Below are 137,614 nucleotides of genomic sequence, written 5' to 3' on the forward strand. Positions count from 1 at the left end.
GTTCATGTAAGGTTTAAGGCTTACCCAGTTTCTCCCTGTGTTCAAGGATGGCCATGTGACATCGTGTAGGAGGCTTTCCAATGTTGGACAGCCACAGTTGTTTGGTTTTACAATAAAATATAAGTCAAAGATCTTTCTTTGAAGAAAACTGAAGTTTTTCCCTTGGTAAAATTATAACACATTTCTAGAAATGTCTGTTGAAGGGTGAGAATTAAAGCTATTGAGTGTTCACATTGTGAACATGTGAAATGAATTACCTTTTAAAAATGATCACTGTGGTGTATTTCAATAGGATAGAACAAAGAAATCAACTTGGTGTATACTTGGGAAAAGGGTATTCTTTCCTGCCTTCTATGAAACCATTAGATAAGTCAAAACTCATAACATTAATTTATAATCTAAGTTTTAGTTATTTTTTTTTTACACATACAGTGCCACTTGATTTTAAATTAGGAATAGATGTTTTGATAATTTTATAGTTCTTTTTGCTAATTTAAAATTGCCTTTTGTAATAAAAATAAATGGAGCACTTTGCTGTTGCCAGAGGCTCTAAAGTAAACCTAATTTTTAAGTTGGAAATGATGCTCGGCGCTCATCTTGATTTTGGTGGAAAAGAAAGCTTTCACTACTCAATTGTTGAAATCAGGTACATTAGGTGTTAGTATTGTGTACTTATTTATATGGTAGTCAGAAATTAAGCTAAATATATCTTTATTAACTAACATTTCAGTCTATAACTTCCCAAACAAGACCAAAATGTATACAGATGATAGTTGCATTATGAAACAGTGCTGTGTGAATCGAGGTCATTTCATATCGGGGACTTGGAGATTCGTTCCGTAAAGTAGTGCGTGCGTCCATCTCATCAGCCTTAGAAGCTGAAAGGGAGGCAGTACAGAGAAATGTGTCATGTACTTTTCATTAGTAAATAACTCATCGAATTAGTCTTCTGGAGCCTGTGCTCATCTCAGTGACAAGCTGTTTTAGATCCTACCCACATGTGCTCCGGTTGTCTAGGGCCTGGCCATGCAAAGTGAACCAGCATTGCGGGCGTCCCTGGGGAGGAACATTTAGACAGGCAGCATCTCAGCCCCACCCTCCGTCTGCTGAATCAATCTGCATTTTAGCAAGAGCCTCCAGGTGCATTGTTTTGAGAAGCACTGTCCTAAAGACTTCAGAATTGCTCCAGCACTTTCTCCTCCTCTTCCCTTCCTTAAAGACGAGTCTTGTTTTGTTTGTATTCTGTGGTACACAACTGAGGCAGAAGGTTGGAGCAGGAGTTACTGCCTCCCATCGACAGGAGCCACTAGGGGAGGCAGGAGGGACTCCCGCTGTGCTGCTGGGAGAAGTGGCTCGCACCCAGTCCACTGGCTGCATAAACCAAAAGAAGCCCCTGATTGTTGTGTGCCCCGTGATCCCAGGGTGGGATGTTCTAATATACAGAGAATAAATCCCAAAGAACCTGGGGTTGCTCATGAAAGTGCCACAGGCTGCTTGTGGCAGTTGGATATTAACATTTGTTGACCATGTACTTTATGCCAGAGATCTTGCACACTTTGCCTAATCCAAATTTCCTGACAAGCCTGAAAGGCAGGATAATATGAATCTCATTTTACAGATGAGCAAATTGTGCTAAGACACTTCCAGTAGAGAGACGGTGGACATGGTTGGAGCAAGAATGCAAATGCAGATTTAGCCTCAGTCCCTGGCCCGTTTTCCTGGGCTCGCCACTCAGCCTGGCACCGAGTCTAAGTACCCGCAACAGGGAGAACTCTGGCCTCGGGGTCCCGTAGCCTGAGTTCTTGGAGCAAGTCCTGGCTCTAGAACTTTTGAGCTACATGATTCAAAGGAAATTGCTAAACCCTTCTAGATTATTTCTTCCCGTATTACAAAAATACTTGCTTGCCTGCTTCCGAGGGCCGCTGTGCCTGTCACAGTGGAGAGCAGGACAGTGCCCTGTAACAGGCGAGGGCCGTGGCCTGAGGACGGACCTGCGTGGGTCACAGAGAAGAGGCGGACTGGCGGAACTGGGCTGAACGCATAGGAGGGAAGGGCTTCTATTTTTACTCATTCTTTTGTACAGAATCCTTCCGTGTCCTGCTTGTGATTCCCCCAGTCAGGCAGCATTTATTCTGTGGTGCTTGTCTGTTCGTTTGCAGAGTTCAGTGTGTATATTTGGTAGTGCTAATGTTTGGAACCTGCACATTAAAAATTTTTTTGAGGAAAGCGATTTTTATAACACAAGAAAGCAGACTTAATTTCTGTCTCTACAGTGCTCAGATTATTTTTGTAGTTTCCATTGGAAAGACGAATGTAAAGGGAATTCAGCATGAATGCTACCACCTTCCTTGTTCTGTTCCCCAACATGTAGCTATAGAAACACTCGACTCTTACTGTTATCTTGTTTTTTTTATTGATTATATTAGTTTAAAGTATACAGCACAGAGGTTCAACAGTTACCCATATTATTGAATCTTCACCCCCCTCTAGTGCAATTACTATCTGTCAACATAGGAAGATGTTACAGAATCACTGGCCAAGTTCTCCGTGCTGTACTGCCGTCCCGGTGACCAACTTATACTGTGACTGCAAATGATTGTACCCCTTCATCCCCCTCCCCTTCCCCACCCAGCCACCCCCAACCTTTCCCCCAACTCTTATTATCTTGTCATAGCATACATATCGTTGCTTGATAAATACTAGTAAGTAGACAAAAGGAAATATAATTTTCTCAGGAGCAGAAATTGTATAATGATGTCAGGGTTGTTTACTTACCATGCAGAGAATAAACACCTTGAAGATGATGTGAGAATATTTTGGAATTTTTTAAAAACAGAAGTGCCATGTGATTTTCTACTACTTGTGTTTTTAATCTGATGACTGGCTTTTCTGGGATTCCTGTTATTTAGCCAGTTGGCCCATTTAATCTTTTCCAAAAAATAGGTAGAAATAAGAACAAAATTTGGGATTTGACTTCAATATTCTAAGTACATGAATGTCAAGGATAAAATATATTGTTCAGGAGAGTGTAGACACTTGTAAATGCAAACCAATATTTTGCTAAGTGCAATTCATGCTTTTAATTTTTAAGGATTTAACTTGAGAAGTACACTTGGTGATTTTTAGCAAAAAATTCCTTTGCAGGTACCTGTATAAAATTAATAATCATATCATGGTTATAGTAACAGATTAGCTTCATTGTTGAGACCTCATGTTTTAAGATGCTGACATAATCAGTCTTTTCTAGCAGATATAATGCCATAAACTTTGTAAAAGGTTATTTTTCAGTATTAGCTTTATTTATTTTTATTTTTTATTTTGATATCATTAATGTACAATTACTTGAACAACATTATGTTTACTAGACTGCCCCCATGATCAAGTCCCCCTGACATACCCCATTACAGTCACTGTCCATCAGTGTAGTAAGATGCTATAGAATCATTACTTGCCTTCTCTGTATATACTGCCTTTCCCGTGCCCCCCACACCCCCCTACATTATGTGTGCTAATCATAATACCCCATTTTCCCCCTTATCCCTCCCTTCCCACCCACCCTCCCCAGTCCCTTTCCCCTTGGTAACTGTTAGTCCATTCCTGGGTTCTGTGATTCTGCTGCTGTTTTGTTCCTTCAGTTTTGCTTCGTTGTTATACTCCACATATGAGTGAAATCATTTGGTACTTGTCTTTCTCTGTCTGGCTTATTTCACTGAGCATAAACCCCTCTAGCTCCACCCATGTTGTTGCAAATGGTAGGATTTGTTTTCTTATGGCTGAATAATATTCCATTGTGTATATGTACCACATCTTCTTTATCCATTCATCTACTGATGGACACTTAGGTTGCTTCCATTTCTTGGCTGTTGTAAATAGTGTTGCAATAACCATAGGAGTGCATCTGTCTTTTTCAAACTGGGTTCCTGCATTCTTAGGGTAAATTCCTAGAAGTGGAATTCCTGGGTCAAATGGTATTTCCATTTTGAGTTTTTTGGGGAACCTCCATACTGCTTCCCACAATGGTTGAACTAATTTATATTCCCACTAGCAGTGTAGGAGGGTGCCCCTTTCTCCACATCCTCACCAACATTTGTTGTTGTTTGTCTTTTGGATAGTGGCCATCCTAACTGGTGTGAGGTGATGTCTCATTGTGGTTTTAATTTGCATTTTTCTGATCATTAGCGATGTGGAGCATCTTTTCATGTGTCTGTTGGCCATCTGAATTTCTTCTTTGGAGAAGTGCCTGTTCAGCTCCTCTGCCCATTATTTAATTGGCTTATTTGCTTTTTGTTTGTTGAGCTGCGTGAGCTCTTTATATAATTTGTATGTCAACCCCTTATCGGATCTGTCATTTATGAATATATTGTCCCATACTGTAGGATGTCTTTTTGTTCTACTGATGGTGTCCTTTGCTGTACAGAAGCTTTTTAGTTTGATACTGTCCCACTTGTTCATTTTTGCTTTTGTTTCCCTTGCCCCAGTATTAGCTTTTTTAAAATAAAAACTTGCCAAGAAGGAATAATGTATGAGCATTTGTAATAGTCCATGTTTCAGACATTCTGTGTGGCTGAATAGATCCTAACGTCAGCCAAATATGTTGCCGATTTATGCCATTGGTCACAAGGGAGATCAAAGGAGGTAATTGCTTTGAAATCAGTCTCTGCTGGTGGAAAGCCAGTGTCATAATCCTTTTCTAGGGTGTTTCCTTTCCATAGAAAGGATAGCAGACTAGGTAAGTTTAGGGAAAGACCTAATGTTACAATTTCATTTTTCAGCAAAAAAATTACTTCACTTCTAAGGTTTCAGTTTTAAAATACGATGTTACTCCATAGTGTATTTATTGCATGGCAGGCAGTAATAGCTGCTGACACTAAAGTTAAGAATCAGACTCGGTCCTTCCTCCGGATCTTAATTAAAGCCCAATGACAAGGAAGGGCCTGAAGCGGGCCTACCAGGAGAGAGCAGTGGGGCGCAGCGGATGTGTGCAGCCGGGACTGAGCCCAGCTCAGGAGCCACGGAGGCAGGAAGGGCGAGCAGGGCAAGTGTGCAGAGTCAGCGTAGCGAAAACAGGTGCCGAGTTTGAGAATGACTGTGAGCACACAAGGGCCTCCCGGAGTGGGGGTCTGGGCAGCAAGGCAGGACGGCGGCGGGAAATGGAGCATCGCACTGGGGTGTATCCGTGCTGGACAGAAGAGGACGGATGTGGGAGAAGCCAAGTGCCCCCAGGGGCAAGAAAGCAGCAGTGGCAGAATTGGGCGAGGCGGCTGGACAGAGTAGTGGGTGCGGTCAGGGCGCACAGCCCAAGTTTATTCCGGAGCAGGGCCGGGTCCGGGCCCGGCAGGGCCAGGGTGCGGCCGCGAGGGACGTGGCTGATCGGGGCGCGGCGGGGCGGAGCTGGATGGGCAGCGCTGCCTGGCGGTTTGCTTGGATCGACGGCAGGGCCCGGGGCGGGGGTGGCCCATGCCCGGCATGTCCCTCTGGGGGTGTGGCTGGGGGTCGGTTGCTGTCCGCCGGGAGAGGTGACGGAGAGGGACACAGCCAAATGTTGCAAGGCTCAAGGAAACTGGTTTTCGGGGTGCCGTGTGGGGTGAAACTCCCAGAAGGTTTGGAAGGGCAGTGTGTGGGGCGGGAGGACACCGATCCCACTCAGCCCCAAACCCTAGAATTTCTTAATTCTCCCCATTTCAGTTTATTGCCAAGTTCGACCGACTGACCTGTGGAATATATTTTCGATCAGCTCTCTTGTTCCCACCGCCACCACCCGGGTCCAATGATCAGGTCCTGTCCGGACTGTTTTGACTTCTTCACGGCCCTCCCTGTTTTCATTTTTGCTGCCATACAATCCATTTCCTCTGGAGTCACTCCTATAATGTCACTCCCCTGCTTTACATGCTTCAGTGGCTTCCAACTGTCCTTAGAATAAAACCCAAACTTCCTGTGGGGCCCTGCTCAGCCCCTCTGCTGCCAGCTTCCCTCGGATCGTGCCCCCCTTCCTGACAGAGGGGCGCCCCCTACCCGTCCCTGCAGGAAGGCAGCCCGCCCCCCCCTCGGGTCATGACGCCCCTCTCTCTGGGCATTTGCACGCTGCCTGCCGCTTGCAGGGGGCTCGGTCAGTGACTGAGGGAAGGGACAACCTCCATTCGAGAGGCCTGGGAAGGGGCCTCTGAATGCCAGGTCGCCTACGGAATGGCAGTGCCAGGGATACGAAAGAAGGCTTTTAATGGAGGAAAGAGGTGTGGCCCGTTGAGTGGAGGCGCAGAGAATCTGAGGATTCATGGCAGTAACAGGCTGTATGATTATGGTGTGACAGGTAAAGTAAGTGTTAAGAAATAGAATGAGATGGAATATTGCCAGGCTGCCAACACTCTTCCGACAGTTTCCAGCAACTCAAACTTCTGAAATTTTAAAGTGTAGGTTGAGGCGTGATTGTACAGCCCTCTGTCCCGCCTTATTTTTTGTCATACTTTCTAGGAATCCTTGATTGGGGATTTAATTTTTGATTTAAGGGTGGAGAAGAGTATTGTTGGTTTCATTGTTTCTCCATTACTTTGCAATGGAAGCTTTCAAACTTTTTTCCACGACCCCACAGTCAAAAATACATTTTACATCACATATGATACAAATCCTGTAATAGATATAAAATTTTCATATGAAATAATGTCTTTACTATTGCCTTTTGGTATATTTTATCTCATTTTTTTCTAGTTCTATTGATAGGTAATTGACATGCATCACTGTATAAAGTTTAAGGCACGTAGCATGATGGTTTGATTTACATATCCTATGAAGTGACCACCACCATAGGCTCGTCTATTTCATTTTTTTTAAAGTGCTAGATTGTTTGAGAGAGAATTTGTAACTTGAAAACCCTAGAAGATGAGTATCATTTCCTCTGAGTGATAGAGCAGCTCATAGCATCTTTCTAGATTTTGTCCCTTCTAGAGGGAATGGGAGAGAGATGGAAAGAGGAGGGAAAGTCTTCTGTTAGTGACTCTAGTTTTTTTTTAAAATTTATTTTGTTATCATTAATCTACAATTACATGCAGAACATTATGTTTACTAGGCTCCCCCCTTCATTAATCTTCATTACAAGGCTCCCCCCTTCACCCCTCCCACACCCCTTCACAGTCACTGTCCATCAGCATGGTAAGATGCTGTAGAATCACTACTTGTCTTCTCTGTGTTGCGCAGCCCTCCCCGTGCCCCTCCCTACATTATACATGCTGATCGTAAGGCCCTCTTTCTTTTTCCCCCTTTATCCCTCCCTCCCCACCCATCCTCCCCAGTCCCTTTCCCTTTGGTAACTGTTAGTCCATTCTTGAGTTCTGTGAGTCTGCTGCTGTTTTGTTCCTTTAGTTTAGTGACTCTAGTTTTTACGTCAATATTTAGGACAGATTCTGATTATTTTTGAATGAATCAACAACTAGATCAAAAGTCCTCTGTCCCATTTCCTCTTCCTCGTTCTGTTTCCACATGTCCTTTGCACAGGGCAGTGACATGGAGAAGTGACTAAGTCTTTTCCTTTTATCCACCTTCTGCCACTCTTAATGTCTTTGTTTGAGGAAAACATCTTTTATTGCCCCACATGCCATATGTAGGCCTTCAGCTGCAAACTGTGCTATTAAAAGCTCACATACATTATCCTGAAGAAAGGCACATTTTAAACACTTTTGTAAGCTATCCAGAAATTTTGGGGCAACATATGGAAGCAAAATATTTTAAGTTGGAGTCATTTAGATGAACGATGTCCAGTAACAGTATGGACTAAGATGCTGAAAATACAACTCTAGTACTTAACGAGTACTCAGAAGTATCTTAAAGTAATGAAGTCCAACGACTAGACACATTTTTGTGTTCCTTTTGCTTTCTTCTGATTATCATGAGTGTGATGTTTATTGTGAAGAAGTTGGAAGATACAAAATAAGAAAAGAGAAAAAGCATCCTGTATTCAGATGACCAGACACATTACATCTTGTCATATTTCCTTTTGTTTTTTTCCTATGCGCATACCTTTTTGTCCTTTGTATTATTTTTCTGTGTTGTTTTTCAGTCCTACCTTAGTTTGTCGGTATGCTGTTACTGGTTGTGGGTAATTTCTCACTGTTATGATCATGAAATACATGAACACCTTTCTGCATAATTCTCTGTACCTAACTGATTATTTTAGTATGATGAGGTCTGTAAGTAAATACACCAGGCTGAGAGGTTCGAGGGCCCCCAGGCTTTGGTATTGCTGACTTGACCTCTAAAGTTTTTCTGCCTGTTGGCTCACTTGCCTGTGGTATGTGAAGGTGCCCATCTTATGCCCACTCTCGCCAGTTCTAGATATTTCTTCCTAAGAAATGTCGCCATTTTGATAGAGGGGAAACACAGTCATTTTCATTTTCATTTTTGGATTATTTTGAAAGTTGTTTTCTTATGCTTATTGGCCTTTTTTCTTTTGTTAATTGGTACTGCCGACATTTTGATTGAGATATCATCTGAGTTAAACACTGTTAATGCAACATCCCTTTAAAGTGGACAAAACTTTCCATTTGGTAGTTTATGTTAGCACAACTCTCCTGGAGGTCAGTCTATACGTAAAGCCTTAAAATATGCAGAGAGCATTTGAGCCGCCAATTACAATTCTAGGGACGTTTTCCATGGGAATATTGTGGGATGTGTATCAAGAAGACCAATGATATTCATCCTAGAACTGTTGATAATAGTGAAAAAGGGAAGCATTCTAAGTGTTCAGACAGGTTGCCTACCTTACTCTGTTTCTGTAGAGTGCAATCATTAATAGTGATTTTATAAAAATGGGAGATGCTCAATATTCAGTTAAAAGTTGTTAAAGTGTAGGATGATTCTTTTTTTTTTTTAGTAAGACTGCGTAGGAAAAAAATCTGAAAGGGTTAATGATATGTTATATCTGGGTGACAAGACTGGGGGTTTTCCCCAAGTCTTTGCTTATTTGTATGTTCTCATTTGCCCACGGTGACACATGTATGCATAAAAAGTAAAGCTTTGCAAAAAAACAACAAAAACGAGGTGGCCTGAGTTTCACAAATTGTCAGTGTTAACTAAAGCGAACAGCATCCTTGGTACAGGATTATAGACTTAATATTGACACATGGTTACTTAAGTAGGAATACTGAACATTTTAAAATAAGCTAATGTAAAGTGTTTTTAAACTCACTCTCATCATTTAATTGGAATATTATCTGCACCATTTTAAGTTGATGTGAAATTGAAATTCGCTTTCTTGATTACTGATAGATCTTTTGTTAATATGCTAATGTGAAAACCTCTTACCCCAGCTTGACTCACACTGTCAGTCATTGGAGATGTTGCCCTGCCTGTGCAGAGAAGATGCATTAAACCAGTGTCATTAGGTTATTTTAGGGTTTTTCTGAGCTCTAAGATGGTTCAACATGGTTCTGTGTTTGGCAATGAATCCATACCTTTTTTCTGTTTGAAGGAAAATTAATTTTTAAAAAGAGGGTGACTTGGATTGTCTCTTTAACCACATGAATATTAAGGAATTGGGTAGAAATTAATTTTAGTTACGGATAGCTTGTGCCTTTAATAGACGTAATCATTGTTATGTTCTTGAAAGCTCCCTGGCAACCCTTTACTCTTGCCCATAGGGATAATTCTTTCTTCACATTCTTGAGTTTTAGAGGACCAGCAAATCTGGAATTTTACTCTAATTTTTGTCATTGCTGAAGCCATAGCATCACATTTATTTATTTTTGATGCAGCTCTTTGCATCCATTGGTTTCCAAAAGCCACACTTGAATACGGCATATTCAGAGCATGTTGCATGGCTCTGGAGAAGGAGCCTGGTGGTTGGTGGCATGTGCCTGGGACAGAGCTCTCTCTGGGGCTGAGGAAAGTGTAAAGTTTGCTTAAATCCTTAAGGACTCAGTAGAAACCTTTCTAGAAAATTTTAGTGCATTATTTTTAAGATGGTTTATGCTGAGCTCCACAGCCACTATTGACCAACTTCTAGTAACTAGAAGTCACAAATAAATTGTAGGGCGATCGAATACAGCTTTTTGTTTATTGTAGTCTCTTCTCTGTTGTGTTTTTCCTCTCTTCCTTGTTAGTTCTGATTCCTTGGGGACCTGGACTGCATGGCTACCTTGAAGCCCCATTTGGCTCTTAAGCCACATGTGGTAAGGTTTGTCTTAGGGCCACTGCGGTTTCCTTGGGATCTGTGGTTTGGTCTTTCATTCTGTGATTCTGTTAGTTTACATTAAAGAGACCTACCTAGGAGTCTTCCCATGGTTGTTTCTCACTTTACTTCCTTCTGTTAAATTTACTTAATACCCTTGTATAGAGATTGGCCCTTTAAAGAATAGAAAAATATTAAACATTCAGCCGTGTGTGGCTGTGTGTCAGGGTACCGGCTGTCTGGGACAGACCTTATCAAGGTCGGAGTGGCTAGAATGGCTGGACCTCTGAACCTGACCTTTCCTAAAGGAGCTCACTGCCTAACGTTCTTCTGTTATGTTCCTTCTGTGAAATGGGTTCTGACCAAGAGATTTGTCAGATGGCCTGTGGATCAGTAATTTAGGATTCCCTGAGTGGAAAAGAAAGGATTCTGCCCGACTGACAGAGAGCTCCTGAGTTCAAACAAATGCACACAACAGGAGCACCTGATACCTGCCTGGCGCTGTCTGCGTTGTGGCGCTGCGGCGGTGAACGAAACAGGTGCGGCGGTGAACGAAACAGGTAACTCCTGGCCGTCAGGGTTATAGCTGGCATCTTTAAAGCTGGTTTCTGAATAGAATGTGTAGTGAGATGATTTTATAACTAATTACTCCAAAATGGTGCTAAGGCAAATTAAGATGTTCTGGGGACACATCTCTTCAGCTGTCCTAGAAGAACCACAGCTTCCCATCAGCTCCTGGGCTAGAGGGACCAACCATTGGGCATGACTTCTTTCCTATTTGTCAAGTGCTTTTGTACACAGAACAAAAACCATAGCATTTTAATATTCATTATGTATTTCCGTTAACACCCATGTTAATTCATGCTTCTGAGAACAATCCTTTAAATCTGGGTAGAAACATAATTAGGATCTGAAAATGTTTATATTCTTTGCTTGGTAATCCCAATCCCCGAATTTGTTTCATAATCTGATAAGGTGTAACTATGGTATTGTTTTTGATGGTCTCCCACAAACCAAAGAGAAATGCCTAACAGAAAGAGCATTAAAAAAATTACTGAATTTTATCAAATGGCCTATTTAACCAGTGAAAATTTTATCAGATAGTATATTTAACCACTGACAATTATAAATACGAAGGGCCTGGCAACATGGAAATGTATAAAGCAAAAAGGATGAAATCCCAAATAGCATGAATACTATGAATGCAATTTAAAATTATGTTTGTGTATTGATAAGGAATGAAGTGTTTGATTTGGTGCACTGTCTGTATTATGCCATTAGTATGTTTTTTCTTCTTGTATACTGATTTCCATTAGTATTGCTATAACATTTGTACAAAAATTAAACAAAAACCAAGCTGATTTACTACAACAGTGCTATCCCTGGTTTTAGAATGATTATTGATCTGAGCAAAAGATCTTGTCTGCTGTATCAAAACCCCTGTACTGAGAGGATGGTGAAGAGAAGTAAAACAGCTCAAATGAATGTTGAAATTTGATGATTTCTTAACGTTTAGGTAGGCTTTGAATTACCTTATGATGTACCAGTGTGTACCATGTCCAAATATATCGCTATAAGGTTGATCTGGTGTGTGTTCATCTAGGTTGTGGGGTCCCACATTCAACACATCGTGCAGGTAGAAACTGACACAAACTTTTCTCCCCAAGACAACTCACAGCAGGCTTGTACCGTAGATGCGGTATTCCCAAGGGACCCGGGAACCCGGCCGTACTGTAACCATGCAGTAGTTGAGGAAATGCATGTACCGTAGATGCGGTATTCCCAAGGGACCCGGGAACCCGGCCGTACTGTAACCATGCAGTTGAGGAAATGCATGTACCACAGATGCAGTATTCCCAAGGGACCCGGAATGCAAAGTCAGAGCACGGCGATCATTTTCGCCAGAACTGAACTCGCAGTGAAGTCAGAGAGCTCTAGTACCAATCTCATGCTCACCGCCAGTAAGAAAACGTCCTGTTAAATAAAAACCTTTCCCTGAGAATCCAGATATAATGAAAAACTAGAGAAGATGCTTGGGTTAGGCAGAATGAAGAAATTAAAATGTCTTTGAGTTTCTACTCAACCACCATTAGTGATATGAGTATGTTGAGAATTAGTGAATTGGGTATTTTTATCATATCAGTGATAATGAAGCAGCATGACAGGAGATTGATATTTGTTGAATTGAATAGACTAGACTTGCAGATGTAGCTGGAATCTTGCAGTTTTTAATGCCTTAATTTAAAAAATTATTTTTAGGAATGTAGGCCTCTCTTTATATTTGAGAGTGGTTTGAGCTTTGAACCGTGCAGATCTTTCTTAGAGTCTAAGGAAAGACTTGGGTCATTCATCTGTAGATAATGTGCCCATTATTTAGAAAGCCTTTTACCAAGTCTTATTTAACAACAATGCTGTATTGTCATATGGTAGCCTAGAGTAGCAGTCTGAGAACATTTTTACCATGCCTACCTGTGGGCATCGCTAAGCTGTTGACCTCACCCTGAGTCACTCATTCATTCATTCTTAAGAACTTGAGTATCTCCCAGGTTCCAGGCACCGAGTCAGGTGCTGGAATAGACTGATAAACTAAGACGGGCAAGGTTCTCCTGGAAGTAACATTCTGGTGGGAGTGAGCAGACAGAAGAGCAGACAGGGTAACTGGATGTGGTCGGCGCTGCCAAGGACGGGCCCGGGACACTGAGCCCCAGGAGGGCGGGGGTGGGGTGCACATCACACTGTGCCTTCGGAAGAGGTAAGGTGCACTGCGGACTGTGTCTCATTTCCTGACCCTCCGAGCAGCCTCTGAGCTCCTTAGTGCACGTAACTGAAATGGTGCTCAGAGACCGCGGGAGAGTAAGGAGGTGTGACGAGGCGCCCGGGACCTGTCGGTCAGCTTCTGAAAGGCCGGCTTGATGGAGTCTCAGAGGCAGTCTTTGGCATGGGCCTCATTTGGTTCTGTTAATATTTTAGCCATTTTTAAAATGTAGGCTCTACACCCAAATTTAAAACTGGAATGCCCAATTTTTAAGTACAGTATGTAGGAAACTTACTCAGTTCTGACTACAGCCTCTTTTCTGACTTGCTAAGGCAAGTATACATTCTCTCACACTGCAAATCGTGCTTTTATTTTGATGAGCTGTGTTCCTTTATTTGTGCATTCCTTCATTCATCCACTCAACAGATATTTATTGAGAACCTACTAGGTCCTGGAGATACTGCTGTGACCAAAGTAACTAGTTGCCTCTGTTCTCAGGTACCTATAGTCTGAGGTTATGCTGATATACACTGCACACCACTGCTTAACATAAGACCATGCTTGGAAGACAATCTTTATGCGATATAAAGAGGCTTATTTTATGTTCTGCTGTCCTTACGACTTAAGCATTATTATTGTCAGTGATTTTTAGTCTTTGGCATGTGGGTAATTTAACATTTATTAAGGTTATTCTGAAATGTTGGGTACACAACTCTTCTGGCCATTTGAGTGCTTTTCTCTGTTTAGGAGCATTTTCCCTACTTGCCCCTGACTGACTGTACGGTCGTGACACAGCTGGAGTGAAGATCCAGCTTTGAACACTGTGAGATAAATCATGTCCACATTATTGCTTAAGTGGCCAGTTTGGTGTAGAGAAGCACATTTTCTGTAAAAGCCAATGCAAGTGTCTCCTTGACCCAAGGTCTCAACAATTTTTGAGCAACATAGGTATGATGGTTTAGAAAGAACTTGACAGATGAAAACAAATCCTATAGAACTCAAATTTTTTGTTTTGAAGAATGATTGGCAAAAGCATTCATTTGAAATGGTATAATTCATATTTATGAATATAGGGCCTACTTTTTCTTATTATTATCTGCCGATGAGCCACAGGGACTGTATTCAAGTTTCCCAAGCATTAGCTTAGCAGTAGCTCTGCTTTTCTAGGTGGATATGAGCATTTTGATCTCCAGACAGTGAAGCCATCTGTAGAATATAGTGGGGCTTTTAAAAATCCTTTTCAAAGCTTTTTATAACAAAAATGTCTCACGTGTAAACATTAATGACCAATATTTTTATCTGCACGAATGCGAGCCTATGGAGTCAGAGTGAAGGATCATTCCTGCATCATTTGCGGGGATAATTCACTCCTTTCAGCAGCAGACCAGAAGCAAGAGGGGCAGCCCCCAGTTCACCCCCCTACAGAGAGCTGCAGGGATTTCTGCCAGGTAGCTCCACGGGTGCATGGGCGTGAAAAACCCGTTTTTGAGAAACAAATATCAAAACAAAGGCCTCACAGCTGTGTACTTTCCTACCTCTGGGTCAGGATCCAAAGTCCAGTCTAGAAAGGGCTTACTTGCTTCCAGAGTACAGGGGGGTTGTGGGAGATGGACCCAGATGCTTTCACAAGCCCGGTGGGAGCTTGGGATACAGACGTGCATGACCCGTGTCTTTTGGAGAGGGCCTGAGGCAGACGTTCTCGTGGGGTGGAGGCAATACCTGTGTGAATATTCTGCAGGTTGCCAAATGTTGTTCTAGTTATTCCCTGTCCCCAATTTTTAAGGACAAATATTTGAGATGAACTGTTTATTTTTATAAATTATTTATGTATTGATAAATGTGTATAGTGCAGTGTATGAAGCATTGTACATAACCTGTTTTCCTTTTGAAAATTACTGAAACAGTAAGTCAACATTACAAAAGTTAAGGAAAAACCAGGGGAAAAAAAATTACCCATAATCCTGCCTTCATGTTTTTCCTACATCAAAATATATCAGAACAGTCATAATGCACATATAATTTGTATTCTGCTTTTTCATTTAACACTGTCCTCAGCATTTTGCCCATGTTGTGACAGTCCTTGTCATTAATTTTTAATGGCTATGTAATATGTTGCTGGGAAGATGTGCTCCAATTAACCTTTTCCTTATTACTGGGCATTTCAGTTAATTCAGATTTTGTAGTGAACATCTTTTCTCTTTTGGATAATTTCTGAAGATCAGTTTCCAGTAATAAGATTACTGTGTCAAAAGGAATAGATACATTTTCATGACTCTTGACACACATTGTTAAGTTACTTTACAAAAAGTTTGACATTTTCTTTGCACAACTTTAAAGGTGAATCATCAGCCGTGAGCAAACATGCTTACATGTTTGGACAGTTAATTATTATTTCCATATTAGGCAGAAAGAGAAGTTCTGTGCACATCTGAATTTCTTCTAATTGTTTCCATTACCCAGAGCTGACTTACGGAGAAAAATGTCCTGGCTGTGAGGCGTCCCAGGTCATGGAGCCACCGTTCTTGAAGAATTCGGTCCAGCTGCAGTTTTGTGATCAGTTCCCAGAGTCACTCATGTTTCTCCTGGCGGAGGCGGCTGGGGCTGGGGCCCAGGGCAACTGAGTGATGGGAGTCACGGGCCGAGCCGGTCAAGGCGCCCATCTGAGCATCAGGTTGGCAGCCTGTGGCCAGGTGTCTGGGTATTTTGAGCTAACTAATTTTGAAAAGTAATTTGCAATTTGTAACTGTGAATAGCATCAAAAGAGTCATAAGCAGGTCTTCTGTGGAAATTCTCTCTCTCCCTCCTCCTGTACCAGTCAGAAGATAATTACTGGGTCCTGGTGAACATACACGGTCTTGGGGCAGGTCAGGGTGCCTCAGTCTTGGCCGCACGGGCCACAGGACTTGCGCTTTGCAGCGAATTGCTTGACCTGGGTTTCCCCCTCTGACAAGCAAGGGTGTTGAGAACAGGAGCCCCAAAATCCCAAGAATTTTGTTGGTTCTCTGCCTGGTAGATGACTCCAATTTTATGTTCATTTTTGTAGCCAAATAAGTAATTTCCCTATTCACTGGTACTTCTTCTGTCAGGCAACAATGGAAAAGAACAGGATGTGAAACAAAGATGATGTTTATAGTGTGACATTTCCACTAAAAGATTTCAAGGCATGTATAATTAGGGCTAATGGCTGAAACCATTTTAACCGCCTGTGGCTTGCATTTACTAGTCCCATCTCCTCATTAACATGTCAAATATAAAACCAAGGGGTGGGGGGAGCCTTCACTCTTGTCGGGCCGCTTAAGAGGAAGTTGATCCAATCTGTGGAACTGGTCTTGAATTTACTGCCCATTACTTTATCTGCTGACTGTAAAAATTCAAGCGTAGAAAACAGCCATCTCAGCAACAACATTTTCAAACACGAAGGCCAACAACATTTTATTTAGCATAGCATTTTGAAAATCTACAGGCAGGTTGAGGAGGAGGACATAGGTTGGTCAGGGGAGGAGTAAAGGGTGGTGCGGGGGGTGGGGGGTACCCCTCACTGTCTGCCGGCTCTGCGGACTGCCTGTCAGTTAGTCCTTTGTAAAGGTAGTTCGTTTGCATTTTGTCCTGGGAGGGCAGAGTCAGGAGGGAGACCTAAGGGCGAAGCTGTGCGGGCCCTGCAGTGCCTGTCCCTGCAGCTGCCCTGAGAAGGGTGCTGTGGAGAACCCATTACGGAGGGCAAGGTAAAGGTCAGTCCAGCTGAGCTGGGCGCCGTTCCCTCGGCCTCTCGGTCTCTTACTGGCATCAAATGGGTTGCGCAGACTAGAGCTGATTATCCGAAGCTCCCAGCCGCTCTCTTGCACGTGAGGAACCCAGGTTTCCTCCCTCCCCAGGGAAGAGCTGCCCGGTCCCAGGCCTGAAGGACTGAGACTGTTGGAAGTGGTTTTTAGCACCATAAAGTCATCTATATTCTTTCATCAAATTCAGCTCTTTTTTTTTCTTTTGAGTGCCTATTAGGAGCCAGGCACTGTTTTAGGTATTAGGGGTACTGCTGTGAACACAACAGGCAGAGGCCCTGCCCTTCTGGGGGAAATCAGACAATAAGCAAACAAGCATAGGACTTACCAGGTGGAGACAGTGCTGCCGGGGGGGAAAAGCAGCGGATGGAGACAGAGAACCTGAGGTGGGAGGGGGGCTGCTTTGGATGGGCTTTGGGGTCAAGGAAGGTCAGGTCAGCCTTTCCCACCTGGGGATCCTGGAGCAGGGTCCTGAAGGAAGTGAGGGAGCTCCGAGCCTGTGCTGTGCATACCGGGGGAAAGACACCCAGACAGTACAGTGTGAGCAAAGGTCCTGAGGCAACAGCCTGCTTGGTATGTTCCGCTGAAGAGGCCGAGGCTGTGGCTGCAGCGGAGTAAACAAGGAAGAGACTGGGATGGGGACTGAGGCCGCAGAGCTGGGTGGGGTGGCCGGATAATATAAGGTCTTGTAAACTAAGGTGAAGACATTCCTTGGCTTTTGTTTTGAATGTGATGGGAGGGGAGAGAGTGCAAAGCACAGGTGGAGGGACGACACAGGAGGGGAGGAGCCCCACTCATGTTGAGGCAGGAGGGCAGGCAGGGCTGCGGCTGAAGGGGGGACCAGGGAGCCCTCATCTGCGCAAAAAGGATGAAGTGAAGGGGCGGGTGGGTGTGCTGGGAGCTCAGGAACGTCGGAGGGGCTTCCAGCCAGCCCCTGGGGCGCGAGCTCGGGGCAGTGGGAGGGCTGAGGGCCGTCTGAAGGCCCTGCCCACGGGCCCAGCTCCCGGCTGGGGCCTGTCCCGCACAGTCTGCGGACGTGCCTGGGAGGGGAAGGGCCCGGCCAGGCTCACCCAACGCTCGTGTTTTCCAGGTGGACTTGCAGGAAATAGAGAGAGGCGAAGGGAGTCTGGCCAGGACCTTAGATCTTGGAATCTAGATTGAATAAGGAGGAAGGTGAAGAGGCAGAGGCCGAAGAACTGGGAAAAAGTGCAGGGGAGACAGGAGGTTCCGGGGTCTCTGAGGACAGTCGGGACTGCAGTTCAGTCGGGTCGGAGAAGGAGATGCTTACCAAAGAGCTGAAGTCCTTTCACAGGGAGCTGGTTTGGGTGCTCAGATCGGGCCTCTGGAGTCTGTGCAGACACGTCTTCATCATAGGCTGACTGGCTGAGTCTCAGAATTCCGTGTGACATAGTTTCCCTGTGAACCCCATCTAAGCAAGAGCGCGCTGTGGGGGCCTGGGGACCTAGCCCGCGTCCCAAGCCGGCTGTGTGGCCGTGGACCCTGGGGAATGAACCTACAGTCTCTTCCACCCCTGATTTGCCCCTCAGTGACCTCCTGACTGTAGGCTTTTCCCAAACACTGACCTTCAAAATGGACCCTGGAGGATTTCCCTGTTAAAAATATGTACTTTTTCAAATACTCATCTGCTAATATTGCTGGGATTATCAAACTCTTGGACAGCTGCCTCCTAGATCACGTCACGGAGGCCTGACCGTGCAGTCCCCTGGCTGGGCGTGACAGGAGTTGCACGCCAGCAGCATCTGGGGCCGGGCATCCTGCAGGTGCTGGGATGGCTGGACCTTTACCCGCCCTGTCCAACTCTCTCCACGAACAAGCATTTTCCTCCTTTAACTTTGGTAGTGCCCTGTAGGAGAGATGCTTCAGGAGAAATGATACAGGCTGTCGCTCTCCGAATCAAGTGCAAACTGCAACCTGTAAATTCCAATGAGCATGTGCACATTTTACTGGTATTTATTCAGGAGACATTCCAGGAGGCAGAACTCACCTCCACTGCCCCCACCGCTAGGGCAGAGCGGGTATTAAGAAGAATCTCAGGTAAATGTTTAACAAGATGGTCTAGTTTGCACTTTGTAGGCTTCACTGATGAAGTAAGTGGTAGTTTTTAGCTAAAACAACCTCATTGTTTGCACAAATGTTCTCCTTTGAGTTTTCTAGGGTCATTAGATCTAACTGCGTCCTTTACCTGCTGTTTGAACTGGTTGAGCCTGTGGGGGGACAGAAAACAAAAGAGCGGTGTTGAAATGCAAATAGACAGCTCTGGGTTCCAGTCCCTGGCCGCAAAATAGAGCTACCACCGACGTCACCATCTCCACGGAGGCCTGCGGAAGGCTCCAGAAAAGCCTCACAGGATGTATTTCTTTTCATGGACTGGAATCCCAAGGTAGGTAAGAAAAACAAAAACAAAATAAAAACAAACAAAGGATTTCTTACTTGGAATTTGCTCAGTGCCAGTTGAATAGCTAATTGTTTCTCGTTTTCATCCCCTCCCCCCCTTTTTTTCTGCCTGAATAGATAATCCTTACAAAACATCTATTCATTCTACAAGCGAAAATTTCAGGAATACTCGATACTGACCTTGGCAGGACTAATGGACTGAGATTGAGTGATGGGTCTGTGTGCGTCTAGGATATTTTAGCTATAGGAAAGGAAGATTTATGGCATTTCAATGAATACGACGAAGGCTCAGACATGTAGGTAACATTCTCCGATACGTTATTTTTATAGCTTATTTTTGAGCACGATCTTGATTCTTTTGTTACTTCAAGAAAGGACCTGACGATAATTAAAGGTGGCCTTCTTTCTTTTGTAATGTGACCACTTTCACTGATCTGAAAACAGTTATTTCTTAAGGGAACTAAAATAAGGAGGCGATACAGTCTAGCAAAAAAGACACACTATGTCAGATTCTTAACTGCTGAATTAAATTTGTACTCTTGTTTGATTTCTGCTAGGAATTGGCTGTGTGACTTTGGGTAAATACTTTAGCTCCTTTTCTTTTAACTTACAAAACTAGAATGAGAAATATGTGATAGTGAAGAAATATTTGTAAAAGCTTTTTAAAGGCCCCTGAGAAGGCACTGTCAGAAACACGCCTGGGTTGTTTTTCACTGAAAATACTGATCTTGTCAGGAAATGTGAATTTTGGTATATCAGTTTATCTTTTAAGCCATCTTTTAATTTCAGGTGCTTATGCACTCTTCAGTTTGTTACTGGAAAGAAATGCCATTTTACACCTGCTGGCTCCTCAGCGACTTTATTCTGCTGAAAAAATCTCTTAAATCCTTATATACACAGTCACTAACCGTTGGCTTTATAAGGTCAGTCCCAGAGGTCCAGTCCCATGGCTGTTAGGAGCTCGGCTCTTCTAAGATAGCACCAACTCGGAACAAACCTAAAACTGCAAATAGTTTAAATGGTACGGATTGATTTGACTGTAAGCCAGTCTGAACAGAGAGCTCATCAACGAACTCACCAGCAAAGTGATGTTAATTCTGGACTTGTTAGGGTGTATCTGTTGAGTTTAGCTCTCTGCCTTATTAAAAGACAAAGTGAGTAGAGTCCCTTAAGCTCAGATATTCCTCAACTATTAACGAGTAGCTTGCAGGCCCACTTCTGTTCTTGACTGCTGCCTACTTCTGGAGGAGAAAGCTTGGGAAGCTGACATGCCGGTCCCCGAGTTCTCAAATAAGCACAGTCCTGTGAAGCAGCGAATTCTGCTGGGTTAGCAGAAGCCTCAGTGTTTTAGGAACTGGGAATGCCAGGCCCCCGGGTTCTGGGTTCCAATATTGACTCTGCCCGTGAGTTACCCACTGTCTCGTGTTTCCCTCTTTAGAGAAAAGCTAAAACGATTGGCTTTTTCAGGAGTTGCAAAACACAGTGTATTAGAACAGGAGGGCTCCATGCAAACATGTAAATAGGAAATACTAATGGGAGTGCATTTCTAGTAAAGACGAATGCATTCTTTTGATAACTGGAAGTGGATTGTCTTCATGTAAGAACAGGGAGGTTGATTTCAAAAGTATTCTGTTTGAAATTTTTTATTTGAAAAGTGTGAATTTGGGTCATTGCTCTGTTAATCTATGTTGTTGGCATGGAAAGGAAATTGTTAGCAAGTTGCCTGACTAGCATAGTTAGTTGATTATCAGAGATCAGAACCCAGGCTTTCTAGTCACATGTGTATTAAAATTTAGCAGACTGACTTTCAAAGAGGGAGGCTCCCATTCTCTGAGAACAGGCGCTCTGTCGGGGTTTCTATACATGCTGTAAACAAACCAGACACACCAAGTAAATACTCTAGGAACCTTAACATTTTTGTGTTTTTGTTTTTGAAGAAAATTGTTTGAGGCACTCATTTGATTCCTCATTTCCTAGGACAGCAATCAAACCCTGGCTCGGGGTTTTGAATTCTGACTTCTTCCTGAACATCACGGATGTGTCATTAATACAGCAAACTTTTCTAGAACGAAATGCAATAGCTTTTCTTTTTTTTTTAGTTCTTTTAATGGTGTAGCCAGCCTCTTATCATCAAAAAAGAAAAGGTATAATTTTTAACCCTTCCTCCATTCAACTTTCTCTATGCTCTCCACTCATCCCAAAACCCTTTTAGTTTTTCATCTGTGTCTGGCAGCCCTCTAATGATTCCCAGTAAAAATTGTATTATATTCCCATCATCCAAAATTAACAACTATTAGAATTTTTGTCATTTCTGTTTCAACCTTTTTAATGAAATAAAACGTTGGAGATTAGGTCACATTCCCTTTGAATGCTATTTTCTGTTCCATCCCCTCTTTCTATCCTCACCTCAGAGCCCATGTGTGGTTTGAAATGTGCTTTTAAAATATTTTCTATATGTTTACATGTAGTCATAACTAATATGTAGTGTTTCATGGGCTTATATCATAAATGGTTCCACTATACCTGTTGTTCTGTGGTTGGTTTACTCTGACTGAACTTTGTTCTTGAGATCTGCCCCTGCTTTTATATATGTAATTCATACATGTGCACTCATTGCTTTTAATTGCTGTCTGATATTTCATGGTATGAATAATACCACATTTTATTAGTCAGTCCGTTGGTAGATATGCAGATTGTTTAAAATCTCTCATTGATATAAACAGTGCTTGTATTATGTTTACCTGTGTCAGATGTCGGATGTGAGTTCTTAGGCCAGATGCCTGGCTGCAGAATGGCTGCATTTTGAACACGTCCAGTTTCACTTTTCAGAGATATCACCAAGCTGATTCTTTGACTGTTAGGAAACTGTTCCCCAAGTGTTTTCCAGCACTCGTGAGACTTAACTTTTCCATTTGTTAAACAACTATTTTTCTTGTGATGATGATGAGAGCTTTTAGCATGTTCTCTTAGCAACATTCAAATATGTAAAACAGTATCATTAACTATATGCATGTCACATATTACATCCCATCAGAGTTCCTAAGTTTGCCTATTTTAGGGGTAATGAATGTTTTTTTTTTCTTGGGTGTTCTAGCTTCATCTCAGTGAATTCTTTTCACAGTCCTACCCCTACCTCAGGACCTCTGTTCAGGGCCCTCTCGGGGTCGCTTGCTCAGACTCCTGCCTACTCGGTCCGGGCTGGGCCCGGCCTCTGCAGGCAGCCCGTGTGGCCCCATCTCTCTGTGCGCAGCCGCACCAGAAGGAGCTACTCACCATTTTCTCAGACTCAGCTTTTACTTTTCTGCCTCTGCAACTTGATCATGGCTCTTCTGCGTTACTTTATTGATTCAATAAATATTTATTGAGCTCTTTACTTCCTGCCAGGTGCTGGGGATAGAAGGCGAACAAGAAAGCCAACATCTAGGTATGCACGGAGCTCTCCATTTTTAGCAGAGGGTGGGGAGGGGAAGAAAAGAAACCAGTAAAAAAATAAACAAGATAATTTCTCATAGTTTTAAGTACTATAAAGAAAGTGAAATAGAATGTTCTTGTGACTTTGTGTGGGTGTGTGTGGAGGTGGGGGCGCTGTTGGGGGAGGTGGGCACATCCAGGTGGGAGCCTCGAAGGGGCAGGCGTTCTGGAAGGCCTTGCAGAGGCAGTTACACTCCCCAGAGACCAGCAGGGCGAAGCCCTCACAGGCCAGGATGGACTGTCGGCTGAACAGGGGCTGCCTCCGCTCCGGTGGGCCTGGCTGTACTGGGCACAGCTGCCCTCGTGGGGAGGAGAGGCCGGTGCCACAGGAGGTGCAGGCAGGCAGCGCCCTGCTGACAGGCACTTCCCTGCAGTTTGCCAAAGCTGGCACTGGGTCCTCTCCACAGTCAGCTCTGCGCTGCTGACTGGGAGCCCTCCTTCTGGACCATCGCAGCACATGGCGGGGCCCCTGCGGCCCTGCACACGGCACCCCGGGATCTTGGGGTCTGTTATTACCACGAACTAATTCACTTTCATTTTGCTGTTTGTTTCTACCTTGCAAGGGACGACACTGTTCCGGAATGAGGCAAGTAGAGGGGGCTTTGCACCGTGCAGAAGCCTGTCCTTCCCGACCGAGTCCCCAGAGAATGGGCTGTTGGTGAGTTGAACCCCCCTTACTGTATCCAAGCAAATTCTCAGGGGCTGAAGACAGGCGGTTTTCCCTACCAGTTGGTAAGACCAGCTGTGGGTGTCAAAGGGACTTTGTTCGCCCCACCCAGGTTTTTTCTCAGAATAACAATTAGTTATTAATCATTATTACAGTTATTAGTTATTAACAATCCTGTTTCTGACGCTGAGCCCACCCTGAACTTCAGCTTTTTGTGAAGAAATGACGGTGTGTTCTCTGCCATGGGGACCTTTCTCTAGCATCCCCAGCTGCCGAAGATGACACTGTATACTGCACAGCTGCCATCGCCACGTGGGCTATAGCCTTCATCTGCAGGGGAATCCTTGAGTTGTGGGTTAGGTTTATTTTACAGCTGAAAAGATCTGAGGTTCAAAGAGGTTGTTATTTGTCCCCCAGATACAGAATTAGTGAATGGTGAGCCGGCACTTAAATCTGGGGCTTTCTGACCGCTTCTCTGTGAAGCTACTGAGCTTTAAATAACAATATAACAAACACCAGCCGCCTACTATTTCTAGACACACCCTCTGTGCCACTGACCACGGTGCCATACTGTCTATGGCTTCCTCCCTCTTTCACTCTGGTTTTCTGAGCGTCCCAGACAGCGGGAGGTGGTCTGCGAGTGGGTAGGAGCGTGCTCCGAGGAGCTGACGGCCTGCAGCACGGTGCTCCCTACCCACCTCTCGCTGTGCAGGCCCGGCCGGCCGGCTCCTCAACAGCTCTGGGGCTCAGTTCCCCTGTTTTTAAGGGGGTCAATAACAGTATCTCCCTTACTAGGTTGTTGGAAGGACTAAATAGGATAATACACATAATAAAAGGCTTAGAAGAAGCCTTAGTTTAGTAGCCCTCAGCTAGTGTTTGTGTCATCTCAGGTCTCAGCTCAAGTGTCACCTACTCAGCAGGCCTTACCTGAGCCCTGGAGCCAGCGTGGGCCTCCCCCAGGCCCTCAGCCGCCTGCTGCCTGCCACTTGCCCCCGTGGGTGGGCTGCTCTGTTCGCTGGAGCCTTGTAAGGGCCCCCGGGGCGCTGCCTGGGATGTCGTGGGCTCTTGGGGCATGTTTGTTGAATGGCTCTCTGTTTCTGATGAACCTGAGCCAGAGCTTCCATTCTGAATGACCTAATTGCTGTTGTGGCTCCCGCTGACAGGCCTACGAACAGTGTCCCCTGAGGTGCCATTCCCAGGGGTTCAGCTGTGATCCCGCGACTCATGAATCTCTTCTAGCTCTGACCCCAACCAACCATTCATAAAAGAAAATCTTCAGGCCCCCCGAGCTCACCATGTTCAGCAGCAGACCCACCACCCTGCCTTGCAGGCCAGCTCCTCTTCCGTGTCCCCAGCCTGGCCGAAGGTGCCCCCACCCACCTGCTTAGGAACCGTGCGGACAGCCTGCGTGCTTCCCTCACTTACCCTCCATCTGCAGCCAGCCAGCCACCAGGTACCTGCAAGGAACTTGCCCGCGAGCCCAGCTAGAGGCCTGCAGCTGGCAGTCTGCCACCTGGCTGCAAAGCTCACACCCCGAGCCTCAGAAGTTTCTCCAGTGAGGTCCCCCCTCTCGCCCCAGGACCAAGGCTTGAGTCTGGAGGGGGCTTTGGCCCGACTGTTGCACCAGCCTTCCCCTGATCTTCAGACCCTGCACCTTCCATGTAGGCTGTTCTCCACCCTGTGGCAAGCGTCATCTTCCTAAAGTTCAAACCCTGTCCTATTTGTGCATGAAAACCACTCTTGGTTCCCTTACTCTCTTAAAGCCTAAATTCCTCATGGAGCGTGGAATCCCCTTCTTGGTCTTTTCCTGGCCTCCCCGCCTGCCCCTCCGTCGCTCCCCCAGCTGCACCTGGGCAGTGCGGTTCCCTGCTGGCCAGGGAGGCTGGGCTCGTGCCGCTCTGGGCCCAGAGCACCCTTTCCCCTGTGCTCAGGGAGATCCTCTCAGCCTCGGCACCAAACCACGTCCTCTGTGAAGGCTCTCAGCGAGGGCCCCCCGGCCACCCGCCCCCGCCGCACCTCACAGAGCACGCAGCCCCCGTACTTTGGGGGAATGCATTTCTGAATCCGACGTGCAGAGACGTGCGGTCAGAGAGCCACGGTGTGCGCCTAAGGACAACGGGACAGACGACTGTCGAGGTCCAGGGGACCCTCGCAGAGACGATTCCTTGGGCCTCTCCACCACCCGGAGAGGGGTGGGGGGCCTGTCCAAGGCAGGGGGCCGCTGCTCCTCCTCTCTGCCTGGTGCCTGGCAAGACGCCCACCCCAGTGTTCGCCGAAGGTGTGAAGGTTGCACCAGGCCAGAGAGCCTTTACCACGTGAACAGGTTCGTACCTGACGTGTGCATTCCTCCGAGGAAGCCACCGGCCGGCTCACATCTTGGCCTTGTCGCTGAAATGCTGCTCGCAGCCTGCACGTCCTCTGTACAGTGGGGAGCGAGGAGCTCCTCCCGGGCTGCCGCGAAGACCGTGGGAGTGGACTGAAGGCCACGGGTGGCGCAGGGCCTGGCCGAGGCGGCTTTGCTTCTGGCGCAAAGATATGTGTAGCTCTTCATGATAAACAGAAACTGGGAGGCAAGGTCACATCCTAAAATAACTTTGAAGTCAGGATTTCTTTGGGACTTTTAAAAGTTAACACAATTAAGAATGTTCCTAATATTTAGTAACTACGATAACGTACAAAGACCATTCTCCTGTATTTTAGAGTATCTGCCTTTCCTCCTGTACGGTTTGCAGGTGGCCTGGGGTTGGGGGTGGTGGTGACTGAGTTTTGCAGCAGCTTGTGTTTGATCAGCTCTGTCGGACCCCTCGCCCCCGCCACGAAAGGAAGCCGTTGGGTGAGTGTTTGCCCGATGCCTGGGCCCCGCCTCGCACCTACTGAATCAGAACTGGGGGCAGGAAGGGGTCTGTGTATCTGCGTTTAGGAAAACCTCCCCTGTGGTTCTGATCATCGGCAAGGTTTGGGAACCGGGAGTTCCTACACCACTAGAAAAGCATAGGGCTCGAATTTCTCATTTTCTCGGCCTTAGAGTCTTTGTAATAAAAAAAAAAAGAGTTGATTTGCCTTTTTTGTAAATGACCTGAGTTTTCTCAGTGGCGGTTTTACCTTCGCAGTGGGCTGTTTATCCTGCTAGTGGAAAAAACTGGCTCCACTGAAACAATAGGAGAAGGCGCAAGCTTTACCAGCTTCCCCACGTTTTTAACATCAGTGAAGTATTTCCTCCGTGTCCTACTGGGGCCATTTAAATGCTAATGGAGTTAAATGCAACAGTCTTATTAGGGATCCAACTCAGCTGTTTATATGACAATCTTAATTTTTCTTCATTCTATATTTGTCTTTTATTTTTAAATTTTTTTCTTGGAGAGCCATATGTTTACATTCTTTGGTGTTTCAAACCTTCAAGAAGAAGAATAAAAATCCCATCCTGACAGCTTCTCAGCAGTACTTGGAAGAGGCGGGGAATGCAGGCACCCTCTAAACCTGAAGTCTGCAGCTTGAATGTGCTGAGTCACCGAGTCTTTGCAGAGTCAAAACAATTTGCACCCAGGAAAAGTACAGCCGAAAATCAAACTGTAAGCAAGCAGCTGGCGGGCACATTTTTATTTAAATGCAAATAAGAAAACTGGAAGAGGGATAATGCATAGAGACATTGTAACTTATCATTAACTTTTAAACTTGTTTTCTGAGATTCCTAATGGCCTGATAAAGCCCTCTTTCTGGTTGATACTTTGTTGGGGAAATTCTTAAAATATTTCTTCCTGTTCCTAGAAAGTGACAATGAATATAAATGGCTAAAGGCGTTGTCTTGCAATGTTCGGAAAAAAGAGAAAATTAGTATTTGTCATTGTTCTGGAGTTTTGCAAAATTAAGACACTTAAGGTAGTTTTCTTTTTTAAAAGATTAATAACCAAAGAAGTCCAGTCCAGTCATGGACCAGATAGAGTTGGTGCCTCACTTTTATTGAACTGTTAGGAAGTCTGTTTTCCTATTTTGATCATGCAGCTGAATAGACAGTGAGATGTTACAACAACCGTATTAATAGGGGAAGTGACAGGAAGCTACAGTTTCCTTAGAATGAGAAAGAAAGAAAGTTTGTACGACTCCTGGGAATGTAGATTATAGATAAAAACAAAAGTAGTAATTTGTGCTAAGAACTGCTATTTTATTTTTATAATATAAAAGTGGTTCCCTTTAATGTTAAGTATGTGAGACTTAAGAGGATGCAAACATCCCCCTGACAAGGAAGTCAGAACGCGTTTACCGGCACCAGCAAACCTCCTGAGGCCATTTCACAAGGTGGGAATTTACGCTAAAGCCGCTCAGCTGTGATCTTCCCCCAGAGGGTTTGCAGCCGTGCGTGGGCCGTGGGGACGGAGCCCTGGGACGGGCGCTCTCCGGGCGCCGCTCCCCCTGTGCCAGCGCTCCAGGCTCATCCCCTCGTTCTGTCCTTGCAGCCCCCTTACCCCCCCTGTAAAGGAGGAGCTTGTAATACTAAAGCTGAGTAGGCTAAAACTTAGAGGCTAAGTCATTCATTCCCACAGTTCTCCTAGTCGGCGGCGGATGGGGGGAGAATGTGAGCCCGGGCAGAATCGCTCCAACGCCCCGGGTCGCTGCGGAGAGGGCCCCTCCGCCCAGAGAACGCCTGCTCCCCGGGACGGAACGTCAGCGGCCGGAGGACGTCATCAGGCCGGCGTTCCCGCTGCTCACAGTGAGCCGGTCGGAGGGGGCGGGTGGGGGAGCAAAGGGCCGCGCGGGGACCCGAAAGGTTCCAGCTTAGCACGCTTTTCTGCTCAGAGCTGTTCTGTAATTAACACCTACTGATGAAAACGGGAAATGTATTAAAAATTTGTTGTTTCTTTCCAGTTTAGATTGGACATAACGCAATGACTTGGAATTTAAAGAATCAGTAAAAATGCCCTGAGCTCACTGCCCTCCATTCGACTCTGCCTAGAGCTGGAAGTGGGCTGACTTCGCTGCCCGTCGAGTCAGAGCCTGCGCAGGGGCAGAACCGGGACGCGGGCGCAGGCCGCGGTAGGGCGTCGTGCAGACGCAGTGCGAATCTCGGCCGTTTGCAAGCCTGCTGACCTGGGACAGTTGACTTGACCCCTTCTCTTCGTAGGTCTTAGCCCGGGGCCAGAGGGGACCCCAGCAAGGTGACCTCATCTGCGAGGCCAGGGTGTGGCCAGCTCTGAGACGGGGCTTCCTGGGACCCCATGCGGAGGAGACGGGATGCGTTGGGCTCCGGGGCCGTGTCTGGGCCCCAGCTCCAGGCAGGGCTGTGTCACCGAGATGAGGTCTGACATTGGCAGTGAGTCAGCCATGTGGGGATCTTGGTGGAAGGGGTTTTCCCGGCAGAGGAAACAGCTAAGGCAAACAGGAAATTGCCTACTGGCAAGATTTGGGAATGGCAAGGAAGTTGGTGTGGCTGGAACAGAGGGTGAGGGGGCCAAGTAATGGGAGGTGAGGGCAGAGAGGGAAGGGGTCAGACTGTTCAGCATCATGTCAAGGACTTTGGGTTTTACGATGAGAGAATGAGGGAGCCGCTGCCGGGTCTGGAGCAGAGGAGAGCACGGTGTGACTGAGGTTCTAGAAGACTGCTTTGGTTGAGGTGCTGAGAATAGGCTGTAGGGGCTGATCTGAGGCAGGCAGAGCAGGTCCAAGCTGCTGCAGGGCTCAGGAAAGGAGCAGAGGGGGTCGGAGCAGGGATCGGGGTCCTAGAGTGCTAAGAAGCCCCCAGAGTCCGGTGTGTTCTGAGGGTACCACCAACGATTTATCATGGGGACAGAGATGAAGGGTTTTCTGCAGGAGCAGGTGGAACAGAGTTTGTTACACGTGGGGCAGGGAGGCCACATGCAGGTGGGACAGATTTGGGGGTAAGATCAAGAGTTCATTCTTGACAATGTTGAGATTCCGCTTGACATCCCAGGGGAGGCGGACAAGCAGAGAGGGAGAGGTCCAATCTGGTCATTAGAAATTTCCATCGGAGATTACCAGCACTGAATATTGAAAGCTTGAGCCTTCAGAGATCGCCAGGGGCCCAGGGGCTGAGCTCTGGAGCACTCCAACCTTGAGAGTTCTAGAAGAAGAGGACGAATCAGCAGAGGAGACTTGAGACAGGGCAGCCAGTGGGGCCTTTTTGAAGGTGGCCTTCATCAGGCAGATGGCAGGGAAGGAATTCCAGGTGAGGAAGACGGTGAATGCGAAGATGAAGGAATGTGGAATCCCCATCTGGGAGCGAGCAGGCCAGGAGAGCCAGTGGTGTGGGGGGAGACGGGAGGGGAGGCTGCAGATGGGGCTCACCTTGCAGTGGGATTAGACACTCAGCTTACAGTGTTGGTTGTTTATTTCACAGTGATGGTGGCTAGGATTTCTTGAGGTCTTACTCTGATTTACCATGTGTAGGGCACTGTACTAAGCACATTACATACATTTTAATCATTTAATGTTTATACCTACCCTTTAAGAGAGATGATATTTTCCTCTGGAGTATAGAAACTGGCTCAAAGATGTCAAAGAGCCACTCAGGGTCACCTGTCGGGTAGCTGCCTTAACCCAGTTCTGTTGCAGAATCCGTGCCCTGGAGGTCTGGCTTGTCTTAACTGTGTCTGGGGATCAGAGGCTGGAAGTTTGTGTTTCCCTGGAGAGGATCCTGCCTCACTCTCTCTCTCTGAGAAAGTGCTTTCCATGCAAAGGGCCAGGACAGACCTCGGGCACCTGTGAAGGATTTCACCAGGGCAGGGGCTCCACGGGATCTGCTTTTGCAGCATATCCATCTGGCAGCAGTGTGAGCAGCCTGGGCATAAGCAGAGGGCAGTGGGTCTGGTGGGGAGTAGCTCCGTGAGGGACTCTTGAGGGGCTCAAGGGCCGATGGGGCTGCAGGCTATAGGGTCTGGGCCTGGGGAAAGCTGAGTTGAATCTGCAGCTGGGAGGCAAGCAGTTGAAATAAATGAGGTCAGTGGTCTGGGTGGGGGAAGCGACTTTCAGTTATTCATCCTTCATGGACGCACCCTTTTCTGAAGTGGATCCCCTGGGACAAGCCCACCTCCCGCTTGGCAGCAAAAAGGCCAGTTTCTTGCCTTCCCTTCTTCTTGCTAGAATGGGCTTTGGGGTGTGGAGCAGCCTCCTGGACTCCAGCCAAAGGGTGATGAACACCAGTGTGGTGTGAGAAAGCGAGTGACTGAGGGCGGGGTGACACTGCCTCTCACAGGCCTGGTGGTCGGGGTGCTTTGCCTTCAGTATATTGGAGAGAGGCCTAAAAGTGATTGTTGGTGACAGATCACAACGTGATTTTGGGGCCAAGACTTGCGCAGATTTCACAGATTTAAGAAACATTGCTGTATGTAGAATATTTCTATCCCTTAGGTATGTGAAGAGTTTCTCAGCAACTTCATCTATAAAAATAAAAGTAGTGATGCGAGTATCCAATATCCAAACTGTTTTATTGTAATAATAAGGCATCCACAGGCCTGTGAACTAATGACTGGAAAATAATCCCAGTTCATCTCATTAGGGATGTATTTGCAATAACATTTTACTTTTTATATTTAATGAGTGTTAAAGTCTGTTATATACTCATGATTCTCTGACCAATTGTGTGCTGCTAATAATGGAATTTATTGCTACTCAATTCAGAAAATTTTGTTGTGTATGTAGTGGATTATGGTCACAGAAACTTTATTTTAATTTATGTGCATAGTGTGCGGATGAGACATGAAAAGGTTATTGCTGAAAGGTTTTGAAGCCTACAAATAAATTAGGTTTGAAATCTGTGGGTGATACAAAAAGTTGTGCACAGATGTTGACGGCAGCATTATTCATAACAGCCCAAAGTGGGCACAACCCAGATGTGCACTGACTGACGGGCGTGTAAACACAATGTGGTGCATCCCTACGATGGAACATTATTGGGTAATAAAAAGGAATGAAATGCTGCTTCATCCTACAACCTCGAAAACATCATGACAAGGAAAAGAAGCCAGTCGCAAGAAACCACATGTTGTCCGGCTCCGTTGTATGAAATGTCCAGAAGAGGCGAACGTACAGACAGACTGTAGACGAGTGGCTGCTTAGGGTGGTGGCCGGGAGCAGGGGACGGGGAGTGATCGCTAGTGGGTACGAGGTTTCTTGTTGGGGTGAGGAGAATGTTCTGGAACTGGTTGTGGTGATGGATGCACAATATTAAATATGCTAAAAAAATTAAATGGTAAACTTTAAGGGGATGACTTGTCTGATATGTGATTTATATCTCATAAAGCTTGTTATCTGCGAGGTCAGTGGAATGGAAGTAGGAGTTAAAACAGAAAAAAGAATGATGTATGATGAAGAAGGTCTGAGCGTGTACAAAATGCTGTCACTGGGGCCTTTGCAAACTGTTTAAACTTGGGCTAAACAAATACGGGTGTCGAATTAGACATTGCATAGGTGCACGTGGTTTCTGTTTCATGGATTCATGAGCCGAAAAAGCCTTAGGCCCAATGGACCAGCTGTCCTAGAGAGAAGGGTTAGAGTCGGTGAGAGGGGCACCGAAGGACAAGCAGGAGCCCCGGCCCTTAAGGGACACACAGGAGAAGCTGAGGCAGGCGGAGAGCCAGGGGCCGTTGCTCCCTGTGTGCGGCGTCCCCCGGATTATGGCCGCCAAGGACTCAGCACCATCCGCTGACTCAGTCGGCATTTATGAGGCCGTTAAGCTCGCTGGCCTTGGCACCCCGTTTCAGCAAATCCACGGCTGTCCAGCACAGACTGGCAGCTGGAACAGTTTAGAGAGAGGCCAGGAGAGCGGACGAGGAGGAAGTGAGGACATCCACTGTGGGCTGTTCTCTTGAGAAGTTGGAACGCAGAGATAATGGGGCAGCCGTTTGGTAACTTTGGGGAGAAGTGGTGTAAAGGTAGTTGTTTCTGTGTTACAGATGCAATCAACTCGAGTGTTTGCAGACAAGGTAGAAAGCTGGTGAGTGAGAATGAAGAGAGCAGCTCGCTTCTGCTTTGTGCAACATGCCACGTCACTTGAGGCCATGGCGGCCAGAGCCCCTGCCCCCTCCGGTGGCTGGGAGAGGGGCCCCTCCTGCAGGCAGCGCCCCCGCCTGTAGACACCCAGCTCCCTACGCTGCGTTTCCAGGGCGGGCGGGCAGGGCTACCGCAGGATGGGCTGTGGTAGATCTGCACCTCGCTCAGCATTCCTTTGGGTCGGACTGATTTAGGGTGAGAGTGGCTCCCCAGTTTCTTGGGCAGGAGCAGAAAAGAGATTTTCAGGTGAAATGCTTTTCTCACCTTGGTTCATGTGAATTAAACTCCAGAAGAAACCTCCCCGCCTCCAATGCTAAAGGGCTGGGCCGGGGTGGGCAGGAGGTGGGGAAGCTGCCCCTCTGCTAAGGGTGCCGGCAGAGTGGGACCAGCCTGGCCTGGGCCGGCCAGCACCTCGGGGCCCACAGGTCGGGGCGAGAGGGGAGGTCGCGTGAATACTCCCAGGAACGGGGAGTTTCTGCCTCAGGGCTCCTCAAGCTCACTGGAACCTATTTCATTGTTTTTACCCTTATGAAATGCTCTCAACAGCTGCAACAGAAAGAAGAAAGGAAGTGTTTAGTAATATTCAGAGAGTCATGGCCAGGACAAGTGGCCTGCATCATCCCTGCCGCAGGGGGAAGAGACGGGGCAGGGTGTCCTTACATCCCTCCCGTGTCTAGGGCGGCAGGACGCGTTTGGCGGTCACACCGGCCACGCGGGGTCCTGGTGAGGGGACGGACTTCCTGCCCTGAGTCCCCGCGGCCCTGGCCCTCCTGTGTGCCCCCCTCAGGGTTTATGATCGGGCCTGGAGACTTGAAGACTGGTAAGGAGGCCGGGCAATGCTGTGCTCCCAGGTAGATGTATTTGAAATTCCTTGAAAGTTTTCCAGGATGTACTTTGATGTGAGCATACGGACAGTAATGGAAACCATTATAACAGAAGGAAGTATTTATCTTTGTTTTTGAATTCATACTTAATATTGTTGTTGTTATTATCACAATGCTTCATACCTGGGTCCTAAGTCACCCCTGTGTGCACAAAGGGGACTCGCAGCCTCCCCAAGTAGCAGTTCCTATGTAGCTGTCATGGGGCCTCGTCCCTGGGTGGGGTTCGGGGGCTTGGTGAACTTGGATAGAGAAAAGATGGCATTTTCAGTCCCCACACCGTTGTTCCCTTGGAGATCGTGGTGACGGCAAAGCAGAGCAGAATTAGCTGTACCTGGACTGTCACCAGGAAGTCACACATGTTTGCAGACTGCACATCAAATTACAGAGTCAGCAGCTCTCCTGAAATGTGTGCAGACTTACCACCACTTTGAGAGAATGACAGTTATCTGACTGCTGCTGGGTCTTGTCAGCTAATACGTCGATAAAAAGGCACATACGTTACTACAGCAAATATATGTGTGAATAGTTTGACAGCTGTATTTCATAACTAGTTTTTTTCGCAGTTAACGCCTGTCTATTTTACCTTATTCTGAGGTTTTGCAAGGCCGCCGAGGGACACTGAGGTGCCAAGGGACACTGAGGCAACAAGGAAGGGTGAGAACGCCTGTATGTGCGCGACTCCTGGGGAGACTAGGAGCTACAGAGACCCGATCAGGGCGGGGCTGAGAGGCGGCTTGCAGTGAACCCAGGAGCTCCTGAAGCCCCTCGGGGACTGAGCTGGCTGCAGGGGCGGTCTCTGGAGGGAAGCGTGGAGGAGGGGAGAGAAGCAGGCGGTCATTTCCTGGGAGGGACCAGAACGAGTGCTGGGGCCTGAAACCACACGTGGGGGGGACAGAGTGTTGAAGGCTGGCTTCCTGTGCTGAGTCCTGGGGACTCAAGAAGGGACCAGAGGCAGCCTAGGAGGTCCGTAAGCTCACTTTTTAGAACACCTTTTATGGAGACGGCATATTCAGGGTCAATTTCCTTGAAAAAATTCATTGAGATGATAGAATGTTTAAAAACAGTTTTATTGATGTGTGCATTTTAAAGACAGTCTTATTGATGTGTAATCCCCATACAATAAATGCACGTATGTGGTGAGTTTCGGCATGTGTATACGCCGTGGAAACGTCACAGCCAGAACACTGAGCATCTCGCCCTCGGCACAGGTTCCTAGAGCCCCTGCCGCTTCTCCGCCCGGCACCTGCTCATCCACTCGTCAGACGGGGCCCTGGGCGGAATGGAGTCGCCCCGGGCACCCTTTTTGGTCCTGCTTATTTCACGAGCATAACGCATTTCACCCAGGTTCTTAGGAACCAAGGAAGGGTGAGGGGTCTTCTACTGCTCACCAAACGGGAGCAGGGGGGAGGATGTGTTGGGAATGTGATCTGAGCGTGGCCAGAGCGCCTTGCAGCCCAGACGCCCTTCCCGTCGACGCTCCATTGAGCGCGTTTAGAAATGATTTAGACCTGAGAGAGCTGGTGGCCACGAGCACTTCGCTGGGGAGCCTTTGCCACCACAGGCTTCCTAATAAGGTCTGTGGGCGCTGCAGGATGAGGCGTTAAGAAAGCATTCGGTGAGCCATCTGTTTTTCCCCACTGTCTCCTTGTTTGGAAGATAAGGGGCAAGATTATTTTCCAAGTTTCGTAAGTAGGAAATGAGGTATAACGAGTTTGGGAGAATTATTTCCCAAGATCGAAGTGAGTCAGGCGCAGGCTGGCGGCACACAGCCCCGCCGACCCCTAATGCTGGTCCTGCTGGTGGGCTGGGCTCATGGTTTTCAAAGAAAAGCACAGTGATTTCACTTTCACTTTTGTTCTTCTGTGGGTGGTGATAGAATTTTAAATTGGAGGAGTTAGTGTTTTCTTCTCCTTTCTTTTTAAAACTCTCCCCTTTCCACTCAGTAAACCCCAACACCTGTGCTGACGCGGTCCAGCTGAGCTCAACAACAGAACCGCGGTTCCGTGCAAGCCTCCTCCCTAGGCGCTGGGGAGACGCCGACCTGGGCACATCCTGGAAGGAGCTCCGAGGCAGAAGGACCGGGGAGAGCCGAATGGTATTTCCTTCCCTCTTTGGGGTCCTGAGAGGTCTGAGAACCTGGTGAAAGTTGTGGGTCCTCCCTCGCAGAAAAACATGGGTATGTGCACACACACAGGACTTTGCAATGACTCCGGGGTGTGTGGGCCCCCCACGCCCCCCAACGTGTGTCTGTAGGAGTGACCTCAGGGTGAGTATTTCTGGCACAGAAAGGAGTAATAGTGCCCTGAAAGAAGCACAAAGCCGGAGTCACTGCTGGAAAGAGGGGTTAGGGAGAGAGAAGATCCAGGTGGGTGGGAAGCAGGGGCGCTGGGGGTGGGTGGTGTCCTGAAGGACAGGCCTGCCGAGTGAGGGGCGGGGTATTCGTCTCCGGAAGGCGGTTCCAGGCCAAGTCAGAGTGGGAGCAGGAAAACTCCAGCGATCCAAGCAGCCCAGTTTGGCTGGAGGGAAATTGCATGACGGGGATTCTTGGGCAGCAAACACAGGGTCGTGCTGAGGACGCTGGGGCCGCGCTGAGTACCCCGCCTCTGCCCCCAGCAAAATGCTCTGTGACCGTGCGATCCCTTTCTAGGTCGGGGTCTTGGGGGTGTGAATATGTGAAGGACGTGTATTTATTGTAATGAATTAAGGAAGTTACAAAAAATGAGAAATTCTCAGATGTGATCTGACCTCCGTTGACAGCTGATCTGTTCTGCTCCGGCTTGTGAGCGTTCCCGTCACTCTCCCCACTCTGACCCACAGCCCCAGGTATGAGACAAGGCCCGCAGATTTACCACGATTTATATAATTCTTCTCTTTACATTCTTTATGTTTATTGAAGGCATAACAAACATCTTCCACAAATATTTTTCTTAATTTTTGAGGAATTTATTATTTCCTTAGGGTAGGTAGAGAGGAGGACTTATTGGGTCAATCTCTTGAACTTCTTTAGAAGATGAGTAGGCTCTCTATTGTTTTTTCATTAAAACAAAACTGGAGTATAGTTGATAAGTAGACCTACATTAGTCCACAGCCTTCTGAAGGGCTGTCTGCCTGCCATCTTACTTCCTTCTGTTATTTCATTAATTTTCTCTCAGTGTCCTTTGTCCCCTCCTTAGCCTGTTTCTTAAATGGTCGGCTCCCCAGACCCCCACCTCCTGGGCTCTCCTCCCTAAATACACTCTCTCCTCGATCGCCACTCACAATAAGCGAGCCTGTGTCAAACGCCTAATGTGGTCTCACCCTGACCCTGTCACGTGATGATCAATACCTTCGTTTTACAGATGTGGAAACCCGGAGAGGTAAGTCACTTTCCCAAGGGCATCGCCCCGAAGGCTGTCGGGGACCGTCCCACGTCCATGAGCCCAGGTCTGCATGTTCAGCTCCCACCCGCCCAAGCTCTCGAGCAGCGTGTCCTGTCACCCGGCACGCATTTCCGTCCGGGGTTTCCACTGGCGCCTCAAAGCCCTGTCACCGGAGCTCAGCTCTCCGCTGTCGTGTCCAGCCCTACCCAGTGTTAGGATGAGTCCCCAGTCCGCCCGTGACAGCTGTCTTTCTTCTACTCCCCCTGCCTCCCCCCGGTTTTGGCATGGATTTGATGTGGCCCATGATGTCCTCCCGGCCACGGGGAGGTCACTATTTGAGGACATGTAGTGTGACTTCCATGGTTCTCCTGCCTCCCACCATCCTCCTCACTACCGGCAAGCTGAGCTAACAGCTTTCCATGACTTGTCACGTTGCCGCCTCTCCTTGAAGATTTCCAGTGCCCCCCCGCCCCCCAGAGTACAGCTCCACTGTCCACGTGGCCCGCCGGTGCGCCACGATGACCGCCTCCCTCTCCTCGGGCCCTCCCTGCACCCGTGGCTTCCGCTCTGGCTTCCAAACCCAGGGAACCACGTGCAGCCAGGACCGGGGGGGTGGGGGGGGTCCGGGTCAGGTGGCCGAGGCCCCTTGGCCGGGCTCCCTTCTGCTTCCCCTGTGAGCTCCCCACCCCTAGGGTCCAGGCTGACTCCTGTCCTTCCAGCTCAGGCTGGGGTGGCAGGACCACGAGACCCCTTTCCTCCCTTCTCTGTCCTCACTGTCCCCTCCTGCAGGCTCCACTACTCCATGAAAAGTATCAAATTTTATTTTAATTGTCTGATTACCATTGCATCTTTCTGTTTCTTTGACTAAAAATTTGAGGGCAGAGCCTGAGTAATTTAATCATTTTAGGATTCCTGTGGACTCAGTAGATGCTTGGTGTTTGCTGAATAACCTGGGGTGTTTCCTGGCAGCCTCAGTGTGCCCGTGGGCATCCCACAGCCGTGTGTCTGCCGTAAGGGCCCCTGGACTTACCAGAGGTGGCCTTACAGGAATATAGCACCTAAGTCTGTGAGTAAGAATTCACTGGAATGTAGTGTTTTGAATTGTGAAACTACTGCCCGTTTTAATCAGATAGCTTTTGCTAGTGACTCTCCCCCATTGCTCCCCAAATTTAGTGGCTTAAAACAACTTTATGTTTAGCTTATGTTTCTGTGGTCAGATGACTCTGGTCTGGGCAGCTCAGCTGATGTCTTCTGGTCTGGCTGCATATCTAGAGTCAGATGACATCCAGATAACCCAGGAAGGGCTCGCTGATAGGTCTGTCTCTTGGCCAGCAAGCCTCGGTGCACCTCCATGCCGCCTCCCGAGCAGGCTAGCTCGGGCTTCTGCACACGTGGTGTTAGCGCCCCAGATGCAGCAAATGTAAACCCTCACAGGGGAATTAAAGCCACTGCTTGCAACTAAGACACAGGGATGGGGAAATAGCCTGCCCTCTGATGGGAAGGGCTGCTATATCACATTCAGGGGGGAGATTTTGGGGTCATTTTTACAAGGACCTGAATGCACCAGTCCCTGAATGCAGAAATTCAAGAGTATCTGATAGATACTAGGCACTTAACAGATAACCTGGATTTTTGGATAAACTATTGGCTGCGTGTACACGTTTATGCACTATACTTATTTTGCAAATAGGGCTGAAGCATGCCTGGGAGAAATTGTGCCCCTTTCCCAGTTCATCTTGTTTTTGGATTCTTGATACCCATGTTTAAGAGCATGTAAGTATCACAGAGCTATTAATCAGATGTTACCATCAATACCTCAGATGCAATTTTGGTAAAGGGAGCTATTGAAGGATACTGAATTCACTGAAGGATCGAATTAATTAAGAAGATGTTCAAAAGCCTGCTGTACTGGACTAGTGCCTGGCATGGGTAGAAAGCTGCAGAGAGATGGGTCTGCATTTTAGAAATATCTCATGCATGGAGCCATTCCATGTCTTTACCGCATTGTCATTTCCAAGCAGAATACCTAACTACTAGACTTATTTCCTATTTCTAAAGTTGTTTGCTTTTAAGTGGTTGGGTTCCAATCAAGTTGCTAACATGATTATCTTAGAGGCAAGCAGCTGGATTTGGGTCACGTAACAGTGGCAGAGACAGGCAGTGAGGCAAACGCTGCTGTCGTTGCTGCACACATTCATTTCTCTGGGGTTTACCCCTGGGAAAGGAATTGCTTGGTCATGATAATTCCATTTCATCTTTTGAAGAACTTTCAAAATGTTTTCCAAAGTGGGTGTACCATTTTCCATTCCCATCAGCAGTGTATAAGAATTCCAGATTTTTTCATATCCTTACAATACATGCTGTTATATGTCAGTTTGATTATAGCCAAAGATAGGTTTTATTAGAGCCATTTCTCAGATGAAGGTGCCAAGCAGTTGAGACTGTGGCAGGTACTCTGCGCCCTCAGACACCCCGAGTTCACCTGCCTGTGTCCCCACAGCACTTGGCCCCACCTCGCCTCATAAGTGAAAGAGGAAAACGTGGAAATTAACTTTTTTTCAGATACTTCAGTATTTTTTTCCTGAATTAGTTGGCAGTTGAATATTTTGTATAGTGGGTTTTTGTAAATGTCTGATAGTCCTTCTATTAAATATATGTTTGATTTAATTCTGCTTCCTCACCATCAAAATTTACATCCCGGGCAGATTTGTGTAGAGTGCAGGTGATCAAATGTGGTAAGCAACCAGTGAAATGTCCCCAAATTTCAGAATTTCTTTACTGTCAAGATGATAATTCTGAACCAGAAAGAAGTATAAACAAACAAACTCACGTGGAGAGGTTTGTTCCTGGCACTCACATCCATGACCTTGCCTAATACTCATCTTTAGATCTTTAAAAATTTAAGCACAGGTGCCCTGGCCTCATCCTAGACAAGTGAGTTGGACTCTTTATGGGTGGCTCCGGGGTGTCACTCACAAAAGCTCACAGGGTGCTTCTTAGGCTCAGCTGAGGTTGAGAACCAGTGGCTTATGTGGCCAAAATGACTGGCAGTATGACGATGTTCCTGAGAGAAGGGACTGGTGGGCCCACCCGGGCATCCGGTCTGATCACCCTCGGGTCTGTTGTGGAGGGTGGGTATGCAGGTAATACTGATGAGGGATTGCGTGAAGTGTTTGTTTCAAGTCTGTGAGCCCTTCTAGAAATAGTATTCCTATGTTGGGACTTCATTTCCCCTGCAACTTGTAATTTTTCCCCCATTTTTATGTTGTTTTGTATTTGTAACCAAAGTATATCCATGGCTTTATATCTTCTAGCTTTGTGTTCATTATATAGTGTGTGTATAGGACAGGCCAGAAGCATTCTCCCTTACACTATTTATATAACATAATTCTGTGCACATAATACAACTTAGAGCTCAGCTGGTGTGACCCTGTCATTATAGACGTGAACAACCTGAGGGCCAGAGGCTTGAAGGTCGGGGTCTTGCATAGCAAGGTCAGGACTAGAAATTGTAACCCTGGCCAACAGCTCTCTGTCCCAACCAGTTTGTATCCAGGCCACTGGTTATATATGTATGGAGGGATAGAATTGATAACAGAACTGTTATTGATTGTATCAGTTAAGATTCACTCCACTTGCTGTTTTGAACATATCAAACCTAGAGAAAAGTTGAAGGAATAATACAATGAACACCTGTTATCCCTTTTATCACGACTGACTGGTCACCATTTCGTTACATCAGCTTTCTCTCTCTGTTTCTCTCTGTTTTCTAAACCATTTCAAAGTAAGATGCAGACATGATGGCACTTTACATTTAAGTAACTCCTAAGATTGAGGATATTTTCTGTGTAACCATAGCATAATCATCACACTAAAGAAATTTAACATTGATAAGAGACTCTTATCTAGTGTACAGTCTATAGCATTTCCCCCAAGTATCCTGTTAATGTTCTTTTTAGCTTAAAAAAACCACCAAACCGAGGATGTCGTTGAAGTTCAGTGATCCCATCTAGTTTTCACGTCTTTCGTGTCCTTGAATCAAGAAGCCCGCCCGCCCTGCCCTTATTTTGGACTTTCCTGACTTGACGTTTGTGAAGAATCCAGAATAGCTATCCTGCCACATGTCCCTCAGCTTGTGGTTTCCTCGTGGGTAGATTCGGATCATACATTCCTGTTGAGAAACCACAGAGGTGATGTGGGGTCCGTCGGTGCGTCACGTCAGATGCCAGTACGAGGCCTGACCACTTGGCTTCGGGGCATTCGCCAGGTTTCTTCACTGCAGAGGTCACTGTCCCCTTTGTAATTAATAAATAATCTGTTGGAGGATTTTGTGTGAATAGAGTGTGTGTGAATAGCCTTTCCCCCAGTGACCTTCCTCCCCATGGTGGTCTCGTCCTGACCCTTGCTGGAACCGATTCTTCCTGCTGGTGGGGGCTGCAGATCGGTGGGGGTTTTCTGGTAGATCATTGCTTCTACAATTATTTATGGCAGGCTGGTTATCATAACCAAGTAAAGATAATTCAGGAATTTTCCGAACCTGCGAATTGCTGATACGCTTAAGTTAAGCATCTTGAGATGAGATTGCTCAGGTGGGCGTTCAATCCGAGGACAAGTGTCTCAGGCCAAGGGAGGTGCGGGGCACACAGGCGCCCACTCCGAGCAGGCAGTGCGGCCCCCCCCACCACAGAGATGGGACTTGGCTGCGGGACGGGGTGGCCGGGAAGCTGCCTGCCCGCAGAGCTGTGGCGCAGCACCCACCGTTCTCCCCTGGAAATGGGGGGCGCGGCCTGCAGGCAGCTCTGGAAGAAGACATTTCTGTGGTGCTGAGGCTCTTGGTTTGTAGTAGTTTGTAATGGCAGCCACAGGAAACTAATGCAAAGCTCAAGAGGGTTTTTTGTCTTGTTTTTAACACGGGAGAAGTGTTGGCTGGTTTGAGGGCCACTAGGAGAGAGTCTGGGGAGAGGGAAAGCGAGTAGGTGGCGGGGTGGCACTGGAGGCCTCGGGGCAGGGTCTGGCTTTAGAGGGGGCTGGAGAGTCCCACCACAGGAGCGGCAGGGGGGCCAGGAAGGGCAGTGTGGCGCGGTTCCTAGAGGCGATGGCGGCGACTTGAGCTGCCCCCTCCCACGGCCTTGACTTCCCAGTGATGCGAGAAGGGAGACTTCTGGTTGCGCCTGGGGACACAGGACTAGGGGATGGGTGCTTGCTGAGAGGGGGGAGGCGGTAGTTGGGGTTTGGGTCACCTGGATCATAACGGCAGCGCCGGGCGCCGCTTTGCTTAGGTGGAGCCCGCAGACAGAACTGCCTTGAAAGGCTGGACGATGCTCCTTGAACATTTGTTTTATCACCTTTTTCTGGGCACCGTCTTGCCGGCTGAAGATTCGGGGGCTCAAGTGTAAGTGAGTATGGATAACTCCAGAACATGAAGGAGAGACATGAGAATTCTGAGTGTGGGGAAAATAAGAGACATTTTTAGGCCTTCTGAAACCTAAAAAAAAAAAGTATGAACAAATAGAGAATATATCAGAATTTGGGATATAAAGAATTTCAATATGTAATGTGGATGGAAACTTTAGAAATGGATGTAGCTTTAATAAGGGGGGGGATTTGTCTATTTTGCTTATGGTTCAGAAGTGGTCATTCTGAACACCTGCCACATGGCCTAGGTTAATTTACCCACGTGGCCAATATCCCTTAAAGTTAATATTTTATTGGACTCGTCTGAGATACGTAAATGGAAAAACATACACACGTGGGAAGAATAGCTTGTGCTGGACGTCTTCTGCCTGCCCCCCGCCACCCTGCCCCCGCCCTCCCGCAGGGAGCCTGGCCTTACGCTTACACTGGCTGGGTTTGGCTAGTGGGGACCCAGCAATGGGGGGAAGGTAGAGAGGGAGGTTGGGCTGTTATTTCCTCAGCTCCCTCCTTGTGCCGTCACCTTGGCTTGGCTTCGTTCCTGAGTTGAAGGTCACCGCTCTTCTCTGCTTCTCAGAGTTCCAGAAACCACTCCCTTCCTGAAGCCCTTCGGGCCTAGGAACCAGCCCCGGGGAGGCTACTTCTCCTTTGGATTCCCTGCACCCTGTCTACCTGCACAGACCGCCTCTTTTCAACCCGGCTTGTGTTACCTGGACGGGAGAATGCCGTCTATATCCCAGGCTGGCACACTCTGAATTGATAGGAAACTTGGATTCCTTAGAATTTTCCAGAGTGTTCCACCCTGAGCATTACTAGTATACCACGGCTGGTAAGTACTCTGTGAGGAGCTGTACTGTTTTCACTCCCACTATTTTTCCAGGGAAAGCTCTTCTGATGACTATTAATATTTTTTTCTTTGTGTTTTCTCTTAAACCACCCTAAATCTCCTATCTTACGCTATTTGTTAAATCTACTTACTCTAAGTACTGTTGTAGATCACTTGTCTTGGTCATGAGTAAACAGAGCTGATTTAAAAATTCCAGCCCATATCGATACGAATGTTTTCTTTCTAAGGACTTCAGATAACAACACATGTCCCAAGATATTTGTATACTCGATCGCTCCTGCGGTACCTAAGCACCATGTCCTTCAAGTGCCTGTGGAAAGACGGCCTTACCTGATTTTTCTACCTTGATACAACCAGGAGCCCACAATTCTGATTATTAGTGCAGAGAGAAGTTCAAATTTTTTAAATTTAGGCTAAAAGTCCTCTGTATAGTCTTTACTGCTGAATAGCTTCCAGACATGTCACCTGTCAGGTTTTGCTAAATACAGGATATGTGTACGCAATTGTGAAACAGAATTCCATGCTGACGCTGGAATCTAAGAGATTTTTTTTTTCCTGTTTATCATTTTCAAATGAGAACCGTGCCATAAGGACATTTCCAAGGACACGACCAGAGCTTTGACTGGGCGTGACAGTCCCCAGACTTGGCTGTTTTGTGCCTGCGGTTGAGTCTGCAGCACTAAGCCTTGCCCAGCAGCCTCCTCTGCTCAGTGTGCAAAGCATGTGCGGTGAGCACTCCAGATAAACTGTACTGACATGTAAGTGTGAGGCTACCGGCTGGGGAGGCAGAATGCACACTGGGCGGGCATCAGCAAGGTCTCCATGCTCCTGGCAAAGGCGTATTTGGGAGACAACGGAATAGGGTTCAAACATCCGTACAACACCTGCTGTGTGCCAGGCACTGTTCTCCGATGCCTTCGTGTCTCTCGTTCTCATTTCCCATCACTGAAACTGAGGCCTCGAGGAGTTAAGCGCGGGTGAGGATCCGGACCTGACTCTTACCTGGTTGGTCTCCTTCCCAGGTGCTCCGCAGAGCACAGGGCTTGGCAATGGGACCTGGATTGGTGACCTGCTTTCTCCATTTACTGGCTGTGAGACTTCAGGACTGTCACTTGACTGGCCTCCCTATGGCTTTCCCTGTCTCCTCCGGGTGGACGGCCAGTGGGTTAAATGTGATCCTGTGCATGACTGCATGGAGCCCCTGGCCTCTCTGAAATAACCTCCTGGGCTGTTTCATTATCCTGCTTATTTCCTCTATAGCAGCACCCACCCTGGAGTTACCTTGCTGATTGCCTGGGTCTCCCTCTCTGGACACGGGATTCCTAAAGGCAGCCACTCGGCTGCTTTCTCTGCCCTGCCATCTCCTCAGCGGGCTCAGCACAGTCCCTGGCAAGCAGCGTGCCCTCTAGGAGTTGTCTCCCTACTTCCCCATCTACTGTCTCTTACATCTCCTCAGGCAGCGGCCGGCTTTATGTTGGGTCAGATCCAGCGGTTGCCTGTTTTTATATGATCTGTGAACTAAGAATGATGTTTGCATCTTTAAATGTTGAAAGAAATTCAAGGAATTTGTCATCTGTGCAAATTAACGCGCTCAGATTTCTGTGTACATGCATGAAATCTCACTGGCGCACAGCCACACCCACCCGTGTATGTGGCCCCTGTAGGTGCTTTCAGACCTCTCAGAGCTGATGGTTGCCGTGGCATCCGTGTGTACGGCAAAGCCTAAAATGTGCTATTTGGCTCTTGACAGAAAAAGTTTTCCCACTTGGTCCTGAAGGGGGAACAGATAGATTCTCTGCTTCCTTGCCTTCAGTCACTCATATTCGTATTTAGTCTCCTTCATTCAGACATTTATTTTTCAACAAATGTTTATTGAGCAGCCACTTCTCCCCCCACATAGGTCAAGGGGCTCAGCTCTGACCGTCCCCGTAGGAGGTGGAGGTGTGTCCAGAGCACGGGGTGTGGCCCCAGTGGGGGTGACTGAACTGATGTGAATCCGTCTGCACTGTGCCTCTTGCTGAAGGTGGTATATGGTGGCTGTCGAAAAGGAAGAGGCCACGAGCGTCTCATGGGGCTTGAACCCCAATGTCTGGCGTGATCAGCATGGATGCATGCGGGCCGGCTGTCCTCAGTACATGCATGATGTCTATGTCGGCATTTTCTAATCCGTTTCAGTCGGGACGCACCTGTTCACTTTGCGAGGCTCAGAAGCTCTGATCTGTGCGTTTGCGTCTCTAGCTTCACCTCGTGTTGTAGATACATCTAACACATCCGCGGACGCCCGTTTTCCTCCTCCACCATGGTTTCTGTTTCCTGTCCTCGGTCCGAGCTGTGGACCCTGTACCAGCTGAGGAGCCGTGAGGCATCACAGCAGGCAGCGTGCGCTGCGCGCCCAGAACAAGCCTCCCAGTGCTGTCACAGGCATTGTGAGTTTTAGTCTTTACTTTGGAAGATTTTCTTGCTGTTCCCTCTTTACAGGTGAACAAAGAGGCTCAGGGAGGTGATGCGATTGCCTGGGGGAGCGTCACTGCCGAGTCCTGGAGCCTGGACTTTGAACCCAGGACCTTTGTTTGATGAGCTCAGGTTCTTTCCTCTGGAACGGGGCTAAGCATAGCGGCATATTCTGCGCCCGGAACGCAGTGTGGGTAGAAAAAGTGCCTTCCTTGTCCTGTAGTGGCATTTTTGGTAACTCCCTAGGGTCCATCCTGAAGTGTCAGACCCCGTGGCATGCACCCCAGCCCACCCATTTTCTACTAAAGAGACTTGAAAGTCCGAACAGGCCAGAAACAGAATGAGGGATGAAAGACTGACAGATTTTCTGCTGGTATGGGCGTGTTACTTGGTAAAATTAAAACAACTTGACAACCTGGGATATTTCTTAACTCAAACCTTGATTGTCCAGAATATCAGAGGTCATACATGTAGCAGACCTGAGCAGACCAGCCATGCCCAAGGGGTCTGGCATGTTCATCATGTTACTAGAAAAAAAGGGCTGGTCAGTTTTAGGTATGGGGAGCGCTGAGGGCACGGAAGTGAAGAAGGCGACTGCCGCGGCCCTCCAAGCGGGGGGTCACCCAGAGCGCCAGCCCTGTCGTGGCACAGGTGCTCCCGGGGACTTGTTCGGGGGGCCTGTGGCAGGTCTTGCCTTTTCCTCTTTCCATTTTTGTTCAAGAAGTCCCCAACACTTCCGTCAGGACGGAAGAGACTGTGCCTTGTGTCATTTTGTGGCTACCCCTGGGCTGGGGAGGGAGCTCGATGCCGTGTTTCCGGACACTGGAGAAACTTTTTTAGGAAAGGATGTTGCAGCAAATGGTCCTAAATTAGGTTGGGTTTTTTATTAGGAGACCAAGACAGAGGCTTTTATTTTGAGAGAAACCAAGAGGACAGAGCTCCTGGCTCAGGCCAGGAGAGGACAAGAGAGTCCCCTCGATTGGATTTTTTTGAGACATTTCTGTTATTCAATGGTGATGTCTCAGTAAAAAGTCAAAGTAAAGATCATCTGAGCCTTTCTTGCCCATTAATGTTTTATGTATTTTAGTTTGTCCAAACCTATGTACATCCCTCAAACATGGAGCGCGACCTCGGAATATAAAGCGCACTTGATCTCAAATGATACCTGCAAGCATAGCTGTGACTAGGGCGCAGGCACAGTAGCCCGCGGGCCCTGGTGGGGTCGACGTGGGAATGTGTGGAATTTGCTAGTAGTTTTCAGGAAGTCGGGTATCCTTGTTAGGACAGTTTCCTGTCATAAAAAATTCTCTAATTTGGTTTTAAAATAGCAGCTTTAGATGTTGTTTTTGACTCAGAAATCTGTAGGAAATCTAAAACTTCATGAGTTTTTTTTAAATTTCTTTTTTCGGGGGACGGGGAAGAAATTTCCATATTTTCCACGGACAAGAAATGGGGTGTTTCTATTCCTGGTGAAATGATGCCCACGGGAAGGAGCCGTGACGTGAGAGGTAGGCAGTACCGCCTCTGCGGACCGGGCACACATGCGGGGACCGTCCTGACCCGCCGCTTCCCGCAGCTCCGGGCCAGAGCGCCGGTCCCCCGCGGGCCTCGGGCTGTGATCCGTGGCCATCACTTTTCTTCCCGAAGCTCCTTGGCTTTTACCATGTGATAAGCTTTCACTTAGAGCTAAACCATCTTGGTGAGATGGAGCGAAGACCTCTTTTTATACATAAAAAGTAGTTTGTCCTTAGTTCTTTTAGGTAAAGTATCAGGAAAATAAATGCTTTGCAGAAGTCTTTTCAGTGTGAGTGGCCAAGTTCAATATTGAAGACTCAAAACCTAATCAGATTTCTTTAAAAAAATGCGAAAGGCCTTCCAGGGGCTGGGGGTGCAGCACCTGTGGGAAGAGGAGGCAGGGGTGGGGGCAGGGGGCTGCCCCAGGAGGGGGCAGGAGCCGATGCCCCCCCGGAGCCGGTGGTCAGGAGACCATGTTCTCAGGATCTGACAGCCCAGTCTCCTTCTCCTACTCTTTTTCCCCTTTTAATTGTGGTAAAACGTATATGACACAATTCACAATTTAACATCTTAAAGTGTGCAGTCCAGTGGCCTTTAGTGCATTCACAGTGCCATGCCGACGGCACCAGCCCCCTGTTCCAGAGCACGTCCACCGCCCTGGACGGAGGCCCTGCCCCCGTTAGGCCCTCGCCCCCCTTCTCCTCTCCCAGCCCTGCTGTCGGGCATTCCGTGCAGATGGAGTCTCGCAGGACGTGGCCCCTCAGGAGACCCACCCAGCTGTGTCTTTCACTCAACGTGATGTTTCCAAGGCTCCCCCCTCTTGTGGCCTCTGCCAGGACTCCATGCCTTTTTACGGCCAGGTAATACTCCACCATGTGGACGTATTGCAGTTCATTGATCCATTCATCTATGAAGGGATGTTCTGGTTGTTTCCACCTCTGGCCGTTGAGAATGACGCTGCTGTGAACATTCACTTACAAGTTAGTAGAAAGACTTGTCTTCAGTTTTCTGGGTATATATCTGGGAGTGGATTTACTGGGTCATAGGATAATTCTGTGTTTAACTTGCTGAGAAACTGTCAGACTGTCTTTCTCTTGCCTTCTAAGTGCTTTTCTAAAAACAGAAATTCACCACAAAATTGATACTCCAAAGTCAATTATGGGATGGATCAAAGAATAATTATAGTTCTAGACTGAATATTAACAGCCTAAGAGGTTTCTTTGAGGCCTAACTTCATTCAGAATACTTCAGTAAATGGGAAAACACCGGCCACTTACCATATTTATTTACTTCCTGCCGTAATTTGGCTTTTTCCTAAAACATGCAGCCTTTTATAAAATTCAGTATCTCTGAAGAGGATGTTTATAAATAGATTATACTGTCACTGTCCACTTTAGTTTTATACTTTTTCTGGGTCAGATAGAAGCTCTCTAATCTCTTGTGATTTGCTTAAATGTAGAGTAATCCAAGGGAAAATCTGAGGGATTTAAAAAATTTTTGTTTTTTGTCTTATGATGTTGACTTTTGCTTGAACTTCATAGTTGCCTAGGGCAGGGTAAAGAGAAATTAAACAACTACAGATAATGCTGATAATTCCCCAACATCAGATTGGCTGGTGCCAGTGAGGGTTGGACTAGCTGGTGGCCCTTGGGAGGGTCCAGCCCTCCCTGCCTCCGCAGCCCCGGGCCCTCACTGCCTCGCAGGAGGCCCAGCCTGCCCGGTGCCCCCTGGATTTGGGGAAATTGCTCAGAAGGCCCTTCTCCGAGAGAGGTCTGCTCTCACCCAGGGCTAACATCCAATAGACTTAACAATCAATATGGCACAGGCATTAACTGGTCTGCACAGAGGACAGGCCGTGCTTTAATGCAGAAGGTTCTGGAGGCCCCTGTGGGTCGGGCTCAAGGCTGTCATTGCTGGGACACGGGATGGCCTCAGGGGCAGGGCCCTGGGGGAGGTGGTAGAATAGTGACGATTTACCAACTGATACGGAAGTGTTCCTAATAGTTTAACAACCAGTGTGGCTGTAATACTAGAATTCTAAGACTAGAGACGACTGATATTTCCCTTCCTACCATCCCTCAGCAGGTGTCTTCAGGGCCACAGCTCTGCTGGGTCGCCCCACGGTCTTTCCCCAGGGAGTGGTCCCCACCTCTGCGGGAGGAGGCATTCCTGTCGGCGCAGCTCCGCCTCTGACCCCGGAGATGGCTGTTCTCCCTGAACCCGCCTAGGAAGGCCCCCACCCTGACCGCAGCACTTTCCTGCGGGCGCCAGGAGTCCCCTGCTCTGTGTGTGTCACTGGATATGGCCTTAGGCTTTTTTCCTAAATGCCCAGTTGCACTTGGTTATCAACCTGTTTAATAACCATCAGTGTTTTCCCAGTGCATAAACAGAACGCCCCCCCCCCTCCGCCCCACCGACCCTGGAGAAAAATAACACACACGGAACTTTAGGACAGCATCCCAAGCAGGCCTCAGCACCCCTCCGAACCTCTTTTTAATTACGATTCCTCGTCCCCACACCCAGGAGCACATATTCCCCCCAGTGCAGCTCACACCCACCATCTCCGTCTCATGACCCCCCACCCTGTGTTGTCCTTTGCTAAGATCCTATCGCGCTCTCAGGTTGCTGCAGGGTCACGCCCTTTCCTCTTTTGTAATTCGTGGACAGGGCGTGTGGCCTAAGCTGAGCAGCCAGCCTGTTTTCAGGGTTGATGTGGTACTTGGAGGACTGTGACATCAGCTCCACGCCTGGCTGTGCCTGCAGGTGCCATGGCCATTAATTCCAGGACGCGGAGAAACCTATCTGGAGCAGACTCAGCACGGGAGCGGGGCCAGGAGGCTGAGGCCTGGGAGAAAGGGCTCTGCTGGCATCGGCCGGGCTCTGGGCTCGGTCCTGGGATTTCTCTGCCGTAATAAATTCTTTTTTTTTTTTTTTTGCTTCAATTAATTTGAATTGGATTTTTGTCACTTATGAGAACGAGATGGCCTATCTTTCGAGGCACAGGCCGCATGCCAGCTCCTTTGTCCCTGGCTCCCCATCTGCATGAGTGACTCTGCCTGGGGCGGGCTGTTGTGCCCATGCTTCATCCTGGGCATTTCTGTATACATACATGTCATCACACAGGAGTCTGGGTATCACCCTTGTGTCTTACGCATCGTTCAAGGGATTTTCCAGGGAGTCATTTTGAGTACACTTCCGTCTGGCCTCTTTGCTGACTTTAGACCTTACACTTTCCTAAAATCAGTTTAGGGCCTGAGGCATAAATCTCACTTGAAAGTTTCTTAAGAAAGCAGGACAGTCAAGTCAGAGGATGCCTGTGGCCCCAGTGGCTCAGACGAACATGAGATGAGGCTGTTGGCTTGCACTTGGGGCCAGGGGCGTCTGGAAACAGATTTTCATGGGTGCTCGCCACCTAGAGGCATTCAGGGGGCGAGGTGGCCGAGGAAGCCACAGAGCACCATTCACTACTGGCCTGGTCCCCTTTGTGGAATGGACTGGGCTATTTGTATTTTTTCAAATTTTTTATATTATATATTTTAAATATAATATTTATATACTATACATGTAACTTATAGTATATCATTTTGTTTCTCTCTTTAAAATATTTCCCTTGAATTCACTCAAGCCGGATGCTGAGATGATGTCTGGGCTGACTTCACGAGGGAATTCTGGTCTGGGAACAGGTCTGGGGGTCGGAGCTGTGAGTCTGCGTGTGCTCAGCAAGGGGAGGCGTGTCAGGACAGAGAGAGGGCGGCGAGGGCAGCCTGGGCACACTGACGTTTCTGGGGCCGGGAAGGGTCCAGAAAGGGATTTAAAAAGAAAATACAATCACTAGTTCAAAAACGTATCTGCACCCCACGTGCTCATTACAGCATTGTTTACAGTTGCCAAGATGTGGAAGCAGCCTAAGTGTCCATCAGTAGATGAATGAATAAAGAAGTGGTACATACATACAATGGAATATTATTCAGACATAAAAATAAAAATACTGCCATTTGCTACGACGTGGATGGACCTAGAGGGTATTATGCTCTGTGAAGTAAGTCAGATGGAGAAAGACAAATGCCACATGATTACATGTTATGGGGAATCTAAAGAACAAAACAAATGAAAGAACAAAAACCCCACAGAAATGGACACATAAACCCGGGGAGCAGGCTGGTGGTTGCCAGGGTGGGGCGGGGTGTTTGATGACTTGATCTGGGTGGTACATGAGTGTACACACATGTCAAAATTCACTAGGCTGGGCACTATGATTTGTGCATTTTGTTGTATGTTCCTCAGTAAAAAATCAAAAAGGAATCTAAACAGGCATGAGCCTGGAACGTGAGTTGGAGGCCAAGGAAGACGGTGGTCACGGGTGGTGCTGCAGCAGGAGGCACTGCTGTCTCAGCAGGTCGGAGGCGGCTCAGGGTGGCCTCTGGACGCAGCCATTTCTCCAGCTCGCTGGCCAGGCAGCAGCGTGGGGCTGAGGTTCGGCTGCAGGGTGAGGAGGGGAAACAGGAGGCTCCCTTTGTTCTCCTGGAGAGCGTGGCCGGGTACTAGAGGGCTGAGAGCTCGGGGAACGCTTCAGAGGGCAGCAGAAGGGGGATTCCTGAACCCGTTTTTATGCTGAAGGGGAGCGGCAGTGAAGAGGGGGAGACTGGAAATATCGGGGCCCACTGGGGGGATGGCTGATGGGGCGGGGCTCTGCAGGCCGGGCCAGCGCTTCCCCCTGGACAGGAGGCAGGAGGCGGACGAAGGGTGGGTGCGCTGCTCGTCCAGGGGCTTCGCCCCTCTGTCCTTGGCCCTGTGCAGCACGGCGCCTGGCTCACAGCAAGGCCTTTGGGCAAAGGTGGGGGCAGCAGGTAAGGCTGGGCTGCAGGCAGGAGGGAGAGTCGAATTCCGGGCTTTGCCTGTTGAAGAGATGGCAAGACCGATGCTGAAGGTGCTGGAGGCAGTGCTGAGGGATTGGCGATGGGGCTGCGGATTGGGGGCACCTGCTGAAGGAGGTGGAAGAGGGGGCGGGGCAGCAGCTGTGCAGCAGGGCCCCCCCCCAGACCAGGGAGCATGAAACGGGAAGCCAAGCCCCCAGGCAGGGGTGTCTTCTCCAGCAGCACCCAGCTGCCTGGGTGGTCAGGGTAAGCCAGCCAGGGTGAGAGGGTGGGGGTACCTCTCAGCTCCCGAGCATGGACTCCCCATTTCTACATGTAAAACCCAGAGCCTGCCGGGCCCCAGAAAGGCAGCGCCATCTCCCCCAGCCTCTCCTCCGGGCCCTGCCTCCTGTGGTTAGTGGCCCTGCGCCAGCCCTGGCCAGTGCCCGAACAAGTGGGGGTCCCACATGCACCCCCAGCCGCACCCCTAGGCCTTTGATCTGTTTCTGAGTTCCTGGTTCACCACCCTCAGTCCTTCTGAGATCTGGGGCTCTGCCTTTTATGAATATGTATGTGGGTAACATTTACAAATTCTTTTTCTTTTTATCAAGACGATAAAAGTAATACATGTCCATTGTAGAACACTTGAAAAATACAGAAGAAACAAAAAGTCACCCATCATCCCACCTCCCAGTGATAAATGCCAGTGGCGTAGAATTTCTCCAGTGTGTGTGTGAAATTTTTTGTATAAAGTGGCATAATATTCTTTAGGTAATTTTAACATTACATTGTGAATGTTTTCACATGCCGCGAACCGTCTGTTGAAACCGCATGTGGTGGCATCACCGCACATTCTGGCTCTGGAGTAACGTCTGCGATCACACCCCCGCTCTGTGTGCTCTAGTCTGCCCCTCCCGCTGGGTTGGCACCAGCCCCCTGACGTGTGATTTGGGCTTTGGGACCCTCCACACGCATGGGCCTCCTGGTGTTTGTTTGGATCTCTCCTCCTGTGGATCGGTGGGAGCTAGAGCTGCCTGGAAAGCACCCCCCCCTCCCCTCTCCGCCCGCTTCGTGCACCTGGGCCTCCCGGTGGACCGGTCCTGCCCCTAGGAGAGTGCCCCTCCTCGGTTTACTCCCACAGCTCGCCTTACCCTCTCCCCGTATGTCCCGCTCAATGTGACGGACTGAGCCCTCTGACGTCATGGGCCGGGACCTCTGGGTTGATAACGGAACGCAGTAGCCTGAACTGGAAGCACGTTATTTTATTTTGAACTATCCCCAATCAATTCCCTCTGTTAAAACTTGCACTTTTGTCTTGATTACAAAAAAACAATGGCTCATTGTGAAGTATTTGGAAACTATAGAAAAGTGTAAGGAAGAAAATAAAAAATCAACATGTCCACTACCCAGAGATAATCAATGTTACAAAGTCGGTGTGTTTCCAGTCTGCAGTTTAGTGTGTGTATATGGGTTCGTATGTATGCAGACACATAGGAGCTCACATAACTGGGATATATTTGTGTGCGTGTGTGTGTGTGTGTGTGTATGTATATATTCTGCTTTTCTAATTTTCACCTCATCCTTCTTGAAAAGTTACCTTTGGGTTGATAAATGTAGTCATTCTTATTCCTGTAACATCTGGGGCTGCCAGAGAGGAAGGGGGGCTCTATACTTGGAACATCTCCTGTATTATCAGGCTTTTGTTTACTTCTCGGTGTTTATGTCGTTGTATTTGATTGCTCACAGTGTGGGTGGTGACTACATGAGTATTTTGAAAGTTCACCAAGCTTAGAAATTCATCAAGTGTATTTGTGATTTGTGGCTTTTCTATGTTTAAAAATTGAAAATATTATTCCTTAAAATATTGTGATTTACTTGAACAATCAGCATAGACTCTGATTATGTGGACTACTTTTAGTGTTACAAATTCTGTTGTTTAATTAGTTCAGATTTATTGTGTTTATTTCCTTTTCCATGTTCTTTATTTTCAGTTCATCTTCCTGGACCATAAAATACTGGCTGCATTCAGTTTCACAAACACTTATGAGATGGCCACCGTGATTTTGCTGGTCTGAGTGGTTCAAAATCAAAGATTACATTTTCGGGGGGATCTATAGAGGTATAACTGGCAATTGAAGATTGTATGTATGTAAGTCATACATTTGGATTTTAATAACCTAGTAAAGCTTTTCTACGTGTGTTTTTGGTGGTAAAATATGATGGTTAAGTGAGTTTGTTTCCTGATAACATATAACACAAACAATTTGCTGTTTATAGCCTTGTGAGGGAAACGGAATGGCAGTGTCAGATGTGTAATCATCACTTACAGGCTGGGGGACATGGTTGTTTTTGTCACCCCACGTATCATCCCCATTTCTGTGACAACAGTACTCTACTTTCACTTTTCTGTGGGATCTGATGTCTATTGCTGTGTATCAATTACCATACACGTAGTGGCTTACAACAAGATAGCTCACAGTGTTTGTGGGTCAGGAGTCCAGTGTTGGCCTCCTCCCTGTCTCTGACCCACAGATTAAGGAGGCGACGCGATGAGATATCGAAGACCTGAAAGGACCAGCCAGGGGACTCAAGGCGTAACTGCTCAAGAGTGATGCCAAGAAGGCACTCCTCATATTTATTGAGTAAATGACCATCTGAAGAAATCTGAGTAGGGGGTTCAGCACATGACCATTATCTATCCTCGAGTCCAGCCCAAGGGCGGGACACTCCTCAGGGACACCGAAACCATGTGAGGGTCCTCATGAGCTGTAGGAGCTATTTATGGATTTAATCATTCTGTCCTTGACCAAACATCAGAGGTCGTAGGAGAGACAATCAAGTGACATATCTTCATACATTTGACTTCTGTATTACTTGATTAATATATTAAGCCCATTAATTCCACAGTCCAGGCACAGCTGAACTGGGTCCTCTGAAAGACTGCAAGGTGCTGGCTGGGGCTGTGTTCTCATCTGAGGCTAGAATGGGGAAGAAGCTGCTTCCAGACCAGTGTGGTTGTTGAGAGAACTCCATTCCCTGCAGGTTGTCGGCTGTCCTGTGAGGCCGGTTCCAGTCCCTGGGGGCCACTCAGAGTCCTGGTGGGTTGCTGGGCTGAGGGTCTCAGCTTCTTGCTGGCTATTGTTTGGCCTCTAGCTTCAGTTTCTAGAGATCTGTGATGTGATGATTTATAATAGGATACATATTTGGTCTTCATTCTCGTTCTTGGCACAGGGTTCCTGGCACAGACCTGGTAAAACCATGGAAGTTTCTAAGTGACGAAAGCTATGAAAGTGTTTTCTGTTATGTGAATGAGGCAATATTTGGACCACACCTAAGGATGGGGGCTGGTTTCTGGGGCAAACAGCCATGTGATTAGAGGGTTGTAGCTTTCAGTCCCACCTCCCGACCTCCAGTGGACACGGGCTGGAGGTTTAAGCAATTAGTCCCCAATGGCCAGTGATTTAGTCAGCCATGACTACATAATGAAGCCTCCATAAACCCAGAAGGGATGGGTTCCAGGAACTTCTGCGTCGGTGGACGTGTGGAGATTTGAGAGAGGGGCTTGCTTGGGGTGGGGGGGCACGGAAGCTCCCCATCCTCTCCCCATACCTTGCCTCATGCATCTCTTCCATTTGGCTGCTCCTGAATTGTAAACTTTAAAAAAAAAAACTGGTAGTCTTACTTACCAAAGATGATTCTCTGAGTTCTGTGAGCCACTTTAGAAAATTAATCAAACACAAGGAAATGGCTGTTGGACCCTCTGGTCTATAGCTGGATGGTCAGAAGACCAGTGATAACCTGGACTTCAGCTGGTGTCCAGAATGGTGGAGGGGATGGTCTTCTGGGACTGAGCCCTTCCCCTGTGGGACCTGATGCTGTGTCCAGGGAGATTGTGTCAGCACTGAATTGAACCATAGGACGCCTGGCTGGTGTTGGAGAATTGCTTGGTGTGGGGAAAAAACCCACATCTTGTAATGGGAGCCAGAACCCTATGGCCCCTCAGGTCCTTGCCACAGGGACCCTCAGTGTGGCTTCTTGCTTTATTAAGACATCAGAGGACAGAAAAGACTTCAGCAAGACACACCCCACAGTCTTATCCATCATAATCATGTACATCTTGTCATCTCTGCCGATTTCTATTGGTCAGAAGCGAGTCACAGGGCACGCTTGTTCTCAAAGGGAGGAACTGTGCAAGAGTGTTACAGGGGTGGGCTCATGGCAGCCCCCTCCAGACTGTCTCTGCCCCGTGAGAATGGCCTGCTTCTCTTGGCCTCGTGCAGGTGGAGCAGACTTCACCCTCTGACCTCGGCTAGGCCAATCTGTCATTCTCCATTCGCTGGCCACAGTGACTGGATCAAGGCTGGACACTGACCCCATCAAGCCAGTTGGGGTCCATACCATTCAAGTGCAGTTACTGGGATGTTGAACTGTCAGTGAAGCCAACTTGCCCGGGGAGCAGGGGTCCTGGGGAGGGGGCCAATTCAGAAACAGCACAGCTGGAAGGTGACTGTACATTCCGGTTTGCCCAGGACAGCCGCAGTTTAGACCTGCTGTCCCGGTGTAAGTCCCAGCGCCCCCGTGCACTCCCTGAAGGGTCAGGTTTGGACGGCACATTGTGTGATTGCCCGAGGCTTGAAGCATCCTGCAGGTTCACTTGGAAAGCCTTGGGGAGGGCCGTCCCTGGGCTGCCACTCCCTGAAACTGAAGCCCAGAGGGAGGAGCCTGATGAGGGGGTCATGTGCCATGAGCATTATGAGGATCCTGTGGACAGAACAAGCAGGGATTTGAGCTGAACAGGCGCCCAAATTCATGATAAAAGAGTTACGGGCATTTAGCTGCTTCTGACCTTGTGTTCCAGGAGTAGAGGCAGCGGGGATTCACTTCATTAGTGATGAAGTTACTGATTCTGTCGGGGACTCTAGCTTGGTGCGTAGTCAATAAAGATGGGACGGGGGTCAGAGGGATTAAAATTTGGAGCCCTGCTGGGAAGCCACTGACAGGAGGGAAGCTGTGACCAGCCGTCAGAGAGCCCATGCCCTGTGCAGAGCCAGTGGGTATGGGATCTTGAGGGGCAGGTGGAAGTATGGGGTGCCCTCAGACTCCTCTCTTCCTTCCAGTTGTGCAGAACTTGGACCAAAAATTCCACGAGAAGGGAGAAGGGCTAGAGGGGTTATAGCTCAGTGTCTCCTTGTGAGCACCCGCTCTGGACACAGTGACCTGAATTTGAATATTGCCTCTCACCCCTGAGAGCTGTGTGTGCTTGGATGAGTCCCCCTGCCTCAGTAGCACTGTCCGTCGTCATTTCACACTGAATTCTGAGGCTAGAATGAGCTAGTGCATGTGATGTCACCAGCACAGTCCTGTGAACACAGTGTGCTGTTCGTCAAGATCAGCTGCCGTTCATAGCATCTGCTGGGCTTCCCACCATGCACTGTGTGTTTTAGATGTATTACATGATTCCATCCAGTGAATGAGACATTTCCTTCACCTTGTAACTGAGGAAGCTGAGGCTCTGTTCACCTTGTGGGCTAGTGATCTGGGCTCACGTACACCTGGTTGCCTTGATGCATGCCCTGTTGTACCAGGTGCCTGCTCTGCACCATGGCTGGGTCCCCAGAGCCCAGAACGCTGCCCCGAGCCCAGGCACCCAGTGAAAAATGTGCTTGCAGACTGCACTAATGCCTTGGCTCCTCTCCGTGACAGCCCTTTGTCCTGTTTGCTGGGCACGGGAGTACTTGGCTCGACTGTACTGCACCCCCTCATCACTCTGCTGCTGCTGGTCTTTAGGCCTTTGTGTGGTGCCAATCCCCCACTAGGCCGGGAGTTGTCAAAGGTCAGGACCGCCTCGCCTTCATTCGCTCTCTCAGGAACCAAGCTCCAGGTGTTGGAGCCGGAGGGGCCCTTCCCAGGGAGATTGTCCAGGGATGGAGGGTCCTGGCTTTTTTCTTTTGAAGACTCAGACGTCGCAGCACATTTGGCTAGCTGATTCTGCTTAACCGAGATCGAGGGTAGGAGCCGTCTCGCATTGGCAACTCAGCCAAAAAGGAGTATTTGGCATATGCTTCGACCGCTGTTGCTACTCGTTTTCAGAGGCTGCATGGTTCAAAGGAAAAGCCCTGGACTTGGGGGTTACGTCACTCGCTTTTGGGGCTGGTTTCCTCACTTATGAGGTTGCAGTAGCAGTGCACAGCCCCACCTAACTCCCAGCTCGGCTAGGTTGGACAGACAACCGCAAGGCATTATCATTGTAAAGTGCTGGTGAAATAAAAGGCTCCCTTACTGAGTTTGTTAGTGAAACACGACGTGATGTAGAGCCCAGGTTGACGGTTTTCAATATAGGGGTTCAAAGGAATGTGCAGCATAAGATTCTTCCTCTATCGTCTCTGGGTGATGAGATTCTGAGGAACCGGCCGTCTTGGTTTTGCCCGTCTACATTTCATGGTTTCGCTGTAAGGGACTTTATTTTTCCTTTTTTGGTTTGGTTCAGTTGTTGAAGAAAAGTCATTAGAGATATCTAACAAAAGATTGTAACTTATACTCTGATGCTTAGCTGGCATTTGAGGGTCATTGAAGATTTTGATGCTGTAACCCTGATATATCATAAAGTGGCCGCATAGTTAAGGTAAGGTAATGGGATCGTTAGCACCAACTATTTTAGGGGCCGTAGGTCTCCCGTCACCATCTGGTAGGCGGTTTGGTTTTCCGTCCAGCCTGTGTTCAGGGCAGAACACCAGCTGTGCTCTGGGGCAGAGGGTGCTCTGGGGTCTACCCTTCTCAGACTCCTAAGTTTGTATCAGGAGAGGTAATGATGATAAACTACATCAGCGGATCACTTTAAGCGTGGCTGGCTGAAGACATTACACAGGACTGACAGATTCAAAGGAAAGATGATACGCCCTGGGGCCTGGGACCTGAGCATTTCTAGGGAATTGTTCAGATTCTTCTGTATTTGACCTCCGCCACGAATGCTTATTCTTCGAAAGATGTCACTTTAAAGTTACTGAGGAATAACGCATTTTCATCGTTCTTTCTGCTTCTGTTACACTGGTGACTGTCCAGTCCCCACGCTCATGTATGACACCAGCACTGTCTTTATCATGGTCTAGCTGCTTTCCCAGCTGCCACGGGTCTGAGCCGTCCTAGCAGCTGAGGCCGAGAGGCCCGAGTCCAAGCTGCGGCCCCGCCTCGGCTCAGGCTCTCTCTGCGGGCACCGCGTTGGGCACGGGCGTTTCACTTAGCCGTCTTGAAATGTGTTTGTCCATATATAACTCTAACAATGACTCTGAAAAATTGTGTTCTGTCTTGCATAATTTTTAGTGGACACCTAACATGTTTCATCATTAGTTTGAATATTAACATGTGAAAATGCGTCATAAATCTGTTATAGCCCTTGTGTGAGGGTTCTCCCACTTCTGCCCTGCAGGAGCAGTCTGGGCAATGTCTGGAGACCTTTTTGGTGGTCACAACTGTGTGTGTGTGTGTGTGTGTGTGTGTGTGTGTGTGTTGACTGGGAATGCTAATCAACACACCATAATATGACCCGTGGCAAGAGTTATCTGTCCCCACACGCCAGGAGTGCTGAGGCCAGGAACTTTGCTCTGAATGTATCCAACGGAGTATGACCATCATGGCGTTTTATATTTTCCACCATCCAATCCAAAGGTGCATAAACAAACCCTCCTGTAATGTTTCTTTCTCTTCTTGAAGTTGTACGTCCTTCTCTTTCCCCGACAGAATTTGATCCCAATGAAATACCTTTATGTTTGAAAGCCTTACAAGCTATCTTATAATTCTCTCTGTAGCACTGGTATGTCGATTGAATTTTTCTCAGAATCCCTCTAAGGTTCTGAAGATTAACATTTTCCTTCCATAGTGAGGCAACCTTAGAAATTGACCAAATGCCTTAAATTCATGACAGCATTTGACCGATGAATTTTAAACACAGAAACCTCCTGGTTGGCAAGCATCTCTTCATGTGATGAATTGGGGCGGGAACTCCAGGGGTCTGGTAAACCATCTTCGGCCGCCTGCACCCTTTTTACCCTTGAGACAGGGTGGGATTCCAGAGTGGGAGGGACGTGGCTTTTGGAACAAAGTTTGAGAACTGCAGTTGTGAATGGGGCTAGAAAATCAGAGTTGGTGTGATAATTTCTCAGGTGGATCAATTTCAGGAAGGAAAACATACGGACGCTGAGGATTTGAAGTGGATTTCTTTAGACTGTCCGCGCCCGCAGCCCCTCTGAAAAGCTGTCATGTTCCTACCGAAGTATTTGCACATTGGTTTAACTCGCTCTGGTCCTCCAGGTAGCTTAGCAACTCTTTTCCTTTAATGATTCAGACTGTTTTTGCACACAGCTAATGCATTTTAAAGAGAGCTAAGCCAGTGTGTATTATAAATACTTTATAAGTCAAGCAAGAAGAATCTCTCACACGAGGCATAATTATAGTGGAGGCAGTGCAGCGCTGCAGTTCTGGAGCCAGACACAATATTGGTTCCTATTCTCAGTCATCACCAGCTGTGTGACCTGAGACAAATGATTACCAGCTCTGGCCCACAGCTTTCTCACCTGTAACGTGGGAATAAAGATAGATTTCTCACCGAGTTGTGAGAGTTAAATGAGGTCCTTTGTGCAGAGCTCCTCATACAGCACCTGGAAGATACTAAGGCCTGAGCAAATATAGTTGTTGTTCTTTTTAGATATTACAGTGTTTGCTTCAAGGAATGAGCCCTACAGAGGTGATAGGACCATAAGTGTAGTCCTGGGTCTTTGATCACGGCTCTTGTGTGCACACCTTATAGCACCCAAATGCCCTGACTTGAGGGACAGCATCTGGTCCTGCAGATTCCAGTTGACCCAGAGTCCTAGAAGCCGAAGGGTGCAGAGCTGCAGGAAGATACCTGCTCAGACCAGCAGCATCCTGCCATTTCCTGGTCAGCCTCACAAAGAACACCCACTGGAAGGGTGGACCACCAGCATCCTCAGAACACTGGGCCTTGCATGATGTCCGTGGACAGCACTCAGCGTCTCCTATGGAGTCGCTCACCCAAAGTCTAAGTAAAGGCTTGGCTCCCAGGAACAATATCAAAGTACCTTAATCCTTGTATCGACAACTGTTCTATTGGGTTACACAGTTTTAATCCCAGAGGAGTTGTCTCTTGACATTAAACTGTCCAAACAGTATTTATATCTGCGGCAGCCCTGCAAGATCACTTAACCCCGTGCAGCCGTTTAAAAGTAGTTAATGACAGACCCGGCGTGACGTGCCCCTTATGAACAATCACACAAGTTCGACCCGAGCTGTCATGCTTTATGGAGGAAGGCAGTTTGTCCATCGCCTGCTTCAGCCACAGCAGGTAATTTGAAATGAAATGAGACAGTTTCTACAAGCAGATTGATTTGGGAATCTTGCCTGTTCTTCCCTTTGACCCTTGACAAGTTGACACTACAAAGATTGTGACTTTAAAAAATGATTGGGTGCAAATACGTTTAGGTAGATGATTTACTGTGTGCTGAAGCAAGGACAGTGACTTCCCAGTGATACTGGGAGGAAGGTAATTGTAAACTTTAACAACTCATGTTTTATGTTTCTGTATCTTATTAATTATCCTACCAGGGGAATCTACTAATAACCCTTGATCTAATAGTTTATATTCCTGCCGAAAGATGAAGTACCCAATCTCAAGATTAAGAGATACAATATTTATGCTAAACTTATTAAAAATTACTGATTCAGTTTGTTACTATGGCTGAAAACCGCACCTTGCCCATGAGGATAAGAAGTCAGGTTCTCTTCCATGAATTCCATTTTTGTCAGCTGTTTCTTTGTTTTGTTTTGTTTTTGTAAATATGATTCCTCATGTACAGGAGGAAACACTCTGATTAAAAGGAAGATAGGTTTGATTGTTGATAATTGAAGGCTAACCAGAAATAGCAGAAAAGAAAACCACAGGTACGTATCAACAAACACTTCCTTTCCAATCCTTTGCGATCACATTAGGTTTTCACACTAGATGTTAAATAACAAACAGGTTTTTTCCATATTATTTTGACTCTATGCTTCTGAGAGAAAAGCTGCATGAGAAGAAGTGAAGTTCTGTGATGAAGAAATGTCATCATACATAGAATTTAAAAATCAACTGTTCTCTAAAACAACAATAAAAGTGACAGGAAGATTATTTTTAAAGAGTGGTTATTTCAGTTCACCATTACGTGACACTTAGGCCTCGATTATTTTACATGAGCTTTGGGATAGAATTGTTGATTCATGCGTGTTTGGATTTGCGTTGAGGCACCCTTGTCCCTGGTCATTTGCCGTAGAGCCTGGCTTTTTGCAGCTTTTTGCAGCTTTTGTGTTCCTCTCTATTCTAACCACTTTGTTTGAAATATAATTTTGGAGATGCTAGTAAAAAGTATAACAAATTCCCTATTGGTCTCTGTTTAAATTATTTACTACCCTTTTGAGCCGTATCTTCATTGAACTATGTTAAAAGTATTTTGCCGGAATGTCTCTTTATGTTGCCCATCGGGTTTAATAGACGTGCCATTTAATAAGCTCTCCACCTGTAAGGATAGTCTATTTGACCTCTGTGCCCTGCCGCTGGTAGACATAGTATAAGATTGCTTTGTGAAATAAAGCTGTCGGTAACATCAACAAAATAAAAAATGATCGTATTCCAATACCCTCTGCTGAGAGAACTATGACAGCGCTGAAATATGGAATAAAATTGAAAGTAGATTAGTTTTGGGTCTTAAGTCATGTTTTGACAAGAAATAAGAGAGGAGAACATATCTTTGAACTTTTAGTTTTAAAGTTTTTTAATGAAAATATTTATCATTTTGTAAGGTTCCTTCTTTCTTTATCACATCTAGGCTGTACAACCTTAAAACAATCCGCTCTCTTATTGTGAGGGATATAAATACTGTTCTATCTTTATATTAAATATCATAAAAGACACTTTCACGGTGTGAGATGCTTTGACACTTGTAAGTTCAGGAATGTCATGCTAATAAAATCTTATTGAAGAGGTTGGAAGAATCGGTCATTAATAAGCTACATATTTTCGGGTATGTAAGCATGTAAATACTGTAGACAAGCAGGCTGCTTTTGCTGTATTTTTTTGTTCACCATTTGGCATGGTTTGAATCTGAAGAGGGAGAATAAATATGTCAGAGTGGAGAAAGCTGTGCTGGTAATTGCTTTTGACCTAAAGGAATTTGAAGACCGAGGCGACAGGCAGATTGTGAAATTATTTCTTTCCCTTCTGTGGTTATTTATTAATCAGATGCAATCACAATGGATAAATGGCGTTGACGGTCCACAGAGGGTTCAGGCTGAATACAGTCACCATCCCATCCAGGAATTTGCAAACATCCTCTGCCGCCATATGTTGAGATTGTGGAGCTCTAGCAGCGCAGAGCTATTTCCCGTCTGTTCCACATACGGAGTCACTGCCAGCAGGGCCGGCTCAGCGGTGGGACCCCCCCCCCCCAGTCACCTCCGAATGGGCTTTTCTATTTTCACATTCCTTCCCTTTCACACACAGGATGCAAAGTCTTTACATGGGCCTGGGGTTGCCTCTGTGCAGATTTAGGGCAAGGTTTCAATCAGTGAGCCTTCTAATTATGGCTTCTTAAAAAAAAAAATCTAAGTTGACTTTTTCCACCTAATAGATGTGACTTACATGATAACATCGGCCTAAAATGGACTCTTAGAGGATTCTGTTTTTAGTCACGAAAAGGACAAGCCTGTTATCCTAGTCTTAAAGTTTCCATGGTCAGAAATTTTCAAACTAAATTCAGAAAGTAAAGATTATACTGGACAACAGTTCTGGAAAAGACTTTTTACTTTGTACTAAAAATCTCTCCTGACATATATCAAAGCTGTTACAAAGAAAAAAATCTTTAAAAAACTCGAAGGGTGTGAAGTGTGAGTGTGTGTCTTGGTGGAGGTGTGTACCGAGCTGCATGGGGCTCTGGAACCATTGCCCCTTCACTTGTTCCATCACATCGCTTTGACCTTGACTTTGCTAAATCGTATCCTGAAACTGGACAGTGAATTACTGTGGTCATTATGTCGGTGTCATTTGTCATCATCAGCTGAGGCTGGGCTCCAGAGTGTGGAAGGTTGCTAAGTAATGACTATATAGTTGTAACAGTCCAGACGAAATTTACGTGTGTGGTTTATTCATGGATTTTTCTTTCAAGAGTCCAGATCCAAGATGGGCCCTGACCATGCTGGGGGAGTCAGATCCCCAGGGGCCTGGGAAGTGCATCCTTGGCTGGTGGGGGTCACTGGAAAGCCAATGAGGTGGGGAAGTCGGTGACTGTGTGTCAGGGAGGAAAAACCAGAGGTGAGGTGAATTCCAGCCTTCTGGAAGGTAAGAGAGAAGGGGAGCGCCAACAGAGACCTGCGGCCACAGTAGCTGAAGACAGGGCCGGGAGCCCGTCCATCGGGACAGCTGCCTGTGGGGACAGCGCGGGGCTGGAGCCCTTCAGGTGCCGGCTGCCTCCGAAGGAGCAGGCGCCTGGCCCCGGGCGGCGACCTGGCCCCAGGTTCCGACCCGGCCTGCTGCAGCGGTCATACCTTTCGCAGAACATGGCAACCTTCCCAGTGTCGAGCTTTTAATCTGTCAAAGCGACGTGACACGCCGGGGACTGTGCTGGAGTGTGAACGAAGTGAAAGTGCCTGGCGGCCTCCTCTGTCCTGACCTACGGAGGCCAGCCTCTCCTTCCCTTCAGGTTGCTGGACCCTGACGAGGTCCCCTCCCTCCTTGTAAAGGGAAGTGTTCTGGAAGATTTTTTCACTTCAATCAACCGCAAGTCCTTTTTCCAGTTTCAGTGACTCCAGTTATTTGGTTTAAGAAATCTGGACCAGAACCTCAATGTTGTTGAATTTTAGAGATGGTCTGTATTGTGGTTTTGTAATTAAGCTGGAATTAACTTTATATTAAAATCCAGGGCTGGAAGACTAAGAAGGCTGAGTCTGAGAAAGCAAGACTCCGTTGACACAGTCCCCCGGAAGGGGGCTGGAGGGGGCAGAGCTGGGGGGAATGTTCTGGCTGCATGGGGAGCGCCTGCTCCGGGGGGCTTGTGCATGTGCTGACTTCAGCTGCAGCCAGTGGGATCCCTGCCTTGCTAGGAGTTACTTCTGTGGTGCCATGCAGGCATTATTAACCCCCTCAAATGGGAACAGCATTTAAAATTCTAGTAAGGAAAAGAAAATGATTCTGATGAAAATAAAAGTAGAAACAATTTTTTTAAATGGTGAGCCAGCCCATATGCTGCACATGGTTAAGGGGTGAGTCCTTACTTGGGCCTTAAATTCAATAGGACACACTTTGCAGGGTAAGAACTCAAGAGATTTAATGTCATAATGGTTTCAGAAGTGTTCAGGGTTTCTTTGAGAATCTTCTCTATCACCAATACAGTCAGAGAGCAATAATAACAATAATTGTTATCACATAAATACACACGTATGTGCTCACTATGTTGTAGGCACAGTTGAGTGTAATTTATGTCTGTTAGCTTTTTTAAAGTCTTATAGCAACTCTATAAGTTAGGTGCTCTTATTATTAACCCCTTTTACAGATGCATAAGCTAAGGCACAGAGAACGCCTGCAAGCGGCCTCTGGTCATGCAGTCTGCGGTACAGCTGGGATTCAAAACCGGGAAGCTGGAGTCGTGACTCAGAAAGCCTGGTAGGAAGTGTCGTTTCGTGTCCCATTCATTCATTCATTCAGTCAGTCAGTCACTCAGTCAACTGCTTACCTTGTACTTACTACACCCTGGTTACTATGTAATATTGCAGCTAGAGTGGGACCAAATCCAGCCGTTGCCTTCATGAAACGTCTAGATGGGGATAGAGATAGAAATCAAATAATAACATAGTCATGAAATTATAATATGAGGAAGAGGTACAAGGAGCTAAGAAAGCTCACAGGGGGAGACTTAGCAGGAAAACTTCCTCGAGAAAGTGTAGCCTGAGCTGGGATCTGAACGATGAGCAGGACATAAGCAGGCAGATAGGAGCCGAGTGTCTGCATCACAGCCCCTTCGACGGGAGGGGAGTTAAACTGAGCCGTTCACGCAGGCCAAGGGGTGAGCCAGGAGGAGCCCGGGGGTGGTGACCCGACCTGCAAGGCACACTGCAGACCATGCAGAGGTGACCGTTGCTTATCTCAAGACTCATGAAAAGCAGTTGGAGTGTTTTCCCTGGAGAGGGGCGCGATTTGAGTCTCACAAAATCCTCGTGCTGCAGCGTCGGGTATGGGTTTGAGCTGGACCTGAGGTGGACCACTGCAGGGCCCCGGGCGAGACCTGATGTGGCTCAGACCGCAGCATGGGTGTGCGGAGAAAGGCAGGAGTCAAGAAGCACCGAGGAGGCCAAGCCAGCCAAGCTCGGTCCTGGCCGGGATGGGAGGTGGGTCTGAGCCGCCCCTGGGCTTTGGTTCTCCGAGCCGGATGCCTGCGGTGCTGAGACTGCCGCAGTTTCGTTCTACGCCAGTTGAGTTTGGAGTTCTTGTTATCAACATTTGTAGTGATGCAGAGAATAACGTAAAAATGTAAATATGTTCGGATTAAATTTTCCAAGAACTGATGCCATGTTCAACATCTACTGTTCACTTACAAAACTGAGTTTTATGTGGATGTGTTCATTTCATTCCTTGTATAGTACCACTTTATGTTTATGAAGAAATGTATTTAAAGTCATCTTTCAGAAGAAAACCTGTTACTAGAGAAGACAAGTCTATGAGGAGTATAATTGTTTCTAAAATGCCTACTTATAGACAGACTTACATAAGCCATCATTAATTCTTTGTATAATTAATGTGTAAAATGCAGCATCTCTATTAATGGAAAAGGAAACTCAAGCATTACACTGATAATACCAATAACATGCATTTGTAATTACATGCTATAGATAACTGTCAAAACTGCATCTAATTACATTAATAAAACGTAAAAGCTCCTGAAGCAGCCCAGAACCAGCAAGCAGCCACACCATTAGGCTCACTGCTCCACTGGTCAGGAGTCTGTCCGGTTGCTGGTAGCTGGTATTAACACTTGAAGTGCACTGGGGAAACTCTTCCCCCTATAAAATAATGGTGATTTAGTTCTCAAGGTAAACTACGGCCTGTTCTGTACCCTGGAATAATGCCAGGGTAGAGTTACGACAGTAAGAAAGCAAAGATAAAAATCAAACTTGAGAACAAAAAGCAGAATGGGAGAAGTTCCTGCTCCTCTGGGAGACCGTGCAGCCAGGCTGTGTCACTAGATGTAACCAGCTCGCGCCCCACGTCTGCAGCAGGTGCAGGGGGGGGTGGTGTGGGGAGCTCCCGAGGGCAGCGTCAATTTTGTAGAGGGAAAGCGTACGGGGTCCCAAGTATTTGTGGGTTAATACCTTGGTCACGTGGACAGGTAAAGGGCCGGGATGTTGGACTGGCCAGGCGGACTGATGCCTCTTTAGGAGCCTGCCAGTCACTCTGCTGGGGAGGAAGACCGGGGGGACAGCTCGAGCAGCTTCTCAGATGCTCTAAGGATGTGGCCAGGCCCTCTTCCCTAGGTAGGAAATGGGAGGAACGGCATCATTCTGAGGAGGGTTGGGAAAGCCTCCGGGTCTGGGCAGCACTGGTGTATGTTCAAAACAACTCGGAGGCCGTGGACTCCTCCGTGCAAGGTGTATGGCAGAAATATTCACAGAGGCACAGAAGGCATTTCTATAAACAAACAGACCCCCACAACCTGCCTAGTGATCTTCCCCAAAACTCAGCTGGGGGTGGGTGGGATTTAAGATATCAACATCGGAGGTGTCAAAAGCATAATGTTTCTGTTGGAAATACCACCCAGTGTTCCCAGAGAGCCTCTCCTATTGGTTGACTTTGAAATGAAATCCAAACATTCTGGGCTTCAGGGAAAAGTTTATGGAGGTTTTTCTTTCTTTAATACACCACCAATTCTTGAACTACAAATCATTGGATGTGAAATTGTTCTTCTGAATCTCCCAGAATGCCCACTTCCTTCCATTTCACTGAATTTTTGTCATTGCACAAAAAAATGCCGTCGCTCTGCTGAAGGTGTGGCCTAGGAAGGGGTATGTGGATGGGCTTCAGGTTGTCCAGATTTATCTACAAAAATGTTTTGAGCCTGCACTTTTTTCTCCAGAGAGAGAGTTTTTGCAATATTCCCCACAGAGTCTGTGAGCTCTGCTCCCCACATTTAAGAAGCATTTATGAACCCTAACCTAACTGCAACTCTACCCTGGTATGCTTTCCCTCCAGGGAATTGACGCTGCCCTCGGGAGCTCCCCCCGGCACCTGCTGCAGACGTGGGGAGTGAGCTGGTTACATCTAGTGACACAGCCTGGCTGCACGGTCTCCCAGAGAAGCAGGAAGTTCTCCCATTCTGCTTTTTGTTCTCAAGTTTGATTTTTATCTTTGCTTTGTTACTGTCGTAACTCTACCCAGGCATTATTCCAGGGTACAGAACAGGCCGTAGTTTACCTTGAGAACTAAATCGCCATTATTTTATAGGGGAAAGAGTTTCCCCAGTGCACTTCAAGTCTTATACCAGCTAACAGCAGTCTAAGTTCTAACAGCATCTCCCTCCCTTCCTCTGTGATGTGTTTCCTCCTAAGGCCAAGAGGTGGCAGCACAGACATCAGCTGTGAGCTGCCCCATTTTCCGGACGGGAGGGAACGTTCAAGAGCAAAACCTAACAGGAGATCCCATCAGTAACCTTGCTTTGGCTTGAATAGGTGGGGGGTATGTGTCTCAACAAACCACCTTAAAATATTCCTGGGGGTGTAGAGGGAGACTGGATGAGCAGTCCTGGACTTCAAGGTCACAGGACACTGAAGAGCAGCCTTTGGTACCCTTTTGTTAGGCAGCTGAGCACCATGCCAGGAAAGCACAGGGTTTGATCATTGGTTGAATTAAAAGCACATACAATGTATAAAATCGAACATAGTTTCCCGAGCTGCGATTAGTGCTTTATTTCACTACAGAGTACTATTATTTTATTACTATATAAACTGCCTTAAGAAATTACTTATTCTGAACAGAAAAATACTTTAGCTTCTGTGACCCAACACTGAAGGATCTCTTTCTGTGCTTTAACCCCTTGGGGGATTGAAAATAGAAAAAGCAGAAGTTGTTTCACACATGTAGATTCAGAGGATTTTAATTTTTATAATTAAGTATCACTTTCACTTTGGGTGAATGTATGAGAAGCAGGGATCCTTGCTATAAGTTCTTAACCAGATGCACACTGGATACCTTTTTCTGCTTTACACATATCTAGCTAATTCAAACATAAGCATTTTAAGTAGCAGATTCTGGGTCTTAATATGGATGATTGCAAGGAGATTTCTCAAGGTAGGCTCATTCATTCAATGGCATATGTTATATGATTCCAATTATTTTTAGTGATGCAATTTTTCCTGTGCTTAGATCTTAAGCAAGTCAAGCCCCAGACCTTAGAAAACAATCATTGGTGGGCTTAGATGAAATATATTTTGCCTGCTGCTTCTATTCATCTGAAAAGTTTCTATAAAATTCATAATTATTCGATATGCTCAGTAAAGTAAATACGCTCAGTCAGGCTGCTCTGTGTGGGAGAAGACAGATAGAAAGGGCCTGGTGGCATCTGACAAATATCAACATACATAATGCAAATTCTGTGGGTGGAAGAGAATTTGAGAAATATTTGCCAGCCTGTTTTGGTTCATTTTTCACAGTCCAGTTTAAACTGTGAGGCTCCCTTGAAATAGAAAAATACTCCCTTGGGGTAAAACAGTAACAGAGTGTTTACAGTGTAAGTCCAGTTTCTCTCAGATAATAAGTAACTTTGGAAAGCCCTTCAGTTGATCCATTAATTAATCAATTGATTAGTATTTATGGAGCATGTGTTTTTTGCCTAGTCTTCTCCTAAGTGTTGTAAGGAACATGAGACAAATTTAGTGTATAATTTCTAAGTTATATTCATGTTACCTACCTTTTGAGCCTTAATGTATGTGTGTGTATGGTAAGAAAATGTCCTATCTGGAGCGATGGATGGGTAGGGGTATCTAAGGGCAACTTGTTAAGTGTCTTAACATACATAACTGCTGCTCTCAGTGTCTGGAGAATATCTGATAGAGAAGCACTAGATGTGACTCCTGTCCCTTGGTTAGCTGCTCCCCACTTCCTATGAGCCCAGGTGCTCGACACACCTGGAGCTCTCCCCCCCCTTTTTTTTATTATGGTATCATTGATATACAATCCTATGCTCAGGTTTCACATGAGCAACATTGTGGTTACTACATCCCCCCTATTATCAAGTCCCCACCCCATGCCCCTTACAGTCACTGCCCATCAGCGTAGTAAAATGCTATAGAGTCACTACTTGTCTTTGTGCTATACTGCCTTCCCCGTGCCCCCCCCATATTATGTGTGCTGATCATAATACCCCATAACCCCCTTCTCCCTCCCTCCCCACCCTCCTTCCCCAACCGCTTTCCCTTTGGCAACTGTCAGTCCATTCTTGGGTTCTGTGAGTCTGCTGCTGTTTTATTCCTTCGGTTTTTGCTTTGTTATACACCTAGAACTCTTTTATAAAATGTTTTCATTGCATAAAAATTGGTCCAGATTATTAAAAAAGATACATGCACCCCTATGTTTATTGCTGTATTATTTGCAATAACCAAGATATGGGAGCAACCCAAGTGTCCATCAATAGATGAATGGGGGAAGAAGATGTGGTACATATACACAATGGAATATTATTCAGCCATAAGAAGAAAACAAAGCCTACCATTTGCAACAGCATGGATGGAGCTCAGTGAAATAAGCCAGGTGGAGAAAGACAAGTACCAAATGATCTCCCTTATTTGTGGAATATCAAAACAAAGCAAAACAGAAGGAACAAAACAGCAGCAGACTCAGAGACACCGAGAAGTGACTAGTAGTGATCGAGGGGCAAGAGGGATAAAGGGGCACAATGATCCACAATCACAATGTAAGTGGGTCATGGGGATGGTAGTGCACATGGAGAATATAGCCAGTGACTCTGTAACATCTTTCTATGTTGAATATAAAATTTGTACATTGATACATAGAGGGGGTGAGGATTTAATAATACAGGTAACTGTTGAGCCACTTTGCTGAACACTTGAAATCAATAGAAGATTGTGTATCAACAACACTTCAATAAAAAGAAAAACTGGTCCAGATGGGCCACAGTTTGAACAGCACTTAGGCTGCTAATTTGACATGTCTTGTTCTCAAAGGTGAGGTTTGTGAGAGGTTTTGTCCTGTTGTCTCTGCCACAAGGGAAAGAAAGTGCATAAAAGGCTTGTCAACCATGCAGCAGACCTGCTGGGGTGTACAATTATTTTTTGATGGCAAAGGTGGGGCTCAAACAACAGAACAGGTTTGGACTGGGGGGGTCCTTTCTAGTGAGCATTGAATCCACTTCCAAGAGCGGTGCAGGGGTCTGTGTCCCGGGGAATACTTTTAAATGCTCCGGCTGTGATGGGGGCTGATGGAGAGGCTGACTCAACAAAAATGGAATCTACCACATTTGGGGTATAGTTCCTGAGGGAGAAAAAGGATGTTTCTGGACCTTACTCTGTAGTTTCAGGGTTCTGACATGGTGTCTATTCACCTAGATATTTTAAGTATACTTTTTTTTTAAACACAGTGGGTTTATGAAGTTCACAAATAGCAATTAGGATCAGCTTCCTTTTCAGTCTCTAAAAAAAGTTCTTATGCTTTATCTTGACTTCTCTCAGTTTTATTTGACCTATATATTCCATATATTAGATGCTTTGAATCACTAATTCCCAATACACAATCCTAGAAATACAAGTTCTACAGCATACTAACAAGTCTTGTTTGGAAAAGGATTTCACATGCAAGAAAATTTGAGAAATGCTGGGCTAAAGCCAAGTTCACCAGGTTTCTTGACCACAAGTCCTAATGTGATGGGAAGGCCCTGGAAGGGGGGGTGCGCAGTGTTTCTTGAATGCGCCAGCCGCCTTCCTGGCCGGGGAGGGCCTTGTGGGGCTCCTTTCTAAGGACTACACGTTGTCTGTAGATTTGTTCAAAGAGTTTATGAGAGGAAAAATGGACAAGTTTTAGAGGAAAAGTGGATATAAAGAAGGCAAAAGACTGCAAAGGGGCTTATTTTGACGGATATTGAAAACTAACCTGAGACCAAAGGCAACATGCAGATATGGTGGTGAATGAGCATGCTATACGGTAATGCATTTTACACTTTTTGTCAGTGCATTTAAAATTACAAATCGGTGAAACTATAAAGAGGCATCTAAATAATGCACATTCTTGGGCACAGTTTTAAACAAGGATCTTGTGAAGCTCCATGCTCTGAAAGTGCTTAGTTTCTGCAGTGGGCTTCGTACAGCTTGGGCCTTTTATGTATAATTCAACAACGGAAACCATAACAGCAATAACGTATGGACAGGAAGAGTTTATCCTTTCGAGTGAACAAAGTAGGTCATCGTCAAGCAGTTTTATCTAATGGGAATCACGAGGTGCTTACAGAGTGGGAACTAGCTCTTCGGCTCTTAGAATGGAATGCTGAAAAGAACAGCAAGAAATGGAGGTTTTACACAAGAACAGAAGTGTGCAGCGAAAATTGGGAATGTGTTAATTCCCCATAGCGGTGCTGGTGGGCATCACGCAATCCAGCTGCCAGCCGGTAGCGAGCTGTCGTCGGGAGCGGGGCCGAAGCCACAGCCTCGCCATGCTGCAGGCTGGGCCGAGCGTTTGGCGGAAAGGGGGCCACTTCTCACCTGCTCCCTGCTTAGTTGCAGCTGGAGAAGTCTGGGAGGCTCTCGCAGGTCTCTGAGTTGGGCCTTGTTAATGTGTCTGTAATAAGTTCATCGATGACACACGAACACTGAGTCTATAAAGTGTAAGAATTCTTACTGATGAGGGTGATGGTACAAAGGAAGTGAAGATCTGATGTGACGCCCCTGGGCGACAAGCGTCTGGTCTGCAAGGTGGCCTGGCGCGCAAGGCTGGACTCGTGGGTCCGGGAGCGCCCTGGAGACGGGCCTCCGCGCGCGTCTCCGCGAGGCTGGGCCTGAGGCCCGAGGGGACCTGCTGTGGGTGGGTTTCCAGACTCCGGAGGAGGCCAGCCCCGACTGCAGTTCCCGGGGGCGAGCGTGACCTTTCTAACGGGTGCCGTGATCGGGACAGCGAGGCGACGCGTAACCAGAGGTCGCCCTGGAAATAGCCGTGCCCGCGGGGCGGTGTGCCCGGGGGGGCGGGGGGTGTTTGCACTGCGAAGGCCGTGTGCGGGCCGGCGCGTCCCAGCCGCAGGGTGCGCCCTCCCTCGGCTGTCCTTCCGCAGGGGCTCGGCCCCGGGAGGCGCTGAGCCACCCCGGGCCCCGCGCTGCCGCGCCGGCCTCTTCCCCTCCAGGCTGGGCCGGGCTCGCTGCGGCCGGGGGCGCGCGGGGCTGCGGGTGGGCGCTGCCGGGGCGCGCAGGGCAGGGCGCGGGTCCCCCCGGCGGCCGGAGCGGCTCCTGGCGGATGCAGCCCGCGGCGCGTCCTCGGCTTCGGCTGCGGGGCGGGCTCGCGGGGGGAAGCAATGGGCTGGGATTCGAGAAAATCAGCCCCGGACGTTCATTAGCCGCTCCGGCGCTCGGGGCGCCCGGCAAGTACCAGCACAGCCGCCCGTGAGCCCGAGGGCAGCGCCTGCGCCGCCGGGCCGGTTCGCGTCGGGTGTGCGATGCCCTGTGCGGCTTTCTGAGCATTTGGCAATTCCCTGGGAAAGTCTGGGGCAAAGGGTGCTCAGTGGAGAGAAAGCCCGTGGCCCCCCTCGGGCTGTTCGTTCCTCTGCGTTCGGCAGACGTCCGTGTGTCTCCACGGAGACCCCCTTCGACGAGGGCCAAGGCGGTGAGCCCGGCGCAGAGAAGGGGCCGCGGGGCCACGGGCCCCCGGGTGCCCGGCGCCGCCCGCTCTCCCGGCTCCACCCTGGGTGCCCCGGGGCTCAGCGGGAAGGCTGCCCCGGCCCCGCGCGGCCCGCCCCCCGCCGGCCTCGGGCGGAGCTGCGCCCCGGGGGCCCCGAGCTGCTTCCCGCCTGCAGCCGCTGCCTTTGGCGCCGTCGCCGGGCCGTGGGCGACGACCGCGGTATTTCCCCGCTGGCTGCGGGACTTTAAAGCGAGTCACCCAGGGCGGGGGCCGGGGGCCGCGCCGGCAGGGGCGAGCACGCCTTCCTTCCTCCGGCCGCGCAGCCGGCAGACACGCGTTGGGTTTGGTCGGGAAAAGGTACTGCGGGGCCGCAGATGCTGGCTCTGGCCAGGCGGTCACCACCCTGTGCCTCAGTTCCCCCCGAGCAAGCTAGGGATGCTAATAGGGTGGCTGGGGGAGTGAAAGGGGGGGAGGTGCTTAGGGCCTTTACGCAGGGCCAGCACCTGGTTAGGGCGGAATCATTCTGTTGCTGTTGCCTGCAGATATCAAAGTGGAAGCATTTTCTCTTCTGTAATTAATGCCAGCGGTTCCAGGGGAGCACCGTGGATTTCTGTCTTAACACTGCTGTTCACACCTGGATTGATTTTCCCATCATGTCTTGATTTTGCTTAAGCATTGACACTATTCCACCTTATTTCTTCATGGGATACTGATAATGTCCTATCTATAATGCCTCGTCTTTTTTGACGGAGAGTTCACTGCACCCCTGACCGCTGTTGCGTTCACTCTCCTTTGCTGTCTGCTGTAAGCTGCGCACTGTGGGGTCGTGTGCGTGTGTGTGTGTGTGTGTGTGTGTGTGTGTGTGTGTGTGTGTGGTGGGGTAGGAATCCAGACGTCATAAGCAAGCTGTGCCTGTCCTCAAAAACTCCAAAGGAAAGAGAAAAAGATGGGCAGTAAGTAGTGGAAATCAGAGGCCTAATAAGGTGGGACCAGCCGGGCAGTGTCAGGAGTTTGGCAGGATGCATGGTGGGCTCGCGGGGTGAGATTCCTAAGGCACGGAGTGGAGAGACAGGCCTGGGAGAGAAGGGGACAGCGGCTGGAGCAGAACTAAAGGGTGGGACGGTGACAAGGTATTTGGGCAATGTTTCCCTTGTGGAAATGACTTAAAAGTGCAGGGTTGGGGGCAGTAAAGGGTGGGGCTGAGCCAGACAGGAGGGTGAAGGGACCGGCTGGGGGAGACCCAGAGAGGGGGAGGTCGGCCAGGCTCTGGTGAGGGTGAGGGGCAGTTTCATGAATGTCTGTTCAGATGAGAGGTGAGAAGTAAGGAGGGTGCGGCACCTGGGCTCTGGGGTGGGGCCTGCGGTCCAACAGGCCCAGAGGGGCGGCTGGCAGGGAGAGTGCAGTGCCTCTGTGGGCCACGGCCTCCTCTCTGCAGGGATGGGGACCAGGAGAAAGTGAAGGGCTCTTGCTGTCTCATCACTTCTGGTCTTCTTATGCCCAGGGACCTATTTCCCCACAGAAACCATATTAGAAAATATTTCCAGGTCCTGAAGTGAACTCGCAAAGCTTATTTAGTCCACATTTCACACCATATCATGGTATTAAAGCCTGTTCGTCCGCGGTGTGTCATGGTGTGCCACAGGACAGCTGGTATGAGTACAAAGACCACGTATTAGAATTGAACGTCGGTGGGAAAATTCATTGCAAATCCCGAGTAATCAGCTAGGAGCATGATTGCCAGCAGGGGACTGTCTGACACTAACTGGTTTTACCGTGCACCCAGGGAATGTTTACAGGGAGAACACCTGTGCGATTACAGGTGCCCAGGTATCATTTGAGTTGACGAAAGAGAAGTAGTTTCTTAGTTGTAGCTTATATTTTATGTTTGTTTATGGTTTTAGAACTTAAAAAACACCGCGAATATTGTTCTTCTATTACATCTGCAGATAACAAGTTTTCATCCTGACAGCTGAGGAACATTCTTCAAGGACAGTGTTCTTCCGTCAACATCAGTTCTTGATCATTGGCCTTTAAACTGGTTGCAGGATGGTTTTTGTCCTGGGATTTTAGAAGCAATGATTAACATGATGATGAGAAATCACTCTTAGACATTTGTCTGGAGAAAACCTCCAGAGAGCTCAATCATGGAGTGTTAAACAAACTGGGTCCTCTCAGATAGATGGGACATTTTATTTCTTACATTATCGTCCCTGCTGTAGTTGCCAATGTGATCAGCAGCACACCTATCACTGATTGAAAGTTTACTGTGTGCCCAGCACCACACTTCAAACCTCCATCTTGGAACAGCTATTTTGCAGCAAAAACTAGCCCTCTGCCAAACTGCTTGGGAGAACCATATTAGCCATCATCCAAGATTTTTTTTTGTCAGTCAACAAACACACAGCATTCTTTAAGTACCAGATATGGTGCTGGACACTGGGGAGTCATTTCTCATTAAAATGAATCCCTGTTGTCATGGGACTTCAAGTTGGACACATAATTAAGCTAAAAAATAAATTAGTCCAGGTATGCAAAGTGCTAGGCAGGCATCGAACAACGCACTAGGACACTAGTGTTCTTAGGGGAGAGTGGACGGGGAGTACAGACAGGAGGGACAAGGCAGATAAGCAAGGGTTAGCCAGGAGAAGAGGAGAGGTGCTCACAGGGGAAGGAGAGCGATGGAGGCTGAGGGGTGGGTGGGAGCGCGGTGTCAGCAAGGGGTCAGGCGGGTTGGAGCTGAGAGATTGACTGGGAAGATGGTAGGAGTCAGATCGGTCAAGGGCTCGGGCCCCCCACAGCCCGGGAGCTGGTGTGGATCTTCACATCGAGAGCATTAGGAAGTCACAGAAAACCTTGCAGCTAAGAACGATCTGATATGGCTGGTAAAAGTGGTCGCTTTGGCAGTGGAGTAGAGATGGACCGGAGGGGTCAAGGGTAAAGAGGGCTAGTCAGAAGGTGATGCTGAGGCCCAGGTGAGGCAGAAGGGCCCAGGCTAGGGTGGTGACACGGATCAGAAGGGAGCAAGATGCAAGATGTACCACGTTAGCTTGATTCTGAAACGTTTCATGCCTTCATCTCTGAAATTGTGATAAGGCTCAGGTTTGGCGATTCTTTTCTTTCTCAGAGGTGCACAGACAATGGTGTGTCCAGTAATGAAGGCCCCCCATGGTAGGTAAAATGCGGTGTAGGAGATAAAGCCCGTGGGCCTTGGGGTGTTGCAGAGTTCCAGGGGCTGGGTGGGGGCGGCCAGCTGGGTGATGGGGCTGCGGCTCCTGCAGAGAAAAGGCTTTATGGGGACAGTTTTAAGCTTTAGCTCTTTTTTTTAAAATATAGCAACAAAGTCCAAACTAGAAAAGTCATTGGTTAATATGTACCAGAAGCTGAGTTGCCAGTTTTAAAGATTGTGAAGTAGGATATCGAGATTTAAATTATTGATCTATTGTTGACATTGAACTGTTTTTGTTAATTTTACTAAATACTGTTTTATTAATTGTTGATAATAAACTGGTTTTATGGATAGACAAGCCATTTCCCAGCTTGGTCCCTTGGTCCGCCCAGCTCTGCCTTTAGGCAGTATATTTACATTTCCTGCTGACTTTTATGTAATATTCCTGTCAATCTCATGTTCTGTCTCTTGAGGACACAATCTCTTTAATTCATACATGACTGACCACATGGTAATACCAAATATTTGTGTTTGTGTCTTTTTGGCTCATTTGCTCTGTAATGTCTTTTCATTGCCTCTTAGCAAAGCAACCAAATTCAACCTCATATTCAGAAGGGAAAAGGAACCATTGCAGGTAAACACGGAGAGGGTTTAGTTGGCTTTCAGTTTATCCAGCTTGGAGAACATTTTAGCTCAAGAACAACAGGCTGACAGGTAACAGGTGTTAGCAGCCTGACCGGGGAGGTTGGGAATTCTGCAGGCGCTGCTGTACACTTGCCGATGGCAAATTTCAAGCTTTGCCAGCTTATCTCTTTACCATCTTGCAACGCACCTGACAGGGGTTTAGATACATTACATAGTACCTCTGACCAAATAATTTAAATTTAGTGGTTAGATATTACATTTCTAATGTTGCTGTTTTGAAGATGATCATATTACTTTTTAAATGCATGTGGCATTTTAAAACAATTTCTATGTATTTTCCTTTGCTATGGAACTGGCCTGACCACAGTTAATTGATAACTGCCAGGGGCGTCTGTAAACGTAGATTCTTCCGATTGGTGACTTCTTTTTTGGGCAGATCATTAGCTGATTTGCTTACTTGTCATTTACTTCTGGGAATTGGAACTTTGGAAATGTAGCTTCTGTTTCTGGTTTTGTCCTGCTCAGGGGGTGAAGCAATCTGGAGACCAGAAGAGAGGGGAGACAGCTAACCTGGAGGAAATGGTCCAGCTGAATGAACAGGGTTCATGGTCTCCCTCGGCTGCTAATAACAGCGAGCGGGACCTGACAGTGACTCCAGGTCTACAGTTGAAGCTCTCTGGCTACTGGAGTAGAGAAACCAGAGAAATAGGAAAGTGAAACAGTGTGAGCTCCTGTTAGTGGTAAAAGCACGGACTATGCCTTCTCTGATACAGCTCTTCTGCTCACAGCTATCAATAATAATTCAGTAAATCCTGTCTTTGTTTATATGCATGGCAGTATATGTTGTTAAGGGGAATAACCAAGATTAATTTATTTAGAATTCAAGGAGTCATTTTATTAGTCGGATGATAATTTTATCTCGTGAAGCACAGTGAAGGCTGGTCAGTTCCTAGACGTACTGGCAAGGATTACATTGTACTGCGCGTCACTCTTTTATCAGAGCTTTAAAACAGGATAGTATTGGGCTAGCAATGTTCACATGCTGGGTAGCCATTCTATGCCTCAGATGTTCTTAGCTAGAAACGAGGGACTTATAAAAGCTAAAACTAGGTCTGCCTGTAGTCAAACGTTTGCTGTGAAATATGCCCCAGAACGCCTAGGGAGCAAGGCCTCCTGGGATTTCTGCTCTAGCAACTGCTTTTAGGATCTGGAAGAATAAGAGCTATTGGCTTATGGTACATTATTAAGCTTCCTGATTGTGGATGTTAATAAACATCCTAGATTTTTATGGGACAATCTACAAAACACAAGTACTTGGATACTGAGTCTTTATCTTGGATATTTCTTGAGAATAGTTATCTCGTTGTTGGTGATTCATGCTGATTATGAACTAAATAATAAAAAATTAACAGCATTTTACAATAATGATTACATTATTTTTAATGACTATTAAAGGGGTTGATGTGTTCACTAGACAGAGAATCATGGCTTGATGGGGGTACTGGTGGGAAAGACGGTCCCCGGCCAAGTGAAACCGGGCGGCCAGGGGCTCTGTTCTCTTTCTGCTGCGGGTTTCCTGGGGCCGTCCTTACACGATCCTCTCCTTAACACGGGGCTAGCCTCTGGTGCCATCACTCAGAGAACAGTTGTTGAGGATGAATCAAAGCCTTTGCTAGTGCAGGGGGGGTATACATAAGAAACTTCATGCAAGCAGGACTACGGTCCCTGTTTAAGGCCAGGAAGGGGCAAGCAGGGCGTTGGCCTCAATAACGGTGCCTCTGGGTGATGTATGAAAGGTGCTGCCTCTGGGCGCACAGAACCTTTCTGTGCAGGTGGTGGACAGGCTCAGACGTCGTATTAAGGAAAAACACAAGCTCTTTCCTCGGGGCTGACCCAGCCTCCATCAGGTGCCACAACAGGCGGCAGAGAGCTTGGGCTGTGTTTTCGCCCCACTTTCCTCCTGCCCGACGGCACTTGGCAGCTCTAGGTGCAGGCAGTTTGAAGCTGATGAACTATTTCACAGTGGAGTCTCTCTGTCTTTGTGTGATCGGGCAGGGAGGGCAGAAGGTGGGTGTGCAAGTCTTTCCTTTTTCCTGGGAAACACGCACCTGGCTGCTCCAGTAAAACAGCAAAATGCTAAAGCTTAGAATTATTATGTGAAATAATGCAAAAACGTAGAATAATTAAATTGCCTTTCCTAAGCAATTATGTGGTAGTCCAGATGTCTATGCAATGCTTGAAACCACATCTTGACATTAGTGGTAGGTAAAATTGTTCTAAAGCTGACATCTAGCACGGTTTAGGACATGCACTTTGCCATCAGAGTTAAATCCACTCATCTTCCTTTTTTATTGAAGTATAGTTGATATACAATATTATATTGGTTTCAAGTATGTAACACAGTGATTCCACAGTTATACCAATATTATTAAATCCTCCCCCCACTAGTGCAGCTACTATCTGTCACCCTAGGGAGATGTCACAGAAGCACTGGCTGTATTCTCCATGCTGTACTACTGTCCTGTGACCAACTTCTACTGTGATTGAGATTTTGTGCCTCTTTATCCCCCCTCCCCACCCACCCATCCCAACCCCTCCTTCACGGTGACCACCAGTCACTTCAGTGTACCTATATGTCTATTGCTGTTTTGTTCATTGTGTTTTGTTTTAAACCCACGTATCTTAGCCTGACATTCAAGTCCCTTTTAACCTTGGTCTCAGGTTAACTTACCAGCCTTCCCCCTGCTTGCCCCCCTGCATGGCATGCCCCACCACACTCCTGCCACAACGCACAACTCCAGGTTCTCTGAACCTTCTCATTCAGGTTCCAACAGCACGAAGTGTCAGCACTCCGTATCCATTGCTGATGTCCCTTCGCCCTGGATGTTCCAGTTTGAGTGCCACTTTCTTTATCATATCAGGCCTCTGGGGCCTTCAACCCACTGTGATCTCTGTTCTCAGAATTTAGGTAGTATTTTGCTTTAATTATTTTGGCATGCATAATGCAGTTATTTATGTTACATCTTTTTTTAATACTCATTGAGAACAATGATCTTTTTTCTAATTCATCTTTCTATCTTTCATAGTGCCGTGTTCTTTAATTAAGGGGATGAACATTGTGTGTTGTTTATTTAGGAATTGAACTTGGAACATATCTAGTTCCCTTCTCTTGGGAAAATCGTACGTTTCCAGTTTCATTTTAGTCCTTTATATATAAGTATAATGTTAAAAATTTATATTTAAATGTTATGATATAAAAACCACATATTTACTTTGTCAAAAAAATTAAGGGAGTGAGAAATGATATGCTATAATGAAAAATACTAGTATTTCTAATTTTAAGTTGACCACTTAGTAACTGCCTAACCATTCTGCTCTTTGGATTTTCTTAGCTAGGTAATGAGGGAGTTGCAAACTATAGAACTCTCTCTGTCATGTGAGCCAAAGATCTGCTGTTGAACTTTACTGTTACATGATGACCTCCTTCTCCCTTCCTGCCCTCCTGGAAGTGTGGCCCTGTGATTACACTCTGACCAATGGAATGTAAACAGAAATCTGTTTAAAAAGACACTCTGTGTCCTTTTTTTATGCCTTCCTTTACCCTGCTATTTGGAACATCCTGCAATCTTGGTTTCCTTCTTGTTGGGTGAGGATGACGGCCACAGCCCAGGCATGCAGAGTGGGGAACTCAGAGGACTGGCATCATCTCACCAGCCTTGGCCTGCCCGCCTCTGGGTTTTTTCATAAACAAGAATTCAACAACTCTTAAGTCACTACTGTTTTGTGCCTCCGTTATTGACGACCAGACCACGTCCTTATTCATACGTCATCACTATCAGTTGCTTTGTCTCTGCTCCCACTAGACCCTGAGCTCCTTGAGGGGAGGTGCCCCGTCTCACCTGCGCCTGGATTCCCAGCAGCTGTCACGGTGCCTGGCCTGCCCTGGAGCACTCCGCGGGCGGTTATTGAATGAAGGCATGTTAAAGCAAGTGCATCAGTCCTTGCAGCGGCAGCGGAGTCTCTTTAAGTCCGGGGAAGTTGGGGTGGGTGTTGTCAGCTGCTCTTCAGCGAGGTTCCCGGAACGAGGAAGGTCCGTGGAGCAAAGCCCCGGAGGACGTGCACAGAACGTGAGGACAAAGCAAACGCCCACCGCGGCCAGCCGCTGGGGCTCCAGGATTGTTCACACCCTCGGGAAGCCTGGCTGGTCCTGTGGCTTCGTATCTGAGAAAACAGGAGCAGAAAGATGGGTAGGCGTTCGCTGCCTGGGGAACCCAGGGGCGCGGGGCACTCCAGGCAAAGGGAAGACCTGCGTGGGGCATACATTTTCCCAGCACGTTGGACTCTGTAATACTAGGATCTAGTTCCAAAATTCCCTGTTTCGTGAGTTTTGAAGTGAACCATTCTGAAGTGGAAATATTTGCATGTGCGTCTCATCTCCTGAAGTTTGTGGCCTACGGATCTCAGGCGTGAAAGGGGCAGGCGGGCAAGAGGCGTGAGTCCCCGTGTGCCCATCTTGGTGCCGAGAGCGTTTTATATTTCGCTGTCCTTTGCTCCAAATGAAGGTCACCACTCTTCTGTTTCATCAGAGAAATCAATGAAACTTCTGCTTAATCCACACACTACCTCAGTTCCTCCCCATCTCTTAGTAAATAGGGAAACTATTGACCGTTTGACTCTAAATAGTTTTTGATTGGGTCCTTCGTTTTGCGCTACACAAATCTGGGTGCATTTTACTGGGTACTGAACAATTCAGGAACGATTTTGGTGGTAGAAGTTCCAATTATAAAAGAAAATGTGTAAGTTACTCCTTGGATTCTGACCAGTAAGACTCAAGCGAGAAGCAGTGGGAACAGGAACAAGCTCCTAGAGTCAGGATCTTTAGAAGAATTGTGTTTTGTTGTGTTTTTCTCCACATTATTTCAATGCCAAGTGTACGTTGCACAACATCTGAAAAAGGACTATAAAAGTGTACTTTATTAAGAATAGCTTGCCCCCAAAGATTAGATGTATCAGTTCCAGTTCCCCTTTCCTGAAATATATTTTCTCTGCTTTTTAAAAAGAGAAGTGGTCATTGAATACACACACACAAAAATACATGAAAATATAAAGAAGAAAATAAAAACCACCCAGAATATTACCACCTAGAAAAGACCAACTTAAATTTTTGAGATTGTAAATATTTTTAGATATAATGATGACCATGCAGTAGAATTCTGTAAGACAGTATTTTGAATGGCTTTTGCTCTGAAATCCCGGCCAACGGACAGTTGTCACCCTGACTGTGGCTTCCTCTGGAGCTCTTCTGTCTGCAAGCTCTTCATCTGTCCTGCGGCTCTTTCCTTCCCCGTCCTCCGCCGTTCCTCCTTGACGCTAAGGTTCATATTCCAGCCTTCACACCACCCAGGCCCGGGAGGTGAGCGGCCCCATTCTCCTGTCCGCAGAAGGTGACCAGAGGTGGGCCAACAGGGTCCTTTTGATGGATTTGCTACGGGATGAAAGAGCTGTGCTCTTTTCTCTGGGAGACTTGCTCAAGCAGCGTGTCACCCAGGGTCACCCGGGGCTGTTGGTGCCATTTCTCTGCCATGGGTTAGAGTCAGTGAAGCCAAACAGAGGCCAGAATTGAGTAAAAGACAGTCCCAAAGCCCCGTGTGCACCCTGGGTCAAGCTGGGCCTGTGATGTGAGCAGGAAGTTCATGAGAACCTCCTGTGAGATGGGATTTCATCACTTGCAACAGGAGTTGTAACCAAGAAAGACTCCCAGGACTGGGCTGGTCCCTGGATCAAAGTGCCTGGGCATCTCAAGCCTCCCAGTGCACCTCCCTACCAGACCGTGGGGTAGGGAGGTCTCACGAAATAACACTCCGCCCCCCACACGGAGAATTCCCGACTCATCAGGTCCAGCTGATGACTCAAGCATTATCAGTTCAAAATCTTACTGATGCTAATTCTGTCGATTACAGATGAAAACCTTTATTCTGTATCTCTTTAGTTACTGATGAAATTCAAACATTTTTAAATGTGTTTATGGAGATATATTTTGTCTCGTGTGAATTTTCTGTTTTCCACTGTTACTTCTTGGCCCATTTTCTATCAACAGCTTAGTTTTCTTTTCTTTCATTTTAAAAATTATCTTAACCAATTTAAGTTTACAGTTCAGTGGCGTTAAGTACATTCACATTGTGCTTCTTTTCATTTCAGCCCTTTATATATAAGGAAGTTAAAAAAAATTTTATGGCAAATGTTTTTCCCGGTCCTCTCACACTGCTTGACCTCTGGCAGAAACGGCTGTGCTTCATGGTTTTTACCATCCAGCTATACCGATTCTGAAAAAAAAAAAAAAAAAAAATCTCTGAATAGATAACCAATGAGATATCCTTTAGAGATGTCATAGGATGTCATAAGAAATCTCCCATTTCTTTCTTACTTTCTTTTTAAAAATATTGGGGCCATTAAGCTGTATTTGGGGTTTCTGGAATGTCTGGGCACTTTTGTAATGTAGGAACTGTAGCAATGGCTTTAAAGACCCTGCGATGAGCTGTGACATTTTACAGAAAAGGTCAGAGAGAGCTGGGAGGTTGCTGGGACACAGGTGCCCCTGGACACTCGAGGCCTGGTGACCACGTCCACAGATGGTCCTGGGGTCCCCGTGTACCAGCAGTGAGATGCAGGGGGCTTGGGGCAGGAGCAGAGCTGGTGGCCAGCGAGGAGAAAGGGCCGGCGGCGCTCCTGGCCAAGGCCCTGCTCTGCACGGCCACGCATGGCACCTGACGCCGAAGGCCCGGGACGGCCTCACCCTCAGAGATGAAGAGCAGAAAGGAGGCTTTGACATTTTTGCTTCTAAATTTGAACTGAGGGAACGTCCTCCTCCCAGTTTCCTTCTGCTCCATTTTGGAAGCCGTCTGGAGAGGGATCCTCGGCGCTCGTCCTGTGCCGGCGCCTTTGTGCGTTTGTGAGTCTGGTCTCGGTGGAAGGCCGGTGTCTCTCTGTGCTCCTGTCCTGCCACCAGGCTGCCCCCTTCCTCCCGAGTCCGCAATGCTGCTTGGCATCCCCCACTCACGGCCTCAGCCAAGCTGGGCTCAGAAAGCAAAAGAGCAGCAGGTGAGAAGGTCCTCAGTTTCCCCTCCTTCCACTTGCAAACCTATCTGTTCCCGAGCATTCATACCTCTCTGTCCCCAACCCCCCCACTGCCGAGAAAGCAGTGGCCCCGGACCTCTTTCTGCGGCAACAACCCACAGCCCTAGGGCTCCATCACCACCTGCATCCCTCTCCCCAGGCCCTGAGCCTGGCCGGGTTGGGCTCCAGACCTCAGGCCTGGGGCAGGTCAGCGCTGCCACTCTCCTGGGGGACCCCAGCGGGCAGAGGGCAGAGGGGCGGGAGGGGAGGCAGGACCATCCGGGACTCCTAGGGCCTCTGCTTGCAGCTGCCACTCCATTATTTTCTCCCACATGCCACCAGTCAAAGCAAACGGAGGCTCAAAGTCAGTGGGGCAGGAAAACAAACCCCACCTTTAGGTGCTTCTGCTGAATAATACCATCTACCAGCTGCTGGCTCTAAAGTCCTGACAGCCCCCTCCCCCTTTATATATATATATATATATATATATATATATATATATATATATATATATATTTAAAATTTTGATATTGTTAATGTACAATTACTTGAACATTATGGTTACTAGACTCCCCCCACCATCAAGTCCCCCCACCCCACTACAGTCACTGTCCATCAGCACAGCAAGACGCTATAGAATCATTATCTGTCTTCTCTGTATACACTGCCTTCCCTGGGCCCCCACTACATTATGTGTACTAATCGTAATGCCCCTTATCCCTCTCTTCCCACCCATCCTCCTCAGTCCCTTTCCCTTTGGTAACTGTTAGTCCATTCTTGGGTTCTGTGATTCCGCTGCTGTTTTGTTCCTTCAGTTTTTGCTTTGTTCTTATGCTCCACAGATGAGTGAAATCATTTGGTATTTGTCTTTCTCCACCTGGCTTATTTCACTGAGCATAATACCCTCTAGCTCCATCCCTGTTGTTGCAAAAGGTAGGATTTGTTTTTTCTTATGGCTGAATAATGTTCCATTGTGTATATGTACCACATCTTCTTTATCCATTCATCTACTGATGGACACTTAGGTTGCTTCCATTTCTTGGCTATTGTAAATAGTGCTGTGATAAACATAGGGGTGCACTTTTTCAAACTGGGCTGCTGCATTCTTAGGGTGAATTCCTAGGAGTGGAATTCCTGGGTCAAATGGTATTTCTATTTTTAGTTTTTTGAGGAACCTCCATACTGCTTTCCACAATGGTTGAACTAATTTACATTCCCACCAGCAGTGTAGGAGGGTTCCCCTTTCTCCACATCCTCGTCAACATTTGTTGTTGTTGTCTTTTGGGTGGTGTCATCTGAGCTGGACTGGAGAGGTCCAGTCTCAGAGAGCAGGAGCGGCTGCCCTGGAAGCCGACAGTGCTTGCAGTGGACTGGAAGCTGCTCTCCCACCAGGCAGGTCCCCCAGCGTGCCAGCCCTGTGTCTCAGTGGCACAGTCTCTCCTTCCTGGCTGCCTCAGCCCAGCACGCTCTCCTGGGTGGGGTTTCTGAATGCCAATTGGGTATCTCTCTCTGAGTGGCCAGTGGGACCTCAAACTCAACCCCAAATTTATTTTCTAAACTTCAGCCTTGTGCTGCCTGACTTCCTGGCCTCATCATCACCTCCCTGGAAAAGGCAGCGACCTTAGTGTGCTTGGACCCTCCCTGCTGTCCGCCTGCTGTCTGTGTGCCGTCACACTGTGGTGCACCGCCCTGTCCCCCTTCTGGACTCAGTCGTCCCTTCGTCAGACTCTCGTGCTGGCTGTAGGTCCTGGTGTCCAGTCTGTCACCATTCACCCTTATCCTTTTCTGACTTCCTCAGGCACACTTCAGCTTAAACTCCCCTGTGACAGATGCACGTGTTCCTGGAGGCGCCGCTCCTGGTAGACAAAGGGCAGAAACACTCAGATGTCCTTCAGCAGATGACTGGATGAACAATTTGTGGGATGTCCTTACTATGGAATATTATTTGGCCATAAAGAGGAATGAAGCCCTGATATTGCTACAACAGGAACCCTGAGAACACTGCTGAGAGAAGCCAGACACCAGAGGCCACGTGGGTGCCTCCATCTGTGAAATGCCCAGGCAGACCACCAGGGTGGCGGGGAGGGAGCACAGACGAGCAGCTGCCTAAGAGGTGCAGGATTTTATTTTGGGGGATGAAAATGTTTCAGAACTAGGGGGGTGGTTGAACGACCCTGTGATGATACTAATGCCACTGAATTGGTCACTTCAAAGTAGTGTAATGTGAATTTCACCTCCACTGAAAAGGAAGCCTTTGACAGCTGGCGAAGGAAGATGGCCCTTCCAGCTGGGCACCCTCTTTCCTCTGCACCTGCTGCCAGTCTGCCCACCAGCTGCCCCTGGGGGCGTCGCCCAGAGTCTGGCCTCCTCCTGCCGCAGGCCTTTTAAGGCCATTTTCTCCGGGTCCCCTCCCTCAGCCCCTTTGTCCTGGGAAGGCGGAGGACAGCCCTGCGTGGGGAAGCAGGGGGCCTGGGGGCCTGGAGCAAACTGCTGCTTGCTTGGCCTTGGTGTAGGAAGCCTGGCCTCAGAGCCCCCATGGGAACGCCTGCCATCTGCACAGCGCCTCCGGCCGTCGGGTCATGCGCTGGCTGGCAGGTGCCCCATGCGCACCAAGCAGGCAAGGGCGCTGCGAGCGCATCCTGAGTGCAGGCGACGGGCCCAGCAGCTTCCTCCCTGCAGAGCTGAGGGGGCTGCCCACCCCCTCAGTGGTGGGGAGGGCAGCTCGCTGTCCTCCGGGCACTCAGCAGGCAAGCCGGGGTGCCAGGGCCCAGATCCCTGTGAAACTCCTGAGCAGTGTAGGTGCCTGTTTGACCGGAATCTGGGCGCAGGTTTCCCCTGTGGTCCCGGTCGGTTCACCCCTTTGTGGTCCTCCCATGGCCTGGTTGCATGCCTGTCACTGCTGCGGATGACTGGGCTCCGCTGGTTTCTAGGCTCCGTGCACACTCTGGCCACCGCGCACCGCCAGCTCGGTGCCCTGTACTTGGGGACAGGCAGGAGACGCCATGACAACCGTCTCCTCGGGGTCCCCTGCTGCACACACCCCCGATGCCTTCCCCTTGCTAGTCAGGCCTGCATCTCGGCTGACCCAGGAACACTGAACACCGCCCTGATCATGTCGTTGCTGTCTCCACTGTAATCGTCCCACAAAAGCTGTATGAATTTGTTAGACTTTTAGAGCTTCTTGGGATATTAATGTAAACCCATTACTTTTTGTTGGGAAGAATACCAGTTTTTAGTGTTCTCAGAATCCTTGGGTGAAACTGTGGACTGAAAATCTTGTGACCCCTTATGTGTCTCCCTGCACGGTCCCCCGAGCCACTCATGTGTCCTTTCCAAAAGCAGACTTACCTCGTTGCTCAGGCTGAAACTCCCAAGGAGAGGTGGGAAGGGACAGGCGCTGGAAGCAGGTGGATGTGACTGGGTCGCAGCCCTGCCGCAATGTGAGGAATGCCCCTAGCCTGTCTGTCTGTCAGTTTCTCATCCAATCAGTGGGTGAAGTATCTCCTCTAAGGTTTGTGTTGAGCACCAAATAAGCTTTTTCTGAAGGGCCTGGTACATAGTGGAGGGCCCGCCTATGCCCTGTAGTCCCTTTTCTCTCTGTGCCCAGGTGGGTCACAATGATTTCCCAAAATGAAATTTGTTAAGAGTTTGAAAAGGCTGGAATTACCTCTTTTCTATTTGGTGCTTTATTTTTAAGCATCTTTGCCTTTCGGTAGCATTTGAAAAGTACCTTACACATTGTGCTGCTACATTAAATCATCTGTGGGGTGATAGATGAAGTAAAATACTATGCAGTCTCATATGAGCTGTTGGAAGTCACATAACGTGCTTACAAATCAGGGCCCTAATAGGCCTCACACACAGTGGCGAGTGAAAGAAGACATACAATGTGGTGTATAACCTAATGCCATTTGTATAAGTAACAAATGCATGCACATTCCTTGGAACCTATCCTATAAAAATAAAAGCACCTGTATGTATGGATTCATGTGCACAAATATTTGTTGCAGCTTTGTTTGGATGGTAAAAAACTGAGCACAACTTAAATGGCCATCTGTGGGGAAATGGCTGAGTGAGCTGCTGAATGGTCCTGCCATGAAATATTACGCAACTATTAAAAAGAAAACTGCAGCTCCTAGACTGGAAGGATGACCATGACATATATTCGTAAAAGAGAAAAGCAGACTGCAGAGGCAGGGATGATGGGTGTAGTTTCATTAAACACACACACACACACACACACACACACACACACGTGTGTGTATTCCCCAGTTTGAGGGATTGAACAGTCCCGGAGAAACATGTGGAGACACAGCCCACCCACTGTTAGCACTGCTCACCTGCTGAGGGTGCAGGCAGATAAGGAGAAAAGAGGAGCAGCAATGCGGAAAAAAATCCCACAGTAGAAATGTTTAATAAAAAATTACACCACCAAGATTCTATCTCTGATATTCCTTTAAAACATGTAAACCGTGAAAATGCACATGGACGAGGTCTGGACTGTGACATGAATGAGACGCATCCGGAGTAAGAGGGTAATGAGCAGAAAGACAAACGGACACAATGCAGTGGCACCCGACGTCCAAACAAGCAAAGTAAACAGCAAACGCCTTGGACTCGCTGCCGGCGGTGGGAGGAGAGAGTGGCAGGTCAAAGGGGTTTAAAGCGCCACAGAGAGGGCACGTCTATGCACCAGTGACCATGATGTGCCATGAGCTGAGTGTGATGAGCCCACCCTCTGCACCTAAGGCTGAAAAGTCAAACGAGAGCCTTCCCCTGGGGGAGCCGATGGAAAGAACCATTGTTGTAGAACCTATAAGAGATGCCCGGACATTGGGACCCACTCTTCGTAGAACATCATTCAAGGGTGACGGCGGTGAGCCAAATCCCCAGACATATGGTAACCAACGTGAGGACGGGTCTGAGTGAGCCCTACCAGGCGTCACTACTAGACCAGGGGATCCCCAGACCTGTCTCTGGGGCCTCAGTCTGGCCATACCTGTAACGGCCCGAGGGAGGTGGGTGGTCTGCCCCTTGGGGTGCTTGCCCTCCTGAACTTTCAAGGAGACGATGCTGGGGAGAATATTAGCTATCAGTCAGTTCCCTTAAATAGCGCCTTCAAACTTTTAGAATTAAAATTAATTGACGGTCTAAAAGAATGCCATGTAATTTTGGTGGCATTGAAACTTTTTTTCCTCGGATTAATCTAACTTTGTCCTTTCTCCTTTATTTCTCTGAGCTTGCACCTTTTTTGCAGCTGACTGCATTTATCTTTTGAGCTTTGAACCCTGCCCCGGTGGATAAGAGATTTCATGGAGGTAAACAGTCTCCGGAAATAGATGGAGCTGCGAGCCAGCAGCTTGGCTGTTTGTGGTAACAGGCCCTGCCTGCGGGGCTGCGTCGGAGGCTGCAGGCGCCCCGTCTGCTGGAGCTGGGCGCTGACCTCCCCTCTGTGTCAGCCGCCCTGCAGGGGAGGTGCATCCTCGTAACGTGCAAGGCAGGTCATGTAATTAAATGAACTGGGTTCGGCCGGGCTTGACTGGGAACCCGGAGGAGTCACGAGGAGTCACAGCCCAGGGCGCTTGGTCCTCACCCGCGGCGCTCACTGCCTGGTGCCTCCTCGGGGCCGAACGACCACGTTAGCTCTGCCGTCCCTGCGCTGCCATGGCTCTCATTACAGTCAACGAGCTGTTAGCATTTCCATTAGGGGATTTTTTTTAAGGGTTATAACGTAGTCATAACAATCATTTGTTTTAGCTGAGACTCCGGTAGCAGGTGAGTAGCCCTGCCGCTGCTTTGGCTCCTCATGTCGCTTGGGGAGTGTGAGCGGGTTCCCCCGATGTTCGGAGCACACGGACGGAAATGTGGCACGCTTAGGAACTAGGGTTTCCCCCATTTGCTTTTCTTTAATGACATTGGACGATAGCTCTACTGGGCCAGGCAAGGTAGGACCATCAGGAACCCCAAATGGGGTCAGAACCGCCGCGGGGGAGAGGCTCTGGAAGGAGTGCGTGGGGACGCCGGGAGGCCCCGGGGCTGGCGTTGGCCCAGCTCATCGGCAAAGGCCGGGACCCAGGCAGCCCCAGCAGCGAGCAGGGGGGTCCTCGGAGGGTGAGTTCATCCAAGTGTGTCAGGGGCCTGGGCTTCGGGAAGGGCCCCCCAGCGGCCTACAGGTTTTTACCCCAGAGCAGTTTCCTGGGTTACCCTCGCCTTGGAGGGGGAAGGATGGAAAAGACACGTTTCTTCCTCAAGGAAGTCAAGCTAGAAGTGACAGGAGTGAAGACAAGTAGCTGCACACCCCGCGAGCGCTCCAAAGAAGCAGGTGCGTGTGCTCGGGGGCTTCGGGGTGGAGGGGAGGCGTGGTCCGCATGGGACCAGGTGGGGCGGTCAGGCCTGTGGGGCGGGGTGCAGGGTCGGGGGCTTCCAGGCCACGGTGCCAGGGGCAGCGAGCTTGGGCGGTGTGGCAGCCGCCTCCTGAGGACCCCCCGCGGGTGCGGGCAGCACATCAGACACCCGGGCATCTGCCCGCACTGCCACGCTGCACCCCTGCCCACATCCCATCCTGTGCCAAGCCCTGTGGCTCCACCCTGGGGAGACCCCTTGGAGGTGCACCCGCCGCCCTCCACGACCACCTGCGTGCAGACTCAGCCGGTGCCCGGAAGGCTGCGGCGGCCCCGACCTGGCCCTTCAGCCTCCCGCCCTTCCCCTTCCTCCCCTGTCTCTGTGTAACAAGTACCCCCACAGTCAGCTACCTAAGACCGCAGACACTCCTAGGAGGGTCAGAATGTGCCAGCGGTTGCCCAGTGGGATAATTTTAGCTGAGAGGGCCTGGCCCAAGGCCTCAGGACATTGCCCCCAAGCATTCGGCGGGAGCTGCAGCCCGCGTCCAGGTCACTCCCATGGCAAACAGCAAAAGGTGGTGCCTCACCTTGCAGCCTTTCCACGGTTCTGCTCCTACCTGGGCAGCTGACTGTCCCTGGAGTGAGCACCAGGCTGAAGCCGCAGGGCTTTTATAACCTAACCTCAGAAATGAAAGGCCGTCACTTCCACCACATTCTGTTGGTACGATTCTAATCTGGTACAATATGGGCATAGGGCAGGGGCTTTTTGAGAGACATCTGGGAGGTCCTTTTCTAAACATATATATATATTTCATTGTGGTAAAATATACATAATATAAAATTTACCATTTTAACCATTTTAATCTGTATAGTTAAAGGCATTAGATGCATTGGCACCTGATGGATGTCACCACCATGTGTCTCCAGACTTTTATGCATCTTTCCAAACTGGTCTGTCCCCCCTCAACAACTCCCCATCCCCTACCCCAGCTCCTCCTCCCTTATGTTTTTGATGACTCTATGTAATTCGTGTAAGTGAAATCATACAGTATTTGTCCTTTTGTGACTGGCTTATTTAGCATAATGTCCCCAAGGTCCAACCACATCATGGCATTTGTCAGAATTTCATTCCCGTTTGGGACTGAATAACCTTCCACTGTATGTGTACCACGTTTGGTTTATCCGTTCGTCTGTTGATGGATGATTGGGTTGTTTCTACCTTTTGGCTGCTGTGAGTCATGCTGCTGTGCACATGGGTGTGCGACCATATGTATAAGCCCCTGCTGTCAGTTCTTTGGGGTGCACACCAAGAAGTGGCTGGATCATGTGATCATTCTCCATTTAATTTTCTGGGAAAACACCACACTGTCCTCCCCAGCGGCTGCACCATTTTATATTCCCGTTAGAGGTGCTCAAGGGTTGTGATTTCTCCACATCCTTGTCAGCACTTGTTGTTTTCTGTTTATTTGTTTTTTCACTTTACTTTTTAATAATTCCCATCCTCGTGTGTATGCAGTGGTATCTCACTGTGCTTCTGATTCGCGTTTCCCTAGTGACTAGGGATGGTGAGCATCTTCTCATGTGTTTCTTGGTCATTTCCATATTTTCTCTGAACAAATGTCAACTCAAGTTCTTGCCCATTTTTTAAATTGGTTTGTTTTTTGTTCTTGAGTTGTAGGGTTTTTTTAATGTACCTAGGATATCAATCATTTATCAGACACATGATTTGCAGACATTTCCATCCAGTTAGGGGGTTCCACGTGAAGACAACAAAGGCTTTGCTTTGGGACCAGGACAAACTGGTCCCAGCCAGTCCCAACCAGTGCAATGAACAAAGCTAAGAACAGCTCAAACCAGACCTCGTCACAATCTCAATAAAATAAAACTATGGTTTTGCTCCCCACCCCCTGGGCTTTTTCTGTGTGCATTCTGGGAAAAGACGCATGCACCAAGAGGAATGGGTGAATAACTAGAGCTGTCAATCAAATGACCTCACCCTGTCCGTCAAAGAGGCTCCTCCCAGCCAGGAGATGGTAAGTGGACCTCCCCTAAAAGTTTGGGGCCTTCCTCTGCCTTGACTCTGGCCTGCTCCTCCCTGGGAGTGTCTGCAAATACCGCTTCCACCCTGCCTCGCTGTTGTGTCTGTGCCCTTCAGTGCTTTGTTTCTGCACCCGTGTGAGGACCGAGAAGAGCCAACTCTCCCTAACCGAGGTCGAGGTTCTGCGTGCTGGGGCCCTGAAAGTGCTTGCACACAGGACCTGGATTCTTGTCCCAGGCAGAGGATGGGAAGGCCTGTGTCCAGCCAGCCGTCACCTGCAGCTGTGTGCGTGGGGAGCCACCGAGCTGAGCCCAGCCAGGCCGCCTCAAACGCAGCCCGCGCCGTCCTGGGGCCTGGGGGTGGTTTGCTCCGCGGCCCTGCGGTGGCACGAGCTGACTCAACGAACTGCCCCGGCGGAGCCCCGGGGCCTGTGTCGTAAGGCCGTGTTTTGCATCAGTCTAGCCACTCTACATTGTATGCTGTGCGATTATGCAGCACTTGCCCCATTAAACCTTCGTTAGGCGATGAAAAGCCAAGACCCTGATGTCTTCCACATTAAGGTCTAATGATGAAACAGGCTTAAATAACCACATAAGTAAGTGGTATAATTACAAATTGAGATAAAATCCCTTTTGCAGAGTTCTGCGAGTGTAAACAAGGAACCCTGACGTAGGCCGGGGAGTCGGAAGCTCTGCTGTGGAATCTGGACCGAGACCTGCAGGGCGAGCACTGCCTTTCCCGGCAGGGCCCGTGGACGCTCTCGGCGGCTCGCGTGCTGTTCTAAGGGCTTGGAAAGTTCTGACTTGCCCACTCCTCACGACGCCCCTCTCACCGGCGACCAGCCCAGAAGAGGGGGGGTTGTCGGCTGAGGCCAAGTCCTCGGGCAGGGGGAGGGCCTCGGGCAGCTGAAGGGTGCCCAGGGGCAGAGAGCCCGTGGGGTGGGAAGCGCGGTGCGGCTGGGAGGGCAGCGCGGGAGGCCTCTGTCGGCCTTGCCAGGACTCTCCATCCTACCGGATGACAATGAGAAGTCTCTGATGGGTCTTACATAGGACAGGGAATGGGTGCTATGGCCAGATTAGCATTTACTGCCAAGAATCCAGGTTGTCCAAAGGAGAATGAATTAGAAGGGCCTAAGGGGGATAAAGGGGGTTCAGTAAGGGGGATCTTGTGATAAACCAGGCATGAAATAATAGTAACTTAGGCAAGAATGACAGGCGAGGAAATGGAGACAAGGGGACATATTTGAGCAGTTATCAGGAGAGGAGATAAGATCTGCAGAGTTTTAATAGAGACATTCATATTATTTATTAGCTTCTCTGTTGAGTACCAACAGCTTACAGGTGTTCTATGGGACCCCCTTCCTGGGCTTCCTAGAGGAGGCACAGAGCTTGGAGAGGAAGCGGGTTTCTGGTTTAGCAACTCCTTTCGGCGGAGGAGAGTGCCAGAGGCATGGGGTGGGTGGGGGGAGGCTGGAGAGACTGCCGTATGGCTTTGTACCACTTGGAAACAGGAACTTGAAAAATATACATGCATAACAATTCCACAATTTGTGTATGGAAAGCTGCAATATTTTAATATTGCTTTTGAAATATCATTTTAGATTTCCATGAAGGAATCAATGACTCACGGAGAATACTGAATAAGCTGGAGAGATGTCTTCAGTGCTGGGGCCTCCCACAGGGACTTAGGATGGATTGCATGTCGCTTTCCCAAGGCTTAGGAGGGTATTAGGTCCTTCTATGCTCACTTAATGTTCCCTCTTCTTAGAAGCTGCTCCCACCTAAGTGTGTGCTAAACCCAGAATAGATGCAAATTTGGGGAAGTTTAAATATATTCTCTTTGCCTCCTGTATTTAAAGGAAATCTGATTTGGGTTTTGAATGCCTTTTGGGATGTATTAGAATATTTTAGGTGATAAACAGATAAGGAATAGTCTGCTTCTGTTAGGTTTTTCCTGGGCATTTTAAATGTTGAATTTTCAAATAGAATTATTTGATTATAATTCAGAGATACTGGTATGATTTTGATACCTTTAATAGAGAGCTTTCTAAGATAAAAAAATGGGAATATGCCTAACATATAAGGCATTTCTGTCAAAAGCATAGTTTTACTATTAAAGTATGAGGTTCAAAATTCCGGTTATAAAATAAGTAAGTCATGGGATGTAATGTACAGCATGGGGACTATTAATACATATTGTAAAAAAAAGATATTATTTAAATATATGTGCATCACACATGTACATGTAAGTTTCTTGTGGCTGCTGTAACAAATTGCTACAAACGGGATGGCTTGAAACATTACCCGTTCATTCCCTTAGAGTTCTGGAGGCGTAGTTGGAAATCAGTTTCACTGGACTGAAATCAAGGGGTCGGCAGAGCCGTGCGCCCTCACCTCTTCCGGCTTCCAGAGGCGCGCTGCTTGCATGGCTGGGCTCGGGTCCCCTTCCCCCGGCTTCACAGCCAGCAGGACACCCGCCTCCTCTGACCTTCCGCCTCCTTCCCTCAGACGGCTTTCTTCTCTCTTCTGCCAAACGCCCCTCCGCCCTCCTCTCCCAAGGGCATGTGTGACGTCATTAGGGCCCACCCAAACCATCCAGGATTATCTACCCATCCCAACATCCACAACTGAATCCCATCTGCCAAGGCCATTTTGCCAACATACGGTGGCACCCACAGGTTCCGGGGGTTAGGACCCGGGTGTCTTTTCCTGCCGTTATCCAACCTGCCCCACAGCGTGTAGTGTTGCCCAATTCCGTTGAGTAGTGCATTTGTGCACTGAGGGAAACTAACCATTTTTTTTATTGCGGTAAAACATGCATAAAATGTACCATTTTAGCCATTTTCGGTATTGTAAATTCATTGATAATGAATTACATTCACAGAGTTGTGCAACCACCGCTGCCCATCTCTGGGGGCTTTCACCGTCCCAGACTGAAGCTCTGTCCCCATTGAACCCTGACGCCCCCTCTCCCGCCCCCAGCCCCGGACAAGCACCGGCACATTCTGTCTCTGATTTGGTGACTCTAGGAACTTGGCATAAGCGGAATCATACAGTATTTATTCTTTTATGGCTACATTTTTAAATGATTTTTTAAAACTTAATCTTCATATAGATATTCTCAGATTGTTTAATTTGCGGTGTCAGTGTGGGTCAGGGCAACATGGAATGTGGAGCTAGATGCAGTTACAAAGCAGCAGCAGCCTTCTTTGCCTTGAGAATTTCCAGGGATAATGGCTAGAACCCGCCAGAGACCTTGACTTCTATCATTCCCATACAGAGAAAGAATCTTAAAATTTACTTTAAAAAAACAGGATCCATGTGAATGGCAGATACTGTTTGTGAAAACATTGTGTCTTGCCAATGGGTTTCAGCCCCGGGCAAGTTCGCTGTGGATTCAGTGTGACCAAAGAAATCCACAGCAAAACGTTCTTTGGGGTGGAAGGGTTTGTTACCCGGCTTGTTCTCCCGGCGGGTAGTTGGAGCACTAGCCTCTCTGCCTCCGCCCAGAGCACCAGGACGAGCTCTCCACATAGCGCAGTGATAGCTTATTGCCTACAGGTGTGGAAGCGGCCCCCCAGCAACAGGCCAGTTACATCATCAGGTGGTTTAAGTTCAGTGAGGATCCTGGCCATAGGAACCCCAACTTCCCCACACATTGTCAGGGTCCTCATCCCCCCATTTGATTTCTCTGTTAAAACTTTTGGATGCCAATGGGATTGGCCCACAGCACGGGTCCAGGAGGCAGGTCCCCAAGTCTGACTCCACTTATGTGAGGTTCCCACAGGTCGGCAGAGTCGGACCCGTGGGACAGACACAGAGCTGTGAACAGGTTCTGCCTCGGACCCGCTTGGCACCCCCTGCACACCTAGCTCTTTGGTCTTACAGCCCTCCCGGGCACATTTCTATTGGACGGCACACTCTAGAACTCGCCCTGCTATGAACCAGGTGACTAGTTATTTGCATATTTCTCCATGGGTGGAGGGACTGAATGACCTCCTGGAGGTGTGGCTGGAATTCATCTGAAGTGCTGCAGAGGCCCTGGAACTATAATTTCTCCTGGGCCACCCAGTTGGAGTCGGACATTGTCTTTATCATGAAGCATTTTTTTTTTGTCTACTCTGTGACATGAATGAGAGATATAGTAAGCTAAGAAATATGTTTTACTGTGGAGGCAAAATAGAAGATATCAATCTCCCTTTTTTTCTAGGAGAACTTTGGGTGGAGAATTAAAATCTCCATAGTCATTGCTGTTTATGGCAGGCTTTGTGTTTAGGGCAGATTTTGTGTTTGGGCCTGAGATTGATCAAGCCTTCAGGGAACCTCCAGATTCTGGGTGTAAAAAGCCTGTTTTTGTTGAAAAGAAAAAGAGGCTCAGGACATTTTTACAATGCTGACATTAAGTAAGCACAAATTACAGGCAAATAGGATTCCTCTGCGCATGCAGTACTGACTCTAGAGTTGAAACAGCTTTGGTAATATGGCTACTTTATTTGGTACTTGGGAGGGTCAAACTGAGATACTTGTGACTAAGACTCAGCTGGCGTGAACTTCTACAACTTTTGCATTAATCCACAAAGATTCTTTTTTGTCCCTTTGTGGGCCCTTTGTGGGGTGGGGACTGCAGGGGTGGGGGGCAGAGGGGTGAGGAGTGGGTGGGGTGTGGGGCGGGTCTCCTCTCTGCTTGATTTTTTCTTGCTGTCCCTGGGATATCAACTACTGATGGGAAAAAATCACTGTCCTATGGTCTAAATACAGGCAAAATAAATATAAGTCAGAGGAGAAATTTAGAGGAAAGGAAACAAGAGCAGCTGGAGGTGGGGAAATTGTTGGGGGGGAGTCCCTGACATCACGAATCCTTCACTGGCGTCCTGATGTTCTTCCCACTAAAGGGAAGTGCGAATAAGGGTGAGCGGAGGCCTGACCGCCAGGGTTGCGGCAAGAGACACACATGATGAATGGTGGCTCTTTCTGGAAAGTGCTTTATGTTACAATTTTAAACTTAACTTCGCTGAGGATTTCAAGCAAAAAGCATACCCTTCATCCATGTGCTTCAACTTTTTTTGCTCCTCAGTTCACCTGGCCCATTTTCAGGCAACAGGGGTCACTCCAGAAGATAGATTATTGACTCACACTAAAATATTACTACCAGAGATGGTAAGGCTGGGTCAATTCTAGAAAAATGAAATTGGTGTTTATCCTAGTCACTGGGAAGAGTTTCAGCAAACACAAAATTGCAACGATGCATGTCCCCCAGTCATGCATAAACAAATCAGGTCACCAAATAAGTTGTGTTTTCAGTTCACTGTGTTTATATGCAGACCTTGACCTCTTCTCCCCTTTCTTCCTGATTATAGGTACGTCTGCCTCCAAAGGCACCGTGTGTGCGTGAGGAGTCAGAGGGCTGGCTGGGCACTGGCTTTTAACTACAGACAGTGAGAGGTTTCGCCTCTTCTGTAAGCAGAAGCGGAAGAGCCCTGGAAGCAGCTCCGTGGCCCTGCATCCTGAGGATTGGCTCACCCTGCCGGGTGATTTCCACCTGGGCCTTCGCCTCTGGTAGCCTTTCCTGAGAGTAGTGGGTCTACAAGTGTCTAGTGGGTGCCCAAATAAAGTGTGTGCTCGGTGCATATACAAAAGTAAAATGCTCCTTTCTCCATCTTTATCTCATCCCCCTTCTATATTTTTTTGCATGTTTGGTATCATTCCTAAGATAGTAGTGAAGCTTCACAGTTCCTTCTGTCCACAGTCCTGGTGCCCAAAAAGCTCTGTAAGCCAGAAGTTATTTTGTAATTCACTTGGTGACTGTGGATAAAGTGAAGGTGCCTGTGGCCAGGATTCTCACCTGGCCCTGGTTGGCTAGCTCACTACACGTGTGGGCAATACGTTACTATTGACTCTATATGAAGAGCCCCACCCAGTGCTTGAGGCTACACAGTGGCAGGGCTGCAGGAGAGCAGAGACTGGAGTGGTGGCAGCACTGAGGACAGACACTGGGACTGCTGCCGGGCAGAGGGGCCCAGAGGCAGAGACCCGCTTGCTGTGTGCAGACTCGCTCTGCGTGGACAGGATTCTAGTGACTGACCTGCCACCGTGGAAATAAGGTTGGGTATAACCCTTTCACTCCAAGAACCTTCCACTGTCACTTTTTGGTCTCATTGAATCCATAGTGAACTTTCCTGGGGCTGAAACCCTCAGGCAAGACGGTGACTCTGCCTGAACTGACCTGAACAATGTGTGGCTACGTACAATTTTTATTTAGCTCAATTACTGTGAGTCATCAGAATAAGCAGACAGTTCTCTGCAGAAGTCTCGATGTGTTTCAGGACAGGGTGCTGCCCTCGATGCCCCACTGGGAATGTTATGGGATGTATGGTGTATGTTCTCTGTTATTTTGCCAAAATCTGAACAATTCCAAAGGCACGGTTGATTCTGGATTTCAGGTGAGGATTTGGGGCCTGTAACTGTGTGCACTTTATGGATGAATGCATAGACACAGGTTGAGGGTCCGGACCAGAAGTGTTTTTCCTGATAAGGGCGTGTGATCACAGGATCCTGGAGTCCACTGCAGATCCCAGTGACTCTGACATTGACCTCACCGGAATGTGGGCTTCCTAACTTGCAGGGCAGGGCAGCCCCCCGAGTGGAGACCGCCTGAGCCCCCACTGACTCCCCACCTTAGGTTAAAGGCAGGTAGGAGGAAGGACAAGTAGGAGGTTGTGGATAAAGTGAAGGTTCCTGTGGCCAGGATTCTCACCTGGCCCTGGTTGGCTGGCTCACTGCACACATGTGGGCAATACGTCATTACTGACTCCATAAAAAGAGCTCTGCCCAGTGCTCTGGGTGACATGGTGGCATGCCTGTAGGGCTGCAGGAGAGCAGAGCAGAGGCTGGAGTGGTGGCAGCACCGAGGACAGAGGCCCAGAGGACGGCTGTGCGGGCAGAGGGGCCTAGAGACAGAGACCAGCTTGCTGCAGGCAGACTTGCTCTGAGTGGACGGGATTCTGGTGATTGACCTGCCACCATAGGAATAAAGTTGGGTATAAACCCTTTCACCCCAAGAACGTTGTACTGTCATTTCTTTGGTCTCATTGAATCCATAGAGAGCTTACCCAGGGCTGAAACCCCTTGGCAAGACAGAGGTTAAAGGCAGGTCGGAGGAAGATGTGAGGGGCAAACCAGAGACAAAGGGATTGAGAGGCTCTGTGCACCTTTGTAAGAAAAGCCTCGTGGTCTAGAGCCTCACCGGATACTTAGGATGGGGAATTCACGGCTGAATTCTAGAAATTAATATTTACTTTTTAGCCATGTAAAATCTTTTTTGATAATAAAAAGTTGTAAAATCATGTTAAAATAATGATTTTTTTACAATTAATGGAAGCAGCTACCCTATTCTGAATACAAGGGAGAGGGAAATAGGGAGAGAAATGTGAGTCTGAAAATCATGAATTAACTAGATTTCCAGGGTCTTCCCTGTCCTGATGTAACGGTGAAATCACAGTAATGAGAATGAAATGGTCGGAAACAGTGCGAACAGGTGGCCTGGCAGCCGAAACGCTTCACAAGAGCTTCCCTCTGCTTTATCCAACGTCGTCACAATGTTTCTTTTCTACTCAACGCTTAACAAATAAACCTGGTACAACTCTGAAGGATTTTGCTAATAAACTTTTGCATTTTCTGTTCTCTCAAGGATGCAAAGCCGCAGCATCCTGTCTGCCAAGGGGCCTGGATGTCCGTCATGGCGTTTACCCTGTAGCTGCAGAATGGCCCACGCAGTGTTGCTTCTGGAGTTTTTCGATTGACTCTGGGGACACCGAGTGTCCCTCGACTCCAGTAAGTAACGCCAGGGGCAGGGGTAGAGACGGATCTGACAGGCCCGGGCACTAACAGCGTCTCAGCCGCCTTTCTCCGGGGAAGGCTATCCATCAGTACAAGGAATCTGCTGCAGCCGACGAGGGAGACGCGGGAGTAACATCCTTTTCTCTTCCATCGACAGGGGCAATAACTCCTCACTCCCTGGGGACAGATTGTAAAAGCCAATCGCCAGGAGCTGTGAAGCAGGGAGGGTAGAGGAATTGAAAATTAAAGAGGGAGTGGAAATTTTGCAGAACGCTTTAGTGAGATGGAATCAACCATCAAATGTCAGTCTTTTAATTGCCTTGTTGTTGACACGGGGGTTTGCAAACGTTGGTTTTGATTGCTTAATTTTTCACGCTGATTATTAAAATCATGTACATTATATAAACGTGGTTTACCCTTTATATGTTTTACTAGGGCATGTTATAATATGCTGATATGTAATATCTGGGCATGTTTGAAGTCATCATTGAAAGTCTTTATTGACAATATATTTTGAAATATCGCTATGAAGAAAGATGCCCGGGGGCGTCTGAATACTTCGAATGTTGTCTGATGTCTTCGTCTCCTGTGTACCTGCGTGTTGATCGCGGTAGAATGTGAGGGTGTTCGGTTTATGCATATCACATACCAGGTTTTTCAACAGTTAAGAATCTCTGTTTTCGAATAATCTTCAAAATGACTGAAATGCTGGGCAGGCAGCAGTCTTGTGCGGCAGCCCGTGCTGGACGGGAAGGTCTTCAGGTCTGCAGTTTAAGGAGAGCTTCTCATTCCTGGCACCGCCCAGGTAAATGAGTTTTCAGGGCCCAGACGTTGCTTTGAATTACATGCAGCAGAAAGGAAGATTTAGCTTTTAAGAAAATCATGCCATTCGGAAACAGATGCCTTTGAATGCCGCCTGCTCTATAGGCACTTACTTAGTTTTTAAACTGGGTCTGGTGTTTAGTTAAATCTCCTGTGGACTCAGTTCACTGAAGGTGACAGTACTCACTCGAGCTCAATGAGGAGACGCGACAGTAAATTTTTCAGGCAGCGACAGGAGATCTTGTTATAGGAGTCAGAGCGGGGGTCAGGGCAGAGCCTGTTGAAGATTGAGGAAAAGAGAAGTAAATTCATTCTGCTCTGAACACTTTGTCAAGTGCCAGCAGCTCACCATTGAGAACTAGTCACCCGTTCTAGTCTACGGCCCTAGAGGTCACTCCTTCGATATAAATCACAGCCCCGCACGGGCGCAGCAACCTATTGCCACTCGGGATGAAATAAAAAAGAGGAATGTGGTTCTTGGAAGGGAAATGACTCCGGATCTCCCCCCACATGTTGCTGTTTAATGCAATATGTGGTTAGATATTGATCTCTCGAATCAAGTCATTAAAATGTGCAGTTTTTGTTTATTGGAATGAAGCAATTAAACGGTTCAGTATGCCGGACCTTACCTTTTCTGATGAAAACTATTGATTTCTTGCCACAGCTTTATAAGCGACAATGTTTTTGATTACTCTTGACAAACCTCCTTGGAGTGTTAATTAAAATTGTACCAGATGAGCAGGTGTGGGAGATCATTAGATCGGCCGGATCACACATCCACACTTCATATTACGCAGCCTTGCATAATGAATAGGGCACAAGAGGGGAGAACAATATCTTCATCAGCAGAATTAGCATCTTCGCTTTTTGAGAGGCTAGGTGACTTTCCATTTTCTGAGCAGTTGCTCTTGGGTCGCTGGCTGGCTCCTAGCTCCTACGTTTCATCCCGCTTTGTAGGTCTTGCTTTAATTTTTTCAGTATCTATTGGGTGGGTGGCTGTTTCTGTTTCCGAGGTAGCAAATACTTAAACACATATTTATACAGAAAATTGAGGAATCAGATAAGGCTCTTCCAGGCTTATGTAGATGAAGTCATGAATATTAATATGATTCCATGTAACACTTCAAATATCCCCTCAGTAAGATATCTTCAACGTGATTTGAAGAACTGTTTTACTGCTTTGGGGACTTGCATGAAATATGATTGTTTAGGAAGATGCTTTCTGGAACCCTACCTGTTCATTTATAGTCACACTTTCACTTGTAGCGATTGGAAGAGCGTTTCATTTTGAAAATTAAAAAATAGCTCAATGATAATTTATAAAACAGGCAAATGATCTTCATCTTTCTTAGAAAGTAATTATCTTTACGTTAATGGTATTATTTTATGAAGCTTGATTTAATTAGTATTTCATTAGTGTAGGCATTGAGGAGGACTTTTTTTGGTTTTTGTACAATGCAGAGAATTTGAGTCACTGAAATTAGATTTGAGCTACTCTGTGATCTGGTGTCTGTAGATAGCAGGGCAGCTTGTGTCTCTCAGATTCATAGCCCCTGAAAAGAACTTGAAGAGGTCACCTAATCCAATCTCCTGCTGCCAAAGGAGCTGTTTAAAAATGCACTATTTTTCATTAGTCTGGAATTTTAAAAAGGATTAATGAATTTAGAAATGTATTATTTACAATGTTCTGATCATGTATATCTAACTGGAGCTGTTAGGCTTTGAAATGATAAGCCCTTTTTTTTTTAATCTTAACTCTTAGTAGAATGTTTGTGGTTTATGAAGTGCCATTCCATTTATAGTCCTTTATTCAGTCAACAACTAAGTTTTATATCTCAGGAAAACATTTTGTAATTTTTTAAAGAAACCTCTGGCCCAGTGTTCTCCACTCAATAACATTTTTATGTTCTAATCATTTAAAGCTATGCTGTTATTTCACAGCCTCTGCTTGTGGGCAGCTTCTGGCATAAGTAAACCCCAAACTGATCGTTTATTTTGCAGGTGAAGAGAAATGTGGGGTTTACATAAAAGCGTCAGTGCAGTTTGCTAGCACTGAATTTAATCCACTCTTTGTACAGGCCCCACAGTTACTAGCAGCCACCGAAATACTGTAAATGATAAATACTGTAAATGATAAACATAGAAGAGTTTTGCAGGATCTCAGAATTTTAATCTTGGAAAGTCTATCTGCTTATTTCTTTATCTGTATAACAAACCATCCCAAAACTTATGGTCTAAAACAAAGAAATCATTAATTTTGTTCACGAATCTTCAGTTTGGGTGAGGTTCATCGGCGGGGGCAGCTGGACTCGGGGACAGAGGACCCGCTTTCAAGTCGGCCTGCTCATTAGGCTGGCACGCTGGTGGCAGGAGCTCAGCTGGGGCCGTGGGCCAGGGGCCTCTCCGCGCGGGCCTCCCCTTAGGCTGCTTGGGCTCCCTTCCAGCATGGCGGGCAGACCCCAGGAGTGCAGGCGGCACATTTTACAGATTCTAGCCTCAGGGGTCCCACAGCATCACTCCTGCCAGGCTCTCGGTGGAGGCAGTCGTAAAGGTCTGCTCGGGGCCAAGGAGAGGGGACAGACCTACCCACTGAAGGGAAGGGCATCAGGGCCGGAGACCCGGAAAAGAGACTGTAGGATGAGAGACGTCATGCCCATCCGGGGGGCTACAATCACTACAGAAACCATTTGTTCCACCCCTTTGTATAACATACTATTTTGAATATGATTTAATTTGGGAAGTAAAAAGTGAATGGAAAAATCAAATAAGGTTCTAATGAGTCCACTGTAGCTAAGCTTTAAAGAATATGCTTTGCACTGTGTTTTATTTCAGAGAAAAGGGCATAAATATAAGTCACTTTAAATGAGATAATGAGTGTGGAAGCACTTTGAAATCTATAACCTGTAATGTAAGACGCAATGGGAAATAAAAACCATGGGTCGCTTAAAAAATCATAACAATTGTTTAGTCGATATCTGCTTTGTCATCTTGGAAAATAAGTTAGGTTCTGATGAAAAGCAGCATCATTGTTTCAGAAAATTCTGCTGGGTCATTTTTGTTGTTGCCAAGCATTGTTGCATCAGAAACCCATGGGTGATGTGTTCGGGGTTGGAGTTTGCTGAAAGCTGAGATTGCTGCATTGTAGAACTATATATCTGTGATCTTAAGAAGTCCCCACATTAATTCCATGAATATTTATTGGGCTTTCATAATGTGCCAGGCGCTGTTCTAGGCACTTTACAAATTAACCTCAGAGTGGCACTTGGAATGTACACAATAATGTAGGTTTAAATTTTATTCAACATTTCTCTGTGTTCTTTTCTTTTGAATGATTGGTTATGGTTTCTATTTTAACATGTAATCCTGAAAAGAATTAGGGGATAAAGACAATTTTTAGAAGCTATTAGAAGGTTTATCTTACTTTTGGTACATAATTAATTCAGAAATGGAATGTGGAGTGCTTGGTATAAATTGTTCAGTTGAACATAGAGATTTCTCTCCAAAAATCAGCTTATTTAGCCATTTATTAATGTATTTATAAAAACATTGTTGTGGGTCCTTATTTGCTAATATAACAACTTCACGTAGTTAGTTTTTCAGTATACGTTGTCTAATAATTTCCCAGCCAAACCTTTGTTGAAACAGTATGTTGTACTAGGCACCTTTGTACGCATTGTCTCATGTTATCCTTAGAAGAAATCTAAGGCAGTGTATTATATACCCACTTCACAGATTTGACTAGCAAGTTCTCATCACTGCTTGGCTGTGCGATTTTCCTCCCCTTTATCCTATATTTCCTTACCTTAGCTTTCTTTCTTTCATAAGGAAGGAAAATGCAATAATTGCAATACTTGTTAGAACCACATGTTATTCGCATCATGTACTCAGAGTTACAGAAATCATAGATTTCATTTACGCACGCAGTTTCTTCCCTTCATTTCTACTGTTCACTGAGATTTGGTAGGACTCCAAACACAAGAGGGAATCTTATGTGTTGGACATGAGCAATTTGAGATCAAGCATATATACATGATCTCATTTCTATGTCTTCTGTGGTAAAGTGAAATTCCATTTACTCAACCATTTCAAACCAACATATTAAAAAAAATACCCACACCAGAGCAGTACACTCATGGGCAGCACTGCCAACTCCAGCTTTGCCAAGCCTGTGACCCATGAGGTCCCATCTCACATCTCACAGATGCTCCGACACAGCCACGCCTGCCGGCAAGGGGGGCAGGGCAGGTTCCTAAGCCCTTCGTTTGCTTCTGCAGGTGCTTGTGTGAATTTTATACATAGGTTGACCTGCCTGGTTCTCTCTCTCTCTTCACAGGGGCATTTCTTGCTCCTGAGTTACTGCTTCGGGCACCAGCAGGATGGTCAGGAAGAGGCCGCTTTGCATGGAAGGTAAGCACACATGTGCACGGGTGCACATCGCACAGTGGTTTGTGCAGGTAGAGGAGAACATGCCTTTGGGGCAGCGTCTCTTCCAGAACCCCAGCTGCTGTGTATTGATTGGGTTTTGTTGGCGGTGTTTTGGCTGCCGCCTGTCGGGCGCACTGCGCACCAGGCAGGCACAGCCCGCCTCCTCTGAGGTCCGGGATGCTCTTCACTCTTTCCTCCATAGCGAAAATCCCTCTTGTCAGCCTTGGTCTTCAAGCTGCCTGGAGGAACTTTGGCATCGTTTCCCTAACTTTTCAAACAGTAAAAGCAAAATTGTCCTTTGATAAAGAAGCTGGAGGACTTTGGCACATAGCCACTGAGGATGCAGGTGACTCAGCTGCGATCTCACAGAATATGCCGCAGAACATTGAAAAGTTCTCGTGAAGGTCCCCAGAGGGCCCGAGGCCCTTTGCTTGTACTGACCATACATCACCTGTCACCCGGCGGCAGTCAGCACTGAACCAAACACAATGGAACATCCAGATGGTCTAAACAAAGCGAACAAATGTTCACTGCTATTAAAAGCTGTTTACATCAACTTCCAGGATTTCATGGAGTGAAGTTTATACTGTGTCACTGCCGAGGCGCTTAGCTCCCTCTGCGGTGAAGACCAGCCTTTGTAAACCCCTGTGGCTGGGGCTCCCCACTTAGTGGGCCAGGAGCTTGAGCTAAGCTAGGGGATCGAATAACAGAACAGATTATGCAGCTTCAGACACTCTAAGTGACTTGCCCCCCTGATTCTGTTTAATTGATCGTCTACTGCAGGCTTGACCCCAGGCCCGGGAAACAGCAGCCCCTCTTCCCTGGTGGGCGTGCATCCCCGGTGGATGGCCGGGAGCTGCTATCTGCCTCTGCAGACAGGGCCTCCGAGCCTCACTGGCTCCTCCCTGGGGAAGTTTACGCAGGGAACAGTTTTGTTTTCTTCCTCTGAGATGCTGTGATATTGGGTCCTGCCTCACAGGGGACTGATATCCACAAGTGGTAAACTGACATTTTGCTGTTTTTTTTTCCTGGGACTTCTTTATGGCATTCCCTTTATGAATTTTAGACACAGTGCCTACATTGTTAAAGATTTGCTGTGTTACCATTAATAACTACTAATATGAATGATGTCCAGCTTATTTCTTGTGGAGGAAGAATTCAGAAAAACTCTCCCTCTATTCAGGTTAATCACTTCCAATTACTCTTACCACAACAGACCTAAAAAAAGGAGTAAATACTCAAAGCATCCTGTTTATTCATTTGGCCTAAAATTCAAAGGTAAACCAGAAAAGAAAAGACCCTCCTCATGTGTGCAAGCTCAATAGTTAATTTAAATAATTATTTTTTAATACAAATAAATACTTTCAGCACAATGTTATACCATTCTGGGGTTAAATTTTAAACACCTTAAAAATAAACATCCGTGTGTCATTTCTAAGTTATGCTTAAGTTTTCTGATGTAAAGATGGGTGGGCTTGTAAAGGATTAAACTTAAACAGTTGAGAAAATGTGACATTTTTGGCCTGTTTCTTTCCAGAAATAACGTTTAAGTTAAGATCAAGATGGGTACCGTGATGTCATGTGTCATGACACAGAACTGAATTCTGCTGACGGTAAGTAATGTCCCCAAGAGACACTGATGTGTGGCTGTGTGGCTCCCTGTACAGCTGGGCTCCCCGCTGTTGTGTGGACCAACTTTTTTCTTCAGAACTGTCCTAGTACATGAGACCATTTCAGTGAATTTGAGAAGGAACAGGTTTTAATTGCCTGTGTTTTCATGGGGTCATAGGCCTTCTATACATTATCACATGAAATTCATAGTTTTAGCTCCCATGTTGAATTTTAAAGGAAGATATATTGTCCATAAAGAGTTCATTTAGGACAGTATATTTCATGGACTAATACACAAGGAACAGGAAGGCCTTCCCTCAAGAGCTTTTCAGAGTTCGAACCTCTGCTCCGAGGGTAATTCTGGTGCCTGCGGTGCGGAGAGGGCGGCGAGAGGCAGCCGGGCAGGTGCGCCTCCACGATGGGGTGAGGGCCGTGTTTTCACTGCTTGTGGGCCTGTGTGGTGTTTTTTTGTGGGTGTCTTGTAGTGATTGGATGGGGTTTTGAAAAATATGCATAGTACAGATATGAAAATAAAAGGTGACAAAGCAAGAGCTTTGTCACCTTTTGCCAAGGATCAAGCACTGTGCCCACTCTGAGCTGGCCATTCCCAGCCGCCTGTCCGTCCGAGGGTGAGCGGCCCTGCATCCTGTTTATGCTGGTGCAGAGGCCCACATCCGGGCAGGCTTGCCATCAGCGGCAGGGTTTTCCGCACACCCCAGGAGCTCTCTTCCTTAAAATGGCTCATTATTTATCATTTGAGTAAGCCATTGGAATTTTGTTAATTCCTGTTTGCCTTAGCACATGCAAAATGCTATCATTATCTTGGAGATAATGTTAACTTATGAAACTGTTGCCCAGAGTACTAATTAAGTGACCTTTGCAAAACAAACCTGGTCAGGGAGTCTATGAAAGAGAGAAGACGGCTGCCAAATTCACTACCTCCCGGGCCTTTGGGCATATAACCTGAGGTTCACAGCAATGGAGGCCCGTCCAGTTACATGAAGACGTTATTGCACTTTAGCTTGGTTACACTGATGAAAATTTAGAAATCTCGCTCGCTTCAGCCAAATACCAAATCAGCTGAAGCGTAGCTCCTGTCGTCCTCATTTCCTCTCCTCCCTTTTTCCTCCTCAGTATCCAGATTCTTCACCGTTTCTCCTGATCCCTTATCAACACTGAGAGACTGATAAACTACTTCACACTCAAGGGTAAAGGACAGTTGGCTTCATAGTCAGACTTTCCTAGAACTATTTGTGTTTTAAAATCAGATAAAATCCTAAACTAAGGGAATACATTTCTGGAATTTTAGGCTTCTGAAAACTTGGCAGCAGAGGTACTTCTGGAGGCATGCAGACCCTTCCCAGTGCCCCTGTGATTACATCAATTCAGTTGTTTCTTCAAAGGCTTATCTTCATCATATTCTGTAGTTATTAGGTGGTGTGGTGCACCTTTTTTAAAAATTCAAATTTGGACATAGTCCAAGTTGAGATTTCTGTATATAGTGAGAAGCTATGCACTTGAAATGTCTATTAGTCCCTCATAAATCTTCTGCTGAACTTTCTTCTTAATTCTATCAACAGAAGGGATATCCTATTTTCATTTTTTTCTTATTCCTCCTAAAACTATCCTTTCAAACATTTTTGAATTTCATAAAAGCATTTGTATGAATGTTAGATTCTCTCAAATGTTATCGGCTTTTTAAAAAGTACCTATTTTTAAGCAAAAAGCTTAAATGTCACCCGGTTTCCAATTCTCCCCTGTTGGTTTACTCCTATAAGCTGGCAGCAGGTGCACCAGACAGCAAACATCGCTCAGGTAATTTGGGAATGAAAGTGTAAAATGTGCAAAATCAGTGGTGACTGGCTCCTACTGGAAAGCTGACAAAACTGAACATTCTTATGGATAATTGTTGCTTATTAATAATTTTGACTCTGCAACATTTTCAGTGTTTATCTGTAGCTTCTGCCTTAATTATTACACTAAAAGGAGTCTCTTTTGCTTTGTAGTAATTGATGGAGAAATCTTTCCACACATGGCACTCTGATTTATAAAACAGCACAAGATTAAAGCTGGGGAGATTGGATTAATCTGACACTAGGTCTCCCTATAACATAGCTGATATATGGTGCAGTAACAGTAAGCATGTAGTAAAAAGTCGTGGGAGTATATCCCAGTACGATTTCAAAAAAAAAAAGGGAAATACCAAAGACTTAGTAGCTTTGCAAAGAATTAAAAATCTAGCACTTATCTGATGTAGGTCAAAACGCATAAGTCTAAAGGTAAAGATTCTAGGAGATTAAGAAGCTTATGGCTGGAATATTATACTGTCTCATCAGTTTTATTGGGACTTGGGAATGTAGTTAGCAACCAAAGTCATGATCTGTAAGGGGGCTTCTGGCTCTAACATTGTGTGATTTGGCTACTTTCTCAAATTACTTCCCCCTCATCTTTAGATATACACACAGTCTTTTTCCAAATGCCCTCATCATACCAAAGCTCCCCCATTATCAACAGCTTGGAACTATTATATTTAGAATACAGGACAATATTGCATACCTATACTTCCTTCCTTTTTTTTTTTTTTTCTTAAAGAAAATTTTCATGAATTGTTTTCATGCTGTGGTGTATGGCTAATTGATTAAGAGGCAGTAAGAAAAATCCAGTATCTAACAAGTGTTCCACAATCAGCCATATTTATAAACACTGCTTCGTAAAAATGGGGCATGATATTCTGTTGGCCATAGAATGACTAAACACTTAAATCCTGGGAGAGTTATGCGCATGTTGTGCGACGCCTCGGCACACATGTTTTATCCATCAGCAAAAGAGCATCCCGTTGAAGGCTTTCCCCAAGGTAGTCAAGCGTGAAGTCAGAGAAAAATTATATTCCCATCAGAGGACACATCAGGATGAGCTGAACAGTTAGAAACTAGCCCGCTGGATCAATTCCTTTCTGTGATAACATCAATTTAACTAAATTTGACTTTCTTGATGCACTGCCAACATGAATGTTGACTCTTTTCTTGAGAAAAATCTTCACTTCAATAACTCTTGCCTGGAGGCAGGAGTATCCTATTTCTTTTATTATTATACTTTCTTGCTATAAAGATTGTTACGAGATTTGTTTGGTTCTGTGATCATAGTTTCAACAGATTTTTAGTAATGTAGTGATGTGTTAGAATCTATAAAATAATTTGAATCTTCACAGGTCAATCCTTAAGAATGGTCTGTTCTCCTGATCTTGCTTCCAACACTAGGCATTCCTTGTCTTTTGGGGAGACAACAAGTATAATACATTCATTCAAGCGACAAATGTTTATTTAGACCTACTGAAACTAGGGTCACGGTGGAGTAAGTCCCAGTCCAGGGAGCCTAGTGTTGAATAGGGGAAGCCAAAACCGTCATATTTTAGTGTGAAAAGCAAGATGCACCAATAAGGGCTGGCTTTTAATACCTAAAAGAGTTGGGGAGAACGTGAAACTTGGCTGAGTTTTACAGCGTGGTTAGGAGATAGTCATCTCAATGTGCACAGATGGGATAAAAATTCCTGGTGGAGGGAACAGCCTGTAAAAGGCGTGAAGGTAAGAGGGCAGTTTAAGGAACTCACCAAGGTGCATGTGGGCCAGGAGGGAGAAGGGTCAGCCAGCACAGCACGGCTGGATCGTGAAGGATCCATAGGTGAAACAGGGAGTCCCTGGATGATTCTAGATGACCAAGTGCCGTGATGAGGAAGGCGCAGTGTGATGGGTAAGGGCCACACCATGAGGGCTCGGATCCCTTCCTTGTCGCCTCCAATGCCTCTGTTTTCCCGTCAACAAACCTGACTCAGAAGGTTCTTGTGAGGATTAAACAAACTAATACATGTAAAGTGCTTTGATAGTTCCTAGCATACATGCTCAGTAATGCTCAGTACTTGGTACAACTATCATTCTGGATTGGATGGGAAATCTGGGGCAGGGAAAAAAATTACTTTCCTATTAATCCTGGGGGTAAATGATGAAAGTCTCACTGAGACAGAGGCAGTGGGAAGAGGGAGGTATGGCTGATGAGCGCTGAGAAGGTGCGAGCGGCAGGAGCTGGCGATCCGCTGGACAAGGCGGGGAACGACCAAGAATCTACCGGAATGGCGGACGTCAAGGATGGGCCCAGAGTTCTGGCTACGTGGGTGGGTTGTAGTATTCATCAGTCGAGATAGAGAGTAGAAGGGGGAGCAGGGGTTTGAGGGGAGATGGCGAGTTCAGTTCACCTTTGAAGTGGTACTGGTACGTCACCAAGCATCCGACGTACGGCTCTGGGACTTAGGAACGTTCCTGGTGGAGATGTTGATTTGAGCTTCTCAGCTTACGGCTGGTGGTTGAAACCACATGCATCTGTCAGAATACTTTGGGCTGCACATAATTACAGAAATCCAACTCAAAATGACTCGAAAATCAAAAGAGATTTATTAGCTTGGAAAAGTGAGAAAGCCCGGCGGTAGGGTGGTGATGAGGCTGGTTTTCCTGGAGACCCCAGCCTCACCTCCCAGACACAGTCTGGGCTCTGCTTCCATGTCACGCTCTCCTCCAGCTGGTGGCTGGTGGCTCTGTAAGCTCCAGGCCTCACTCACGGGCATGCTCAGCAGTGTCCAAACGAAGAAAGACCATATTTGAAGGGCCCCTCTGGAGAGAGCAAGGCACGGGAGCCTTCTCCAGACTTCCCAGCCTGCCCAGCTGAGGAGGCTGCTCCCACTTCTGGAGCTCGAAGTAAGAACCACAAGAGGGAAAGTGGGCGCTTGAATGGGAATCGCCCCTGTTGGGAACAGGGATGCAGTGGATAAGGGGCAAGGCTCCCTGTATTGCAGACATGGGCAGGCGTCCCCAAAGGGGCTGGAGCATGGGAAGAAACGAGGGCCCTGGCCAAATCCTGGGGAATACCTAGACTTTGATTGTTTAGAGAAAGAAGAAACTTGGATTGCTTGGAAATGCATCTTAAGTCCTGTTTGACTCTCTGGTTCAATAGAGAGGGCTTGTCTTGCATGCGGCAGAGCAGGTGGAGAAAATTAATGTAGGGAATAGGCCATGGAGAAAAAAAGAGTACTACTGAGAATCATGATAACTGGGGGGGATTCTCGTTAGGTCATGTAGTCAGTAGCACCCGATGTTTATGGAGCTCTTATTCCATGCTGGCTTCTGGGTCAAGGTCTCACCTCGTCATCCCAGGAGACCCTGTGAGCCACCATTCGCGGGCAAGGAGGCTAAGGGTCATTGAGACTAGGTGTGCAGCCGAATAAGTGGCAGCGGGGGACTCGACCACAGGTCTGTCTGCCAGGGCGTGTTCCTAAGCACTGCTCTTCCACATCCCTGTGGGTAGAAACTGGCCCGTTTTTCGGGACCTGTTGCATTTTATTAACTCTGATTTCTGTCGAGGCTTTGCCATCAGCCAGCTCTAGTTACTTCAGCTGATGCTCATCTGTCGGTGGTCCTTTCAGGCATTCTTTTCACTACACAGCTTCTCCCTCCGGGAGGGAGCCCTTAAGGTCAAAGCGGAGAAAGAAGCCATTGGCAGCAGAGGGATGGTGTGTGGGTTCCAGAGTCTCTTGTCCGTGGTTATCGTATTTTTTATCTCAATAGAAGCCAAACGTAAGTGGCTAGATCCTAGGATTCCTGAGGAAGACATGTTTTGCAAGGGGTCTGTGAATCCATCTGTTTGACAGCCTTCTGGGTGGAAAAAAGCCCCAAAGCCCATGGCCTTGCACATACAGAGACCTGAGGGCACGGTGGCCGAGTCAGTGCATGACCGAGGACAGGCGTGGCTCTCGCCACACGGCAGCCGGACCTTGCTCTGCAGGTGGCGGTGGGTAGATGATGATGGAGTCAGATTTTATCATGAATCTACATGGCCAAGATGTGAGGCCCAGAGGGCAGCTAGAGGCTGTTTATGCCCGTCCAGATGATAAATGTGGAGGGCTCCCGTGTTAGCCGTATGGAGTTGGGGGTTGACGGGACGGGAGGGGACGAGGTTACAGATTCTAGAACTATTTAAGAGGTGAGAGGATTCGAGGCTGGCTGCCCGGCGTCTAGCCCGAGTGACGGGTGAGCGGCGGGCCCAGCGCTGAGGACGTTGCCTAGCACGAGGACGGCTGAGGTCAGGCCCAGAGCGCAGGGCTGCCCCGTGGAGGTGCCCCGGGTGGCGGGTGGCCCAGCTCTTGAATGGGGCTGAGGCTTTTGCTTATACGTTTCTGGAACCTGGTGGGTGCCGTTTCCATCAGGAAGAGAAGGGAGTAACATGGTTGGGTGGCAGAGTCATCAGAGACAACCTGGTGTTTCTTTATAAGTGTGAATCATTAAATAAGCCCTCCCGAGGCCGCAGGGGGCCAGGCCCCCTCCGGCGCGCCCCTCGGGCCGCAGGACGCACCCCTGTCTCCCGGGCACCGAGCTGCTCCTCGGCTTTGGCCCCGAGGCCAGAGCATTGTTCTCAGGGGGAGGGCAAGCCAGTGGAACAAAAGAAGCAAATGATCAGAAACTTAAGGCTTTTGTTTTCCTTTCAGGCTCCTTTTTCCAAGAATTCCACATGCAATTCTTGAAAATGCCATGTTTTAGAAAAATGTAAAAGTTTCCTATTGCTTGCCTGCTAGCTTGTAAAATGAAAACTCACAGCTTAAACATCCCCCATCCGATTTGGGGGTAAACAGACTTCTCCACCCACCGCTGACAACTGTGTGAGGAACAGCCCTGAAACGATGGAACGCCATTGATTTTTCATAAAAGTTTAATAAGATGATACAGGTCAAAAGCTTTGCAAACTTTGCTATAAATTGTAGTGAGGGCAAGATGTAATTGGATGAGAAAATGAAAGTGAAGCTTGTACAAGCAGCGCGGAGACGATGCGGGGCAAGTGAGACCCTCCATCTGGGGGGGGGTGTTCCCATGCAGCAGGGGCCTCTGGTCGGTCAGCCCCTTGCCGCTGGGGGTCTACTGTGCCGTTTCCATTGGTCATCTGATGTCCTTTAGACTGACCACATACATGTTAGGGGTGCGGATCAGACAGGACAAGTGTGATTTGCATCTGACACAGTTTCCAGGTTGTGCTTTTGGTTTTATTGTTAAAACACCACATAGCAGTGGTATAAATTATCTTTTTTTAAAAAACCAGCTGCTCAATTTTCAGTACATGGAATTTATGTAGTATTGATTTTCTTTGCACTCTCTAAATGCATGCAAATTTATTTCATTTTTATACAAGATACTCTCTCTTTCTTAAATGATAGCTCTGCTCTTCTATTCCATTCTTACCTTAATTTAACACTTTTAAGGCCTGTTTTCTTGCCATGGGGTTGGAGATGGTGCCGATTCTAGCATTCCTTTTTCCTTCTTGTTGAAAAGCAGTGATCTCTTTAAAGGCCTCTGGGCCGTGGCTGCCATTGATTGAACTTTTCTTGCCCTACAGGGCATTCCCTATCTAATCAATCCCTTTATAATCAATTGAACATCATGAACTATGACACACAAACTAATGATATTTCTTAAAACTGTGTTTCTGAACAGGCACAGAAAAGAGAAAGACTTGTTAAGAGTTAATTCCATGCGACCTCATTTGCCTTATTACGTTCTCAGTTGCCACCTGAACTTGATCTTTCCCTTGTTGATGAAATGTAGGGTATAGTTAGACGGATGACTTCAGAATCTGTTCTGTGATGCAAAAAGCAGCTCTTTCTAATTCTGGTTTAAGAGACCCGGACCTAAGTGAGACTGAGAGGGAAAAAAGATGTAGGCAAAAATATTTTCAAAAGGCAGCCTTATAATTGAGGATACCGGTAAATTAGTAGGAAGTTGTGCAACTGCTATTTAATGGACATGAACTAATTATAGCAAAAGTGGTGAGTCCCATCCTGCGGATACACAATGTAATTCCTTTTAGAGAAGCAATGACATGTTGCTAATGCCATGCCATATTAGCTTATATACCCACTGCACAGAGGGATTTCTTAAAAAGGAGTATGGCAGAGAACCAGCAGGTAACAAGCTGAGCTTTGGACTTTGAACTATTCTTTGGAAGCTCTTTGTAAATGGATCCACATAACTAAAAATTCTGAGCCACAACTCTCCACTCTGCAGCATTTTATCTCTATAGCAATCATTTCTATTTATTAATGACAATAATAACTACAATAGCCTACAATGATTGAATCGTTATTCATTGCTAACTCCTTTATATACCTCGGTTCACTTGTCCCTGCCAATGAACCCTGAGTGAGATACTATTATTCCATTATTTTATAACCCATGGAAGGATGGTAGCTCAGAAATGTTAAGAAACTTGCCCAAGGTCACCCAGTCAATACGTGGAGGAATCTAAATTCAAACCCAGGTTGGCCTGTGCAGTATTCCTTATCTTAGTCTGGGACGGCTAATTGACTGATTTTTCCCGTATGTTGCTGCTTTGAAGAGTGTTGAATGCTCTTCTAAGGATAGAGGCAGGTCGTGCTTAGCCTCAAAAGGAATGTGTTTCGTAGCTTTGATCAAAGGGTGTCCTGAGAGCAGGGCTCTTACACCAGTGGGTCCGCTGGGCGCGGCTCCTGGGCCCCCCTTGCAAACCCCGTCTCCCTGGTGGGAGGCCTGTTTATGCAGATGTCGGGTTTAATGCCTCCTTAGATCTAGAAAATGCCAGGGGGTGCGGTACAGAGCTTGTTTGTTGATTACAGACATCCTGGCAAAACTCAAATACCCTGGGGCCCCCTGAGCACTGGGCATCTTCTCTGTAGCTCCTCTTGCCAAGAAACCTGCATCGCCTGGACCCTGTCCTGCCCGTGTCAGAGGCCGGGGTTTCCCATGACAGCCTGGGCAGGCGCTCTGGTCTTCAGGTGCTCAGCCGCAGGTACAAGGTCCTTTCTCCAGGGAGGGCTCCCCACCAGGCGGCCCCCCAGCTGCCTCCTGGACACATGCTGAGGGCCGCCTGGAGCTTATTCCTCCCCGGGGGAGTGCCAGGCTCCCTATACTCCAGGGCGACAGAGGTGTGCACGAATGTAGAGGGTATCATGTCACTGTCAGTAATAAGTAAATCTAGTGGTTTTCTAGCGCATTTTCTGAATATTTTCATGGTAATTTTTGACTTATGTGGAAGAACTTTTAGATCTTTTAATCATTTCTTCACTCATTAACTAATCCATTCAGCATCTACTAAGTGCCAGTGAAGTTTTAGGCTCCTGGGATATAGCTGGGAATAAGACAGATGAGGTCCCACTCTTGCTGGGCTCACATTCGGCTAGTGGCTGAGTGACGAGGTAAACAAATGCAGAAATAGAATATCAGGGCAATAAGCTGAGCCGTGCAGAGAAACATCATGGGGCAAATGGAGTCAGGCGCTAGGTAGTTCTTCCCAACTGAATGGCCGGGGGACCAGTCCGAGGAGATGCCCTGTACGCTAGACCCGAAGGACAAGCTGTGTCTGGCCACGTGAGGATCTGGAGGAGGAAATTCGGGGCTGGAAAGAACCAAGACAATAACATTTGTTCCAGGAGCAGAGGGGGCAGTGGCCCGGAATGTGGCTGATGAGAGGGGCAACTCTGATAAAAAAATGGTACACTGGCTGTGCGGTAATGCGCCCAGCTGCTCTGCTCTTCTTTGTACATCCTGGAGGTGCTCAGACACTTAGAGGTCACGCTCACCCACACGAAGGTGCCATGACCACACCTACACTGTCAGGTGCTGGGTGCATAGAGAGGGGAAGGCTGGAGTTCCTGGGCTCGAGGGACCTGGGGAAGGAAAGGGACATTTACAGGCAGTGTGGTAAATGGTGAGATAAGGGGACGTGGGGTGGGCTGGGAACAGAGGCGGAGACAGGGTGTTCCAGGTGGAAGGAATCGCCCGAGTAAGGGCGAAGTCGAATCAGACCTGGGCTTGCATGGGGACTGCAGTGTGATCGGACTGGGGCAAAAGCCATGCTTTTCAAGATGTACTGATTGTACTTGGTAAAACAATGCATGAAGACATTTTTAAACTGAGATATAATTGACATATAACATAGCATGAGTTTCAGGTATACGACATAATGATTTGATATTCGTATGCAGTGTGAAATCACCACAGTAAGTCTCGAACTTCTGTCACCATCCACGGACGCATGAACCCATTCAGAATTTTCAGAAACAGCTGTATGATATAATGAAAGATTAAAGAACACAAAAAGGAAAGAAATGGAAGGTAGCTGTAATTTTCTGAGCAAAACTTTTCCTCTGGGGGAATTCTTCTATCTAAATGACAACATTATCAGTTCAAATTCCCTTCATCATAGAACTTAAGATTCAGAAAGGAAAAGGAGCCTTCTTTAGCTTCTGGCTTGATCCTGGCGTTTACTTTTCGCAACACACCCAGGTTTACTGCCTGTGCCACTTGTTTTCAGTAACTGATACAAGCATTTTATAAACAAGCAAGTTATCTTGGTAACAAAGGATATAACACCAGCAGGAAGGAAGGGCAGGAAGAGACTAGAGTTACGGGGAAACTCCAATGCCTGACCATATTTTTTTCCTGAGGAGAAATGTTTTGCCTCAGAAAAGTGTCATGTGGCCGTCACTTCGTTCCATTCACCGCATGCAGGGACGCGGAGATGTCGGAAGTACAGGGTTCTATTGTTTGTATCTTCCCAACACATACGACCACTGGAAAGTGAAAAGGAAAATCTGCTCGTCGTATGGGAAGCAAAGATGCTTCGTCCTGACCCTGGCGGGAAACCCAGTTCTCATGTTGTTCTTGTTAGCATTTGAGTGCATTTAAATACGCCAAGGAAGGAGGGCAGACATCAGGGTGGTGAATGGAATTAGACTTAGGAAACCAATTCATGGTGCAGTCTTGCTATACTGGGAAACCATAGTATTTGGTTTTCTATTAATATATGAGATATTTTAGTTGAGTAGCTGGCAGATCCCTTTCCAAGATGTCATCTCAGAAGAACATGTTTTACACATTTGAAAGATATAAATGCTTTGCAATGAATGGGCCTTTTCTTCTATCATGAAAATTCAGTTGATCACCAAGAGCTCTCTGAATGGTTTGCGAGAAAAGTTTGAAGAGTTGAGTTGTCTTCAGATGAGTGTGAGCAGCTTTAATTTATTCGAGGCAATTGTTAATTTGTGGATGTATGAACAGACAAGACTCCCCAGGAGACTGTACAATAATACTTGTTTCCTAATAAGAATTCTGAGACAGCCTTCGATTGCTAATTTTCTTTGAAGAATCCAGACAAAAAATACCAAGTACTTTGTAGTCCTTATTTGTATGGTGTTTCAAACTATTTATGGCGGAGAAACTGTAGAAACTCTCTATATAAAACTATTGTCATATATCTCACTATATATAAAAATGATACTGCAACAATTCAACTTGAAACTTCAGAAAGAAAGGATTATTGCACAATGGCAAACCCAGGGACCCAAAGTTTTATTTTACCCCCTGATTTAAGGGCTCGCAGCAGACCTCCCTTCTCCTTTGCAAATAACCAACATAGGTGGTCTATAAAGTCTGGAAACAGGCAAATACGTATAATGGCATTGAGAATATCGTCATCTTCACAAGGGATTGCATGGTACTGGTTCCCACCTTTGTGGACACTGCGTGTGAAGCAGCTTCTCTGTGAAAGGTGCTTTGCTAGAGGAGCACATAGCACGTCAGGACTGCTCTGCCCCCAGAGCTCTGCCTTCACATTCTCCCCACCATGCCCAACCCTACCCAGAGCAGATTCATGTGTCCCCAAAGGGTGCTCTTTCTGAAGTTCTTGAAGTTACTGGGCCTGTCTTAGAGGGAGCGATGACACAAAATAGCAAATGAGAAAAAGCTAAGGGACAGTCAGCATCCTGGGGGCTGGGGTAAATCAGGAAGGCTTCCTGGAGGAGTTGGGACTTAGGCTTGGCTTTTAAAGGAGCTGCAGGACTCGGGCCAAGAGCAGAACATGTGGGGGCCAGCCATTCTGGGCAGGGACTTACACTCCTCTTTGGTGTCACAGGGTGTCATAATGAATCCCCCAAAAAGTGCCAGAGGCCACTCAGCAATTTACGTGCCTCATTTGTAAAACGACAGATGGGACCCCAACCTTCCAGGCCCCTTGTAGCTCTGTGGCTAATGGTGGTTCATAAGCAACCAGGCCCCTTCCTCTCATTACCTGGAGGGGCGACTGCAAAAACATTTGCCATTTCCCTTCAGCCCGACCTTATCGCAAATCGCACACGTTTGAGTTGAGGATCTTTGTCCTTCGTCCAGTGTGAACCTTCTGGTCCCTCCTCCAGGCCTTTTCTTTCTCTATCTGCTGATTGAGACTAAACCGACCAGGGAGTGCATGGCAGGAAGCGGTGGGTGCTGACTCACGGCTTCTCCCCTAATCCACCCTCCCCGGGCCGGTGCCCTCGCAGGCCTTCAGCCAAGACGAAGAGAGGAGGGGGAGAGAATTCAGTTCCCAAGTCAGGCACTCGACATGAGAGGAGGCTTTCTTGCCCCTGGGAGGTGCTCAGAGGGAGCCTCACGGCGGATTTCAGCTGATGCTGGGTAAAGGGTGCCGGCCGCCTCTCTGCAGAGATCAGGGTGTGGCAGAGGACTTGCCTGGGTGCCTCTAAATTCGCAACATGCCAACACTCACAGCACAGAACTGCACCTGAGAAGTTTCAGAAATAGGCTTCCACCTCTGCCCTGAACTGGGTTACCCACTCTCTAGGTGGCACTGACTCTGAACTTTCTTAAGAATTGAATTTTAGAAGTTGAATTCAAGGGGCTGTGGTTGAACATCAGGGGCTTCTTAGGAAGGCCTGCTTTGGGGTCAGCTCTTCAGCGCCAGGGGCTTGTTCTCCCACTGCGTGTGTGTGTGTGTGTGTGTGTGTGTGTGTGCGCACATGTGTATGTCTCCATGTGTGCACACAGCGCATGTTCATTCTGCAGACCATTCGAAGTGAGGCGAGCTCTTGTTGCACGGGGGAGATCCGCCATGAAGATCTGGATCAAAACATTTTCCTGTTGCTGACACAGTTATTTCTGTAATTGGTACAATCACACTACTAGCCGATTCTCACTGTGCTACAAGTGGTGAAGGCTCAAGCTTACCACAGGGAGGGGCTGAGGGGAATCTCTCATGGAGAACCTGCATCATATACACTGTATATATATATCTGGTGTACACACACCTACACCCACACAACGGGAGGAGAAGGCAGAGCCTCGGTCAGCCCAGACTTCACGTCAGATAAAGCAGACTTGCCCATGAGTCCACCGAGGGGCATTTCTGTCTAGGATCTTTCGGAAATTTGGGTAGAAACTGCCTGACCCGCCATTAGAAAAACAACTGCTCTACAATGTGCAATTGAAACATGAAACTGGAGACCCCTGGAAAGCTTATAGAACCTTCCGTTCAACGATGATCTTGTTTTCCATGGGGCTGGATAAGGTATTTTAAATGGACTCAGGGACAGCGTCCCTAGCAAACAGGGGAAAGGTGACCAAGGGAACAGTCTGATGCCTATCGGGACAACTCACGCCCTTGGGTTTCCTTTGAACACATATTTTATCGTGGAAACTTAAAACATCGTATTTACCGAGAATAAGTTCAAAACATACAAAACTTGATCTTTCTAGCTGTTGCTGTGGTTTTGAGTAATACATCATTAAAGCATGGCACTCCGATGATGTATGAAGGTAATCTGTCATAACAATGCCGTGGCTTTGATGATATATTAATGGAATACGTCGTTAAGGCGCCATTGGCCTCATGATGTATTACTTAAAACAGTACCGGTTGGTCAGATCAGCACACAGGGACCTGTGTGTTAGGGACAGGAGAATGGCGAGTGATTCTGGACCCAAACACAATTGAACTTCTCAGAGATGTCGCGCCCACAAAGGCAGTCTGTGAGACTGGGTAGGCTTCAAAGCCTCACTCCAGAGCGCTGGGCTGAACTGCCAGCGAAGGGCGACCCGGGCTTCTGCTCTGACTATGTTTCCACGTGTGGGCAGAGGCCTGTGCTCTGCCAAGCAGCAAGCCATGAGCTCTACATGCACAATCTCATTTAACCTCCATGGAAACACTACAAGACGTCACTAACCTGCATTTAGAGATCGGGAAACTGAGGTTCACAGAGGTGAAGGGAGGTCGCACAGCGGGTCAGTGGTTGGGCCACCATCTGAGCCTCTGTCTACCTAACTGCAGAGGTGGGCAGGTTCCTGCTGATACTGTGCCCTCATTTTAGGGAAACTGTTTTCTATGTTTCAAGGGAAAATGGAGAATGACGTGTCTTCCCACCCTCCCGCCTTCACCCTCCACCCCGCTGTCTACCCAGTCATGAGGGAGGGCATTCAGCAACTCTCTTGTTTTGGCAGGTCCTGCCAAAGACCTGATCTGCGGTTGAGGGACGAGTGGCCCCTGGGAGGGTGGTTCTGCTTGTGACCGAAACTTGACTTCGCCCCTTTGTCTTCCTGAGCAGCTTCTCCTGCTGGCTTCCTCCTTCCCCTCTTGCTCCCACTACGACTCTCCATCGTTCTTACAGCAGCAGAGCGGTCATTTAAAAGGGCAAATCCTGTCGCGTCCAGTCTACTTAGTTCCCTCCAGGGCCTTCCCACTGAGGATAGAAGCTGAACTCAGCACCCTGGCCCCCCCCACACCTGGACTCTAGTGGGGCTGCCCTGAGCTGCCTTCTGCTCTCTGAGTGGGTCGGTGCGTCTTAAAGCTTTAGCACTGATTGATGACCTTCGCTGGCTTCTGTCACTAAGGTCTTATCTTGGATGCCGCCTTCTCAGAGGTGCTGTCCCAGATGGCCTGGTCACTGTTTCCCACCTTTCCCTGCTGTTCATGCCTGATCATTCCCCAGTATTTGATTGTTTGTTTATCTGTTGATTGCCTTGCTCCTGGAAGCCCCAGTGAAGAGAGCCTGGACCTTGTCTCTTGTGTCCTTGGCCATGTCTCAGGGTGTCGACAGGTCCTGGCACATGAGAAGTGCTCAATATCAGGATTAAAGCCGAATACTCTGTATTTATTGACTGACTGACCAATAGTGAAGATGACTAGTAGGGGAGAAGATTCAAAGAGGCGGTGTTACAGAGATAGGGAGAAAGAGATCAGACAGAAAGGGCCTGGGAAAGACGGTTGACATATCATGTAAGATAAGAAATGGGCCCCCTCTGCAGGAATTAGAAGAGAGGTGGCCTGGGATCGGGCCAGTGGGGAGGCAGAGCTTTGCGTCCAAGTTGAGGGCTGCCTCCATGCACAGGTCTTCAGGCCTCTGGGAGGGATGAGTCACATGGTCCTGCATTCATGCTCAGAGGGCCATGTATTTGTGCAAAATTTGGAAAAGTGGGACAATCAACCACAACGGTGTCCACAGTTCCTCTCATGATGTTGGAGTGACAGTGGGCGTTTTACACTCCTAATAATCATGTGCATTTTGTATTTGTACTTTTACATATTTCTTTTAAACAAAACCCTCTCAATTGTATTAGTTTTAGGCTCCCAAACCTGGATCTGCCTCTGGTTAAAAGTCTGTTGTGGAAAAGTTAGAAAGGGCCAAAGGAATATGGTTGTAAGCTGGTTTCTTGACCAGTCTGGATGGTAGAAAATTACTGCCAAGTAGCCCTTCCCGTTTACAGCGGAAAGGAAGCTGTATCTTATGATTCATTATAACTATTTCTTGTCAGAGAAAGAGCTCCGAGCTTGGGGAAAAAATGCAGGGTTTCTGGGACTTTCTTTGCCTTTATAACACGTCTGTTCCTTGTCTTATTTTCTGGGGGTCATGTAAAGCAATTGATGTTTTAATCTTGGAAAAATAAGCTCGCATGAAGATGCTATTGATTCAGTACATTAACCCTTCCCAGAGGTTCTTGTGGTCAGAGCAATAGAGGGTTGACAGAATGGGGGAGATGCAGGAAGCATTTAGATGGCCCTCAATTTAAGCTAGGTCCGGACTGAATTGGCCCTTCATTAATAAATGTAGTAATTAAACTAATACTTGTTGAGCATCTTCCATGTATGAATTATTGGAGATGCAGTGGTGACTCAGATCCAAAGCTGTCTCTGTTCTCTTGGAGTGAGCCGGGCAACAGCCCCCCACCCCCGCGGCTTCACCTCCCGCAGGTGACGGGCCAGAAGGTGCGGACGCACACCTAGGCCTGGCTGGACGGGCAGAGCCCGGGCAGGATCTTGTTTGCACTGACCCTGGGCCGGTTACCTTTGTGCAGGACATAAATGTGGTGGGGCGGCTCTGTCCACAGCTGTGGGAGACACGGGAATCTGATGACTGCACCCTCAGCCGAGGCTTCGGAAAGGTGGGGGGGCCCCACTCGCATAGGAACAAGAACCTTGCCTGGACTGGACACCGGTTCAAGGCTCCCTTAAGGATTAACCCTGGCACTTGGACTCGAAGGGGAGCAAGGGCGCGTCCAAGGAGAAGGGAGGCAGGATTTGGGGTTGGGGTGAGAACTGAGTTTACCAGTGAAAGGGAAGAGCGTGTGCAAAACCCCAGAATTAAGAGGAACCGTGACAGGCTGGCACTCCCAGAAAGCCTACAGACCAGGAGTGCCCGGGGCAGCTGGGGCTCGGGCCGGAGGGGAAGGCGGGGCCGGACCAGGCAGTGCCTGAGGTTGTGTTCAACATGCCAAAGTCTTGATTTTTTGAAGAGTTTTAAAGCAATGGGGACATAAGATTTGAACAGGAAAAAGGCAAATCTAGCCTCCGTCTGCACACATGGGGTCCTAGCCGTGGGGGGCACGTGGGGGCTCTTTGTGGGCTGGGCATGCGATGACACCGGCTGGGGCTGGAGTGTGACCCGATGACACCTTCACCTTCCTTCTGTTGGTCATGATCTTTATGTGCATCCTGGACTCTTTCATAGGCCTCGCAAATCAAAGACCCAAAATAGGACCTCAGTATGGTTTTCTCTTTGTGGGGAAGTTTTAAAATATTTCTACATATTTCAAATATAAATTCATTCAGTTCATCACACCCCAGGAAGCTCATCGTTCTCTGGTCGTCTTTGCCCGCACAACGTCCCATCTGTGAATCTGTACTTGACAAAAGCCCGGTTTGTCACAGAAACCCTCTTTTTATTATCTACATTAACTGAAATTTTCTGTGTTAAGATGCATTAGTTATACAGTGACATCTGATAGATGGCCCTAAGTCTTAGCACTTTAAAATAATAGTGAACATTTATTAGCGCTGTCTCCTCAGGGTGGCTCCACGCTGGCCCTGATGTCGAAGCACTAATGTGGGGGGCAGCGTCACCTACCAGCAGCCACTAAGCCAGGCCCGACACCTGCAGGGAGAGAAATGTGGTCACCTTCCAGTGGCCCGGTCCTCCCCACACTCCTGTTTCTGGTGGCTGTGTTTGCAAATGGGTTAGACATTCACTTTGAGTAATAAGTAGAAATCTGAGTTTTTTACTATTAAGGGGAGTTAAGGATGAGGATTGGTCTTTCATGGACCTTAATACAGGGAAATCTAAGAACGTAAATCTCAGCCTTCACTGTTTCCACCCCACCGCTGTGGGTGTTCTCCGCATACTGAAGGAATAAGATTTCTTATTATCCTTATGATGTAGGCGCGACTGGGTCTTCTCTTCTTAAACTAACTTACCTTTTAAATTTAAAGAAGTGATAACCTATCAGTTATAAAGTCACTGATATAATTTTTTGATATAGGGAAAAGACGTAAGACTTTGAAGGAATGAATTAAACAAAAATAGTTGTCAATTTACTGCTTCAGCCACATGTTACCAAGTCATCTACATTAGGAAGCAAAAAGCAGAAAAATGGAAAAACCCAAAAAATCCTCAGGTTCAAATACAGAAAAAAGAAATAGGGCAGGTGTGTATTTTAAATACTGTCTTTAATAGAAATTGCCTCGGTATGTGGTCTTTATTTTCTCATCAGCTAAATGTGCGCGCGGCTCACACGCAGTTCCGCCAGGGAGCTGTACTGAGGGGGCGGAGGGGGTTGTATCTGTTTTCCAAGAGGGTTGTGTTATTTTTCCCTTTTTCATTTCCGGATTACGTTCAGTTAATTACTAGAAGGCTGAACATTCTGTCCTAATACTTGAAAGTTCCTGACTTCTGTGTAGGCAAAGGGAAGCCTAATGATCCCAGGAAAATTCTCCCAGCCCTGTTTTATTGACCTTTCCAAGCACATTTATAAGAAATTGTGTTTAAATAAATTAGATTGTACCTTTGGTTCCAGCTAAAGGCAATTTGGAATTAGTGTATTAAAGACTAATAAAAATGCTCTTGCTTTCAGAAGTTAACTTTCTGTGAAAATAAACGGCAAATACGGGATATCTTTAGTACATGTTCAAGAGAACTGAGTTCCTGTGAAAAAGCTATGGCTCAGACCAGGTGAAGAGGGGGTCACAGCGCCATATCCTAGGGCTCTTCTGGGCGGGGGGCAGGCAGCAAAGCCTGCAGGGCTGGCCTGGGGGGGTCAGTGGGGAGGAGGGCTCCCACCTGAGAAGATGCTAACAAGAGGCCGGAGAAATGCTCCTCTCAGCTTCCTGCCCCCGACACACACACACAGACGCAAAAAACCGCCTAGTGGCCAGACTAACGGGGATGCTGACAACTGAAACCTATCCCTGACTGAAGGCAAAGGGGTACCCCAAATACTGGTGGCTCTGGACACCAGTGAATAGGAGTTCTGCCCAGGGAAGTCAGGCTGGTCCAGGCAGGAGAGCTGAGGGAGCACCCGGGGGACCTACCGAGGGAACCGTGAGCCTTTCTCACTTTCCTGAGCTGCTTTTTCTTTTTAAAGACAGAGGCACAGTGGGAGATGATGATTATTTCACCAGCAGTGTAGACAAACATTGGTTCTAAAATGACTTCTTGAGCAATAACCGTCCCTCTGAAAAGCATGCCACCGTAAAATAAGAAGCCCGTGCTCTGCAGTGTCCCACGCGGTGATGGGAACATCGGGTGGCTTGATTCTGACCAAGGGTGGGGCCGTGACGGCCCGGCTGGCAGGGGACCAGTGGGGACAGTCAGGGTGGATCGGAAGGGATAGTCAAAAGTGATTTGCATTGTTTTTCTGATTTCAAAGCTTATGCTCTTAACCACATGTTAAGGCGTGTGTATGTGTGTGTGAGAGTGTGTGTGTGTGCACACGTGCTTACAAAGCTACCCAGGAAGGTAAAGTAAGGGGAGCTTACACACACTTTTAATCAACAAGAAAGGTTCAGTAGAGAGGTTCTAGGTGAGGGGGGCCCTGAAGGACGGTCAGGCTCTTTTTAAAAATTTTAAATTGTGATTATTGTTTTCAAATGATATGTTTTCTTATAAAAATAATGTTCTCTGTAGAAAAATGAGAGAATTTGATAATGAGAAGGAAAAACAAACAGAATCGTGCCACCAAGAGAAATCTCCTTTGGACAAGTTGGTGTATGTCTTTTAAAAGCAGATTTCCTTTTTGCAGCAGATTGATGAGTGATCAAGGGCCAAGGAAGAATGAGCATAATCATACCCGTGTGCCAGTGGATTCTCCTGTTTGTTTAGTCAACATCACGTTGTGGAAATAGGTCGCAGATCTGGAAAGAATTCTAAGGTCTGATTCAAGTGCGGTTGTGAGTCTGGGCTAGCATTTAGGGTGCCAGATTTGTAGGACCTCAGGCTTCAGACTAAAGAGCCTGGGATTTATTTGGTAGGAAAGGTGAAGCTATTCCATTATGTATAAACGTTTTAAAGCTCTTTAACCTTTGGGGGGTTAATTTGGGGATCGTGAATGGATGGACAGGAATATGAGATAGGACGGTGACCAGCTTGTGAGAGGACTCTACTCCAGAGGTAGGGACAGAAGCCAGGTGGTGACAGTAGGAAGACAAACAACAAGCTACGAAAGAGGAAGAATTAACGGGGTGACTGGGTGACCAGCTCGTGTTTGGTGGGGAAGGAAACGTCAGACAGGTGTGGGTTACCGCGTGGGCGTGGCCGTCAGCAGCGCTGGCAGACAGAGGGAGAGTCGGCCCCCGGCGTGTGGGGATTGAAAAGATTATTCAAAGAAATGAAGAGAATTGAGTGTAGAGGGCGGGGCACATCCCTTGGCTGTGGACAGACTGAATGTGACATGCTCAAGAGGGAGCATTAGAAGAGAGAGCAGAGTGGGTATTTGGCATCAGGAGGACAGGAGAGAACAGCGTGCGCCCTCGGAGGTCCTGAGGCAGCAGGGTGGGGGGGACCCGGCTCTTGCCCAGGGGGCTGGGAGTGGCCGAGAAGGGCGCTGTGGCAGAGCGGGAGGACGCGTCCCAGGCGATCGCAGGTTTTTGTCCTTGATTCTTATTGACAAATGCATACATGACGTCAGGTCTGAAAGTGACAAAGAGGAGCAGCAGCGTCCTCTGGCCACAGACACGCACAGGGTGGGAGACACAAGCACGAGTGTGCGCTCCCTCACACCCAGTCACACACTCACATTCACACCCCCAGCCGCACACTCCCCCCCTCACTCACTCACACACACACACGCACACGCACATGCTCACAGCAAGAGGTTTATTTTAATGAACGTCTTGTGACTGTGGAGCAAGTCCGACAGGGTGGCAGGCTGGGAACTCGGGGGCAGAGCTTCAGCTTTCTGAGGGAAGCTCGGCGTTGGCTTTAAGCCCTTCAGCTGGTGGGATGAGGCCCACACGTTACTGAGGTTATTTTCACTTGAAGCCACCGCGCTACAGATGTTAACCACGTGCACAGAATTCCCTCGCAGCGGCACCCAGCTCACTGTTTGGTGAAGTGACCACGTCCCAGAGCTGAGCCCAGTGGACATACAAAATGGACCGTCACAAGGACTGGAGACATGGGGGGGCGGGATGCTGGGCCCTCAAGGCCTCAGAGAAGACCAGAGGGAGGAAGACCATCCTGCAGAGCGTGAAGCCCCAGGATGCAGGCGGTGGGGACTGGCTGAACAGAAGGCCTTTGGAAGGAGTCGTGACCTTGGTGAAATCTGGGGGGCTGAGAACAGGGCCGCAAGAGAGCCTCCTGTGGCTGTGGAGGGGCAAGTGTGACTCAGCTTCCCTTCCTGGTCCTCAGACCTGCAGGGGCACCCATGTCTGCCTTGGCTTCTCCGAGGTCTGGCCTGTTCTGGGGGACCCTCCTCTGGCTGCAGGGAGGTAGGTAGGCTCTGCTGGAGATGGGGGTCACTAATGCGCCACTGTGGGCCGCCTCCCGGCTCCCACTGTCCCAGACATCCCATTAGGCGATGCTCTTACGATGCTGCCAGACTGATCTCCTAGCACGGAGGGCTGTTTTCGTAACGGATTTCTAAATTGTTTATTAACTAGAGCCAACCACGCTATGATTCAGAGGAAACGGCTTTCAGGAGTGTGGAAGCCGGTCAGTCTAAGCAGGAACTGCCACCTGTGGGAAAACAAGTAAAATTTGCCGGTGGTTTTGGCAATATGAATATGTTTACACTTTGAGCACACAGACTTGCTTAGAAGGAGTGGGTATATCTGCCCTGTGGTTTTTCAAGAGCTAAGTGCTACACAGAGCCGTGAACCGGGAATAAAAAAGTGCCACCGCCGTGTGACTCAGTACACCTCTCTTATCTTTGGACCTCAGCTGTCTTCTCTGTAAAATGGGTGGAGAGTAGCTCCTGGCCTGGATCGCTCCAGACTGTCAAGGGGATAAGACCGCTGTCAGGAGAGGGTAAGGTACCAGGCGAACAACGCTGTTGTTCTTGTTACATTGTTGCAACTTCTATCATCATTCTTCTTGTTCACAAAGAATCTAAATGCAATTTAGAATTTTAATGTGGCCTCCCCGTGAGGGAAAACAGCACACATGGGGCAGGCTTGGTTCCTGCCATATAAAAACCTGCTTATCGTTGACTTGCTGATGTCTGATTTCTTAATCGGCGCTGTGTGCATTTAGACTTTCTCTCCGCAGTCCGATCGTCGTCCTGCTGGGTGAGAGCCCAGGGTGGCCGGGCCTTTGACACGAGGGCCGCTGGGCCTCCCTGTTCGCCAGGCTGCTCCTGCCTGCTGCTCACAAACCACGCCACCTCGGGATGCTGACCTGCGGTTCATTTTGTTCTCTCCACTTACCGGGCCGGATTGCACTCACTTTCACTTCCAATTTGGGAAGCAGGTTTCAGTCTTGGAAATCAGAATCGGTTGTCCTCCCACAGACGCATCACACGCCCCCAGACTGCTGGCACCTTGAGCCGCTGGGGCTGGTGCCCCGCAGGCCCACGTGGCCGGCCCTCTGGCAGTGCTCACGCCCTGTGGCTGCCCGGTGGCCAAAGGCAGGCCGAAGGTTATCTTTGTACATCTACCTGGATTTCATTTGCCCATTGGGAAGTCGTGATTTTTAGGGCAGAGAATATTCTGAATTTGACCCTCATGGTTTTACAGGGCAAATCAATTGTGTAAAGTTAAATTTTTTTTCCTTCTTATAGAATAAAACTTTTTTCAAGCACTAGATAGATGACTGTTTTGCAAATCATCGATATGCTCCTTATATTCCATAGCCTTTACTGTGCATACGGGTAATGCTATCAAGCTCAAATAAACCGTTCATTTAAAAATGTGCCTTTCAAGTTCCGAATTAGAAAGCAGACTCTTGAATTCCAATGCTTCTTAGAGCAAATGCCCCATCCATCCGCCCCCATCCTGTGGCTTGCGGCTGGAGTGTGATCTCCACACACACCCCTGATTCTCCCGGAAAACCCTTCTTCAGGGCCAGGCTGCTCCGGGGCCTCCCTGGTGCCCCGCCTCGGCCTTGTCTTCCATCCCCACCCCTCCCACACTCTGCCGCCCTCTGGCGTGGCTGCCCCAACCGCTGATGTGAGTCCCAAGCGGTGGCTCCCTCCTCACCCTGGGGGATGCCTCACCCCCGGGACGGCTTCCACCTCTGAGCCCCGAATCTAACACACTTCATGACCCTTAACAGGCACTCAATAAACTTTTCTTGAATAAATAGTTCCCTTTTTTTTTTTTACCAAACTCTTTCTTAAAAGGACATCTAGCTAATTTACTCTAGTCTAGTTTGTTAGCTTACAGGCGTCCGTCTGGTCCCTGAAGAGTGAGTGCGCTGAGGACCAGCGGCCTGAGGCTCTCCGAGAGCTCTGCTCAGGATGCCAGCGCAGCCGGACCTGCCAACGGAATCTGGTTTTATTTTATTTGGTTTTTATTGAAGTATCATTGATATACAATCTTATCTTGGCTTCAAGTATACAGCACAGCTGTTCAGCGGTCACTCATATTATTAAATCCTCACCCCCTCTAGTACAGTTGTTCTCTGCCAGCACAGGAAGATGTCACAGAACCACTGGCTATGTTCTCTGTGCTGCGTTGCTGTCCCCGTGGCCAGTTTATGCTGTGGCTGAGCCCTGGCATCTCTTTACCCCCACACCCCCTGTTTTAGTGCCGTCCGCCCACGCTGACCACCTCACCCCCCAGACTGCATCTCAGTGAGACCTCCAGGCGACTCCGCCTTCAGGCCTGGAAGCTCGGCTAGGTATGCCCGGAAGTAACACAGTTTTGTTTCTTTGAAAATAATTCTGTAATTCAGGTCTTTAACCCTTTTTCTGAAATACTATTTGGAGCTATTTGTAAACAAGGTTTTTACTAAAACTCTAGTATGCTTCTTTTAGGAGTAATTTTTAATGACACATTTACATTGTCATTTACATTTGACACTATTGCAGATGGAGGACATCTCTGTAAAAAGACACAGGGCCACAAAGAGGGCTGAAGCATGGCGAATGAATGAGTTCCCTCGTAGGAGGGCTTGAAGGAGGCCATCGGGTTGGAAGAGGGGCCGGACGATCTGTTTTAAAATTGCATCTGTGAAACAACACACTCTGTTGCTTAGATGATATGCTACTGAATTAATACATGCTTTTTCTAAAGAAGCATTTATCCACATTTTGTACAGGATTGAGGAAATGTCTGTTGTCCATAGCCTCCTTTTCTATAAAGCCCCACCTCCCACCTGTGAAGGTGTCCCCTCCAGAGTGACCGCAGGACCGGCCGGACTCAACACCCCAGGGTGGCTCCGGCCCACGCCGCCTGCCTCATGCCTGAGGTCCTGCAGGAGCCGTAGCTCTTTCCCTCTTTTCACATCTTGTCACCCAGCCATCTATTCCCCACCCAGCTGCCAGGTCACGCCCTCCGGGGCCCCAAGCGTTCTGGTGGCTTCCGCTCCCCCTCCGAAGGACGTGGACGTCCCTGCCATGCCTACCAGGCTGTCCACTCTCTTGGGTGGCATCCCCTCCTCTTTGCTCCATCTCACCCCTGCGCCCCTTCGCACAGGCCGCCTGGCTGGCTCTCCTGCCTGGCCAGCAATGCTCCTACCTGGGCCTTAGCATATCCCTTCTGCTGCAGGAAAAATCCTGAGGGCTCGTTCCCTCTTTCTTCAGGTTTCTTTCAAGCCTCAGAGTCCCTCCCGGACCACCGTCCCCACCCACTGTCACCTGGTACAGAACATACTTACTGTTTTATCTATTTGGGTCTCTTCCCACTGAAATTCAAGCTCCGTAACGTAGAGGTTTGCTTTGCTCACTCTGTTCCTAGTGCCCAGAACAGCCTAGGGTCTAGTAGCTGCTTAGTAAACACAGGCTGAGGAAGGGACTAAGGCAGCGCCAAGGGCAGGCATGGCGGGATGTCGCTGATGAAAACCGGCAAGTGGCTGGAGTCCGTTGTCAGGCTGTGGGTGAACATGTGTCGGCCCTTTCTCTGCAGAAGGCAGACCGTGAACAAACTGTGACATGGTCAGGTTCGTAGATCTTTCTTTCCTCATGAGCGTTGGTGTGATGCTCAGAAAACTACACGCTAGAAGTAAGGAGAAAGAGCAGAAAGTTCCTAAGTAATCATGTTCCTTCTCTATTACAATTATACCCTCTTTGTTTATTCCCTTATGCTCCCAATTTTCCTTTTTAGACTTTGAAGTCTGTGCCACTTTGAACCGATAGGATATTTGTTACAAACTGAAGGTTTTTTAAATGATTGAGGTATAATCCCAAACCATTAGCCTAAACCAAGGATCAGCAAGCTTTTCCTGTAAAAGGCCAGATATAAATATTTCTGGCTTTTCAGGCAATGTGCAGCCTTTGTCATAACCACTCTGCCGTGAGAGCGTGAAAGCAGAGATCGGCGATGCTTAAGTTTGCGTGCGTTGCAAGTTTACAAAGGCAGGTCTGCACTTAGCGCAGAGGCCACAGTCGGTGGGCCCCGGACTGAGCGCAGTCCTGCTCCCAGCCTGCGAGTCGCGGAGGGAACGGACGGCGGGAAGCATCTCTCTTAGGAACAAAGGAATATCTGTTGAATAATGAAATAAATATTCAAGCCCTAAGACAAGTCCACCCATAATTTTATACTGGATGCTGCCAGTCACGGGGGAGTGCGTGTGGCCCGAGGGTCTGGGGTCCTGGGACCTGGCCATGAAGGGCCTGTGGTCAGGGCACTGACCCCGCACATCACGACTCCTAAGACATAATGCTTCACAGTTAAACGTCTTCCAAGCCAGGGTATGTCTTCCAACGATCAGAAGCATGCTTCTATTTCAGTGGTGCACACAGTAACAACGGGTCTCACAGCTGATGGGAGATAAACTGACCTTAGAGTGAAAGAAATAAGGTATTTCTCACGTGGATTCCCAGATGAGAGAGTGAGCGGACAAAATGCAAGCAGTAACTGTGTGGCCTTTCATGCAGTTGCTGCAAGGGCGGACGAAGCTCCCAGCACCTGTGTCATAAGGGCAGAGCCTCCTGCTTGCTTCAGTTTTCAAACCATATGGAACATTCCTACTGAACTGATAACAATGGAAAGTCAAGGAAGGTTTCGTGGCTTGGACCAAAGTGGCTTTAACAAATGCTTTCTAAGGCTCCTTTCTCCAGCCTAGATGATCGAGCCTCTCTTGACACAGGAATTAACAGTGAAAGCGTTGTGATTGTGAGGTTCTCTTGCAGAACAGTTAAGAGAGGGGGAAGAGGGAGAATTCCATGCAACCAGGATGTGTGTTCCCTTTTCAGGGTGAAAGGCCATTAATACTGCTTTTCACGTTATTTGTGTTTTCAAATATATATCATGAGAAGAGCAATTAAATATTCTAGTTGATCCAAGAAACACCGGATGATGAGTGAGCGTAACACTACACTCAGCTAGGATGAGTGGGTGTCCAGGTGAGAGAAGCTGACGCTGTGAGTGGCTTCGGTCCAGGGTGGGGTGGGGGCGCTTGGCCACCCCAGCCTTCCTGGTGGCAGAAGCACAGGGCAGCCAGTAGACTTTTAATTCCTTTTTAATTCTTTAGGCCCAGGTGATGGCACATCGTACTGGGATGTGTGTTTTGTTTATGGAGAGGCTTGTGGTTGATATTTGGTAAGCTTTGTTCTCCCCCTGAGAGCCCAGCGGTTCATCAGGAAGGAAGTGGGGCAGGAGAAGGGAAAGGTCCCTGTCTTTGGGCATCAGCGCCAGGACCAGGGCCACCTCTGCCCACAGATGGACAGATAGCCTGTTTACCTTCCTCTTAGCAAGACATGTCTGACATTGTCCAAACAAAGACAGAGAGCCAGAGTCAGCAACCTGGGGCGCACCGCAGCTGGCCCGGGAGCCCAGGACCCGACGAAAGGTACCTGTGCTAAAGGTACAGTGGGAGGTGAGGACAGGCAGGGAGAGGCGACAGCCTCAGCTGCTGCCTTCCCTTCCCCTCCCCTCCCTGCCCCTTCCCCTCCGTCTCCAGGAGCCTGCTGGCTTCTCTGGGATGCCTCCAGACATGCAAGTGGCAGATGTGCCCCCACCCATGTTTGCAAAGCCACAGTCATTCCCGCCCCAACATCCACCCTCCTAAGCCAGGGTTGAAGGAAGCCTTGTCTGCCTGACCACTGTGTCAGACCCCCATGCAGCCCCCGACGGGTGACACATGCCTGTCGGACTGAAGTGGGGAAAGTTTCCCACAGTGCTTGAGAAACAGGAAATTGGCATCTTGGTGGATTGTGAATCAGGCTGGATGGAAACCCCCTTGAGCCTGAGTGCCCCCGAGCTCATGCTGTGCCTCCTGGAAAAGGACGTGTGCAGTTGTGAGGATGCTTCAGCAGAGCTAAAAGCACATTACATATACATAAACTCACTTGCTGCCAACTCCCAACACATCGATGCCTTATTTGGCCACAATGCGGACATACAGTGACCGTTGTAGTATTAGACAATCATGCTTCTTACGTTACCTGCTCTCCCCTAGATGACGTGCTTTTTCTTTTTTTCCGTGTAAGCCTCATCACACCCCCTTTGTTCTTCTGAGGCCCTCGGGGTTTGAGCTCTGGCTTCCGTCCTCCTCGGCCCTTGTCCTGTGCTCTCTCTCACCCTGCTGGGCGCGTCTCTGGCTGGCGCCCACTCTCATCTGTCGCCCGGCCTTGCGTCCCTTGGTAAGTGGCACCTCAGGTAAATGCTGCAGCTTCCCCCAAATTCACCTTGGCCAGAAACAGGTCAGGCATCGATATGGCTGGATAGGGGCCTGCCTTTCTCTGCTGAAAATGAGCCAGGTACTTGTTTGAGTTCCCTTGATGTGAAAACGAGACAAAGCAAACCAAGAGAAAACCAGCGCGGACTGCGGGAACCACTGCGTCTCACCGTGGCGCCTCTTGCTGAGTCACCTGAAGATGAGAGGCAGTCGCCGCCTCACGGTTTCCTCGCCTCTTCTTCGTGCGCAGACAGCTGCAGTGACGCTGGGGAAGGGAGATGCCGCCAGGAGTCAGGCAGTGTGGTGGCGGAGGAAGAAGCGGGTGTACATCTCCTCTGTGCTCTGCGTCTCCGATTCTGTTTTAACCAAAATGAAATAGGTGGGTTGGCGGGCAGATGCCCAGGCTGGGTGGGCAGATGGAGCCGGGCCTTGGCCTCGCCATGCACCAGCTGAGGACCTTGGGAGCCGTGCAGCATGTAAGACGCAGTGTCCTCATCTGTAAACGAAACTCTAATGCCCACTTCTTGGTCATTCAGAGAAGGCGCAGCGAGGGCTCCACACGCTTCAGGGCACCTCGTCCTCATTTTCACAAACAGCCTTGGTGAGGGTGGTGGGCACGGAGCCCATGCCCCGCGTGGCTGGCAGCCCACGTCCAGGGATGTGAGGCCTCCTCTCTCTGCCTGGGTGGCTGCACTAGGCTCAGGCTCCTCTAAGAGACCTGGGAGGATGGGGAATGAGCCCCCGGTGGGCACTGCCCAGGGGCTTGGCTGCAATTCAGGCCACACAAAGGTTGTAGGAACATTTGACACACAAATAACGCAAGGCCCCAGGGCCAGAGCAGAGGGGAAATAAAACCTGTTGCTGCGGCAGTCAGGGGTGGTGTAACACGTGTTTCCACGCTTATTTATAGAAGCTCATTCCCCTTCCAGAGCAGAGAGCTTTCGACAGTCCTAATTTATTTCTGGGGAAAAGCCTTGGGACAAGATTTTTCTAGTGAGTCCTCTCGCAAGGGGTCCCAGGGCCGCGGACCCTGAGCAGAGGGAGGACGAACTGCCGCCTCTTCATCAACATCGCTTCCACGACTAATGCATGTTTCTTGAATGATCTTGTGATAAAATAAATAGGGAAACTTCTAGTCAAACTCAGGTATAAAAGAAGGAGGGCGGCTCTTCGAGTCACGTCAGGGTCAGGACTACTTGAGCAAGCGGTGGGGCTTGCGGCGAGGTTCCCTCCGAGATGGGGTCTGCCTCGCGGGCGCTCAGTCATGGAAGACCGAGGGTGTCTGTGCTGTGCGTGTGCCAGGCGTTGGGCAGTCAACACTGTGCTTGGTGCTCAGGCTCTTGATGGGCAAAGACAATTTTGGTGTTTTTGGTGTCATTATTAAGGAAAAAACCTATCTGTCACCATAGTTTCTTTCGAATGGTGTCCGGTTAAGGAAATGAACGCGGGTCCTGCAGGACGCCTGGCTTTGTGCTGTTGGGAAGGCTCCAGAGGTCAGGGGTTAAAGGCCTGGGATTCGGAATCAAACAGAACGTTAGAACCTTGCCCTGTCACATACTAGCTGTATGACTTGGGGTGAGTCATCTAACGTCTGTGAACCCCAGTCTCCTTACATAGAAGATGGGCTCTCTTAAGGATTAAGTTCAATCATTTTGTCTGTTAGTGTAAATGTCAAACTTTTAAAATAGATTCCCCGAATGCAGTAGCTTCAGTCTGAGCGGTTTATTTCTCTGTCCTGAGTCAGCTCAGTGGACACTACTCACCCGGCTGCCAAGGGGCTCAGGTGCTTCCACCTGGTCGCCCTGGTCACCTGGACGGCCGTCCACGCCTGGGATGCAGCCAGTGGAGAGGTGAGACCGAAGTCCAGGGACGCGGATCGTCTCTGACGCTGGGGAACACCGAGACACTGCCCCTACCGTTTCTGCCTAACATTCCGTGGCACCAACCCTCCGAGTCACGTGGCCACACCCAGGGGCAGAGAGGGCTGGGAGGTGAGTCTGTACTAGAGAAGCGTGTGCCCAGGAAAAAAGAGAGAATGGTTTTTTGGAAGACAGCTAACAACTCTGTCATTGTATGCAGCACACAATGCCTAGCATATAATATTGAGCTTAAAAATAGATGCTCTTATTTTCATGAATTATTTCTGGTGTGTGTCCTCGGATGCGTTTCCTCAAGTAGATCGCTGCCGGGAGCACAGTAGAGGGTTGCTTCATATTTCTCAGGTGAGACCTCTTGGGTTAATAAACAAAGTGTTTTTCCTTCAGTGAAGACATCTTTATGGATGCCGTGGCTTCTCCAGTGCAAACACTTTAACTTGCTCTGCCGGCTGTGGGGAGGGCCCTGGAAGGGCCGGTGGAGCGGGGACCAGCGGCTCCCACCTGTCCAAGGGGCCGCTGGCCTCACAGGGGAGGTGTGCTTGGGGGAAGGTGCGCCTCACCACTGTGCACTACGTCCCCCTGCACGGCTGGTGCTGGAGGGGCAGTTCTGAATGAATGAATGAATGTAACAAAAGAACGGAGTTTTTTAAAAAAGTAGACACCTTTTCAGAATGTCACAGTTGCCTATTGGTGAGGATGAGCTGGTCTAATAGGCCTGGCAGGCTGTGATCTCTCTCCCGTGTCAGACATAAATATTGAGATGAGGTCTCTAAATCCATCTCCTGAACGTGAAGGTGTCCAGTTGGCTGGTCTTGCCCGTCAGTGTCTTAACACTGGCAGACCCCAAGGGCACGGGACACTTTCCCTGGGGGCAAAGGAAGGGGAGCA

At 47.8% G+C, this 137,614-nt stretch overlaps 4 long non-coding RNA genes across 26 annotated transcripts; 3 read left to right on the plus strand and 1 right to left on the minus strand.

Moving 5' to 3' along the window:
- Positions 1-14,702: 14,702 nt before the first annotated feature.
- LOC108389988 (uncharacterized) lies at positions 14,703-20,025 on the minus strand. 3 transcript variants are annotated; one of them, XR_012122981.1, is made up of 4 exons: positions 20,011-20,025; positions 19,283-19,343; positions 17,976-18,912; positions 14,703-17,839 (listed from the first exon to the last, which is right to left on the minus strand). It is a non-coding gene; the product is annotated as an uncharacterized lncRNA (long non-coding RNA). The 3 variants fall into 3 exon arrangements; XR_005057649.2 differs by lacking the exons at positions 19,283-19,343; positions 20,011-20,025 and having other exon boundaries at positions 14,703-17,291; positions 17,758-17,839; positions 17,976-18,713; XR_012122982.1 differs by lacking the exons at positions 19,283-19,343; positions 20,011-20,025 and having other exon boundaries at positions 14,703-16,272; positions 17,016-17,839; positions 17,976-18,712.
- On the plus strand, positions 18,906-31,451 carry LOC118969827 (uncharacterized). Of its 11 annotated transcripts, none has more exons than XR_005057654.2 (7): positions 18,906-19,088; positions 19,220-19,398; positions 22,487-22,526; positions 23,137-26,809; positions 27,440-27,533; positions 27,779-27,945; positions 28,101-31,451. It is a non-coding gene; the product is annotated as an uncharacterized lncRNA (long non-coding RNA). The 11 variants fall into 11 exon arrangements; XR_012122987.1 differs by having other exon boundaries at positions 23,137-26,073; positions 26,601-26,809; positions 27,440-27,945; XR_012122988.1 differs by having other exon boundaries at positions 23,137-26,073; positions 26,641-26,809; positions 27,440-27,945.
- Positions 31,452-32,590: 1,139 nt separating this feature from the next.
- Positions 32,591-98,441, plus strand: LOC108388187 (uncharacterized). 11 transcript variants are annotated; one of them, XR_012122995.1, is made up of 8 exons: positions 32,591-33,060; positions 33,719-33,778; positions 35,068-42,724; positions 85,244-85,334; positions 86,200-89,719; positions 90,654-90,723; positions 92,682-96,727; positions 98,137-98,441. It is a non-coding gene; the product is annotated as an uncharacterized lncRNA (long non-coding RNA). The 11 variants fall into 11 exon arrangements; XR_012122994.1 differs by having other exon boundaries at positions 32,591-33,778; XR_012122992.1 differs by lacking the exons at positions 32,591-33,060; positions 33,719-33,778 and having other exon boundaries at positions 34,781-42,724; positions 98,137-98,437.
- A 1,973-nt stretch (positions 98,442-100,414) lies between these two features.
- Positions 100,415-107,456, plus strand: LOC140844345 (uncharacterized). The gene is made up of 3 exons (XR_012122481.1): positions 100,415-100,609; positions 105,771-105,844; positions 107,400-107,456. It is a non-coding gene; the product is annotated as an uncharacterized lncRNA (long non-coding RNA).
- The last annotated feature ends 30,158 nt before the right edge of the window (positions 107,457-137,614 follow it).

This window comes from Manis javanica, chromosome 11 (genome assembly GCF_040802235.1).
Source record: "Manis javanica isolate MJ-LG chromosome 11, MJ_LKY, whole genome shotgun sequence".
NCBI classification, from domain to species: domain Eukaryota; kingdom Metazoa; phylum Chordata; class Mammalia; order Pholidota; family Manidae; genus Manis; species Manis javanica.